Here is a 144,179-nt window from a genome sequence, read left to right as displayed (position 1 = left end):
TCGATTTGCCCCCTTCACTCTGGCTCTGCTATGTAGATGACATCTTTGCTTTGTGGCCTCATGACTCTAGTCTCTTCCAACCTTTTCTTGATGCTCTTAATAATCTTGCCCCTTCCATTAAATTTAAAGCTGAATGGGAATCTAATTCCTTGCTTCCTTTCCTTGATGTCCATGTCCACCGCTCAGATACAGGATTTGCTTTTTCCGTTTACCGTAAACCTATGCACAGTGGCATGTACATTCACTACTTTTCTTATCATGCTTCCTCTCCCTCTTTCTCCGTGCTCTCCGCATTTGTGGTCCTCAGTTCCTTCAAGCAGAAATTTCCACTCTTCATAATTCATTTTCCCGTCTTGGTTACCTTTCCCATTTCATAGACTCTGCCTTCTCACGTGCTAAACGTAATTTCTTCTCCCCCAAACCCTCTACTCCTGGGAACTCTTCTGTCCTCTGCCTTCCCTACATTTCCGGTCTTTCTAATCTCAACAACTCTCTCCGTCCCTTAGACATCAAGCTTACTTTCCGCCAAACTAACACACTTCGCACTAATCTCGTTCATACCTCTCCTCCCTCTACTGATGCTCCTGGTGTCTATTCTATTTCTTGTTCCTCCTGTCTTCTTCAATACTTTGGAGAAACTGGCCGATCTCTTTCTGACAGACTTAGGGAGCACAAACGTAGTGTTAGGCTTGCCGACACTAACAATGCTCTTTTCTGTCAAGTCAAAGATCACAGCCATCCTATTGACTGGTCTTCTGCTAAAACTGTCTTCCCTACTTCCAACTTTAACAGTCGCCGTCTGGTTGAATCCTCTACCCTAATACACAACTTTCCTTGTATGAATCTTAGTCCTGGCTTCGTCTCTGTAGATGCCTTCCTTTCCCACTACATTGTAAAATGCTCCAAACTTCAGAACACCCGTGACCTAACCTGATTCCTCCTTTTTCTTCTCCCTCTTCCCCTTTCCTCTTTCCTTTTTCTCCTCTGGGTTGTCTTTCTTCTGCCTTGTGTTTTTGTTCCTTCATTATTTATTTATTTTTTTTTATTTCCCCCCTTCTGTGTTCTTGCTCTTATCCTCTGTGGGCACCTAGCTCCCTTGCAGTGCTCCTCTTTCCTAGTATTTGACTGGCTGCTCCTCCTTACTTCCCCACTACTACTTCCTTCCACCTCCACTACTACCACTACTGTTACTACTACTACTACTACCACTACCACTTCCTGCCTATATATACCCTTCCTGCTCTACTTCTCGTTAGTGTGACTTTGTAAATGGTCCAAGTCGGACCGAAACGTCGCCGTAAGCTCATCTCTTCTATGTGCGGGTTATTTGTGTATAGGTCGAATTCACTGGATAAAGAGCTCTTCGCCTGCTTAAAAAGCACCTTGGTCCTGTCTTGAAGAGTTCTTGTTATAAAGTTGGAAAAATTTCAACGGTTTGAGATAGATATTTTTCTTTCGAGGTTCCATTGTTTCTAGTCAGAAAGGCCACGCCTCCTTCCCCTTTTGATATCTTTCCTCATTATGTTGTAATCTCTTTGTAAAATGTTGTTGCCACCGTCGGTCTGGCTTCCGTCCTGTCCTTACTCGTACCTTTACACATTCTATTATTAAATTCACTCTTTCTTGATGATCCATCTATTAAGAGTACATTATTTTTCCGTGTTTCTTCAGTCTACCGTTTTCCTGTGTTGTTTCACCACTTGGTTTTGGGTATCTGTAATCTGGAGTGTTCACCAGTTGCATGTAAATGCAGTTGTTTGTGGTATGAGTCAAGGAATGAGGGGGGAAAAGTTTGTTAGGGTGGAGTAGGTAGTTTTTATTAGCATATTAGGGGGTTGGGTGATGGTTGGGGAAGTTAATAAAAGTTACTGAATAGGTTGGGAAGATGGGTGTGTGATGGTGCAGGGAAATTGGTGTTATGAGGTTTGGGATGGGGGTTATTTTGCGTCCTCACAGAGCTGTACTTGACTGCACTAGAGCTCCGGTACCTAACCCTCAGTCAATCGGCTTGGTTTTACAGAAACATCAAAAACGCTAGTCCCCAGTAGCATCGCTTCCCATCAGCCAATCAATATGAAGCTGAGTTCCCCAGCACTCGGGCCATGGCCTAAAGCTGGGGTGTGGCTCCATTGGACCCTGTAATTCTCGGTAGTATCAGTTACCAGTAGTGTCAGTAGTAGTGACTCGCACCAACTGTTGCTGATTCACCATCTTACATGATCACTGACCACTTTTGAGTCATTCTGCTGACCATAGCATGATGTTGAGTGCCGCCGCCCTCCGGGCACGATGTAGCAGTTCAGAGCAGGGTATCAGAGACGACGGATCAGGCTTGGCGTTCCTCCTTTAGTACTCATAATTATACGTTAACATCCGTCCGAAGTGTGAGATTTTACCCAGTTCCAGCACTCGAACCCCACACTACATAATGATCGCTTTCTCGGCCCTTCCTGACACTGCCTGCTGCTGTGCAGCTTCATCAGCCGCCCTCGCAGCACCCTGCAAGACACTCCCGTGACCGGGAGCCAGGGCCGGGTCACCATCTGGAAGAGACTCGGGCCGGCAAATGTACCGGCGAATCTCCAACAACAATGTTTTACCTTTGGAAGCCTTTACCATATATACCTAGGTATCCTTATAAGGAATTTGAGTCTGCAACCTTTGCACCCAATTCATATCATTTAAACATCATAGAGCGTAAAAATGTGTCCTACCATCCCTGTGGTTCATCGGAGTTTAACTTTATCTCTGCCTTGTTCTGGTTTCTCATGTCAGTCTTTGTCCACCGAGTCGGTATCACTTTTTCATCGATGTGAGGTTTGCTTCTTAACTCAGTCCTCATTAATATCCCTTAGCTCCAGAACTAGGCGGTGATAAATTTCAGGGCTTTTAATGGCATCTTTATGTGTTTGACTTTGTGGGCTCCATGCTGATGCTGCGTACTATAGGTCTGACTTCTTTCTCCCCCAGATGATACTGTTGTTGGTCGTCTGTTATAAGTACGAGGCTATGTGGATAATATATGGTTGTAAAATCGATGAATGGTAGTCGATGAAGCTTCCAGTGCAAGATACCTTGTATAAACGAAATGTTTCTTGGCTGTAAAGCTGTGCTCGTGGTGCCTCGTTAATGAGAACCTTCAAAACTAGGGAGGCCAAGCCCATGATGACACTCTTCAGGTCACTTGTTCTATCTAGGCTGGAATATTGCTGCACACTAACAGCACCTTTCAAGGCAGGTGAAATTGCTGACCTAGAAAATGTACAGAGAACCTTCACGGCGCGCATAACGGAGATAAAACACCTCAATTACTGGGAGCGCTTGAGGTTCCTAAACCTGTATTCCCTGGAACGCAGACGGGAGAGATACATGATTATATACACCTGGAAAATCCTAGAGGGACTAGTACCGAACTTGCACACGAAAATCACTCACTACGAAAGCAAAAGACTTGGCAGACGATGCACCATCCCCCCAATGAAAAGCAGGGGTGTCACTAGCACGTTAAGAGACCATACAATAAGTGTCAGGGGCCCGAGACTGTTCAACTGCCTCCCAGCATACATAGGGGGATTACCAACAGACCCCTGGCAGTCTTCAAGCTGGCACTGGACAAGCACCTAAAGTCGGTTCCTGACCAGCCGGGCTGTGGCTCGTACGTTGGTTTGCGTGCAGCCAGCAGCAACAGCCTGGTTGATCAGGCTCTGATCCACCAGGAGGCCTGGTCACAGACCGGGCAGCGGGGGCGTTGACCCCCGGAACTCTCTCCAGGTAAACTCCAGGTATACAATTTTTTACATATTTGCGCTATGATGGCGCTATTCAAATCACTTGTGCACACGCTTTCTCGCTTACAGTATTGTTCAATATTGACGGCTTCATTCAAGGCAGGGGAGATATCAGACCTGGAACAGATATTGTTTAAGGCCCACATAGAGCCAATAAAGCATTTAAGTAGCTGGAAACGCCTCAAAGTTCTGAATATGCATTTTTTGGAGAGGAGGAATGTTATATATCTGTTTTGGAAATAACTTAGGGCTTGGTCCCAAATCTACACACTGCCATATCGTACTGGGATGGGAGATACAGGTTGAAATGTAAAATAAACCCGTGAAAAATAAGGGCGCCATTAGTACATTAAGAGAGCACGGTATCAACATCTGTGAGGCCAGACTATTCAAAATTCTACCAGAAGATATTAGAAACTGCCGTAACAAGTGTAGAATCTGAAAGAGAAAAAATATGAAAGTACCTCCGCCAAGTGACAGATCAACGGGGATGTGATGGATATGTGGTCCAGTGGGCTTCCAACAGCAAAAGCCTGGTTGACTAGGCAAGCACCAGATGAGACTGGCCCAGGCCGGGCTACGAGAGTACGAAAACTCTCGAAGCAAGTAACACGTATGTAGCGTTTACTTTGTCGTATCATTGCAACAGACTGAATATTTTTTTTTTTCATATTTTATGATTTTTTTGTGTGTTCATCATAGCCAACGACGATATTTTCAGTGCTTTTACCCTTCCTAATTTTTTTTTATTTTAATTCTGGAAGCCATAATGTCTACTGATCTTTTCTATTTTATCTACGTTTTATAATTAAAAAACCATCTCAATGCTATATGTTCCAATTTAAATCTGACATGTGTTGTAAAATGAAAGCAGTATTTCACTATCCCTTTATGGCATGATTTCTTTTAGGCTATATTTGTAACTAACGTAGGTAGACAACAGCCGTCCGTAGAGGTACTACCGTCTTTTTTACACACTGACAGGATTGATGGTCGTTCCCGTGGAGTGTCAAGTGTAAGATACAATCAGTAATTCATTATTTTTGTGTTTATTTTGTAGTGTTTCTTGATAATATATTTATTCAGTTAATATTTCTTATCCAGTCGAGGAGCATGATCTGTAGGGGTGATTCGGGAACAATTTTCAGGCAAGCAACAGATACAGTTGATCAACTGAATATGTCCGGCGCCAGTAAAAAGTGTTGAATTGTAGAATAATCTTAAGTGTGAGGTGGAGGCGGCAACTGAGGAGTGTCTTGGAGCCAAGCCAAAAGTAGCTTGGGTTTTTCTCTTGCGGCAAACATTGACCTTCATTGAAGAGATCCTCTAGTCTAGAGTTTGTGGTAGTTTAGGAATGGTTATAGTGTTGATTTCACGGATGAATGCATTTGAACACTTGAAGATGTACAAGAGATGATCCACTGTTATATTCAGTATTATTATATCACATATTGTTTTTCTTCATATATTGCAGCTCTAAGAAAATGTGCATTAGGCTAACATAAGAAATGGTTGGTGTTTTTTCTTACAAGGTTTTTAGCAAACTTAATGACTCGTCTGATCTGTTTCAAATTGTTAACAATGGAGTACTGTAACTTAAGAAGGGTTAATGGAACTGTAGGCATTTGCAGATGCCCTCTGATCAGTTTTATATAGACCATTTCCAGTTTTGGTTTCCGGGCTATTAATAACTTAAAAAAGGGAGGGGGGGGGCTTCAGACCCGCTTCAAACTTTCAGCTAGATGGGCTTTACTCTAGAAAAGGTTCACATCCATTTTGGACTCTATAGATTTTATAACTTGCCAATATTCATAAAAAAGTGGTTTCATGTAATAATTGGAGGATCCACCTTCTGATCATCAAATCCTAACTAAATCTTTGGTTTCATCTTGGACTGTGTAAGTGCCAATTTTCCAATTTTATTGATGAAATTTAATTAAAATTTGAATAATGGTCTACGTGCAATAATTTCTGAATGTCTCATCCAATTGGTTTTAAAACTTCAATACTGATGTGTCTTAAAGGACGCTATGGATTATTATTAGACTGTAAAGATGTCAAATTTCAAAATTTTATTTCACTCTCGGCTGTTCTTGTCTGTCATTTTTTAAGAGAAAATGGAAATGGTCTCCAGTATTATTATCTGCATTGGATTGATAAAGCCACGGATTGGCGATACGTTCTCAAGTGCTGCGTCTTATTCTTCCGTAACATTGGTTAGTAGTTGTATATTTCTAAACTTTGGACTTTAAGATTGGCAAGATTGGGGGAATGGGGTGATGGTAGGAGGATGGGTAACTAACGTATACTGAGCACGGGGTGAGGGTGCCGAGACAAGGTAACAGATGTATTAAACATACAATGAGGGTAGGGGGAATGGGGTAACTTGAACTCAACATTGGGTGATGGGGCTAGACACGTTTTAGGTTGAGTGTTATTACCCGGCAAGTGGTAATATGAAGACAGTTTTATAAGGAAATTTTCTTTTATGTCGTTACACACAGTGGGTTTCTTTTTCACCCACATCGAATCGGGTACTTTATTCCCTCACTGTGGGTGTAACAGTAAAATAGTTTCCCCTGTTTCATTATATTATTACTGCTAGACAGCTTTCATTGACACTAAGTTGACTGAACAGGCGCTGCTTGACAAGTTCTAGGAAATTCTGCACCTGCTGGGTAATCCCACCTCGGTTTCTGGCTTCTAACCAGTAAAGCTGTGTGCACTGTGTTAGTGTCGGCTTCCAAGTTATTTTCACAATAAGATAATTTAGTCTGTTTATACTTGACACTTCTCAGGACAGATACTGATATAATGATTGGACATTTTTCTTGACTATTGTGGACTTTTGTAGCTTGTCAATATTTTCGTAACAATTTTTTTTAGCTATTTCGCAGATGGTTTCCATAACCGTTCATTAGTTTATATTTTATGTAATACATACAGCCCATATGCTGTATGTACTTTTCTCAAGACTGATGGACTGAACACAGACTCGAGGCTGAGGGACTGATTACCTCACACTCTTTCACCAATCATCTCTGTACCGGACTGAGGAAGCCACTTGTTAGCGAAACGTTTCCACAACAAAGATTCCCAAATGTTGCAAAAGTGTCTAATACTACAGCTAAAATGCTTGTCCAGGCCACTTTCTAAGTCATGATCCAGAAACAGTGGTCCAATAGCAGTTCAGGTGCACTCTGGCCGAGAGAGAGACGATCATCAGCCGATGAGCTGAAACACAGTACATTGAAGCTAGATCAGTTTAAAGACGGCCGAGCCCTTAGGTACTTAACGTTACGTTAAGATGCAGCGAGGGACGGATCCAGGAAGGGGAACAGGGCACATGGTTTTGGGACACTGAAAAACTTTGTGCAAAAGTGGCTCAAGAAAATGTAATGAAAATGGACCACATTGTTCATTTCAAGCTTGAAATCAGTAATAAAATTATAGTTGAACATTTATATCATGCTGCAAATACAGGCATTTGTAATTTTATCGGTCAGTGCAGGGTGTGTTGAACCTAACTTTCCTTCTTTATTTAGGTTGAAAACTTTCCTGTGGGCTCACATGACTGAAGATTGGCTGTTCGGACCAGCAATGCTTCACATTGTTATTTTAGTTAACGTCGACAATGTTAGAGAATGATTTGTTGAATCCAGAGATCGAAGGCTGTTACGCTTATAATCAGTGAAGCTTGAACAGTAATTAAAGCTAATTGTGTGCATAATTATGTTATACGTGCTTTATTGTATGGATGTGGAAGTTATCACTCTTAGTAACTGTAAAGGTGGCGAATATAATAAATGTATTAGTATAATTTAATATTTTTTCGATAGGACAATCATAAATTACTGTAGCCTTGTTAGTATTAAAGCATTGTCGGTAAACTTATTTAGTTATCATATACATTTAAATTCTGTTGATTTGAATTAACTGATTTTACTCATTACATCGTTAATCTATATAAATCAATATTTCTTGACCTTTATAATACGTGAATTTAAAAAAAACTCACGCCCCCGGCGGGCTGTGACGCTGCCTAGGTACATATAGTATCCCTCCCCCATGCCCTGGACAATTCCTGGATCAGCCCCTAGATGTAACGAGTTGTTAGGTTTTGATTGGTAGTACAATTACCTAAGTATTCGTAATAACAAGCTGAGCCAGACATAAAATAAACAGTTCCGAAAACCCCAAGAGACCTGAATATTCAACTGAGTGTGCTTAATATTCAGGTAGTGTACGGTAAAGTGACTCTCCAAACACCAGGGAGTCACGAAGATAGAGAAAAACATTTAGTCACAAAGACCCCAAAATGAAGGTGGGAAATAGATACTGGAAAAAAAAAATGACTTGAGCCGCAACCTGCAGAAATGGAAATAGGAAGGCTCACTGAGTCTTACATATATCTGCTATACTAAGTCTTTACCTTGTAGTTATTGTTGGGGACAAACAAACCGGATCTGACACGTCAGTAATATATTCACGGGTCATCTGCAATTTTCTTACCCGGTTATTTGTTCTACATAGAAGTTATTTGCATTCGGATAACGTTCTTGGATGTAATGGACATCTACAATTGTCCTTCCCGGTCATTTGTTCTACAGGAAAGTTATTGACATTAAGATAACATTCTTAGAAACAACACTCAGGTCAATTAAGCACAATTATCATATCTGCATTTATAGAGGCTGCTTACAGGGACTAGAATCGTAAAGGTACTACCCTCCTCTCACATGGGCTAAACGTAAATTTGCTAATTAAATATTTTACATTCCTCGAAGATTACTGGTTCTTACGAACACAAGATGTCGGGTAATGTTACACCCAGTATACACTTATCTTGATTTTATTGTGTAGTTCATATGCGTGCAATATATTTTCCTGATCTGGTACTGTATAATGATTTTCGGAACCATTAAACAGTTGCTTCATAACAAATACATAGGCAGACTGTAATAATAGGTTTTTATTGATCCGGTAGACTGATATTTGGTAGCGTGGTTGGTAGAATAATAGGCTTGGAGGCGAACATTAGACACCTGCTGTCCATGTTCACCCATCAGCATAAAATGAGTACCTGAGTGTTAGTGGACTGGTGTGGGTCTTATCCTGGGACAAAACTGACCTGATTTGCCCGAAATGCTCTGCATAACAGGGGACATTCTAGTAGTATGTCATTGATGTCGGCTAGGTGTGTATACCTTGTACATGTAGAAATAAAGATTATTATTTATTTATTATTTGGGTATGTGTTAAATGCAGTGGTGCTAGCCCCACGCCAGGCCCAAGGCCTGAGGGAGGAAGAGAGAGAGAGAGAGAGAGAGAGAGAGAGAGAGAGAGAGAGAGAGAGAGAGAGAGAGAGCGAGCGAGCTGGGGTACTTCTTGGTCGTCCTGAATCTGCCAAGGGAGTGAGGGAGATGCAGGGTCTGGTGGACTGAAATCTAGGTTCAACTCGGCTCGTAAGATGGCAGCACAAGACCTAGATAAATTAGATTTAAAATGACATATCTAGTTTGATTATATAGATTTTAAAAAGAATGAATATATATGAAAAAATATACGTGTATGTTTCTATGAGAGAAACATTGCAGCTTTCATGGATTAATAACTTTCAGTGGAATTGTAATGATGTTGGGTTGAAAAGCGTTACAGAATGTCATTCATTTATAACAATGACTACATGCAGTATATATAATTATTCAACTCAATATGCAAATTACCTGTATATGTTGTGAAACTTTGTAGGGTATAGTTTACCTAAATGAAGAAATAAAATAACCGCTGGTGTTGACGTATCAAGACGGTGTGTGTTCAAAACTTTGTGCGTATGTGCACAAGTGACGTGTCTGTATGAACTCGTGTGTACCTAGTGAGGGGTTGTTCCTGCATATATTACAGAGCTAATATAAAAGTACAACTCTGTATGACCCTCATGGGTTTAGCGCTTGGTTTTAATATTAATATAAAAGTAGATAGACGGAGCATGATCCCCAGGAGGGAGCTAGTTTGAAGGGGGAGGTACGATCACCATGTTACCTCGCACAAATGTTGACCTTGAAGAGGCCACCTCTTTGGCTTCTATGCTTCATCATATTCATTATTTTATTCTCCCCCCTTCTCTTTTCCTCATTTTTTCTCTTTCCTTTCCCTCCTCTCGTTCTTTCCCTCTTTCTTTTACACTTTTTCCTATCATCGTCTTGCCCCTTCTTTTTCCTCATTTCCCCCCTTGTACACTTCCTGTTATCATCATAGCCTTCGTCCCTTCCTCCGCGTCCGTGTATCGTCTCCATGTGCTAAACCTGTCTCTCTCCAGTGTACAGATCATTGATACACCACACTACCTCCCACACAGTATACCACGATGCCTCCCAAACATTATACCACGATGCCTCCCCACACAATATGCCACACTGCCTCCCCACACAATATGCCACACTGCCTCCCCACACAATATGCCACACTGCCTCCCCACACAATATGCCACACTGCCTCCCCACACAATATGCCACACTGCCTCCCCACACAATATGCCACACTGCCTCCCCACACAATATGCCACACTGCCTCCCCACACAATATGCCACACTGCCTCCCCACACAATATGCCACACTGCCTCCCCACACAATATGCCACACTGCCTCCCCACACAATATGCCACACTGCCTCCCCACACAAGATGCCACCCTGCCTCCCCACTCAATATGCCACACTGCCTCCCCACACAATATGCCACACTGCCTCCCCACACAATATGCCACACTGCCTCTCCACACAATATGTCACACTGCCTCCCACACAATATGCCACACTGCCTCCCCACACAATATGCCACACTGCCTCCCCACACAATATGTCACACTGCCTCCCACACAATATACCACACTGCCTCCCCCACACAATATGCCACACTGCCTCCCCACACAATATGCCACACTGCCTCCCCACACAATATGCCACACTGCCTCCCCCCACACAATCAGCCACACTGCCTCCCCACACACTATGCCACACTGCCGCCTCCCACACAATATGCCACACTGCCTCCCCACACAATATGCCACACTGCCTCCCCACACAATATGCCACACTGCCTCCCCACACAATATGCCACACTGCCTCCCCACACAATATGCCACACTGCCTCCCCACACAATATGCCACACTGCCTCCCCACACAATATGCCACACTGCCTCCCCACACAATATGCCACACTGCCTCCCCACACAATATGCCACACTGCCTCCCCACACAATATGCCACACTGCCTCCCACACAATATGTTAAACACATTACATGCATCTCAATGTTAAAACCTCCTCGGTCTATAATTATTCTAATCTTAATTAAATTTCTACGGTAATTACACCAACGTCAACAAGAATTAACACTTAACGTGACAGTTATTACTGTGATTATGAAACTGTTATTGATGACGCTCTTGTTATATTTTAAATCTCGTTGCTATTGTTCTTACCTGCTGTAAGTCCTTGACCAGTTAAATCAAAAGTTTACAAGTATCCACACAAGATTCTCTTCCCTAGGAACCTCAAGGGAGGTTTTTTGATAAAAGTTAAGAGGGACTCACCAACCTAGGAACTGGACTTGGCTTCCACTTTTTCGGATTGATCCCGAGTAATTATCACTTCCATTTTCTCCTTCCTCAGACCGAACCTAATTACCCCCCAATCCCCCGTTCCCTATCCATCCTTCCCTTTTTCCTTTCCTCCTCCTCCTCCTCCCCACCCTCCCTTTTGCCCTTCCTTTTTGGCCTTTTTTTTTTTCCACAGGCACGCTAGTTCCTAGGTAGGGGAAAGGGTACCGGGGTCCATCCCATTCCGTTGAGGTTCTTGGCGGTGGCGTAGTTTGCCGTGGAATCTGGATAGCCTGGGGATGTCCCGATCCCTCTCCAGTATCCCGGAGGGTGGCTTTGGGTGTCTCGGGCGACGGGTGTATCTCTGGAAGCCACCTTTCAGATTCCGGGGGTGGTGGCTGAAGGAGGTATGCTTTGTGGCGATTTCCGGCTGCCCTCTCCTTTGTCCACCGAGGTAGCTCGGCAGATGTGAGGTTGCTATCCCAGATTGCCGGTTTACTGGCATGATGGGTAGGGTATGGCACGGGTTCCATGCTGCATCTGCGCTACTTGCGGTGCTGAGGTCCTCTTGGGCGCGGAGGGAGATTTCTGGCCCTTTCATTCTTCCTAGGAACTATCCCTCCCCGGTCCCCCCCTTTTTTCTTTTTTTTTATTTTTATTTTCTTTTTTTTTTTTTTTCTTAAAAACAAAAAGAAAAAAGTAACCTAACCATGGCAGCCCTAGTCCATGAACCTACTACCCCTGGGCCCCTTCTTGATACCGCACCCTGTTCTGACCCCGCCTCGTCTTTGGACCACTCTTCGGACACTCCTCATGCCTCTGTACCTCTTGCCGGTACTGTTTCCTCACTCGCTTCAGGTACTGAGGCCTCGACTGACTCCTTCGATTTATCTGACCTTCGCTCTCCTCTGACTATGCTTCCGGCCTCTCCCTCTACGGTGCGGCAATTTTCGAATCGCCGACCCGTTCCACGTCGGACCAACTCTGGTCCCATGCCTAAACGCCAATGGCAATTACCTGCTGATGATACTTCTCCACCTTCTCGTTCTTCTCAGAAAAGATCGACACGTCCTTCACTACCTTTCCACCCTCAGTTTCAGACTGCACAATGGACTAAATTCTTCACTTTACGACCGACTTCCTCTACTGCCTATATTTCTGACCACAGTATTGGCAAGGCACTCCTACGCCATGTTGGTAAAGATATTTCTTTTCATGCTCTTAAGAGCGGTACGCGCATCATCACCATAGAGAATGCTACCCAGGCTCATGAGCTTTCTCGTCTTTCCCATATCGATACTGTTCCTGTCACTATTGAAAAACATCATTCCCTCAATTCTTGTAGTGGTACCGTCATTCTGCCCCATACCATAGTTCAACAAAATTTCCAGACATGTGGCACTGACATTCTTGAACAGCTGGAACTCCAAGATCTCCCAATCCTCAAGGTAGACACTTATGTTCTTCCTGCCCACGGGTGGAGACGATACCCTAGCAATGTGGCTTGTTTAACTTTTGACAGCCGTGAACTCCCATCCTCAGTTTATGTAGCAGGACATCGGTTACAGGTTCGAAAGGTGATCCCTACACCGCAACAGAGTAGAAATTGCTGGCGATTTGGCCATCCAGTGAAATATTGCAGATCTATTGCCGAATGCCCGGTCTGTGGTGCCGATGATCATTCTAATATGTCTTGCAATCGACCTCCCTCTTGCCTTAATTGTACTCTCGCCGTTGTCAAGTCTACTTAAACGAGCGGGAAATCCATTACCTCAAAGAGGCAGAAGGTCTCCCTTATGCCATGGCAGTTTCTCATCTCCGCCTCCAAGGGAGACTACCTCGTGTTTCTTATTCCCGTGTTTCAAAACGTCCCCCCACTTCTGGTATCCCATCTTCTGCACCCACCTCTGTGGTTACCTCTCCCATAGTCACTCCTGTATCTAATTCTTTTGCTGTCCTCGGCTCAGACGTCCCTACTTCAACGCCTCAGTCTGATCTCGCTTCTTCGTGTTCTCTCACAAGCCTCAGTAGCGACGAGATCTCGTATGACACCTCCTCCCAGTCGTCCCTCTACTTCTCAAAAGTGAAAAAAAGGTCCGTTAACACCTCCTACCCATCTTCCACCTCCTCATTTTACCTTCCTTGTCTCTGTACCTGGTTCTCCCCCTCTCACTGGCTCTGTTACAAGTGTAGAGGTTCACCCTCCTCCTCATACTGTACCTTCCTCCCCTGTTCCCTCCCAAGTTTCTTCCTCTTCTGCCACCTCCCAGGTTTCTGCCTCTTCTGTCCCCTTCCACGCTTCTCCAGTTCCCTCCACCCTTTCGCCCCCCCTACCTTGGTACAGTCCAATACAGTTCCAATATTTACTCATCCTCCCCCTACCATTTCCAATATTGTCTCCCATACGACGTCTCTGAATTCTGAAACACTTGAAGCAATCTCTGAATATATTGCAGAGACCAAACCATCAGTGGACACTTATCCACCCTCCGTTCCTTCTCTCTCCTCTGCTCCATCTGCGCAACTCCTTTCTTCACAGTGCACCATTCCTTCGCTGCTTGAACATTTTCCACTGCCTCCGCATGTGGACTTTTCTAACCCCTCTAGTCCGTAGGAACCCTTACCTCCGGATTTCAGGTATCTTTATCATTGCCAATCATGGCCTATTTACAGTGGAATATACGCGGCCTCAGGGGTAATTGGGGTGAGCTTCAGATGTTACTCTCCCAGTTTTCCCCTGTTGGTGTTTGCTTACAGGAACCAAAATTACACTCTGCTGTTATCTCAGGCTATAATTTATTGTATTCTTCAGATCGTTTTCCTGATGGGACTTTTAATGAAAGTGCCCTTCTTCTACGCACTGATATTCCATACCATCAGCTATTTGTTCGTACTTCGCTGCATTACACAGCAGCCCGTATCCACTTGCATAGGTGGTATACGCTGTGTTCTTTACATCTCTCTTCTTCTCGGGCATTATCTATTCCGGATATTGCCTTTCTTGTTTCGTCATTACCGCCACTGATTCTGTTACTTGGAGATTTTAATGCCCACCACTTCCTCTTGGGGGGTCTCACTGTGATTTCCGTGGCATTCAGTTAGAGGCTTTTCTTGCCACCCACAGGTACTCGCACCCATTTTGATCCTCGGACTCACACACTCTCTTGCATCGATCTCTCAGTCTGCTCTTCCTCCTCCGCATTAGACTTCACTTGGTCTGTTCTCCCGGACTTGCATGACAGCAATCATTTCCGAATCATTCTTACTTCACCTTCATATTCATCACCTCTTCGCATCCCACACTGGCAATTTGATCAGGCAAATTGGAACCTTTAGTCACACCTAACTGTTTTTAGAGAGGTTCCTTCTTCGTCCTCCATCGATGAGCTTTTATACTTCTTCTCGTCCTCTGTTTTAACCGCAGCTTCTAATTGTATACCCCAAACTTCGGGCAGGCATTCTCAGAAATGCGTGCCTTGGTGGTCTCCTGCTTGTGCTCGTGCAGTACGTTTGAAACGCGCTACGTGGGGCAGGTACCGGTACAATAGAACCACGGAGAGACTTCTTGATTTTAAGCAGAAGCGTGCGATTGCTTGCCGTGTCATCCGTGACGCTAAACCCACTTGCTGGCGAGATTATGTCTCCACCATCACCTCTGCTTCCTCTGAGTGCAGTCTGGAAAAAAGTACGAAAACTGAGTGGTAAATATTCTCCTGACCCGGCTCCTGTTCTGCGGGTTGCCGGTGTTGAAATAGCAAACCCACTAGATGTTGCCAATGAAATTGGCAATCATCTGGTCCATATTTCTCAGGGACTCCATCTATGCCCCTCGTTTCTTTCCTCAAAGTCTGCCAGAGAGTTAGCACCCTTGGACTTTTCTTCTCTCAGAGAAGAACAGTATAATGTGCCTTTTACACTTCAAGAACTGGACGCAACACTCTCAGCTTGCCGATCATCGGCAGCTGGGCCCGACGACATTCATATTCGTATGCTGCAACATTTACATCAGTCAGCCCTTGCAGTCCTATTACGCCTTTACAATCTTATTTGGTCACAAGGAGTTCTTCCACAGCTGTGGAAATCTGCCATTGTTCTCCCTTTCCGCAAACCAGGCACTACGGGACATGAAGCCTCCCACTATCATCCCATTGCTCTTACCAGTGCAGTTTGCAAAGTGATGGAACGCCTAGTAAATAGACGTTTAGTGTGATATTTAGAGACACACAACAGTCCCTCCACTCGTCAATATGACTTTCGTAAGGGACGTTCTACCATAGACCCCTTACTACGCTTGGATACGTATGTTCATAATGCGTTTGCGAATAACCACTCAGTTATTGCCATATTTTTTGACCTTGAGAAGGCATATGACACAACTTGGAGGTATAATATTTTAGCCCAACCCACTCCTTAGGCCTTCGAGGCAATCTACCATCTTTCCTTAAGAACTTTTTAACTGACAGGCATTTCCGTGTTCGGGTTAATAATGTGCTCTCCCCGGACTTTATCCAAGCTGAAGGTGTCCCCCAGGGATGTGTTCTGAGCACAACACTTTTTCTCCTTGCTATTAATGATTTGGCCTCTAGTGTTCCATCAAATATTTGGTCATCACTCTATGTTGATGACTTCGCTATTGCCTGTGCAGGCGCTGACTGTCACCTCATTACAGTTTCTCTCAAGCATGCGGTCGACCGTGTTTCCAATTGGGCCACCACACATGGGTTTAAATTTTCCAGCACTAAAACCCACCAAATTACTTTCACTAGACGCTCTGTCATCTCCGATCATCCTTTGTACCTCTATGGCTCCCGTATCCCTGAACGTGATACAGTCAAGTTTCTGGGCCTCCTCTTTGACCGTAGGTTATCCTAGAAACCTCACATTACCTCTCTGAAGGCAACTTGTCACAGCCGGATGAACCTTCTTAAAACCCTTGCTCATCTTTCATGGGGAGCTGATCGTCGAACCCTCCTTTGCCTACATTCCACCCTCATTTTATCGAAACTTGATTATGGTGACCAGATCTATTCAGCGGCATCTCCTGCTACTCTCTCTAGCCTTAACCCCATTCATCACCAAGGATTACGTTTATGCCTTGGTGCTTTTTGCTCTTTCCCTGTCGAGAGCCTCTATGCAGAAGCGAACGTTCCATCCTTATCCGATCGCAATGATGCCCATTGCCTTCGCTACTATGTACGCTCTCATGATCTCCGCAATCCTTCCATTTATAGAATGGTCACTGATATTAGTAGACATTCTTTATTTGTTCGCCGCCCCTGTTTACTCCGTCCCTTCTCTCTTCGCCTTCATTCGCTCTTGTCTTCTCTTCAATTACCACCTTTCTATGTTCATGTAGCATCTCACTTTTCCCTACACCCCTTGGGAAGTTCCAGCTGTTCAAGTCTGTTCTTTCTCTCTCCCTTGCTTGAAAGCCCAACTGTCTACAGTCGCTTCCCGCTCTCTTTTTCTTGACCACTTTCACTCTCATTCTCATGCCATTGCTGTGTACACAGATGGCTCTAAGTCTTCTGATGGCGTAGGATTCGCAGCATTGTTTCTGGACAGCGTCGTACGAGGGCATTTACTATCTTCAGCTAGTATTTTTACTGCTGAATTGTATGCCATCCTTGCAGCACTTATCCATATTGCATGTATGCCTGTGTCATCATTTGTGGTTGTCTCAGACTCCCTTAGTTCATTACAGGCTATACAGAAATTTGATACACCTCACCCCTTCGTCCTCCGTATCCAACTTTGGCTACGCCGCATCTTTACCAAGCATAAAGATATTGTTTTTTGTTGGGTCCCTTTACATGTAGACGTACAGGGCAATAAACAGGCAGACACTGCTGCGCGGTCAGCAGTACATGACCTACCGGTTTCATATAGAGGTATTCCATTTACGGACTATTTTGCTGCAATATCTTCCCACCTTCACACCCGTTGGCAACAACGTTGGTCTACTATGCTCGGCAACAAACTTCAATCTATTAAACCGAGTATAGGTTATTGGCTGTCTTCTTATCACCAGTGTCGAGGTTGGGAGACTACTCTCTCCCGTCTTCACATTGGCCATACTCGTCTTACTCATGGATATCTCATGGAGAGGCGCCCTGCTCCTCTCTGTGAGAATTGCCAAGCTCCATTATCAGTCAGCCACATTCTGTTGGACTGCCCACTTTATCAACGAGCACGCAGAATTTACCTCCGTCGTCGTCCTCGCTCCGCTGCTCTCTCTTTACCTTCCCTTCTCGCTGATGGACCCACCTTTCATCCGGACACTCTCATTGACTTTTTGACAACAACTGACTGACTTCACAAATTCTGATACCTTCAGCCCTTTCTACTTCAATCTCTTGCTACCCTCTACCCCCGTACTATCCCCTGCCCCGCTGTTTTCTGTAACCTACTGATCATCCCTCCTCCCTTCTGCTACCCAATACCCTCGCTTCCTTCCCTACCCTGCAGTGCTGTGTAGCCCTTGTGGCTTAGTGCTTCTTTTTGATTATAATAATAATAATAATAAACACCGGCATAAAATATGCACAGTATACAATGGATTGTCTGCTTTCTTTGGACGCTACTTTTTTTTTTTTCCAATAATAAAATTCTGAATATATTGTGTATGTGTGTGATAGTGTTAGAGGTGGTGTTTTGGGAATTACTTTCTACCCAGCACCTGGAGTCTTACACAGGCAATACACAGTTTCAAGAGTAGGTATGATAGGGGACGTGAGGCCTGGAACCAGTGATGTCGGTGACTGTAGTTTGAGGCGGGGCCAGGAGCCGAGAATCGACCCCCTGCAAATACAATTATGTGAGTACACACACCACAAACAGACCAAGTGTCTATCGACACGTGCCTTTGACAGCTGGTAACTCACAGGATCAGTTTTCTTTCACCTGCTATGATATTCCAGAACTGAACACACACTCGAACTTGGGACCTTGCGAATGTAAGTCGTATGTTCTCACCATTAAGCTACATGTAGCCATCCTGAGGAGGAGTTCATGAGGAAGTGCTGGGAGGAGGGTGGGTATGATACAGGAGGGAAGATTAAAAGTTAAGAAAACAGCGCCGTGGGACGGGTTGACACTGGAGATGATATCACCAGGTGACGTCATCAACACTGCTTCCGTCATTACTGGTGGATAAATTAATTTTCACTCCACTGAATGTGGGAGGGGGAGTGAGAGGAACTTTCCCAGCCTTATAACATGCTATGGGATAAACCAGTCTCGCCTGAGGATAAGTTTATTTAGGTACAATTACACAAGTTTTAGGTGATTGCAGTTGTCTTATACAGTAATACGAGTATAAATTACCTGGGATAGCCCAGATAAGTCAGCTGCTTATTTTCATTCAAGATGACAAGTGAAAACAAGAAGTTAGGCGCTGTTATATATTACTCATTTTGTAATTTAACAAATTAACGAGAGTAAAGTGCTAAGGAGAAAGGTATCAGTGTATTTAATGATGATTAAAGTGACGTCCTGTAGTTTTAAGGCTATTAATTGTTAATGATGGATGCCAGCGCAAAACCTTGATATCCTTGCAAGATAATGTTGCCAGGTCAGCAAGTTCGCCGCCAGAGGTGGGCAGAGGCGCCCTAAGCATTAGTGGATTAAGTGTTCATTGAGTGAATACCCTGCATAGCAAGAATTGCCTTGTGTATGTAATTGTTGCCTTTCGTCATGGTAGTTAAATTGCCATTATAAGCATTACAAGAGTGCATATGATCTGATGATCGGATTCATCAGATGACCAGCTTGAATGCACTGCAGTATTCTTCACATTTAGCGAGTTGCACACCCCTTCTTTTCAGTGGGGGTATTTTCAGGGATGCATTCCGGCTTTAATTACACTATTACATCTGCGATAGTGTGACCACTCACTGACAGGGTTGAGCACGGGTAAGCCAGTGGACACTGTTGCCGTATCACACATTAAAAGCATCCTTACACACCTGCCACGTTTCCATCACAGTACCAGAACTGTTGAACACTGGTATACCCTGTAGCTCAATGGAAACCTGTAATACACAAGATTCTGTATTCGATACCCTAGCATAGAGGAATTTGTCGGCAAGTCTCCTTACTGCTACAGTAGGCGTCTGTCTGGGTCGTATCCAAGGGGAAAAAATGGGTTAGAAAACTCTCTCCTGCTGAAATGTCACATCTTGTGTTAGACAACACTCAAGTCGTGTATGTATGTAAGTAACGCTAGTACCTGCTCTAAGTATTTTGTGCAGGACTGGTTTCATACACAAGCATGTTGTTACGTTTAATTATCAGGCTTTTGAGGTAGAAGCCTGGTTATTAATTCTGATACTTTCATGGGAGGTAACTTGATGGAGGTCAAGGGTTCTTGATCCAGTGAATTGGAGCCATCTTCTCTTGCTTGGATCGAATTTGATTGCCTTCCATTGCCCTGGCGCTGTATGACCCTTCCACCCTCCCCCCATAAGAATTTGGTGCTCCCCATGAATGTAATAATAATGACGATTCTACTACATTATAGTACCATGAAGGTGGTTTACGATAGCTGTACTTTCTGTCCTCCCACTTTCTGAGTTAAAGGAGCCATCAGCGTGAATGGTTTGATGTATTTTTTTAGTCAGTAGGGCGTGGGTGTGTTCGTGCGTGTGTGCCTGCGTACTCTAGAACGCTGATATTAGAAATTTGTCCATGATGAGGATGGTGCAAGATTAATTTCTTTGGAGGGTCGTTGGGAATGATGTTGAGAGCTGGTCACTTATGAGAGAGATTCACTCATTTTTATCCCTGACGGATACACAGTACGGATACCCCAACAACATTAATATGGAATATCAGAATATGAAATATCAAGACTGGGAAGCGGAGTTGTGAACATATTTAACGCACCAAAGTACATCACATTTAATACATAAAATAAAAGCGCACTTCAGAGACGGAGAAGGTTCCTTGGTATTTTTTTTTCTAAGTTTCCCAATGTTTGTCTCCACCTGCTCTGTCCTCTCAGGTGGAAACAATACGGTTTTTTTTAATAATAATGTATTTAAATGTATGTGAAGATGGTTATCTGACGTGACCCCCGCCCTCTCGTTCCTCCTCCACCCCCATCGTCTCTTTTACCCTTCCCCTCCATAGTCTCCTTTACCCTTTTCTACAATCACACTGCATTTTTATGACGTTCTTACTCTCCAACATCATCACCATCACAAGGCAGACAGCATCCCCATCCCCACAGCTCCGTGAAACACTATAGAGAGTAAGCCCAAAATCCGACCGTACAGAATGAGATATTAATGATCAAAACTGAGTGCAGAATGATATTAAAGTGCTAACGGCAATACAGAACTGGTCATCACGTAAATAAACGACATGGATCACCGAAGGTATTCCCTACGGAAAATATCCAAAAATATCCATGAGGCCAAATTCCAACTACTCCGTTATGGAAAACTGGAGGAGATAATAACTAGAACAGAGTATACTACTGACTCCGGCCATACAGTAGAGCGGAAAAATAATGTAAGGGACCTGGGAGTAGTAATGTCTGAGGATCTCACTTTCAAGGATCACAACAGTGCCACGATCGCACGTGCAAAGAAAATGATAGGATGGATAATGAGAACGTTCAAAACGAGAGATGCCAAGCCAATGATGATCCTTTTCAAATCACTTGTTCTCTCTAGGCTGGAATACTGCTGTACATTAACATCTACATTCAAAGCAGGTGAAATCGCAGATCTAGAGAGTGTACAGAGATCCTTTACTGCACGTATAAGTTCTGTCAAGCACCTTAACTACTGGGAACGCTTGGAAGCACTTGACTTGTACTCGTTGGAACGCAGGAGGGAGAGATATATCATAATCTACACTTGGAAAATCTTGGAAGGAATGGTCCCAAATCTGCACACAGAAATCACTCCCTGCGAAAGTAAAAGACTGGGCAGGCGATGCAAAATGCCCCCAATAAAAAGTAGGGGCGCCATTGGTACACTAAGGGAAAACACCATAAGTGTCCGGGGTCCAAAACTGTTCAACAGCCTCCCATCAAGCATTAGGGGAATTGCCAATAAGCCCCTGGCTGCCTTCAAGAGAGAGCTGGACAGATACCTAAAGTCAGTGCCGGATCAGCCGGGCTGTGGCTCATATGTTGGACTGCGTGCGGCCAGCAGTAACAGCCTAGTTGATCAGGCCCTGATCCATCGGTAGGCCTGGTCATGGCCCGGGCCGCGGGGGCGTTGATCCCCGGAATAACCTCCAGGTAACCCCCCCTTCCCTAACTCCTTCAGATGAACAACCTCGGTAACAAGTCCTCACCCCGCACACTGCTCTGAATCCCTTCATAAAACAGAGCTACGTTTGTTCTCGCTATGCATCTATCATTGAAAATACAGTTGTATTTGACAGTTATTTCTATAACAATCCATGACCCCTGCCTTTCCCTCGCACCACCAAACTATACTCTCCGGACCACAGGTTTTCCAGATTGTGTGGAGGGTAGGTGGCGGTTGATGGGTTGGGAGAGAGGACGGGGGAGAAGCCCGCTACGGCTTTCCAGGGAATTTACCTGACGTTCAGGTGGTACTCATCTGCTCCAGGGTACTGCTACCTCTACTCATATTACTACCTTAAGCTTGTGGTCCTGTCAGGACCTCTCGAACGAGTCAAGTCCCCGTCCATTAAGACTTATCTTGAGTTTATAGATTGGCTTCGATGGGTATAAGAACAGATGTACTATATGAAAGCTTCTGTGGTAAGGGACAGTAAGGTTCATGTCACGAAAGTGCTGTCTCTGAAACCTTCCTTCCTATTGTAAGCCTCGTAGTTCAGTGGTAGAGCGCTGATCCTGCTACCTGTTAGTACCATAGTTCGAGTCCCTGTCGTGTGTGTGTGTGTGTGTGTGTGTGTGTGTGTGTGTGTGTGTGTGTGTGTGCGCGCGTGTGCGTGCGTGCGTGCGCGCTTGCGTCTGCTTGCGCGCATGCATCCACCCACGCGCGTGCGTGCGTACACGCATATGTGCGCATGTCTGTAGTGAAGTATGATGGTGAGTATTGTCCTGTTAATGTGTCGCAAGTAATTCGTAAAATATTGCTAAATGGCTTGTACTCGTATAATAATATTATTATTATTAAATGTGTAATAATTACACTGATTAAACAGTGGTAGAAATGAGTAGGAAGTTAAGGTTTAAAAATGGGTTTCTAGCGAATCATTATCGGGCGTAAGTCGCTTGTACCTCACCAGTCAAGAGTACATAAGTCCCAAAATTAGAGACTAAATAAATATATGCACATATACACCGAAATACACATCTGGCGGTGTGATATACTCCGCGAGGATATAACACTAGAACTTGTATTACTTTTGATTGTATGTTTCATCCATTGTTGAGTCAAGACCGGTGTCTTTCCCTTACCAGAGGGAAGATTATCGCCCTTATATTCAACACTGAAAACGAAATTAATGCCAAAACAAAGTATTGCACAATGTTGTTGCCGGGAAATGCAGATTGCTCGACGTACTAGGAAAAACAGGACAAGAAGTGTATCTGATTGTGGATAATATATACGAGGGACACTCTCACCTGGGTAAACTAGCCAGTGCACCTGGTCAGATATTTACTAGGCAATATAACGGTTGATGGTTACATAAAATAATTCGTGCTTACAGAACATAGTGCTTTTAAAATAAAAATAAACACAGGTTCATCCTTGCCACCAACAAAACCCTATCAACTTACCTTGATGTCTTTGCTTATAGTACAGTGAAAAAGGTGACAGAAACAGTAGTTGTACATATACAATTGGCGACAAATAGATTCATCACCGTGTACACACATTGATAATGTTCGTACAACATGGAAAAGGAGACACACATGCGATATAATGCACTTCTTTATTGGCAACGTTTCGCCCACACAGTGGGCTTTATCAAGTCACAAACATGTTTGTGACTTGAAGCCCACTGTGTGAGCGAAACGTTATCAATAAAGAAACGCATTGTACTACATTAGTCTCCTTTCCTATAGTGTCGATGTTTTATTCCATTTATCTCCGTTTGTACAACATACAGGGAGTAAATTCAGCTTGGGCAGAGTCCGTCCAACAACCTAACCTTCAAAAGCGAGATAGCTTAGTAACAAGTGATCTGGCAAAGGTTTTCTTAATGTCAAGAGTCCTAATATAATAGTGTAATTTATATTGTAACTTTCTTCTCTAACGTCTTGTAGACGCAAGCTTTTGCAAATGCAGCGTGCATAAATGCCTGGGAAAAAGATGTTACTCTTAAGCGGATAATTTTGCTGAATTTGTAAATTAAATTGAAAGGAGAATTAACAGTGCTGGATTAAATGGGAAGGAGGAGATTCAACCAAGACTAGCACCCCATTCTCTCTCACAAGTTGCTTGCCCTGGGGTGCCCCCCCACATGTTGCTTGTCCTAGGGTACCCCCCACAAGTTGCTTGTCCTGGGGTACCCCCTACAAGTTGCTTGCCCTGGGGTCCCCCTCACAAGTTGCTTGCCCTGGGGTACCCCCCACAAGTTGCTTGTCCTGGGGTACCCCTCACAAGTTGCTTGTCCTGGGGTACCCCTGCAAGTTACTTGCCCTGGGGTCCCCCCCACAAGTTGCTTGTCCTGGGGTACCCCCCACAAGTTGCTTGCCCTGGGGTCCCCCCCACAAGTTGCTTGCCCTGGGGTACCCCCCACAAGTTGCTTGCCCTGGGGTACCCCCCCACAAGTTGCTTGCCCTGGGGTACCCCCCACAAGTTGCTTGCCCTGGGGTACCTCCCCACAAGCTGCTTACCCTGGGGTACCCCTCCACATTTTGCTTGTCCTGGGGTCCCCCCACAAGTTGCTTGCCCTGGGGTTCCCCCACAAGTTGCTCTGGGGTCCCCCCCCCCACAAGTTGCTTGTCCTGGGGTCCCTCCACAGGTTTCTTGCCCTGGGGTCCCCCCATAAATTGCTTGCCCTGACGTCCCCCCACAAGTTGCTTGTCCTGGGGTCCCCCGCAAGTTGCTTTGGGGTGTCCCCCCACAAGTTGCTTGTCCTGGGGTCCCCCGCAAGTTGCTCTGGGGTGTCCCCCCACAAGTTGCTTGTCCTGGGGTCCCCCGCAAGTTGCTTGCCCCACAACTTCATCATTGAGACCCGGAGAGCCTCAAGGTACGATTCGAAAACCTGTTGCTTAAATGATTTTCATAATCTTATTGGTGGTGTAAACCTCTACATCACTAACTCCTTGTGAAATTGTGGGATGAACTGCTCACTGATATTGTTGGGTGTGGGGTTGGGCTTTGGATATTTGGGTGGCTTATAGGTGAAAGGGTGGGCATTGGGTATAGGTGAGCATGTGTGGGTGTATGGGTGGGTAGGTAACTTCAAAGGAACCTAGCAGTCTTAATAGATTGCTCTATTTTGAGAACTCATTTCAGTGATTCTCTTCAAATCCCTTGTTCTCTGTAGGCTGGGGTACTGCTGTACACTAACGGCCCATTTCAACGCAGGCGAAATTGCATACCCAGAGAATATACAGAGAACTTTCGCTGCACGTACTAGTACAATAAAGTACCTCAATTGCTAGGAACGGTTAAAGCCCCATGACCTGTACTCCTTGGAACGCAGACGAGAAAGATACATCATAATGGACACTTGGAAAATCCTATAGGGACTAGTCCCAAATCAGTACACGGAAATCAATCCCTCAGAAAGCAAGAGAGACTGCAGGGTGTGCAACATCATCTCAGTGAAAAGCAGGGTTGCATGAGTACACTGAGACAACACGGTAAGTGTCAGGGGCCCAAGACCGTTCAACTGCCTCCCAGCATAAATAATGGGGATTACTAATAGCCCCTGACTGTCAAGAGGGAGCTGGAGAGACACCTAGTCACTACCTGACCAGCCGGGCTGTGGTTCGTACGTCGGTTTGTGTTGCCAGTAGTAACAGCTTGGTTGATCAGACCCTGATCCACCGCAGGGCCTGGTCATGGACCGGGCCGCGGGGGCGTTGACCCTCGGAACACCATCCAGGTAAGGTTGGCGTCTAATGGTAATGAAGGGCTCCTGAACGAAGGAAATGGAGCTGCTCTCCCTTTTCTCGGAACAAACATGATATATATACTTCCCACTCAGACGTTGCGTATCCTCATGAGTATACGAGATTCCATATACAAATGGCCTATAACAAAAAAAAATTACGTAATAGGTGTTAAATATATAGGTTTGGTTTAACCTACGAAAGTAGATACATTAGAGTGGCCGTCCAATTCGATGTATTTAATTTTTGTAGTAAACAACGGGTATGAAATGACGTCACAAGACAGGAACTTACTGCCAGATGCATAACAGTAATTTTTCTCCGTGTTGTATAGTTTTAATTAATACGGAATGTCATGAGATGTAAGATAATTCATTGGGCTGTCGGTACTATGTAAAAGTGGCTAAAACATGTATTGTGGGTGGGAAGATTGTTATAGGTGAGGGAAATAAATGTATTCAGAGGTCAGAAAACACTAAAAGGCATCTCATCCGGGAGAACTTGTTTGTCCAGCCACTGGAGCTTAGGTATCTTACAGTCACACTCTGGCCGCCGGAGAGTGTGGTAGTGTGTGTGTCCTATTGCATAAGTACATAGGCTATTCACCATTGTGAACTCGTAGAAATTTTTCTACGCATAGGGACTTTTCCCTATTGCGGACTAACTTGTTGCTTTGTGTGTGACTTGAAGGGAAACTGTTGTTCGTCACAATATGACTAAAATGTTAGCTGGAAGTATTGTAATTATGAACTGGAGTCTTTCACTTTCCGTAGTGGATGGTACTTACATTTTGACTGATATTTAATGGTGATTTGTGGCAGTGGCATAATTCTAGACGTGAGGTGAGGACACAGACATTTATAATCTAATTTCGAAGATGGTGACTCTTAGCGTGGCAGTGGTAGTGCTGGTGATCGTTGGAGTGGACAATTCTCAATCATTAGAACAGGTGGGCACGTCTTCGACAGCTTTACCGCCAGCAGGCGAGTCTTCAACAGACTCTGCACTCCCCACCACAGACTCCTACTACCCCACCCCGACTGAAATCCACATAAGCAGTGAAAGCGTGACACAAGAGCTGATAAACATGCCTGCTGCTCTAGATAAAGTTACCCCTGAAGGAGACGTCAGTACAAGTTCTCCACGAAGGAATGGCAACACAAGCACTACACAAATGGTGACTATGGGGACCGTAGCAGCATTGACAGAAGCTGGAGCCCTGACTTCGGGCAACAAGACGATGATACAGCAGCGTGCGGACCAGCTGGTCCAGTGCCACTGTGGTTCCCAGGAAGTTCTGATGAAAGGAAAGTGCCAACCATTCCCGAATGTTATCTTAATTGACACACAATTAGACAATGTTCGCTTCGTAAAGGTGATTATTTACAGCACTTTGTAATTTACATTTTAGCTAGGTTGCAGGAAAAATATGCATGAACTTGTAATAAACGTAATTGCAGATAGTTGATTAATACGTACTTCACATTTGAGATAATCGTAACTCCTCCCCCCCCCCTCATACTTTGCTAAATATTTAGATTTAGTGTGACCATCTATGTTCTTGTTATAGTAAGAGTGTTCTACTCAGGCTGTTAACTGAATAGCTGAGACATTCACTTCCATTATTTGTCTCCTAATATTCCTAATGCTAGACACGGATGTACCACTTATATTCTTCCTTTTCCTTCAGGGTGCTTTCTTTGGCTAATTTGTCATCTTTATTTTTAATAAGTAATCCTGTATATAAATAAAAAAAATTGTACATTAATTCTATTTTTTCTGAATTTGGAGTATTTATAATAAAGCTCAGTGTCATGAGTTTAGTACCATTAGGATGGCAATTTAATTTGCAATGTTGACGCCCAGTTAATTCTTATATCTAACTAAATTGTTAGTTCTTATGTAGAGAGGTGACAACGAGAGCACTTGCAACCATACCAGTAAGCTGTTTACATACATCAGTGTGTGTACAGTAATTTGTAATACATTATTATTAACATAAATGAGAAATTTCTTAGCGAAAAGTTTCCTGTGCAAGTGATTTAGGAAAGGGACAATGTTGAGAGGGTTCATGGAGATGTGATGGTTGGAGTTACACAAGTCGTTGGGGTGTTAACGCTTATATTGCAGACTGATAAGGGAGAGCCCAAACTGCCTGTCCTGTAAGGACTAAGGGGAACTAAGGCCTAGGGCAGGGAGCGTAGCGCTCACATCGGCATCATGTGACGTCATACAAGCTAGTCACTGAGCCTAGCAAGGGGTCGTGTATGTAAAATGTATGGATGGGACTATATATGATACTCAGATAACATATACATATACAGGGGATCAGCAACTATGCTGACAGCTTGGTCATGTTACGTATGTCGTCTCGACACACAATACTATGCTATAGGCTAAACAGGCAGGTGGGTCTGGGCTGATTCTATACAGTAGCAAAGACATATGTAACTTAGAACTAATGGATGGTATTGTAATGGAGCGTAGCGCTCACATCAGCATCGCGTGATGTCATACAAGCTAGTCACTGAGCCTAGCAAGGGGTCGTGTATGTAAAACGTATGGATGGCACTATGATACTCAAATAACATATACATGTATACAGGGGATCAGCAACTATGCTGACAATAGTGATGAGTTTCTTGGGTGGAGATTTCAGATGTGTAATAATAATCACATGTTTTCACAGTTCATTTAGATCCATGTTTAGACAATATTTGTAGTGATAATGTATGCTTCATTTTTCAGGAGTAAATTTTGTGATTATCTCTTAAGTCTTAGTCTCCAGGTTAATTAATGTAGTTTGGGTTCTTTTCTTTTCAGAGGAGTTTGCAACCAACCAGCTGTGGTGTTACCCAGCGACTGTCAGTGCTACAACAGCTATTGTTCTGTAAGGCTATTCCAGCAAGCGTGCCCTATGAGCGAATATGGTTATGCCAAATTCTCCCCTTCATATTACTTCTGAAATTCGTGATGGATTGTTACACCTAGGGAGTGTACAAGTATTAAAACTTGGAAAACATGCTGATTTGAGTATCAGATAGATTGTCAGTGTTACTGTGTATTTGTGTTACTACACAAGTACTTAGATAAACCCAGTTACTTTATGGAAAGGCTACCTTGCTAGCTATGACGTCACAAAACCCATCACGTGAGCTGTAGGCCAGAGACCCTGCTCTGTCATCTTAGCCCACTCGGTAGACATAGACAAGACAGGCAGGCTCCTGGGGTACCCTACAGGCTTCTCCTCAAGACACTTAATTATACTCCTCCAGACAAAGTGTGTGTATTTCTTATTTCAGTATCTCACGAACCCCCCCCCCCTTGCCCCCCGACAAGATTGCCAAACGTTTGAGCCTAGCAAAGTCAACTGTTGGTCGGATTCTGAAGAAAGTTGAAAACACTGGTGATTGTGGAGCACTGCATCGAGGAAGATGTGGAAGAAAATGCAAGACGACAACTCACAATGACAAGGTTATATGAAATTGTGTGAAGGATCCCAAGAGAACCACAAAGATTTGCAGAGATTTGACTACAGCTGGTGTAAATGTTGATTCTCCAACTGTTTGATGAAGGTGCCTTGAAGTTGGCAGAATTACCAGAAAGCCGGTAAAGAAGCAATTATTGACTGCCGCTGTGACGAGAAAATGCCTGCAGTGGGCACTATCATAAAGGATGGACGACAGATGAATGGAGACTAAGTTATATTTTCAGACGAGGCGCATTTTGAAGTACATGGGTACAGATCAGTGGTGGTGGTGAAATGGAGCAGAGGCGAACCTCTTCGGAAAGGACACATTCAACAAGCACCAAGACACCCACCTAAGATGTTATGGGGTATATTTACTGCTAAAGGCTCTGGAAGGCTTGTTATTGTTGAGAGAACTATGAACAGTGACAAATACAAGTCAATCTTGACAACTCATTTGCTTCCCATTGTGGATAGACTTACCTGATGGAGAAAGCATTCTCCAGCAGGATCTTGCTCCATGCCACATTTCATTCCAGAAAAATGCTGACATTCTTCGAAGAGAGTGGGCTAAACATTCTAAATTGGCCTGGAAAATCTCCTGACCCCAACCCAATTGAGAATTTAAGGGCAATAACCAAACGCAGGATCGCAAATGGGACTGTTCTGCTGTAAAGAAGCTAATTGCTGCTGTTATTAAGACCTGGTATATCGACAAAGAACTTGGCAAACTGTGTTCAACATAGTAGATTCTATGCCAAAGCATGTAGCATTTTTTATAAAAGCAGTATTTCTTATCAAATCAATTATCTGTTATATTATTGCCATGTATTTTACAAATAAACATTAATTTTCCAAATAAGTGTATTTCATCTCACTCCCAATTAATATGCACACTACTATAATACCAAGTACAATACTAATCTCAGCAATCCTATCACTGACATTAGAGCTCCTTCCTCATATTAAGAAGCTTTTTTTAGTTAATTTTTAATTTATTTCTACAAGTACATGTACAAGGTATACAGACCTAGCTAACATCACTGACATGCTACTATATAGCAAGCTGCTTGTTATGCCCGAAATACTTAGGCATGCTACCTGGAGTTTACCTGGAGAGAGTTCCGGGGGTCAACGCCCCCGTGGCCCGGTCTGTGACCAGGCCTCCTGGTGGATCAGAGCCTGATCAACCAGACTGTGGCCTTCTTTGTAATTAATATCTTATAACATGTAAACCGCACATTGTAAGCTTATAAGGAAATAAACATTTGAATTTCTGGCAAATTATTTCATTTTGTCCCAGGATGCAACCCACACTAGTCGACTAACACCGACGTACATATTTTACTGATGGGGAACATAGACAACCGGTGTAAGGAAACGCCCAATTTTTCTACCCTCGCTGGGAATCGAACCCAGACTCGCCATGTGAAGCGACAGCCTTAGTCACCATGCCACGGGGGCACCCAAAGCAGCCCTTGCTGATTTGACAGCCAAGAATAATTGTTAGGGCTTCGGTTTGTTAATGTTTGCTTTAAGGGCTGGCAACCCTTGTGGTTTAGCGCTTCTTCTTTTATTATAATTTAAGGGCCGGAGACAATTTTCCCTAACATTAACATGGGCGAAGCATAATCAATTAAGGATCTAATGTAGGCTATGTACATCATTTTCACTATTCATACATAAGCACTGTAGTTTTAACCAGCAACAGTTCAGAGAGCATGTAGCCTGTATTTGCATATTTTTATTTAGTTGTGGTATGGTGGATTTATTGCAGGGTACTTACCTGGAGAGGGTTTCGGGGATCAACACCCTCGCGGCTCGGTCTGAGACCAGACCTCATGGTGGATTTATTGCAGGGTCTGATCAACCAGGCTGTTACTGCAACTACTGTGGAAATTTGTTTCATAATTTCCTAAATGTAGAACATATAAATAAAAAAGAGAAGAAAAACTTTATAAAACTGGGATGCTTGAATGTGCGTGGATGTAGTGCAGATGGCAAGAAACAGATGATTGCTGATGTTATGAATGAAAAGAAGTTGGATGTCCTGGCCCTAAGCGAAACAAAGCTGAAGGGGGTAGGGGAGTTTCGGTGGGGGGAAATAAATGGGATTAAATCTGGAGTATCTGAGAGAGTTAGAGCAAAGGAAGGGGTAGCAGTAATGTTGAAGGATCAGTTATGGAAGGAGAAAAGAGAATATGAATGTGTAAATTCAAGAATTATGTGGATTAAAGTAAAGGTTGGATGCGAAAAGTGGGTCATAATAAGCGTGTATGCACCTGGAGAAGAGAGGAATGCAGAGGAGAGAGAGATTTTGGGAGATGTTAAGTGAATGTATAGGAGCCTTTGAACCAAGTGAGACAGTAATTGTGGTAGGGAACCTGAATGCTAAAGTAGGAGAAACTTTTAGTGAGGGTGTGGTAGGTAAGTTTGGGGTGCCAGGTGTAAATGATAATGGGAGCCCTTTGATTGAACTTTGTATAGAAAGGGGTTTAGTTATAGGTAATACATATTTTAAGAAAAAGAGGATAAATAAGTATACAAGATATGATGTAGGGCGAAATGACAGTAGTTTGTTCGATTATGTATTGGTAGATAAAAGACTGTTGAGTAGACTTCAGGATGTACATGTTTATAGAGGGGCCACAGATATATCAGATAACTTTCTAGTTGTAGCTACACTGAGAGTAAAAGGTAGATGGGATACAAGGAGAATAGAAGCATCAGGGAAGAGAGAGGTGAAGGTTTATAAACTAAAAGAGGAGGCAGTTAGGGTAAGATATAAACAGCTATTGGAGGATAGATGGGCTAATGAGAGCATAGGCAATGGGGTCGAAGAGGTATGGGTAGGTTTAAAAATGTAGTGTTAGTGTTCAGCAGAAGTTTGTGGTTACAGGAAAGTGGGTGCGGGAGGGGAGAGGAGCGATTGGTGGAATGATGATGTAAAGAGAGTAGTAAGGGAGAAAAAGTTAGCATATGAGAAGTTTTTACCAAGTAGAAGTGATGCAAGGAGGGAAGAGTATATGGAGAAAAAGAGAGATGTTAAGAAAGTGGTGAAGCAATGTAAAAAGAGAGCAAATGAGAGAGTGGGTGAGATGTTATCAACAAATTTTGTTGAAAATAAGAAAAAGTTTTGGAGTGAGATTAACAGGTTAAGGAAGCCTAGAGAACAAATGGATTTGTCAGTTAAAAATAGGAGAGGAGAGTTAGAGATATTGGGAAGATGGAGGGAATATTTTGAGGAATTGTTAAATGTTGATGAAGATAGGGAAGCTGTGATTTCGTGTATAGGGCAAGGAGGAATAACATCTTGTAGGAGTGAGGAAGAGCCAGTTGTGAGTGTGAGGGAAGTTCGTGAGGCAGTAGGTAAAATGAAAGGGGGTAAGGCAGCCGGGATTGATGGGATAAAGATGGAAATGTTAAAAGCAGGTGGGGATATAGTTTTGGAGTGGTTGGTGCAATTATTTAATAAATGTATGGAAGAGGGTAAGGTACCTAGGGATTGGCAGAGAGCATGCATAATTCCTTTGTATAAAGGCAAAGGGGACAAAAGAGAGTGCAAAAATTATACCTGGTAAAGTGTATGGTAGAGTTATTATTGAAAGAATTGAGAGTAAGACGGAGAATAGGATAGCAGATGAACAAGGAGGCTTTAGGAAAGGTACCTCTTCAAGGGGGGCTCCTTGGCATGGTGAAGAGGCTCTTGGTCTGAGGAATTAGACCTGTCGGTCTCCTACCTCAGACTGAACCTAATTACCCCCCAATCCCCCGTTCCCTATCCCATCCTCCCCTTTTTCCTTTCCTCCTCTTCCTCCCCACCCCTCTCTTTTGCCCTTCCTTTTTTTTTGTTTTTTTTTTTTCCACAGGCATGCTAGTTCCTAGGTAGCGGATAGGGTACCGGGGTCCATCCCATTCCGTTGAGGTTCTTGGTGGTGGCATAGTTTGCCGTGGAATCTGGATTGCCTGGGGATGTCCCGATCCCTCTCCTGTATCCCGGAGGGTGGCTTTGGGTGTCTCTCGGGCGACGGGTGTATCTCTGGAAGCCACCTTTCAGATTCCAGGGGTGGTGGCTGAAGGAGGTATGCTTTGTGGCGGATTTCCGGCCGCCCTCTCTTTTGTCCACCGAGGTAGCTTGGCAGATGTGAGGTTGCTATCCCAGATTGCCGGTTTACTGGCATGATGGGTAGGGTATGGCACGGGTTCCATGCTGCATCTGCGCTACTTGCGGTGCTGAGGTCCTCTTGGGCGTGGAGGGAGATTTCTGGCCCTTTCATTCCTCCTAGGAACTATCCCTCCCCGGTCCCCCCTTTTTTATTCTTTTTATTTTTATTTTCTTTTCTTTCTTTTTTTTTCTTAAAAAAAGAAAGAAGTAACCTAACCATGGCAGCCCTAGTCCATGAACCTGCTACCCTCGGGCCCCTTCTTGATACCGCACCCCGTTCTGACCCCGCCTCGTCTTTGGACCACTCTTCGGACACACCTCATGCCTCTGTACCTCTTGCCGGTGCTGTTTCCTCACCCGCTTCAGGTACTGAGGCCTTGACTGACTCCTTTGATTTATGTGACCTTCGCTCTCCTCTGACTATGCTTCCGGCCTCTCCCTCTACTGTGCGGCAATTTTCGAATCGCCGACCCGTTCCACGTCGGACCAACTCTGGTCCCACTCCTAAACGCCAACGACAATTACCTGCTGGTGATACTTCTCCACCTCGTTCTTCTCAGAAAAGATCGACACATCCTTCACTACCTTTCCACACTCAGTTTCAGACTGCACAATGGACTAAATTCTTCACTTTACGACCGACTTCCTCTACTGCCTATCTTTCTGACCACAGTATTGGCAAGGCACTCCTACGCCATGTTGGTAAAGATATTTATTTTCATGCTCTTAAGAGCAGTACACACATCATCACCATACAGAATGCTACCCAGGCTCATGAGCTTTCTCGTCTTTCCCATATCGATACTGTTCCTGTCACTATTGAAAAACATCATTCCCTCAATTCTTGTAGTGGTACCGTCATTCTGCCCCATACCATAGTTCAACAAAATTTCCAGACATGTGGCACTAACATTCTTGAACAGCTGGAACTCCAAGATCTCCCAATCCTCAAGGTAGACACTTATGTTCTTCCTGCCCGCGGGCGGAGACGATACCCTAGCAATGTGGCTCGTTTAACTTTTGACAGCCGTGAACTCCCATCCTCAGTTTAGGTAGCAGGACATAGGTTACAAGTTCGAAAGGTGATCCCTACACCGCAACAGTGTAGAAATTGCTGGTGATTTGGCCATCCAGCGAAATATTGCAGATCTGTCGCCAAATGCCCAGTCTGTGGTGCACATGACCATTCCAATACGTCTTGCAATCGACCTCCCTCTTGCCTTAATTGTCATGAGGCTCACCCTTCGTACTCTCGCCATTGTCAAGTCTACTTAAACGAGCGGGAAATCTGTTACCTCAAAGAGGCAGAAGGTCTCCCTTATGCCATGGCAGTTTCTCATCTCCGCCTTCAAGGGAGACTACCTCGTGTTTCTTATTCCCATGTTTCAAAACGTCCCCCCACTTCTGGTATCCCATCTTCTGCACCCACCTCTGTGGTTACCTCTCCCATAGTCACTCCTGTATCTAATTCTTTTGCTGTCCTCGGCTCAGACTTCCCTACTTCAACGCCTCAGTCTGATCTCGCTTCTTCGTGTTCTCTCTCACAAGCCTCAGTAGCGACGAGATCTCGTATGACACCTCCCAATCTTCCCTCTACTTCTCAAAAGTCAAAAAAAGGTCCGTTAACACCTCCTACCCATCTTCCACCTCCTCATTTTACCTTCCCTGTCTCTGTACCTGGTTCTCCCCTCGTACTGTACCTTCCTCCCCTGTTCCCTCCCAAGTTTCTTCCTCTTCTGCCACCTCCCAGGTTTCTGCCTCTTCTGCCACCTCCCAGGTTTCTGCCTCTTCTGTCTCCTTCCACGCTTCTCCAGTTCCCTCCACCCTTTCGCCCCTCCCCCTACCTTGGTACAGTCCAATACAGTTCCAATCTTTACTCATCCTCCCCCTACCATTTCCAATATTGTCTCCCATACAACGTCTCTGAATTCCGAAACACTTGAAGCAATCTCTGAATGTATTGCAGAGACCAAACCATCAATGGACACTGATCCACCCTCCGCTCCTTCTCTCTCCTCTGCTCCATCTGCGCAACTCCTTTCTTCACAGCGCACCGTTCCTTCACTGCTTGAACGTTTTCCACTGCCTCTGCATGTGGACTTTTCTAACCCCTCTAGTCCGTAGGAACCCTTACCTGCGGATTTCAGGTATCTTTATCATTGCCAATCATGGCCTATTTACAGTGGAATATACGTGGCCTCAGGTAATCGAGGTGAGCTTCAGGTGTTACCCTCCCAGTTTTCCCCTGTTGGTGTTTGCTTACAGGAACCAAAATTACACTCTGCTGTTATCTCTCCCATCTCAGGCTATAATTTATTGTATTCTTCAGATCCTTTTCCTGATGGGACCTTTAATGAAAGTGCCCTTCTTCTACGCACTGATATTCCGTACCATCAGCTATTTGTTTGTACTTTGCAGCATTACACAGCAGCCCGTATCCACTTGCATAGGTGGTATACGCTCTGTTCTTTATATCTCTCTCTTTCTTGGGCATTATCTATTCCGGATATTGCCTTTCTTGTTTCTTCATTACTGCCACCGATTCTGTTACTTGGTGATTTTAATGCCCACCATTTCCTCTGGGGGGGGGTCTCACTGTGATTCCCGTGGCATTCAGTTACAGGCTTTTCTTGCCACCCACCCCCTCCATGTTTTAAATAGAGGTACTCACACCCATTTTGATCCTCGGACTCACACTCTCTCTCTTGCATCGATCTCTGTCTGCTCTTCCTCCGCCGCATTAGACTTCACTTAGTCTGTTCTCCCAGACTTACATGACAGCGATCATTTCCCAATCATTCTTACTTCCCCTTCATATTCACCACCTCTTCGCATCCCACGCTGGCAATTTGATCAGGCAAATTGGAACCTTTACTCACACCTAACTGTTTTTAGAGAGGTTCCTTCTTCGTCCTCCATCAATGAGCTTTTACACCTCTTCTCATCCTCCGTTTTAACCACAGCTTCTCATTCTATACCCCAAACTTTGGGCAGGCATTCTCAGAAATGCGTGCCTTGGTGGTCTCCTGCTTGTGCTCGTGCAGTACGTTTGAAACACGCTGCTTGGGGCAGGTACCAGTACAGTAGAACCACAGAGAGACTTCTTGATTTTAAGCAGAAGCGTGCGATCGCTCGCTGTGTCATCCGTGACGCTAAACGCACTTGCTGGCGAGATTATGAATCCGCCATCACCTCTGCTTCCTCTATGAGTGCAGTCTGGAAAAAAGTACGAAAACTGAGTGGTAAATATTCTCCTGACCTGGCTCCTGTTTTGCGGGTTGCCGGTGTTGAAATAGCAAACCCACTAGATGTTGCCAATGAAATTGGCAATCATCTGGTCCGTATTTCTCAGGAACTCCATCTATGCCCCTCATTTCTTTCCTCAAAGTCTGCCAGAGAGTTAGCACCCTTGGACTTTTCTTCTCTCAGAGAAGAACAGTATAATGTGCCTTTTACACTTCAAGAACTGGAGGCAACACTGTCAGCTTGCCGATCATCGGCAGCTGGGCCCGACGACATTCATATTCGTATGCTACAACATTTACATCAGTCAGCCCTTGTAGTCCTATTACGCCTTTACAATCTTATTTGGTCACAAGGAGTTCTTCCACAGCTGTGGAAATCTGCCATTGTTCTCCCTTTCCGCAAACCAGGCACTACGGGGCATGAAACCTCCCACTATCGTCCCATTGCTCTTACCAGTGCAGTTTGCAAAGTGATGGAATGCCTAGTAAATAGACGTTTAGTGTGGTATTTAGAGAGACACAACAGTCTCTCCACTCGTCAATATGGCTTTCGTAAGGGACGTTCTACCATAGACCTCTTACTACGCTTGGATACGTATGTTCGTCATGCCTTTGCGAATAACCACTTAGTTATTGCCATATTTTTTGACCTTGAGAATGCATATGACACAACTTGGAGGTATAATATTTTAGCCCAAGCCCACTCCTTAGGCCTTCGAGGCAATCTACCATCCTTCCTTAAGAACTTTTTAACTGACAGGCATTTCCGTGTTCGGGTTAATAATGTGCTCTCCCCAGACTTTATCCAAGCTGAAGGTGTCCCCCAGGGATGTGTTCTGAGCACAACACTTTTTCTCTTTGCTATTAATGATTTGGCCTCTAGTCTTCCATCAAATATTTGGTCATCACTATGTTGATGACTTCGCTATTGCCTGTGCAGGCGCTAACTGTCACCTCATTAGAGTTTCTCTCCAGCATGCAGTTGACCGTGTTTCCAATTGGGCCAGCACACGTGGGTTTAAATTTTCCAGCACTAAAACCCACCAAATTACTTTCACTAGATGCTCTGTCAACTCCGATCATCCTTTGTACCTCTATGGCTCCCGTATCCCTGAACGTGATACAGTCAAGTTTCTGGGCCTCTTTGATCGTAGGTTATCCTGGAAACCTCACATTACCTCTCTGAAGGCAACTTGTCACAGCCGGCTGAACCTTCTTAAAACCCTTGCTCATCTTTCATGGGGAGCTGATCGTGGAACCCTCCTTCGCCTACATTCCACCCTTATTTTATCGAAACTTGATTATGGTGACCAGATCTATTCAGCAGCATCTCCTGCTACTCTCTCTAGCTTTAACCCCATTCATCACCAAGGATTACGTTTATGCCTTGGTGCTTTTCGCTCTTCCCCTGTCGAGAGCCTCTGTGCAGAAGCGAACGTTCCATCCTTATCCGATCGCCGTGATGCCCATTGCCTTCGCTACTATGTACACTCTCATGATCTCCGCAATCCTTCCATTTATAGAATGGTCACTGATATTAGTAGACATTCTTTATTTGTTCGCCGCCCCTGTTTACTTCGTCCCTTCTCTCTTCGCCTTCATTCGCTCTTGTCTTCTCTTCAATTACCACCTTTCTATGTTCATGTAGCATCTCACTTTTCCCTACCCCCCTGGGAAGTTCCAGCTTTTCGAGTCTGTTCTTTCTCTCTCCCTTGCTCGAAAGCCCAACTGTCTACGGTCGCTTCCCGCTCTCTTTTTCTTGACCACTTTCACTCTCATTCTCATGCCATTGCTGTGCACACAGATGACTCTAAGTCTTCTGATGGCGTAGGATTCGCAGCAGTATTTCCGGACAGCGTCATACGAGGGCATTTACTATCTTCGGCTAGTATTTTTACTGCTGAATTATATGCCATCCTTGCAGCACTTATCCGTATTGCATCTATGCCTGTGTCATCATTTGTGGTTGTCTCAGACTCCCTTAGTGCTTTACAGGCTATACAGAAATTTGATACACCTCACCCCTTAGTCCTCCGTATCCAACTTTGGCTACGCCGCATCTTTACCAAGCATAAAGATCTTGTTTTTTGTTGGGTCCCTGGTCATGTTGACGTACGGGGCAATGAACAGGCAGACACTGCTGCGCGGTCAGCAGTACATGACCTTCCAGTTTCATATAGAGGTATTCCATTTACAGACTATTTTGCTGCAATATCTTCCCACCTTCACACCCGTTGGCAACAACGTTGGTCTACTATGCTCGGCAACAAACTTCAATCTATTAAACCAAGCATAGGTTACTGGCCGTCTTCTTATCACCAGTGTCGAGGTTGGGAGACTACTCCCGTCTTCGCATTGGCCATACTCGTCTTACTCATGGATATCTCATGGAGAGGCGCCCTGCTCCTCTCTGTGAGAATTGCCAAGCTCCATTATCAGTCAGCCACATTCTGTTGGACTGCCCACTTTATCAATGAGCACGCAGAATTTACCTCCGTCGTCGTCTTCGCTCCGCTGCTCTCTCTTTACCTTCCCTTCTCGCTGATGGACCCACCTTTCATCCGGACTCTCATTGACTTTTTGACAACAACTGACTTCACAAATTCTGATACCTTCAGCCCTTTCTACTTCAATCTCTTGCTATCCTCTACCCCCGTGCTATCCCCTGCCCCGCTGTTTTCTGTAACCTACTGATCATCCCTCCTCCCTTCTGCCATCCAATACCCTCGCTTCCTTCCCTACCCTGCAGCGCTGTATAGCCCTTGTGGCTTAGCGCTTCTTTTTGATTATAATAATAATTTAGGAAGGGTAGGGGGTGTGTGGACCAGGTGTTTACAGTGAAACATATAAGTGAACAGTATTTAGATAAGGCTAAAGAGGTCTTTGTGGCATTTATGGATTTGGAAAAGACGTATGACAGGGTGGATAGGGGGGCAATGTGGCAGATGTTGCAGGTGTATGGTGTAGGAGGTAGGTTACTGAAAGCAGTGAAGAGTTTTTATGAGGATAGTGAGGCTCAAGTTAGAGTATGCAGGAAAGAGGGAAATTATTTCCCAGTAAAAGTAGGCCTTAGACAAGGATGCGTGATGTCACCGTGGTTGTTTAATATATTTATAGATGGGGTTGTAAGAGAAGTAAATGCAAGGGTCTTGGCAAGAGGGAATCGGCCAGTGTGATAATAATAATATAAAATAAATAATACAATAATCGTGTAATAAAATATGATGCTGATTTGACCCTTTGAAAAATTGAAGTGAAGGGGGGTATGGAAGAGCCAGAGACTGATGCCAAGGAGGGACGCCATATTGAATTTAATGTGTGAAGACTGGTCTTAATTGTGCATTGTAATCGGGCGTTCTCGGAGGCCTAATGGGGTGTATCGACCTCAGTTCGTAATTTGGAAATTGCTGACACATTCCTGCAGAAGAATTGGGACAGGAAATTTGCGGGACCTCAGAATTACGTGTGAATGGCAAAATAAGTGCAGACATCACTCAATGGTACACCTTTCATTTAGATCTAGCTGGCCAGTGTAGGTTCTAGATATTAGGCAGATGTGGTGTGATTCATCTGCAATAATTGAATGGTAAGTGGTATACAAAGTTCTTTTTTAAAAACACTAATAATTATGTATAATAATTATATTGTGTCCCCAGCAAGCCTAATCCTATACAGTCCACATAACCTTAATTACCAGAGTAGCTAGTTTTAATATTGTAATTATTAATTTAATGTTAAGTCTAGCTTTTTGTGAAAGTAGTGGGCAGTTGAGGGAGTTGCGGTTCAGTGACCTACTGTGACTTAAGTCCCACTTACCTCAACCAAATTACTTTCAGGTAAGTCTCCTGCAGGTGATTTGCTAATAATATTTTTTCACACGTACGTCTACACCAGGATATATCTGATTTAAGGCAGCTGATCTTTTTACGATGCAAATAGATGAATGGGGAATGGCGTTTGCTTGTCAATATCTTCTTCAGTGATGACTATATGACGAGGCCTTGTCGATTATAAATTGCTTGAACTTCATTAAGAATGACGCAAATTTTCGTACGTCTTGTGTGGATCATGTCATCAGCATGGCTTATAGCTATGTTTGGGTAAAGCAGGTATAGTATTTAGGAGAGCATTAATCAGGACATTAAATAATGTGGGATAGATAACTCCTCCCTGTGGTGTGCCTAAGGATATTTCTTTGTTTTGTTTCTAAAACCTGGTTAGAAAACAGTTTGATAAACACAGTTTTGCATTGTCGGGATTGTTAGTCTTCTTCAAAATGTAGGGTAAATCTTACTAGCGTTCAGTATACATTTGACTTTCTTGTGTTTGTATTTCTTTGTATTATATTTAATTTAAAATTTAGAAAACCTGGTCTGAGATTGGGCCGCAGGCGCAAGTTTTTAGGCATAAGTACCTAAGTATAATTATCTACAGTGTAAATTACCTAGGATAACCTAAGAAAAACCAAAGTTACTTATTTCCATTGGAGGTCCTTGATTTCCATTGGGGCAATTATCAGGAAGCAGATACAACAGACATGCCTCCTCCAACCCCACATAACCCACCCACCCCTCTCTGAATCCATAGGAACTCCTGATTTGCTCGTACAGTGCACGATTTAACATTTAATCAATCCATCAATCTTGGAACGATTGATGGACTGATCACATCGACTCAAGGCTGAGGGACTGATCACCTCATACTCCTGTTCTTCACCATTCCCCTTTGTATGGGCTAATGAAGCCACTGTGGCGAAACGTTTCTTTAAAGACACCCATATGTTGCACATTCGTCTTAATTTATCAACTTGTCGCTTCTCTGAGCCATTCATCTACAAATACATGGGTATCCGGTGAAATCACCGACTTTTTATATCGCAGACTTCATCCAATTTTCCAGGAGGCAGGCTTGGTGCTATATTAATATACAACTATTGGTTATGGTACGTTAATGCTTGCCGGTTACTTTTCGCCAGACTAACACCTTTGTAATCTAGTTCGTACCTCTCCTCCTGCAGTAATCTAGTTCGTACCTCTCCTCCTGCAGTAATCTAGTTCGTACCTCTCCTCCTGCAGTAATCTAGTTCGTACCTCTCCTCCTGCAGTAATCTAGTTCGTACCTCTCCTGCAATAGATGCCTCTGGTGTTACTCTATTTCATTCTCCTCTTGTTCTCTTTAATACTTTGAATAAACTGGCTTAAAGAACACTTAAAGAACACAAAAAGTGTTAGGCTTGCCTACACCAGGAATGCTCTTCTGTTATGTTCGAGATCACAGTCGCCGTTTTGTTAAGACATCCCGTATACACAACTTTCCTAGTATGAATCTTAGTCCTGGATTTGTAGATGTCTTCCTTTCTCATTATATTGTCAAGTGCTCCAAACTTCAGAATACTGTAAACTTTACCTGATTCATTCTTCTCCTCCTCTCCCTACCTCCTCTCCTCTCCTACTTTTTTATTTTAATTTTTTATTTGCTTTCGTTTCTTTTACCTAAGCGTGTGCTGTCCTTCAGTTCCTTACCTTCTGTATTTTTGGTCCTACCTTTCTTGGGCCCTTAGCTCTCCTGCAGTGCTCCTATTTTTTTCTTGTTCTTAGACTTACCCCATTTCTACTACTACCACTCCATTTCTACTACTATTCCTACTACCACTGCTATTGCTTCTCTTCACTCCCGTTTCTCTTGTGCCCCCAAAACTACTTTCTACTATTATTACTTCTACTGCTAGTATTAACATTACCACCACTACTATTTCTTCCTCTCTTCGTCCCGTCCGTCCCCTCCCCTTTGCCCAAATATACTGGCTCCCTCACTCTTTTGTGTTAGTGTGACTTGTCAATGGTCCAAGTCAGACCGAAACGTCTCAACACCTCCAGTAACTCCAGAGTCGTTCTGGCACTCGGGCTGAAGCCTGAGTGCCAGGAATGGCTCAAATGGAGTTGATAGTCACCGTGCCCTTGTTGAAGGGCTGCCCCCGCCATAGGGCTGTAAGCGGTACTCCACTTGACCTGAAGAGGACTCACCGTGTCCCCACCATAGGGCTGTAAACGGTACTGCACGACAACGTTTCGGTCCAAGCCGGACCGAAACGTTGTCGTGAGCTTCTCTCCTATGTGCGGGTTATTTGTGTATTCCAGTCATGGTATTGTGCCTTTTTGTCCTTTGTCTATTCATGTACATGGCTCGGAATCTTGCGGTTGTGAGGAGAAGACTGACCACTGAGCAACGGGTGCTCCTCTCCCCCTCCCTCCCACAGTCGAACAAGTCATTTATGTATTTACGGCGCCTCATGCAGGTGAGGGGCTGTTGATCCAAAAAATTGTACCTATATTTCCTTGGATCGAACCTTATTGCCTCCCGTTCACCCCAGGCGCTATATGACTCCTACGGTTTTAACACCCCTACCATGAAAATAATAGTAAAACTCTAAATCCGCAGTTATACAGCGCCCAAATAAGGCGAGGTAGCTCCAGTAACTTAGATCAAGAACCTTTCGCTTACTGATACCGCACAAAGTGGAGGGGCCCTTCCTGGGAACGGTGCGTCTAGGAAATACTGATGAAGTAACTTCACATCTTAAATACACGTGAGGCTTCTGAAGTTCCTAGGTTTCCCCTTTCACGGTACTTTTTTTTTTTTTTTAACCTGACACAGTGGGTGACATGCATTTGGCTCATTTGTATTTAGAACCTTCGATTTGACCAGTAACTTGACTGCACACATGATACACAATAACAAGATTTCTCGTGCAACTCTGTTATTATTTATTTATTTATTTAGAAATTTTAGCATACATACAGAGGTACAAAAAAATACAGGTAAGAGCAGCATGCCAAAGCCACTTATATTATATTAATACAATACTCACAAATGCAACACTTGGGCATTGTTTTGCCAAAACTGTTTCGCCTGTACAGCAGGCTTCATTACAATGGAGATTGGAATAAGTGAAGTACTTATTTTGAGATCAATCCCCCAACCAATATCAATGTAAAAGCAGAGGCCAGGGAGACATGACGTGACTTTTATACTTGAGTTTAGAGCGTATGAGCTTTTGATACCATGATTATCAGTGCAACAGAACTACGGTTAACACAAGTGGTTTCAGAATCATTAAGCGATTTTGAATCATTATAACTCTGACTTAACTGTTCATAACTCGAGTAGTTAGCAAGAATAAGACACGTGTTTTATTTTGTGACTTTTTACCGAGTTGTTTTCAGTAGGCTACAGTATTTCAAAAGCTCGGAGTAGTGTGGTTAAGATTAAGCAACTCACTAGGAAACAGAACAGGCGTTTCCTGACGCGGGTCATAGTCATGCGATGGCCCGCCACTGGAACATTTGGTCTTCTGACAGAGATCTCAATTCAGTAGGCTTACCAGTCCACCCCTTTAACAATTGGATATATAATTTAGCGCAACATTAATAGCTTGTTAATGAAGCCTGATTTACTTGTACTATTCCTGTCTTTTCATTAATGCTTTACCTTATTATTGAGATCATGTCTGCCGAAACACAATATACTGCAAATCTTGTCTAATATTTTTTCTTGTATTTGCAGAAATCAGTTACCGAGCTGAATGTTATTGTGCAAGATCTAGACTGCAATATGAAGGACGACCATAGAGAAATGATGTTTACAGAAGGGCAGTTTTACCTTCGAACTCGCGGAGACATTGTGCTCTCAGACACTGCTGGTTATCTGAGTGGTTTGCGCATCAACAACTATTGTGTCAGCCATTCTTTGGACGAGAAGGGGAATCTCGCATCGATACTAAAGGCGTGTGTCCCCCCTCCCTCTATACCGCGTTGCTGCCCCGTTGGTGAAGCTCTCAGTGATGGTGTGTGTAGCATAACACCATCTCCACCTCTACTGTTGCCTCCACTGTCTGCTGGGCCCTTCAAGGACAGCGTCCAGTGGCCAGTTATCAGAAACCACTACAACCCACTCAACTGCACCGAGGATCCTATGAAAACATTGTTACTGGGCTCTGAAGTATCCCACCTAGTGGCCCTCCCAACAGGTGTCATACACACCTGGGTGTTATCTGAGGACACAGCCGAACGAAAATACACATTTCCTCCTGAATTTTGTGTAGATGGACGGGAGAATCTGGATGGATCTCTTACATACACAGCCAACTTGTGTTACAGTAACCCGGAAGAACGTCACCACAGAATTTGTGATGGTAACATTTGTGTCCGCAAGTGTTGTAATTATGGACAAATAATGGACACTTCCCTCCACAGATGTGTTCATTATAATAATACAACTTTTACACCGCCCATCAACATCACGCAACCATACAAGACAGTGTTTGGATTCCCACTTTGTGTACCTCAAACTCAAGTGACTAATTTTACTCTGGACGAAACGGGACATCTTATTTATCCAGGAAGAATTTTACCCTCTACTGACTACTGCATTGATACATTCCACGATGGCAAGGGGAAGATAGAAGACAGTGGTTTAGCATGTCTGAGTGTGCTTTCAGAGTGGGACAAAATTCGTGTGACATTGTTACCCGCGTGTCATATCATCTCGTTGGTTTTCCTGTGTCTGACAGTTTTATGTTACATCAAGGTGCCAGAACTTCTTAATAATGGTGGATGGTACCAGCTCTGGCATGTTCTCTCCCTTATGGTAGCATATGCTTGTACCCTATGCCAAAGGATCTTCAATAGGCACTTGAATGATTTGACTTGTGTCATATTAGGTAAGTTTCTCTTCATAACTATTTTTTTTGCTTAATTGTTAGTTAGATTAATTCACATTCTTTAAACATATGAATTCGTATTATCTATTTTATTTTAATGTTTAAATTAATTTATTCGAGAAAAATTGGTAATTCATAATGTGTGTGTATCCCGTCATATTGGGACTTGAGTAGCTCACTCATTTCCTTGCTGTCATCTGTGTAGGGGCCCAGTACTGGATGTTGTTCTCGACTTTGATTTGGCATAAGAAAAGAAATACTTTGGGCTTCTTTCGATTTCATTTATGGCTTTTAGTTCTTCCTGCGATTCCTGACTTCTATAAGATTCCTTTAGCTTAAGTTCGATGTTTGCTATTTCTTTGACCAGTGACTCCCTACGCATTTCAGATATATTGGCCTCTTTCAGCCGCTCTGTTATTCTTTTCCGTCACCTGTAAAGGGAGCGCCAGTCTGTCTATTTTACATCTACTTCTCCTTTTTCTTAAAGGAATAAATAAGCCTTGAGCATACATCGAGTTAAACTGTTCTAGGCATAAGTTGGGGTCTCTTGCTTAGTCTATCTTCCCAGCTTATATCGTTTAGGACTTGGTTTACTTGGTCCCACTTTGTGTTCTTGTTATTGAAGTTGAATTTGGTGAAGGCTCCCTCGTGACTAATCTCATTTTGTCGGTCTGGGGCAATGAACTTAATCCAACATCCACCCTTTTGTGAAGTATTTCCTATTCAGTATTAGTCGAATATCAGGTATATGAGACCTCACATAGTTATTTAGAGCTAATTTGTGTCCGGGGGGGGGGTTAGTTTTAGTTTAATATGTTTATTATGCACCCCATACCCATCCTGTGGGCGGTAGTCAAAAGATTACAGAGGTACATAATTGGTCCAGGGACTGGACTCCAAAGTTTTGATAGCTGAGCAAGTTACAGAGGCAATGAACTCACAATTTACAAAGGTAATGAACTCACAATTTACAAAGGTAATGAACTCACAATTTACAAAGGTAATGAACTCCAGGTAAGTCTGGTCACAATCATGACAAGTTACAAAGGTATTTACAGATTACAGAGGTACGTAATGGGTCCAGGGACTGGGCCCCCAAAGTTTTGATAGCTGAACTAGGTACAAAGGCAATGAGCTCACAAGTTACAAAGGTAATGAATTCTGTAGAATGGTTACTTACGTTTATACTTTGGCTACAATCATGAACAAATTATAGAGTAATGAGCAATTCACACTTCCACACCCGGTCACAATTGTAATGAGTTATTGGTGCAAATATTGATTGTTGAGTCTCTCTCTCACACACACACACACACACACACACACACACACACACACACACACACACACACACACACACACACTCACTCACTCACTCACTCACTCACTCACTCACTTTAGTTTAATATCTTTATGCACCCCATACCCATCCTGTGGGCGGTAGTCAAAAGATTACAAAGGTACATAATGGGTCCAGTGACTGGACCCCAAAGTTATGATAGCTATGATAGTTATGATCGCGGGTTCTCTCCCCACCCGTGGTATGGTTTGAAGAGCCTGATAGTTTGTGGATAGTTGGTTGTGTTTTTAGCTTGGGTTAATGTAATTTCCACTGACTGCCTTTACTCGAGTATATTTGTCATGCATTCCTATTTCATTGTCTCAATTCTGTCAAGTACCAATGATATTAATTACGGTTCTTCATTACGATCATTGCTCATTTAATTGAATTACCTAAGGTGAGCCATTCCTCTTATGATGGGACACGCGCAGTTTAGTTTAATATGTTTATTATGCACCCCATACCCATCCTGTGGGCGGTAGTCAAAAGATTACAGAGGTACATAATGTACCTAGTTACAAAGGTAATGAACTCCAGGTAGATCTGGTCACAATCATGGCAAGTTACAAAGGTAATGAATCAGCCTCACTCCTATACATGGTTCCAGTCATGAACAAATTACAAAGTAATGAGCCACTGACACGTCCACACCTGGTCACAATTGTAATGAGTTATAAATACAAATATTAAGTGGATCATACACCCACACGAGCGCACACATACACACACGAGGGCGCACGCACAGACACATGCACAAGAGCGTACACACATGCATACACACAAGCACACACACGCGGGGAGAGAGAGGGCCCAGTAGCAACCGGTGAAGAGGCGGGGCGAGGAGCTAAGACTCTACCCCTGCAACCACAAATAGGTGAGCACAAGCACACACACACACACCACAGGGATGTTAGGAAGTATTTCTTCAGACACAGAGTAGTCAGGAAGTGGAATAGTTTGGGAAGCGATGTAGTGGAGGCAGGATCCATACATAGCTTTAAGCAGAGGTATGATAAAGCTCACGGTTCAGGGGGAGTGACCTAGTAGAGACCAGTGAAGAGGCGGGGCCAGGAGCTGAACTCGACCCCTGCAACCTCAACTAGGTGAGTACACACACACACACACAGGAGCTTGGACTCGACCCCTGCAACCTCAACTAGGTGAGTACACACACACACGCGTGTGGTAATGCTTTATTTACAGTTAGCAAAGTCAGGGTATTTCTCCAGAATGGTTTGTAATATACCACTGTGGATACAATACTTTGCCATTTCTTGAACATTTCTGAGTGAGTTCTCTAAATTCATTAATTTTATCGCACTCCAGTACATAATGACGGAAGGTGTGACAATAGTCCATCTGGCACTTGAATCTTGCAAGGGGTTAGTTGAGAAACTGGGCCAACAGCTAAAGTTCGACTTCTCTAACCACGTACGAGTGCATATAGGCTAGTTCAACCTGGAAACCTCTTCCGTGGATGGAAATCTTATAAACACTACAGTGGACAAGCTTTCTTATTACAAACAGTGAATCTCTAAGCTTTGCCTGAACGATCTATATCGCCAAAGACATCTACTGCCACCCTTTACAAAGTGGGAATGTTTACTGGCCATGAACTTTATTCTCTCCCACCCTCCCTAGGTACATACAGCAGGCAATGCTTGCCGCAGAGGAAGCTCAAACATTATTTAAATGTTGCAAATGCTGGTGCTGTGGCCATCTGGCTACTTCTACTTACACTTAGCTCACACTACACATACATGTACAAGCATATATATACACACCTCTTTGGGTTTTCTTCTATTTTCTTTCTAGTTCTTGTTCTTGTTTATTTCCTCTTACTTCCATGAGGAAGTGGAACAGAATTCTTCCTCTGTAAGCCATGTGTGTTGTAAGAGATGACTAAAATGCTGGGAGCAAGGGGGCTAGTAACCCCTACTCCTGTATATATTACTAAATGTAAAAGGAGAAACTTTAATTTTTCCTTCTGGGCCACCCTGCCTCGGTGGGATACGGCCGGTGTGTTGAAAGAAAGAAAGAATCATATCCCCCCTAATTCTACACCTTTGTAGAGAGTGCAGATTCAGGGCCCTCAGTCTATCCTCATAGGGAAGATTTCTGGTACATGTGATTAACTTTGTCATCCTCCTTTGTACGTTTTCCAGAGCATTTATATCCATTCTGTAATACGGTGACCAAAACTGTGCAGCATAATCTAAATGAGGCCTAACCAAGGATACAGTATATAGTTGAAGAACAACCTGAGGACTCCTATTATTTATGCTTCTTGATAAGAAGCCAAGGATTCTGTTAGCTTTATTGCGAACACTTATGCACTGTTGTCTTGGTTTCAGATTACTGCTAACCAAAACCCCTAAATCTTTTTCGCAATCCATAATATTAAGATCTACATTATTTAGTTTATATGTGGCATGGTTATTGTCCTGTCCAACATTTAGAACTTTGCATTTGTCTATATTAAACTGCATCTGCCACTTCTCCGACCACAGCATCAGTATTCAAATATTCCTGGAGTGCTCTAATGTCCTCGTCAGAATGAATTCGATGGCCTATTTTGGTGTCATCAGCAAACTTGCTTATGTTGCTCTTTATGCTCTCATCTATGTCGTTTATGTAGATTGTGAACAACAGGGGGCCCAGCACTGACGCTTCACCACTCTGATTTCTCCCCATTTATGCAAACTCTCTGCTGCCTATTTGTCAACAATGCCTCTATCCAGGTAAAAATGTCTCCTCCTATTCCATGTGCCTTAATTTTCCTCATTAGTCTCTGATGTGGGACCCTGTCAGAAGCTTTACTGTAGTCCATATATGCAATATCATATTCATTACCATGATCTACCTCCTCAAATACCTTAGTGAAAAAAGTTAATAAATTCGTAAAGCAGGAATGCCCCTTTGCAAAACCATGCTGAGATTCGTTGATTAATTTATGCTTTTCAAGGTGGCTGCTAACTGCCTCGGCAGTTATTGATTCCATAAATTTTCCCACTATGGAGGTTAGGCTTATTGGTCTGTAGTTTGAAGCTAAGGACCTCTCACCTGCTTTGAAAATAGGTATCACATTTGCCATTTTCCACTTATCTGGCACCATGCCAGTTTGTAGTGATATATTGAAAAGATTAGCCAAAGGTTTGCTGAGCTGCTCCTTACATTCCTTTAGAACCCTTGCATACAGTTCATCAGGGCCTGTGGATTTATTAGGTTTTAATTTATCTATTTGCCTAAACACCATGTCACTTGTGACCCTAATCATGCATAGTTTATTATCGTCCTGTTCTACATAATTTATTATTTCTGGAATATAGCTAGTATCTTCCTGTGTAAAAACTGAGAGGAAGTATGTGTTAAAAATTCTACACATTTCCTTATCACTGTCCATGAGCTGACCCAAGTAACTTTTGAGTGGGCCTATCTTGTCCCTGATCTTACTCCTGTATACCTGAAATAATCCTTTTGGGTTAGTCTTCGATTCTCTTGCAACTTTAACCTCATAATCTCTCTTTGTTTTTCTTATCCCCTTTCTTTATTTCTCTTTAACTGAATATATTGATTTCTTAATTGCCCCTCTCCTCTTTTGATTTGCCTATATATGCCTCTCTTTTGACCAGTTAGATGTTTTAATCTATTGTTCATCCATTTAGGATCATTTTTGTTTGATCTGATTTCCCTATTTGGAACATAAGTTGTTTGAGCAGCTAGAACTATACCCTGGAAAATGTCATATCAGCAGTCATCACCACCTACCTGACCCATAGTCAGGTCATTCCAGTTCAGCCCACCCAAGTAATTTTTCAGTCCTATGAAATCAGCCAAGTGGAAGTCAGGGACAGAGATTGATTGCCATTATTAGGGGAATTCCATGATATATTAAACTGAGTGATTTGTGATCACTTTCTCCAAGCTCATCATTAACCTCAAGATTATTAATTAGTGTTTCCCTGCTGGCAAGAACTAAGTCAAGCAGGTTATTTCCTCTAGTTCGTTCTGTCACAAGCTGTTTTAAAAAACAATCCTGAATCGTATCAAGAAAGTCACTTGACTAAATTTCCTGTCAAATTGCTCCAGTCAGTCTGTCTATAGTTGAAATCTCCCATTAGCACAACATATTCGTATGTAGATGCCTTACGAATTTCGTCCCATAGAAGTTTACTGCACTCCCTCTCAAGATTTGGGGCCCTGTAAATCACACCCAAAATTAGTTTTTCACGGCCCTCGAGAAGCTGTAACCAAACATATTCAGTGGCTCACGCTTCTAATTTTATATCTTGTCTAACATAACAATTTAAATTGCCTCTGACATACATTGCTGCTCCACCACCCTTCCTGTTGACCCTGTCAGTGTGGAATAATTTATAGCCTTGTATGTGACATTCAGAAGGCATCTCTCTATCTTTCAGATTGAGCCAGGTCTCTGTTATAGCAATAATATCTATGTTTCCTGCACTTGCAATTAATCTTAGCTCATCTATCTTATTTCTTACACTCCTGCTATTAGTATAGTAAACCTTAAGGGAGCTAGTCCCTTGCTGCCCTCTGCTGTCTCCCTTTGTTTGCTGGCCCAATCTATTGGCATCTATTTGACATACTACTGTATAGAGCATTTCAGGCAAATTAGGTCAGTTTTGTCCCAGGAGGTGACCCACACCAGTTGACTAACACCCAGGTACTCATTTTATACTGATGGGTAAACGTGGACAGCAGGAGTCATCTAATAATTTTTAATTACTGTGTATTGTACAACACTAAGTAAAGAAGAGAGAAATTTAGAACACTTATAATTATGGTTATGTTTAGTTTTGGATTCAAAGTACACTCGAGATATGATATTTTTTTCTTTTGCAGCACTCGTCATGCAGCTTGGATATCTTGCTGCATTCTTCTGGCTTAGTGTTCTCTGCTTCGAAGTCTGGAGAAAAGTTAAGTAAGTTTGCAAAAGTTACCTAATTTATATTATGGATGTCTTCTGAATGCTTTGCTTTTGGAAATTAGTAAAGTAGCAAAAAAACTATTATTATTATAATGTGGGATAATGTTAACCCCATCAAGATTATGCTGCACTTCAGTAATGGGAGGTACCAGGTTTGATTTGAGATAAGGAAGTGTAGGTCCAGCCCTTTATTAGCTTCAAGGCACAACCCTTTCCCTATCTTGAAGGGGCTACATTAAAGATACTGTTATTACTGTAGCATGTAACAACAATGACCTCTCCTACAGGAGCCTGAGCAAATATCTACCTTCAACTGCTATGCCAGTTTGGGTCTATCCACTCTTTGCCTTTGGAGGACCATTCATGATTGGGTTTGTATGTCTGAGTTTTCAGTTTTTAATGTGGGTTTTATTTAATGAAACTGTATTTTGCTGAACAGTGACTCTACTTCATGTCTTACTATACATCTTTCCTAATATTATACCTCTTCACCATTTTACAGAATTATTACAGCCTGTATGCAGTACCTAGCACCAGATAATGTACCAGGAATTTTAAAGCCCTACATTGGTGAAGCAAAATGCTGGTTCAGAGGTAAGCACAAAATATATTAATATGAATGGTATCCAATAATTTTATTTTAGTAGAGTAACCAGTCAGATTCATATTATCCCCTCAGTCCTTCAGTACCATTTGTCTTTTCCCTAATGCACTGTTTACCTTGTGTAATACAGTGTAATGCATGATTCATCTCTAATTCTGGACTGTATTTCCCTCTCATACACTGACTGCTTCCTCTTATATTTTGCTACATTATTTCTCATCTCTATCCATTGGTGAATAAGGGGCACCCTTGGACCCCTGAATGTGAGATCCTCTAATCCTCCATTGTGTAAAAAAGACTATTGCAACAAAACCCATTCTTTAACAAACAATCCAACATTTTATTTCCTTGTGCTGTATAAAAAATGTAGTTTACTTGTTATAAAATATAGTTAAATACAAAAGAAATCCACAAGCATGCATGTTCATTATTTTGAGTAATTAGCATTAGTGTGCCACTTCCTGCAGAGTTTGTTTTTCACATAGTGGAGATACTATTTTCATTTTAATTGAATGTGACTTAATTGATTTTTAATTATTTTAATACCTTTTGATACCATTTACTGCGATATGAAAGTAAATTACTTATGGGAGCAGTAAGTTGGTAATAATAGCAAATGTACAAGTTCAGCAAATATTTACAAATGGTTCTAATGCTTTTTAAATCATAAAATAAGTCAGTCCAAATCCTGCCTCTCTGCTATGCTTACTTCGACTGCAAATTCTCTTCTTAACATTTTAAGTAAATCTGATTGTATAATGAACCACTTGAGACTTTCTCTACAGTTCTTCCAATCCCCCCTTTTGCCATGCAACACTGAATGACCAACAGAGGTTTAGCACTTTCTTGAAACACAATTCTCCCTAAGAGTAATGGACATATGAGTCAGCTCACTGAAGTCACTGATGCAAAAGCAATATTTTATCTGACAAACAAGGGAGCCCTTCATGAGATAGGTTTATGCAAGTTCTCTACAATTTTATCTAGAGATGTTGGTTGCAGATAAGTTACAGTAAATTAGATTTTGGGAGCATAATTTTTATTAATATTTAATTAAAGTGTTAAGTTTTATCTAATTTGCAGTTGTAAAAAACTTTTAATATTAAACAGCAATATGCAAGCTAAATGAAGAAAGCTCTGTGTGTGTACTGATTTATTTTTTCCAGGTGAATTGGAACTGTTTTTGTACTTCTATGGCCCCATAACAGTTCTGTTTGCCTGTAATATTGGGTTCATTGGACATACATATTGGAACTTCAGGAAATTTGATAATAATACAGCAGTTTTGAGGAACTTTACCAATGATAAACCTGTTGGTGATGCTAAGACTACAGCAAGACCTTCCTTAGAACACACACACCGTAGACGAAATTACATTTCTGAGTAAGATATTACTTTTTCTTTGTTTGGTAATACAGTATGTGATGATACACAGTGCAGCATAACTACTTTATTGTTATATGAAAAGTTTATTACAAAAGCTAGAAGTCACTTGTTCAAAAAAGAACTGCATAGAAGCATATATTTTTTACCTTTGTTATTCAAAGAAAGCTTGTATTTTTATTGTTACAGGAGGCCTTAGTAGGGTGAGATTTTATTAGAGGTCATTACACTAATAGTATAGAATACCATCATTATGCCTGCTGTGCAGGCAAGACACCTTGTCAGTAAAAATACCCAGGTTTTACACGTCTTGTCCGTTAATTTACCAAGCTGCTGGAATGAAATGTCTCCCAGTGAATGCTCGCCTTACTAAGTGTCTTTTCCTTGTTCATTGATCACTAGTTTGTGCTTTCCATTGTATTTATTTTAATGACACATCCTGGGGGACAAAATTAACCTAATTTGCAAATGCTCTGCATAATATGTGGCTTTCTGTATACATAGTATGTCATTGATGTCAGCTGCATCTGTATAAGAACATGGGCCTACTGGCCCATGCGAGACAGGTCCAAGTCCCCCACCAGCCCAAGCCAATGCCCCAACCTAGTCAGGTCAGGTCACATTCACTTAAGGAAGGAGCATGGCATCTGACCTAGTAGCACAAGCTAGTAAAGTCCATCTCACACCCACCCACACCCATTCATGTATTTTTTTTTTTTTTCAACAAGTCGGCCATCTCCCACTGAGGCAGGATGACCCAAAAAGAAAGAAAAAATCCCCAAAAAGAAAATACTTTCATCATTCAACACTTTCACCTCACTCATGTGTAATCATTGTCTTTACGGAGGGGCTCAGATACAACAGTTTAAGATAAGATAAGATTTCGTTCGGATTTTTAACCCCGGGGGGGTTAGCCACCCAGGATAACCCAAGAAAGTCAGTGCGTCATCGAGGACTGTCTAACTTATTTCCATTGGGGTCCTTAATCTTGTCCCCCAGGATGCGACCCACACCAGTCGACTAACACTCAGGTACCTATTTGCTGCTAGGTGAACAGGACAACAGGTGTAAGGAAACGTGTCGAAATGTTTCCACCCGCCGGGAATCGAACCCGGGCCCTCCGTGTGTGAAGCGGGAGCTTTAGCCACCAGGCCACCGGTCCCTCCAAACTATCTATATTCCAGACCCCTCCTTTAAGCTCCTTAAGCATTCACATTGCTAAACTCACAAACTAGTATTTAGTCACTTAGCCATAATACCAACTTACCTCGTAATTTGTAATATTTTAAAGTTAAGAATTAATCTTAGTCTGCCCGAAATGCCTAGCCATGCTAGGTGTTCTAGTGGTCCCCTCTGTAATTAGTATTTTACTACATGTAAACCACAAAATAACCAAATTCTGTAAACTCAGCATTGTAATCCTTATAGAGGATAAACTTTGAATTTGAATTTAAAGTGCAGGCATTGCACTTCCCATTTCCAGGACTAAGTCCTGCTACATCTATAATAACCGGTTTCCCTGAATCCCTTCACTAAATATTACCCTGCTCACACTCCAACAGCTCGTCAAGTCCTAAAAACCATACGTCTCCATTTACCCTTATTTAACACGCTAACACACACTTGCTGGAAGTCCAAGCCCCTCGCCCACAAAACCTCCTTTCCCCCTCCCTCCAACTATTTCGAGGATGACTCCTACCCCTCCTTCCTTCCCGTACAGATTTATACACTCTCCAAGTCATTCTACTTTGATCCATTCTCTCTAAATGACCAAACCACCTTAACAACCCCTCTTCAGCCCTCTGACTAGTACTTTTAGTAACTCCACACCTCCGCCTATAATTGTTTACATCTGTTGGGGGGGTCACCACCTTTGTGTACTGGCATTATCCTTGCTATTTTGAGTGATGCCAGGAATGTGTTAGTTACTAGTAATTTGTTTAAAAGGATTTGAGCTGCTTGTTTGTACAGTGGTGGTGGTACTGGAGTTACATTTCTTGATTTGTTTTTTAGAGAGTTAATAATCATGGTAAAGTAAGTAAAGTACAGTAAAGTAAAGTTTATTTGTTTGTAAAGGTTACAATGTGTAATTACAATTTTCATTTGCTAAGTACAAAGATAGCCATTATCATGCTGAGGCATTTTGGGCAGACTAATCCTGATAGTAACTAATTCAAACTAGATAAGATAATAGTACATAGTAACTATACTTAAAACTAGACGAGAAGTAGTGGTCAACTGTTTTACAATTTTATTTAAACTTAATACAAATGTGAGGTAGTAAGATGGAGTAGGGTTCGGTAAAATAATCTTGAAATTGCACACAAAATCTTCCTTACAAGTAATGGTTCAGGTGGTAATATTTTATGGATTGGCAGAATTGAAAGCCTAGAGGTCACGTAATAAAACTAATTAGCATATGTTTTGGTTGATTTGCTTAATATTGAGAGATAAGATGATTTTTTAGCAATCTTAAATTTATAAGTTGTCAGGGGATCCTTGACCCGTTCCGGTAGCATGTTCCAGATCTTCGGGCCCTTTATATGCATAGCATTCTTGCATAGTGAGAGACTGACTCGAGGGATGTTAAAAAGTGCCTTATGCCTTGTATTGTGACTGCATTCTGTTGTAACTGTCAAGTAGTAGTTTTAGGGGAGGGTTTAACAGTGGAGTTTAATGTTCTGTAGATGTAGTAGGCACAATAATATGAGTGTATGTCTTGTATATTTAGCAAGTTGAGTCTTTTGAAAAGTGGTGGTGTGTGCTGTCTAGCACAGGAGCTGGTTATCACCCGCACAGCAGCTTTTTGTTGGGTTATATAGGGTCTAAGGTGGTTGGCTGTGGTTGAGCCTCAAGCACAAATACCATAGGTGAGGTAAGGGTATATTAGAGAGTGGTACAGGGTAAGGAGTGTCGTTTGTGGTACATAGTATCGTATCTAGGAAAGGATTCCTCAGTAATCTCAGTGGGCTCTGTTGGTGCAAGGTAGAGGGATGTTGGGAAGTTTCCATCTAGATAATCATTAGCTCGGGCATTGGTAATTGGAATTTTACTGGCAAGATTTGATCCTGTGTTTGAGAAGAAGTCATTTATCTTGTTAGCTGTATCAGTAGGCTGGAGTTTAGGTTCGTTTGGTTTAGTTACTACAACATTACTAGTTTTGTTTGGTTTGTAGTGCCCAGGATCTGGAGAGTGTTTTCCAGGTCTTTTTAATATCACCTCTCATTTCAGTGAATCTGTTAGAATAGTATAGTTGCTTGGATTTTCTGATTAATTTGGTGAGGACTGATGTATAGTGTTTGATTAATTCTTTAGTTATTAAGCCCCTTCTATATTGTTTTTTATAATGATGTTTCATATTGATAGATCTTAAGATGGTGTTAGTAAGCCATGGGCAACTTAGTATTTTATTAATGACCTGTTTAGTTTTTATGGGACAATGTTTGTTATATAGTCTATCTATTTTGTTATTAGAGTTTAATGTTCTGAAGAGTGATGGGGTGTTGTCTGGTGCAGGAGTTGATCATCATCTGCACAGCATTGTTTTTGTTGGGTTATTAAAGGTTTAAGTTGATTGGCTGTGGTTGATTCCCAAGCACAGATACCATAGGTGAGGTAAGGGTAGATTAGAGAATAGTGTAGTGTAAGTAGTGCCATTTGGGGTACATAGTAATGTATCTTGGAAAGGATGCCTACTGTTTTGGATAGTTTCTTGGATATACAGTATGTTGAATGTGGGACTGAAATTTAAGATTGCAGTCAAGGTGAAAACTAGAAATTTGGCCTCAGTGTGTCTTGAAATGGGGGAACCATTAATTGATGTGTTAACACATCGTTTAATGGATATCTGACTCGTCCAATACGACTGATAAGCGAAATAACGGCCGATAACCGGAATAAAATTTCAGCGAAAAAAAAAAAACTGATAACTGAGTTGGCCGATATCCAGAACGGCTGATAACCGAGGGTCCACTGTAGTATCATCTGCGAATAGAACTGGCTGAAGGAGTTGGGATGTGTTTGGGAGGTAATTGATGTAAATGACATTTCCCTGTGGCACTCAGCAACTAGAGGCAGAGCGGTAGAGGTAATGCCATTTATGTAGACATACTGGTGTCTGTTGCTAAGATAAGATTTTAGGTAATCAAGGGAATGTCCTCTGATCTCATAGTTTTCTAGTTTTAGGTGCAAGAGATTGTGGTCCACTGTATCAGATACTTAACATAGGTCTATGAAGAGCCCCAGAGGATATTCTTTTTTTTTTTCTAGTGATGTATATTCTTTCTTTCAGCACACCGTCCATATCCCACTGAGGCGGGGTGGCCCAAAAGGAAAAACGAAAGTTTCTCCTTTTACATTTAGTAATGTATACAGGAGAAGAGATTACTAGCCCCTTGCTCCCGGCATTTTAGTTGCCTCTTACAACACACATGGCTTACAGAGGAAGAATTCTGTTACACTTTCCCATGGAGGTAAAAGGAAATAAACAAAAACAAGAACTAGGAAGAAAATAGAAGAAAACCCAGAGGGGTGTGTATATATATGTTTGTACATGTGTTTGTAGTGTGACCTAAGTGTAAGTAGAAGTAGCAAGACGTACCTGAAATCTTGCATGTGTATGAGACAGAAGAAAAAGACACTAGCATTCCTACCATCGTGTAAAGCAATTACAGGCTTCCGTTTTACACTCACTTGGCAGGACAGTAGTACCTCCCTGGGCAGTTGCTGTCTACCATCCTACTACCTAGGAGTGATGTATATATAGTAGTAATTTGAGTATTTGTATAATTGCATCATTTGTACATTTTTTCAGCCTAAACCCAAACTGACTGGGCTTAAGTATGTTGTGGGATATTAGATAGGAGTAAATTTACTTGAGTATTGTTTTTTCAAAGAATTTAGATAGTAAAAGCAAGTTTGATATAGGTCCTTAGCTATTCAGTTCAGTTGGATCACCTCCTTTGAGGATTGGTCTTGGGTATAGATGGGAAGGTTGAAGATTCCACAGATTTGTTAAACAGAGTTGAAGTAATGGGGGACAGCATAAGATCTATTCTTTTGTACACGAGTGGTGGCAAGTTATTTAGGTCTCTTGCCTTGTTATGTAATGAGTGAGAGAGACTTGAGTAGGATTTGGGTAATTTTCCGTAAGGTAATCTTTCGCCGGAGTACGTATTTGAGTTTGGGATTTTGCTCACTAGTTTTAATCCTGCAGTAGAGAAAAAGACATTAAGTTTGTTGGCACTGTCTATAGGATGAATGTGAGATTCATCTCGTTAATATCTCTTTTTCTGGATAGTTTTCTTTTGCCCAAAATTTCAGAAAGGGTTTTCCAGGTCGTATTCATATCTTCTTTTATTTCATGAAATCTGTTTGCTTGCATAATACGTACAGTTGTTTAGACTTCTGTATTAGATTAGTAAGTATTGAAATGTATCATTCTGTCTGTTCTTTTGTTATTAGACCCAGTCTGGACTGTTTTTCATGTAGATGTTTTTTATCAATGGATTTGAGGAAAAAAAATTTGACCAGTATTGTGGCTGTCTGCAAGCTGTCTCTGCCAGTCATTGTCACTTAATGCTGAAATGAAGTTATTTACTGATGTTTCGTCATGTAGTCGCAAGGTGATCTTAATCGTGTCTTGAGGCAATTTACATAAGTTTGTTATGAAAAAGGTGGGGTAATGGTCTGTGGTGTTGTCTGTGATTATTCCAGCTTTTAGTGGGGATATAGTATTAATCCAGATATGGTCAAGTAATGAGGCACTTGTCTCAGAGATTCTTGTTGGCTTAGTTATAAATGGTAGCAGCAAGCAGTTGTTCATAGTGTTTGTGAAATCAGCTACTGGAGGGTCAGTTTCTTGGATGAGGTTTATGTTGGTCTCTTGTAAGTATCAGGTGATGTTTATTCATTTCTGAGTCGGTTATCTTTCTTAGGTTATCACTCAGTGTGTAAGTATTTGTGTGAGGTAACCTGTAGACTGCTTCAATTGTTAGTTTTTTTAAGGTGTTTGGATGAGAATTTTGCAAATACTGTATATATTCACCATATTCATCCCTGGTGCAAGTAGCTTTATTACATGAACTTTTGCTCTGCAGTTTCAAGCAGCAGTTCTCTCTCCTGGTGCTCATGTCAACATGTTGGGTTGCTGAGATTCTGTCCTGGAAAATTCCTCCACCTGAAATGTGGTTAGTATTCTAAATTGTGTCTGAGGATTCATTAATTATAAGTAATTTTTAATCTCGTCCAATTTTTATGTAAACTAGTTATTCAAATGCTGATTGTTTCTTCTTTCAGTGTCTTATTTCCAAAATTCTGTAAGCAGTAATTGGTAAGTGGTGTAGTAAAATCCAGAATGAGTCAGAATTTTTCCTGGCACAGAAATACTATCCCTGTCTTCTGCATTTCACAGTACAGAGTCAGCCTGTAATCACTTACCTAGCTTTACTTCTGTTTTGGTATCATTATCAGTTTGTTGCTTTGTTAAATGCTTTTCTTTTAGACACCAAAAACATATTTAAAAGAAAACTTTAAAGAGTTATGCAGGTGCAAAGCTGGCAATCTGGGCACAATTTATGCTTCACAAATTTTTGCCTACTTTAAGTCCTGTTTTAAGCCAGTTCCATTGCTCATTTTGACTGAATTCTTAGCCATTTTGTTAGTATGCCTTCTGTTCTGTCGATTGAACACAAGAAACCAACCATTTAATCACCAGATTTATCCTGTAAACCCATTCTCCTGTATACATTACTATGGTTAAAAAGAGAAACTTTTGTTTTTCTTTTTGGGCCACCCTGCTTCAGTGGGATACGGCCAGTTTGTTGAAGAAGATTTATCCTGTAAAGGGCACAGAAATCATTAATCACATCCCTAGGCCTCTCCTGTGTTAATTTGCCTTACATTTTAAATTTGTCATACAGAAAAAAAAAATCTAAGTTTTACCCCATTTCTTGGATAATAGAATATAACCAGGAATGATTGATCATGGTTTAGGGCATCTCAGTAATTCAAGCAGACTTAGTAAAAACCCATAAAAGAGATTCAGAGAAGTAGGGAGGCCTTACCCATCCTTAGAAAAATCCTAAAAAATTATATATATTTTTTTTTATTAACACATTGGCTGATTCCCACCAAGGCAGGGTGGCCCGAAAAAACAAAAACTTTCACCATCATTCACTCCATCACTGTCTTGTCAGAAGGGCGCTTTACACTACAGTTTTTAAACTGCAACATTAACACCCCTCCTTCAGAGTGCAGGCACTGTACTTCCCATCTCCAGGACTCAAGTCTGGCCTGCTGGTTTCCCTGAATCCCTTCATAAATGTTACTTTGCTCACACTCCAACAGCACGTCAAGTATTAAAAACCCATTTGTCTCCATTCACTCCTATCAAACACCCTCACGCATGCCTGCTGAAAGTCCAAGCCCCTCGCACACAAAACCTCCTTTATCCCCTCCCTCTAACCTTTCCTAGGCCGACCCCTACCCCACCTTCCTTCCACTACAGACTGATACACTCTTGAAGTCATTCTGTTTCGCTCCATTCTCTCTACATGTCCGAACCACCTCAACAACCCTTCTTCAGTCCTTTGGACAACAGTTTTGGCAATCCCGTACCTCCTCCTAACTTCCAAACTACGAATTCTCTGCATTATATTCACACCACGCATTGCCCTCAGACATGACATCTCCACTGCCTCCAGCCTTCTCCTCGCTGCAACATTTATCACCCATGCTTCACACCCATATAAGAGCGTTGGTAAAACTATACTCTCATACATTCCCCTCTTTGCCTCCAAGGACAAAGTTCTTTGTCTCCACAGACTCCTAAGTGCACCGCTCACCCTTTTCCCCTCATCAATTCTATGATTCACCTCATCTTTCATAGACCCATCCACTGACACGTCCACTCCCAAATATCTGAATACATTCACCTCCTCCATACTCTCTCCCTCCAATCTGATATCCAATCTTTCATCACCTTATCTTTTTGTTATCCTCATAACCTTACTCTTTCCTGTATTCACTTTTAATTTTCTTCTTTTGCATACCCTACCAAATTCATCCATCAACCTCTGCAACTTCTCTTCAGAATCTCCCAAGAGCACAGTGTCATCAGCAAAGAGCAACTGTGACAACTCCCACTTTGTGTGATTCTTTATCTTTTAACTCCATGCCTCTTGCCAAGACCCTCGCATTTACTTCTCTTACAACCCCATCTATAAATATAGTAAACAACCATGGTGACATCACACATCCTTGTCTAAGGCCTACTTTTACCGGGAAATAATCTCCCTCTTTCCTACATACTCTAACTTGAGCCTCATTATCCTCGTAAAAACTCTTCACTGCTTTCAGTAACCTACCTCCTACAGACCTACACCATACACCTGCAACATCTGCCACATTGCCCCCCTATCCACCCTGTCATACGCCTTTTCCAAATCCATAAACGCCACAAAATCCTCATAAGCCTTATCTAAATACTGTTCACTTGTATGTTTCACTGTAAACACCTTGTCCACACACCCCTACCTTTCCTAAAGCCTCCTTGTTCATCTGCTATCCTATTCTCCGTCTTACTCTTAATTCTTTCAATAATAACTCTACCATACACTTTACCAGGTATACTCAACAGACTTCTCCCCCTATAATTTTTGCACTCTCTTTTGTCCCCTTTGCCTTTATACAAAGGAATTATGCATGCTCTCTGCCAATCCCTAGGTACCTTACCCTCTTCCATACATTTATTAAATAATAGCACCAACCACTCCAAAACTATATCCCCACCTGCTTTTAACATTTCTATCTTTATACCATCAATCCCAGCTGCCTTACCCCCTTTCATTTTGCCTACTGCCTCACGAACTTCCCCCACACTCACAACTGGCTGCTCCTCACTCCTACAAGATGTTATTCCTCCTTGCCCTATACACGAAATCACAGCTTCCCTATCTTCATCAACAATTAACAATTCCTCAAAATATTCCTTCCATCTTCCTAATACCTCTAACTCTCCATTTAATAACTCTTCTCTCATATTTTTAACTGACAAATCCATTTGTTCTCTAGGCTTCCTTCACTTGTTAATCTCACTCCAAAACTTTTCTTATTTTCAACAAAATTTGTTGATAACATCTCACCCACTCTCTCATTTGCTCTCTTTTTACATTGCTTCACCACTCTCTTAACCTCTCTCTTTTTCTCCATATACTCTTCCCTCCTTGCATCACTTCTACTTTGTTAAAACTTCTCATATGCTAACTTTTTCTCCCTTACTATTCTCTTTACATCATCATTCCACCAATTGCTCCTCTTCCCTCCTGCACCCACTTTCCTGTAACCACAAACTTCTGCTGAACACTCTAACACTACATTTTTAAACCTACCCCATACCTCTTCAACCCCCATTGCCTATGCTCTCATTAGCCCATCTATCCTCCAATAGCTGCTTATATCTTACCCTAACTGCCTCCTCTCTTAGTTTATAAACCTTCACCTCTCTCTTCCCTGATGCTTCTATTCTCCTTGTATCCCATCTACCTTTTACTCTCAGTGTAGCTACAACTAAAAAGTGATTTGATATATCTGTGGCCCCTCTATAAACATGTACATCCTGAAGTCTACTCAACAGTCTTTTATCTACCAATACATAATCCAACAAACTACTGTCATTTCGCCCTACATCATATCTTGTATACTTATTTATCCTCTTTTTCTTAAAATATGTATTACCTATAACTAAACCCCTTTCTATACAAAGTTCAATCAAAGGGCTCCCATTATCATTTACACCTGGCACCCCAAACTTACCTACCACACCCTCTCTAAAAGTTTCTCCTACTTTAGCATTCAGATCCCCTACCACAATTATTCTCTCACTTGGTTCAAAGGTTCCTACACATTCACTTAACATCTCCCAAAATCTCTCTCTCTCCTCTACATTCCTCTCTTCTCCAGGTGCATACATGCTTATTATGACCCACTTTTTGCATCCAACCTTTACTTTAATCCACATAATCCTTGAATTTACACATTCATATTCTCTTTTCTCCTTCCATAACTGATCTTTCAACATTACTGCTACCCCTTCCTTAGCTCTAACTCTCTCAGATACTCCAGATTTAATCCCATTTATTTCCCCCCACCAAAACTCCCCTACCCCCTTCAGCTTTGTTTCGCTTAGGGCCAGGACATCCAACTTCTTTTCATTCATAACATGAGCAATCATCTGTTTCTTGTCATCCACGCACATTCAAGCATCCCAGTTTCATAAAGTTTTTCTTCTCTTTTTTAGTAAATGTCTACGGGAGAAGGGGTTACTAGCCCATCGCTCTCGGCATTTTAGTTGCCTTATATGACACGCATGGCTTACGGAGGAAAGATTCTTTTCCACTTCCCCATGGACAATAGAAGAAATAAAGAAGAACAAGAGCTATTTAGAAAAAGGAGAAAAACCTGGATGGATGGATGGATGGATGGATGGATGGATGGATGGATGGATGGATGGATGGATGGATGGATGGATGGATGGATGGATGGATGGATGGATGGATGGATGGATGGATGGATGGATGGATGGATGGATGGATGGATGGATGGATGGATGGATGGATGGATGGATGGATGGATGGATGGATGGATGGATGGATGGATGGATGGATGGATGGATGGATGGATGGATGGATGGATGGATGGATGGATGGATGGATGGATGGATGGATGGATGGATGGATGGATGGATGGATGGATGGATGGATGGATGGATGGATGGATGGATGGATGGATGGATGCGTGTGCGTGTGCGTGTGCGTGTCTGTGAAGTGTGACCAAAGTGTAAGTAGGAGTAACAAGATATCCCTGTTATCTAGTGTGTTTATGAGACAGAAAAAGACACCAGCAATCCTACCATCATGCAAAACAGTTACAGGTTTCTGTTTCACAGTCATCTGGTAGGATGGTAGTACTTCCCTGGGTGGTTGCTGTCTACCAACCTACTACCTATATATACTTTCACTATTTTGAGCTTGATTTTAAGCAACTTCCAGTCCTGAAACCAACCAAACTCATCCCTATTTGAGCAGTACATCTTCCATTCTGTCAATTGATACCAAGAAACAGCCACTAAAACTATCCTAGAAAACCCATCTAAGTTGCTATTTTAAACCAAATACAAGGCCAGAGGTTTGCTTTTTCCTGTGTCCTGTTGCATCTCCAGATAGAATGTAAGCTCTGAGTTAATGTTTATATTGAGCACAGTAGATAGTTTGAATATGTGTAAAAGCAAGTTTACACTTTTGAACAAGAGTGTGTTGTCTGGAGCATGAAAGAGTAATAATTTTGAGTACTGATTTCTACTGAGTAACAACAGGTTGAAGGTGATTTGATGATGATCAGATACCATAGGTGAGGTATGGATAGATTGAAAAGTAGTATAAAGTGAGATGTTTGTGGGAACATAATAACATATTTTTTAAAGTGCCCTCACTTGTTTTGGAAATTTTATTAAAAATTTTCTGGAAGTGTATATTGAGTGTTAGTTTGCTGTCCAAGTGTATTCCCAAGAATTTACCCCTCGCCCTGTCTGTCGATTGCTGTGTTGTTTATAATTCTGCTAACATGAACTTCTTTTGCTTTGTTTCCAAACACAATATGGGTCTTGTCAGTATTAAGAGATGTGACCCTAGTAGATACTTGGGTAAGTTCAGCATTTACGGTTGAGTGCAGCTGGATCAGGATTTGAAATGACAAAAATTGTCATTAGCAAACAAAATTGGTTTAGGTTAATGTGTAGCATATGAAAGGTCACTGAAGTAAACCACAGTGGTCACAGTGGGCCCCATGCTAACCTCCCTATAGTGTATAATTATACCTTGTAGTTGGATGAATCTCATTGTAGCCAGCTGGCCGAGTGGCTTATGCACTGGCTTGGAGTTTTACTACTCACTCGCCCTGGGTTCAAACCACACCCATACCATGGTTTATTTGCAGTCGTGTTTTATGATTTTGAGAGTCATTGATGTAAATTAAGAATAGCAGAGGGTGCTGGATACTACAGTAGCTTGAGAAAACTTTGTTGATTGATCAGGTATATCTAGAGTATACCTGGAGAGGGTTTCGGGGATCATTGTCTCCATGGCCCGGTAGGTAGCTGAGGAACAGTCATTAATGGTCACGTGTTAGTGTCTGTAACTTGGGTAAGAGTTCATGTATGAGAGAGCATGTCCTTTTATTCCATAATATTCTAATTTGAGCAGTAGAATGTTGTGGTCTACTGTATTGAAGGCTTTACAGAGGTCAGTAAAGAGACCCTTTGGTTGTTTATTATTTTAAGTGTAGATAGAGCTGAGAATTACATTATTTTTGCATCATTGGTGCTTTGACATGGCCTTAAGCCAAACTGACACAGGTTAAGGATATTGTATTTGATTATGAAGTCATATATTTGAAATTTCTCCATGGGGAAGTGGAATAGTTCTTCCTCCATAAGTTATGGGTGTCGTAAGAGGCAACTAAAATGCCGGGAGTAAGAGCTAGTAACCCCTTCGCCTATATACATTACTAAATTTAAAAAACTAGTTTTTCTTTTTATGTCACCCTGCCTTGGTGGGATATCACCTGGTCGTTGAAATTTTTTTTTTTATAATTTTTTCAAAGATTTTTAGAAAGTAAAGGAAAGTTTGAAATTGACCTGTAATTGACTTCTCTGATGGGTCATTACTCTTATAGATTGGTGCAACTCCTATTGACCTATTGAACAGTGCTGTAATAACTGGAGATAACTCATGAGAAACTTTCTTTGTATATTAGTGGCAGTGTATGTGCTTTGTTTCTGGCTTTATTTTTCAGTGACATACAGGTAATTTTTACTTAATGACCAAGTTCCATTCCTAAGAGTAGGTCGGTAAGCGAGGGGCTGTACCTTACTGATATTTCAAGCCTACTGGTAGTGGGTTTGTGTCAGTCATCTTTAGATATTGTTTTAATGTCACCTTAGCACCTTTTAAAATATTTTTAGTATATTAAAAATAGAACAAGGCATTAAAAAACTATAAAAAGTAAAATACACATACAGTACTCTGGTCGGAGAGCTGGTTGTAAGTCTGAGCGGACACTCAACAGGTAGGTCGTTAAATGAGGAATACCTGTACTGTAATTACAGAGGTAACCTTGATTAAAGTAGTTGGGATAGATACAGTGAGCTTGGGTGATAGGAAAGTTTAGGAGAGGTTGGCAGTGACTCGGCTCATGTACCTAGTGTCTGTGGTTTGATCTCTAGCATGGGTGGAAATGTTGGGCATGTTTCCTTACACCTGCTGCCCCTGTTCACCTAGCAGTAAGTAGGTACCTGGGAGGTGGTAATACAGTAGTCCCCCCAAATTTGCAGGGGTTACATTCCAAGACCACCCATGAATTTGGAAAAAACCACGAATTCTGGATGCAGTTAAAAAAAATGCCTATTTTTATAGTTGAAACCCTAAATATGCCCCCAAAACACTTTAATTTCAAACTCAGCTTCATACATCACCCTTAAAAAAAAATGTAAAGATAAACCCCATATGTACTGTAATTCATGCAAGCCCGTTTTCTTTGGTGTAGTGTAATTCATGCAACCCTGTTTTCTTTGGTGTACATACCGTAAATATACGGTAATACTTTAAATTATATTTTTCTTAATATTTAGTGTTAAAATGCCTAAAATTTATATATTGCCACGAAAAAAGCCAAAAAAAGTTTGGTGAATTTGCGGGGATTTCCATGAACATTTATTAGTTAGCTTCTAGGGAAAATTCCACAAATTATTGAAGCCATGAATTCGCAGGGGTCCACTGTATATTTATGTATATCTTTAATCCTTTGAGTGTTTTGGTCATATATATACGTCTTACGAGCCGGTGTTTTGGACGTCTATATCCTCAATAATTCTAGCGGCTTCAAATCAAGCAGGAGAAAGCTAATAGGCTCACATGTGAGAGAATGGGTCTGTGTGGTAAGTATGCACTGTATAAAAAAAATCCTGCAGCAAGCAGTGCATAATGAGAAAAAAAAACTGACCGTGTTTTTGGATTAAAGTGCTAACTTTGAGGGCTATTTTCGTATAGTATTTATGGTTGTATTCTCATTTTTGTGGTCTCATTTGATAGAATGGAAAACATATTACAGAAATAGAGATGATTTTGATTAGTTTCACGAGGAAAACGACCTTGAAATTGAGCTCCAAAGAGTGGAAATGTTTGATTTTTGCCAATGTTCAGGAGTAAGTAAATCACACCACACGTCCAATACACGTCAACTGGGGAGTCTGATATTCTTTCACTAGTGCACTGATATTATTTATACCATTTTTACAATAATGCAGTAGTCTGCATAACAGTAAGTCTGCTATTTTTTGTGTGAATAAAAAATCAAAATAGAAAGCAAGAGTAATATAAGAGGGGCCTGGAGATGTGACTAATGAACAGAGGATATGTTATTATAGTGCCAAGAATGTCTGCATTGTTTATTCTGGACCCTATTTTGAAATTGGCATCTTTCTTAATTTGCTTGAAATTGGCCAAATTGCCAATTTCTGACTACTTTATTGGGTAGTTCAAATCGGTAAATGGGCAGTTTCTTGTACTCAATTGATAGAAAAAATAGAGTTCTAAAGAAAGAGCCATGAGTTTGGTCGACTGGAACAATGAAATTGGCCAAAAGCAGGGCTCAAAGTCGGCGAAATCGCCGATGTGTACAGTGGAACCTCAAAAATCAAACGTATCACATATCGAACGTTTCGAAAATAGGACCATTTTTTCGGACAAACTGTGTCCCTATTATCGAACGTGCCCCTATTTTCGGACCGCCGGGTACGGGACCTGTCTGTCGACCCGCTCTGTCTGCATCCCCGCACAGGCGCCGTGAGCACTCTAGCTTTGTTTATGCTTGAGTGAACACTAACCTGCGCTCTCATTCACTCATTTTATGATTATTTCATTGTGTTTAGTGCTTGTGGGACTGAAATAAGCTGCCATGGGCCCAAAGAAACTTGCTAGTGGTACCCCTGTGGTAAAGAAAGTGAGAAACACCATAGATGTGAAGAAGGAAATAATACAGAAGTATGAGAGTGGTGTGAGACTTGTTGAGCTTGCCAGGATGTATGGGAAAAACAAGTCGACCATCGGTTCTATCCTGTCAAAGAAAGAACAATTCAAGGAAGCTGATGTTGCAAAAGGTGTTAATATAGGGAGTGGATGAGGTGCCGCCTTCAAAGATTAAGGAGATTTGTGCCAAGTGGAATGATGTCCAAATGTTTGTGCAGAAGTACCACCATGAGCAAGCTGAAACAAGCCATCTTTGCAACAAGTTCAGTGACAGAACCATGTCCCATTTTAGGAAAATGTTAGAGGTGCCAGAAACAGAGGACTGTGGACAGTTATTTTGCAGACAGGGGTCCAGTGACTCAAGCTGGTCCTAGTGGCATTAAAAGACAGAAGAGAAGTAACCCCAGAGAGGGCTTTACCTGAAGTCCTCATGGAGGGGGATTCTCCTTCCAAACAATAACCCCAACTCCCTCTCTCCTCCTCCCTATCTTCCAGATGCCATCACCAATCTTCAATAAAGGTAAGTATTGGGCCCCTACTTAAACAAGATGGGTCCTACACAGATGACAGCAAGGAAATGAGTGAGCTACTCAAGTCCCAATATGACTCAGTTTTTAGCAAGCCGCTAACCAGACTGAGAGTCGAAGATCAAAATGAATTTTTTATGAGAGAGCCACAAAATTTGATTAACACAAGCCTATCCGATGTTATCCTGACGCCAAATGACTTCGAACAGGCGATAAATGACATGCCCATGCACTCTGCCCCAGGGCCAGACTCATGGAACTCTGTGTTCATCAAGAACTGCAAGAAGCCCCTATCACGAGCCTTTTCCATCCTATGGAGAGGGAGCATGGACACGGGGGTCGTCCCTCAGTTACTAAAAACAACAGACATAGCCCCACTCCACAAAGGGGGCAGTAAAGCAATAGCAAAGAACTACAGACCAATAGCACTAACATCCCATATCATAAAAATCTTTGAAAGGGTCCTAAGAAGCAAGATCACCACCCATCTAGAAACCCATCAGTTACACAACCCAGGGCAACATGGGTTTAGAACAGGTCGCTCCTGTCTGTCTCAACTATTGGATCACTACGACAAGGTCCTAAATGCACTAGAAGACAAAAAGAATGCAGATGTAATATATACAGACTTTGCAAAAGCCTTCGACAAGTGTGACCATGGCGTAATAGCGCACAAAATGCGTGCTAAAGGAATAACAGGAAAAGTCGGTCGATGGATCTATAATTTCCTCACTAACAGAACACAGAGAGTAGTCGTCAACAGAGTAAAGTCCGAGGCAGCTACGGTGAAAAGCTCTGTTCCACAAGGCACAGTACTAGCTCCCATCTTGTTCCTCATCCTCATATCCGACATAGACAAGGATGTCAGCCACAGCACCGTGTCTTCCTTTGCAGATGACACCCAAATCTGCATGACAGTGTCTTCCATTGCAGACACTGCAAGGCTCCAGGCGGACATCAACCAAATCTTTCAGTGGGCTGCGGAAAACAATATGAAGTTCAACGATGAGAAATTTCAATTACTCAGATATGGTAAACATGAGGAAATTAAATCTTCATCAGAGTACAAAACAAATTCTGGCCACAAAATAGAGCGAAACACCAACGTCAAAGACCTGGGAGTGATTATGTCGGAGGATCTCACCTTCAAGGACCATAACATTGTATCAATCGCATCTGCTAGAAAAATGACAGGATGGATAATGAGAACCTTCAAAATTAGGGAGGCCAAGCCCATGATGACACTCTTCAGGTCACTTGTTCTATCTAGGCTGGAATATTGCTGCACTCTAACAGCACCTTTCAAGGCAGGTGAAATTGCCGACCTAGAAAATGTACAGAGAACTTTCACGGCGCGCATAACGGAGATAAAACACCTCAATTACTGGGAGCGCTTGAAGTTTCTAAACCTGTATTCCCTGGAACGCAGGAGGGAGAGATACATGATTATATACACCTGGAAAATCCTAGAGGGACTAGTACCAAACTTGCACACGAAAATCACTCACTACGAAAGCAAAAGACTTGGCAGACGATGCACCATCCCCCCAATGAAAAGCAGGGGTGTCACTAGCACGTTAAGAGACCATACAATAAGTGTCAGGGGCCCGAGACTGTTCAACTGCCTCCCAGCACACATAAGGGGGATTACCAACAGACCCCTGGCAGTCTTCAAGCTGGCACTGGACAAGCACCTAAAGTCAGTTCCTGATCAGCCGGGCTGTGGCTCGTACGTTGGTTTGCGTGCAGCCAGCAGCAACAGCCTGGTTGATCAGGGGCTGATCCACCAGGAGGCCTGGTCACAGACTGGGCCGCGGGGGCGTTGACCCCCGAATCTCTCTCCAGGTCCAGGTCCATACATAATTAAAAACTATAGTATTTATTGTATGTAAAACTGTAATTAATCTCTATAAAATGTATTTTTTGTGTGAATATTTTTGGGTTTCTGGAACAGATTAATTGTATTTCCATTATTTCTTATGGGAAATATTGCTTCGAATTTCAGACTTTTTGAATTTAGAACTAGCTCCTGGAACGGATTAAGTTCGATTTTTGAGGTTCCACTGTATATATTGCCATGATTGCTAACTTTGCTGGAGTGTAATTCCATGAGTTTTCGACCAAATTTCATACTTTTGGTGTCATTACCATCGGGGAAAGATTCCCTATCATTTCATTATAATTTTTTTTTTTTTTTTCCAGAAATTTTTCAACATAGAATGAGTTTCAGAAAGGGGCTTACGACAGTCAAAGGGTTAATGAGATTGAATCTGTTGGCGTAATATATGTTTTGATTTCCTTGAGCTGTGAGTACATTATAGCACATCTTTTGGCTCGTTCTTTAGGTATTAATTCTAGCCTATATGTACTTCTCATTACTATGCTTTCTCAGTGGATCTGAGGATGCTGTCATTTTGCCAGGGACTGTTTAATCTTTGTCACCTGTTTGGCTTTTAATGTGCAAAGCCTGTTGTAGAGGCTTTTTGTGCAAAGGAATAGTTGAACATTTGAGTTAGTGTATTGTTCCAGTCACGGCATTGTGCCTTTTTGTTCTTTAAGGAAATTAAAAGTGAAAATAGAAAATAGCAAGGTGATAAGAGTAACAAGTATCGATTGTGAAAGATTAAATATCAAATTGGAGGGACTGCTATGGAAGAAGTGAACATGTTGGTAGATGGGTCCACGAAAGATGAGACGAGCCATGGAATAGATGAGGGGATAAAGATAGGTGGTGTGTTGAAGCATTTGTGGAGTTTATCTATGGAGGCATAAAGATGAATGTACAAAAGAATAGTGGCATCGGCACTTATATGGGTGCAAGATGTGGAGTTTAAACATTACAGAAAGGAGGTATATTGGCAATGTGATGTTTGAAAGCAATGTTTAACCCTTTGACTGTTTACGCCGTATAAATACATCATACGCACCACTGTTTCTGACGTATATATACTCAATAATTCTAGCGGCTTCAAATCAAGCGGGAGAAAGCTGGTAGGCCCACATGTGAGAGAATTGGTCTGTGTGGTCACTGTGCACCACATAAAAAAAATCCTGCAACACACAGTGTGTAATGAGAAAAAAAAACTCTGATCGTTTTATTGGATTAAAGCGCCGACTTTGAGGTGTATTTTCGTATAGTATTTATTGTTGTATTCGCGTTTTCATGGTCTTAGGTGATAAAATGGGAAACATATTACAGAAATAGAAATGATTTTCATTACACTGACTATGAAAACGACCTTGAAACTGAGCTCAAAGTAGCGGAAATGTTTGATTTTTACCAATGTTCAGGAGTAAACAAATCACACCACACGTCCAATACACGTCAACTGGGGAGTCTAATATTCTTTCACTAGTGCACTGATATTATTTATACCATTTTTACAATAATGCAGTAGTCTGCATGACAGTAAATTTTGTATTTTTTTGTATGAATAAAAAATCAAAATAGAAAGCAATAATAATATAAGAGGGGCCTAGAGATGTGACTAACGAACAGAGGATATGTTATTTTAGTGCCAAGAATGTCTACCTTGTTTATTCTGGACCCTATTTTGAAATTGACATCTTTTTTATTTTGCGTGAAATTGGACAAATTGCCAATTTCTGACCACTATATTGGGTAGTTCAAATTGGTAAATGGGTGGTTTCTTGTACTCAGCTGATAGATAAAATGGAGTTCTAAAGAAATAGCTATGAGTTTGGTCAACTGGAACAACGGAATTGGCTGAAAACAGGGCTCAGAGTCGGCGAAATCGCCAATACGCATATGTCGCCGAGACCGCTAACTTCGCGGGAGCGTAATTCCATGAGTTTTCGACCAAATTTCGAACTTTTGGTGGCATTACCACCGGGAAAAGATTCTCTATCATTTCATAAGAAAAAATTTTTTTTTTTTTTTTTTTTTTTTTTTTTTCAAAAATTTATCGACATAAAATGACAGTTTCAGAAAGGGGCCTGCGACAGTCAAAGGGTTGGAAATAAATGGTACAAAATACCGACACAATGGAAATATAAACACATATGCAGTATAATGTGATCCTTTATTGACTACGTTTCGCCCACACAGTGGGCTTTTTCAAGTCACAAACAGAACTTGTGACTTGAAAAAAGCCCACTGTGTGGGCGAAACGTAGTCAATAAAGGATCACATTATACTGCATATGTGTTTATATTTCCAGTCAAAGGGTTAAAAGAATAAAGATTTTAATTTTTTGCAAAGGTTACAATGTGTAATTACAATTTTGATCTGTGTGAATATTTTGCATAGAATTCAGAGCCTTGAAATTAAGGCTCAGTGGGGTCACCTTAGATATAATTCAGAGGACCAAGAGAAGTGGCAGAATTAGGAGGGTATGATTGAAGTGTAGAAGTGGGAAAATAGGAATAAGATGTAAATGATGTGATTAAAATATCTAAGACACAATATTGTGAATGGAACAATACAAAAATAACTCGCTTAAAAGTGAAACTTATGATATTTTGATCTGACTTGGACTATTAATTAGTTACTAGAGTTGTTAGTTAATGATCCAAGTTGAACCAAAATGTTTGTCTCCTAAGTGCAGAATGTGTGTGTATTGGGAAGTACCAAGTGCAGGTTATATGTGTATTGGGAAGTACGTACTGAGTGCAGGTTGTGTGTGCATTGGGAAGTACCAAGTGCAAGTTATGTGTGTATTGGGAGTACTAGTTTGACAAGTGGGTGCGAGTTGGATCTGCTTGCTGTAGCGTGGGCCATTAGAACTACTACAGTGTTTTTTTCATTGTGTATTTATCTTTGAGTTTATGTGCACTGAATGGTAATTATATATTTTATTGGACAGTGTCTAAGAAATATTCTTAAAGGAATAGCTGCTGTACATAGTTTTTTTTGTGTGTGTGCATGATCAGGTTTTTTCTAATTCTGTCCTTTATAGAAGCATAGTAACCATTGATCAGTTTTGAAGACAGTCTTTTTATATTTTTCATTGTAATATTTTTATTAAATATTTTTAAAGGATATACTAAAAGTTGTTTTGATATTAACAGGGCTGTCACCGATATCATGAATACACTGCAAGGCTTCTTCATATTTCTCATCTTTTTGGCAAACGCAAGCAAGCGCAAACACCTCAAGAATAAGTATCCAGGATTGTTTGTGGTAGTAAAGCATTTCAAACTGATATTCCAGAAAACAAAATCATTCATATGTGGAAATGATGATAGTGATGTGGTTCTTTGTCATGTCAGTGGAATAACATCGCAAGTCAGTAGAAAAATATCAGGTTCATCCATTGTTTCAAATATTTCAACTCTGACTTCCTCGTTGAATATGAGTTCAGACTCATCATTCCATGTAACCTCATCTGCTAAGTCTAACAGAAAAAGACCTCCATCAGTTAGTGAAACAGAAAATGGTATTGTTGTTATTTCTCACTCATCTTTATGCTTTACACCTAGCAGTGAAAGTGATACATCTCTGTGATGTGCTGAAGGTGCCAGAGAGGCTTTGCAACAGAGTATGATCAAAATCTAATGAATGTAAATTTATACTTTGTGGGTTTTCTGCTTATTTATTTTTAAAATACTATACTGTACTATAATTGCTGTATGATGCTTATGGGTTTAGAGCTTAGTTGTGATTACATTAAACTGAATTGTAAGAAAACTAAAGCAATATTTCCCATAAATGATGTAAATCCAATTAATCCATTCCAGACACCCAAAAATATTAACAAAAAGTACGTAGTATAGAGAATAACTATAGTTTTACATACATAAAATAATGAGAAATATAAATGACTAATGAAATGGATAAATGAATATTTAACATCACTTTTACCTTTATTGAAGACTCTTGTTGGCCTATGGAAGACAGCGAGGAGGGAAGAGGGAGGAGAAGTTATCTCTAGCACCATTACTACAACCCTCTAGCACTAGATAAACCTATCTTTAAGGTAAAAATTTTTTTTTTTGTTTGTTGATACTTCTTGGTGTCTGGAACAAATTACTGTAATTGGATTTACATTATTTCTTATGGGGAAAATGGTTTCGCAAATCGTCAATTTCAATATTAGTCACACTCTCTGGGATGGATTAATTATGAAAAACGAGGGTGCAAGGTGAATAGTAAGGTAGGTAGGTATCAAAGTGTGGTAGGTATGTAACCCCCATCTGGCTACCCCACCCACACATTATATACTAGGCATTTAAAGTGCCCTTAAAATATTTGTAGTCTTAATGTAGAGTGAGAGGTGAGTAAGCAAGATGAGTACATGAGAGTGTAGAAGGTTTGCTGAGCTTTGTAAACAAACCAGTTGTTTTTGTTGTTGTTAGTAGTCCGGACACGAATGGTTTGTGTTCACTCCGTCAAGCCGACTGGAAAAACATCTCATATTTATGTTAATTTATATGTTACGTAGCGTGTTTATTATATAACTTTGAAAAAATATCATAGATGGATTAAGCAAAATGTCTATATTAACATTTTATATGACACATAATGTGCCTCAGAATGATTATTATTATTATCATCATTATTAATATGGCATCTTCAAGACTAACAACACACTCTTAGTGATTTTAATGTGTTCCTGCATGCCAGCACAGGCACAAGTTGTGGAGTTTAAAGCAGTTAAGTTCAGTGACAAAGTGTAACATTTAAGAGTAGCATTAAGTGTAGCAATTAAGCGATAGAAAAAGGACGAAACAAAATAAACTCTTGACAGCATAAGCTGCTCTGCCTGTTTTCTGCAAGATATGTAAATGGTGTATGTATGCCAGTTCATTTGTACATTATGGTTTTCTTATGAAATATGTGATCTAATGCTGTTTGCCTCACAAACTCCATTTTCTTGTATACTAACACGTCTGAAGGAGGAACCACTGTCCTCCCCCGCCACCATATACGTAATGACATACATGTTTTATTCGTTCTGGAATATATATCAGGTTTTTGTTATTTATGTTGTTTATGTCAGATGAATTGTGATAGATAAATAAGCCGTAGAGTTGATAATAGCATCATATTAAAGCAGTGGCATCGCTAGGGTTGGTGTCACCCCCATGAAATCCAAGGGCAGGGGGATGGGGGGAGTCAACCCCGGTTACTTCACTACTGCATGACCAGTAACTGATGTTTAGCAATGAGAACGTTTAAGGGCTATAAACCGAACAGGAGAATACTTCTCAACTTGATTAATGATTAAATAAATAATAGTAGTAATATTAAGGAAACATAAACTCAAATACCACTTTGAGTACAGTTAACAGATCCTACATTTATTCATCTTCAACAATGCAAAAAAAAAAAAAAAAAACTTGAAAAATAAAGAAAAACATTGCAATATCAGAGAAACACTAGTTCCGATTTGACCTTGAGTACAGGTAACATCTCGGTGAATCTGATTTTACATTTCCTTGCCTTCAAATCTGCAAAATCTTCTATCACATCATAATTATTGATTTTTCCCTATACATGTATAGGCCTGTAGAAACGTAAGATTTTTATCTTTTGTTGGTGCAGCACAGTTTTGGGCATTAGTGTCACCTTTAGAGGCTCTATGGTGTCATCCAGGGCGGCCCCTCCCCCTTACAATGCCACTGTATTGAAGTACTGTTTTGTCATGCCTCCTGACAGCAGGAACGGATTAATTGGATTTACATTATTTATGGGAAATATTGCTTCAACTTTAGGCCTAGCTACTGGAATGGGTTACGGCCGAAACTCAGGGTTCCACTGTACGAGCATATTGAGTTACGAGCTAGGTCACGGTACGAATTAAACTCGTAAGTCAAAGTACCACTGTACGTGCATTCTCATATCTTAAAATTTCATGAGCACATCAGTCAGAATCAGAAACCTCTCATGTATTAGCTATATAAAACAAATTTACATTTGTTGGATATGACTGGATACTCTATAACCACATCAGGCCCAATGCAGCTTTATTAAAGTTCATACATTACTTAATACTACTACATTGTAGTATAAATGCCTACCCAAAACAATATTGCCTTACACCCAATTGTAGTATTCTCATAATGTAAACTACTTTCAACAACTCAGTGTTATATTCCCATAATATAATTTAAATATTTACTATTGATATACAAAACCTACAAAATACTTTCAACTTGTCCCAGTGTAATATTCCCAGATTGTAATTTGAGTAAACTCATTGTCTACTATAACTAAAAACAGACGTACAACTTAAAACTATGATCAATTTCTCTAGTATTAAGTAGTTTTTAAGCCATTAAATTTAGTCTGCCCATAATGCCAAGACATAATAGTGGCTCTTTGCACTGCAACTCATTATTGTAATTTCATAATCGCAGTATAATCTTGCAAGGAAATAAAAATTTGTATTTGTATTGTTTTTCTTGTTGAACTGTTAATTTGCTGTATATTTATCTTACCTGTTGACTCTCAGAACACCTGAAGGGTGTTCAGAGAGTCAACATCCCTGTAGCCAGGTCTTGCAGTGGATCAGGCCTGATCAACCAGGCTGTTATTGCTGGCGATATATCTAAACCAATTTACGAACCACAGCCTGCTTGGTCAGGTACCGACTTAAGGTGCCTGTCCAGCTCCCACTTGAAGACAGCTAGGAGTCTGTTAGTAATCCCCCTTATGTATGCTGGGAGGCAAGTTGTGTATACTCCAAGTTGCGAAGTTGCCGATTTCTTGTTTATGAATTTCTGTACAGAATTAAGCTTTAACAGTGATTTGTTTTAGCATAATTACAGTATTATGTTCATGGGAGGAGTGCAAAACCAGTGGGTCACATAGCACTTGGGGTAATAGGAGGCATTTGGGATCAATCCAAGGAAGGGAAAGACAGATCCAATTCCATGGATGAAGAGTCCTTCACTGGCATCGAGGAACCTCCCATGAGGGGTGTTTAGTACAAATCATAAATCTAGTCATATAAATCTGTAGAAGGGTAGGGATCATCCTACTAAAAGATGGAGGTGGTAAGAAGTTTTCTGTGTAAGGGGCTTGGACATACAGCAGGCATGTGTGTGTTTTAGATAGTAAATGGAGATGAATGGTTTTTGGGACCTGATGAGCTGTTGGAGTGTGAGCATGGTAGTATTTTATGAAGGGATTCAGGGGAAACCAGTTAGCTGGATTAGTCCTGGAAGTGAAAAGTACAATATCTGCACTCGAAAGGAGGGGTTTGGGATATTGGTGGTTTGGAGTGACATCTAAACTGTCATATCTGGTTACTTCTGCAAAGACAGTGGTTGTGTGAATGATGATTTTTTTTTTTTTTTTTTTTTTTGGGGGGGGGGGGGTAACCCAGCCTTAGTGGGAGATTGCTGACAGGTTGAAAAAATAAATTACTACTATCTCTTCAAATTTCCGCTGCCGATTCTTTTGATCAATTGCGACTTCTTCCTATTCTCCGCACACTGTATGATTCCCCCTATGGGTTTAGCACCCGTAAATGTAATACTGGCAGTACTGGAATACAAAATTATAATTTTAGAATTTAAGACAGCTGAAGCATAATTCAGTACCCACAATGTTTATATACCATGCACTCTGCATTGTGGTCATTGCTAAAATGTAGTAGATGTAAAAAGTGTACAGTTTTAATATACAGTACAATATTCTATCTGAAGTTAAAAGTGTTGTATAATTTCGTTTTTCTTGATACCGTGCCCTTTTTGTAAATGGTCCAAGTCAGACCGAAACGTCGTCGTAAGCTTCTCTTATGTGCTGGTTATTTGTGTATCGTTCCAGTCACGGTATTGTGCTTTTTTTTTTTTTTTTTTTTTGGCTACAGCCAATTTGATTTTGGTATCACTTTCTACAAAAGAAATCTTACACAATTGTTAGTGCTGTACATCACTTTAATGTCTTAATTTGCAAGGGGCATGAAAGGTGTGTATTTCTGCACTGTGTGGGTATTAGATATCCTATTGGTTTTGACAGGAAGAATCTTATGTTCACCAAAACACGGGTCAGTATGTTTTACATAGTTTCTAAAGAAATCTTTACTAGCCTTGATTAATTAAACATTTGAAAATGTACAATGTAGTCATTAGTGTTGTTAGTAATTAAAAGTGTACTGATAGTTAAAAAATACTAACAAATGGTTAGAAGGACACTAAACACAGGGTACAATGTTTCACCCACAGCAGCATTTAGTACAATACATACAGTATAGTTTTTGTAGAGGCTTCTGCAAACTGGTAAGAATACTATTATTAGCCCCTGACCCCCAAAAGGAATTCTTAGATGATTTTCCCCATTTGTCATTTGTTTACATCCTCCTGTGTACTTGCACTTTTGCATTCCCTTTGCTTACCAGTGACTCGGACCTCGAGCTCCATTTAAGTGGACCCATTTTGTTCAAGGGTCGCCTTTACACTAGTTTGCTATTTTTTTTTCTTTTTAGTGCTTTTGGATTATTATTATAATCAAGGGGGAAGCGCTAAACCCGGAGGATAAGTGCTTTTGGAGAATTTATAAAGTACTGTAATTCTTGTAAATTCTTATTTCAAGACATTTGTTAAAAGGTGTGCAAGCATTCTTCAGTACTGTGCCAGAATGATGCATTTCATTATTTGGTATAATGTTGAAAGTAATTTTTAATAGATTTTTTCATGCAATTCTAAAACTACCAGTAGTAATGTTTACTGAGGCAGTAAATATGAGCATATTATAATCTGCAAGTTGAGTTGGACTGCCAACCCAGTAGGTGTACGGTGAGAACAGATACGTCTGCACTGTCACATTACTTTGTACATAGACTACTATGAGGCTTTTAGAAGTCTCCACAGTCTTCTCCCCCCCCCATGACTTTCCATGTTTATCACATGCCCTGCAGTACTGTATGACCCTCATGGGTTCTTATAACCTTCGAGTCAGTAAATTGACAAGGTCTTTGGAGCAATAATTTAACCTTAATTTGTAGGAGGCTCTGAGTCTTCATTTCAGGCCCTGCTTGTATAATATCCAGGATCTTGAGATAAAAATTTTGTAAATAGTTCTACATTGTGCAGTTGTAAAGTACAGGGAAAGGCCTTAATAGTGTATACTAAGTTTTCAGTGCTGTTACAAAGATGCAGTTCATAGGATGATCATTGTAAGTTATGTTGGTACTTTCATTTTGTAATTGTGATTATAATTGTAATAAAACTGACTGACATTTAATGTATTCACTTTCTTTCCAGGAGTATACCTAAGTGAGCATAGAGAACTTTAATTTCCCTGTGATACCAGCTAGAGAATGGGAAATAAAATTGCATCATAGAAAATGGGAGTGAAATTCCCATAGGCTTTCTGAAAAGAATATAGCATATGTGCAAAGTGGTTTATACACTAGACAAATCTACATGTGGAAGTCAGTCAAGCCTATATTATAATCAAAGAATGGGCTGAACTGACAAGTTCATGCCTACAGGTTAGGCAATGAATTCCCTGTATTAAGTTCCCACTGATGTTGCTGTGTCTGACAGTAATGATAAATCGTTCAGAGAAATGAAAAGTAGACAAATGTGCAACAGTAGGTTATCTTTATTGAACAAACATTTTGCCACACAGTGGCTTCATCAGTCCTATACATATAAGAAAGAGTTTGAGGTAGTCAATCCCTCAGCCTGGAGTTTATGTAATCAGTCCATCATTCTTAAAAAGAATACAGCATACATGTGAAGTGCTTTATATACTGTAGATAGTATATCTACATTAGTCAGATACAGCAACATCATAGGATCTAGCCTAACATATAGGCATGGCCTACTTCCACATGTAGATTTGTCCTATGTGATACTGCCTACAACTGCACCTGTCCACAGTATTCTTTTCAAGAATGATGGAATTACATTGACTCCAGGCTGAAGGACTGACTACCTCAAACTCTTTCTGATTTTCACCATTCTTTGTATAGGATGGATGAAGCCACTGTGTGGCAAAACATTTCCTCAATAATGATTCCCAAGTGTTGCACAATTGTCTAATTTATAAAAGTCCTGGGAAAGCAATTAACCTGAACACAGTTTTTAAGGAAAAATGGGAGATTGCCTCAGAGGCCTAAGGAGTGAACTTGGGCCAAGATGCTGTATCTCCAAGTAGTGTTATATGCCTTTTCAATACCAATTATTATTATAATCAAAATGAAGCGCTAAGCCACAAGGGCTATACAGCTTTTCAATACCAAAAACTGCAATAACTGAGTGGTTACTAGCATAGGCATTACGAACATACATATCTAAGTGGAGTAAGGGATTAATAGTAGAGTGCCCTTACGAAAGCCATACTGACTAGTGGAGAGACTACCGTTTCTCTCTAAATACCACATCAAACATCTATTTACCAGATGGTCCATCACCTTGCAAACTGCCATGGGACAATAGTGTGAGGTATCACGTCCCAAAGTACCTTGTTTATGAAAAGGCAGAACAATAGCAGATTTCCACAGCTGGGGGAGAACTTGTGACCAAATAAAATTAGAGACATAAGAGGGCTGCAAAGGCTGACAGATGTATTATTATAATCAAAAAGAAGCGCTAAGCCACAAGGGCTATACAGCGCTGCAGGGCAGGAAGGAAGCGAGGGCATCAGGTGGCAAAAGGGAGGTGGATGAGTAATAGGTTACGGATAACAGCGGAGCAGTGGATGGTGAAAGGGTAAAGGGCAGCAAGAGACTGAGCTAGAAAGGGCTGAGGGGAGTGTGTAAGGTATCATCACCAGAGTTTGTGGAGTAAATCAGTCATTGTCAAGAAGTCAATGAGAGAGTCAGGATTAAAGGAGGGTCCATCAGCAAGAAGGGAAGGTAAAGAGAGAGTAGTAGAACGAAGACGGCGTTGGAGGTAAATTCTGCGTGCTCGTTGATAGAGAGGGCAGTCTAACAGAATGTGGCTAATCGATACAGGAACTTGACACTGCTCACAGAGAGGTACAGGGTGCCTCTCCATGAGATACCCGTGAGTAAGACGAGTGTGGCCAATGCGAAGACTGGAGAGAGTGGTCTCCCAACCACGGCACTGATGACAAGAAGACGGCCAGTAACCTATGCTCGGTTTAATAGAATGAAGTTTGTTACCAAGCAGAGTTGACCAACGTTGTTGCCAACGGGCATGAAGGTGGGTAGCTATTGCAGCAAAATAGTCCAGAAATGGAACACCTCTATAGGAAATTGGTAGGTCATGTACTGCTGACCGCGCAGCAGTGTCTGCCTGTTCATTGCCCTGTACGTCAACATGACCAGGGACCCAACAAAAAATAGTATCTTTATGCTTCGTAGAGATACAGCGTAGCCAAAGTTGGATACGGAGAACTAGGGGGTGAGATGTATCAAATTTTTGTATAGCCTGTAGAGCACTAAGGGAGTCTGAAACTGCCACAAATGATGACGCAGGCATAGATGTGATACGAATAAGTGCTGCAAGAATGGCATACAATTCAGCAGTAAAAATGCTAGCCGAAGATAGTAAATGCCCCCGCACGACGCTGTCCGGAAACACTGCTGCGAATCCGACGCCGTCTGAAGACTTAGAGCCATCTGTGTACACAGCGATGGCATGAGAATGGGAGTGGAAGTGATCAAGAAAAAGAGAGCAGGAAGCCACCGTAGGCAGTTGAGCTTTCGAGCACGGGAGTGAGAAAGAACAGACCCGAACAGCTGGAACTTCCCAGGGGGGTAGGGAAAAGTGAGATGCTACATGAACATATAAAGGTGGTAACTGAAGGGAAGACAAGAGTGAATGTAGGCGAAGAGAAAAGGGACGGAGCAAACAGGGGCGGCGAACAAATAAAGAATGTCTACTAATATCAGTGACCATTCTATAAATGGAAGGATTGTGGAGAGCGTGAGAGCGTACATAGTAGCAAAGGCAATGGGCATCACGGCGATCAGACAAGGATGGAACATTCGCTTCTGCATAGAGGCTCTCAAAAGGGGAAGAGCGAAAAGCACCAAGGCACAAACGTAATCCTTGGTGATGGATAGGGTTAAGGCTAGAGAGAGTAGCAGGAGAGGCCGCTGAATAAATCTGGTCACCATAATCGAGTTTCGATAAAACGAGGGCTGAATGTAGGCGAAGCAGAGTTCGACGATCAGCTCCCCAGGAAAGATGAGCAAGGGTTTTAAGAAGGTTTAGCTGGCTGTGACAAGTTGCCTTCAGAGAGGTAATGTGAGGTTTCCAGGATAACCTACGGTCAAAGAGAAGGCCTAGAAACCTGACTGTATCACGTTCGGGGATACGGGAGCCATAGAGATACAAAGGATGATCGGAGATGACAGAGCGTCTAGTGAAAGTAATTTGGTGAGTTTTGGTACTTGAAAATTTAAACCCATGCGTGGTGGCCCAAGTGGAAACACAGTCGACCACATGCTGGAGAGAAACTGCAATGAGATGACAGTCAGCGCCTGCACAAGCAATAGCGAAGTCATCAACATAGAGTGATGACCAAATATTGGGTGGAAGAACAGAGGTCAAATCATTTATAGCAAGGAGAAAAAGTGTTGTGCTTAGAACACATCCCTGAGGGACACCTTCAGCTTGGACGAAGTCCGGGGAAAGAACATTATTGACTCGAACACGGAAATGTCTGTCAGTTAAAAAGTTCTTAAGGATGGATGGTAGATTGCCTCGGAGGCCTAAGGAGTGGGCCTGGGCCAAAATATTATACCTCCAAGTTGTGTCATATGCCTTCTCAAGGTTAAAAAATATGGCAATAACTGAGTGATTATTCGCAAAGGCATTACGAACATACGTATCCAAGCGTAGTAAGGGGTCTATGGTAGAACGGCCCTTACGAAAGCCATATTGACTAGCGGAGAGATTGTTGTGTGTCTCTAAATACCACATTAAACGTCGATTTGTGAGACGTTCCATCACTTTGCAAACTGCACTAGTAAGAGCGATGGGACGATAGTGGGAGGCATCATGTCCTGTAGTACCCGGTTTGCGGAAAGGGAGAACAATGGCAGATTTTCACAGCTGGGGAAGAACTCCTTGTGCCTAAATACGATTGAAGAGGTGTAAGAGGACTACAAGGGCTGACCGATGTAAATGTTGTAACATACGAATATGAATGTCGTCAGGCCCAGCTGCCGATGATCGGCAAGCTGAGAGTGTTGTCTCCAGTTCTTGAAGTGTAAAAGGCACATTATACTGTTCTTCTCTGAGAGAAGAAAAGTCCAAGGGTACTAACTCTCTGGCAGACTTTGAGGAAAGAAACGAGGAGCATAGATGGAGCCCCCGGGAAATACGGACCAGATGTGTGCCAAGTTCAATGGCAACGTCGAGAGGGTTTGCTACATCAACACCAGCGACCCATAGAACAGGTGCCGGGTCAGGAGAGTATTTACCACTCAATTTCCTCACTTTTTTCCAGACTGCACTCAGAAGAAGCAGAGGTGATGGTGGAAACATAGTCTCGCCAGCAAGTGCGTTTAGCTTCACGGATGACACGGCGAGCGATCGCACGCTTCTGCTTGAAATCAAGAAGTCTCTCAGCAGTTCTGTTGTACTGGTACCTGCACCATGCAGCGCGTTTCAAACGTACTGCACGAGCACAAGCAGGAGACCACCAAGGCACGCACTTCTGAGAATGCCTGCCTGAGGTTTGGGGTATAGAATGAGAAGCTGCGGTATAAACTGACGTCGAGAAGAGGTGTAGGAGCTCATCAATGGAGGATGAAGAAGGAACCTCACTAAAAGCAGTGAGTTGCGAGTAAAGATCCCAATTTGCCCGATCAAATTGCCAGCGAGGGCTACGGAAAGGTGGTGAATAGGAAGAAGAAAGAATGATTGGAAAATGATCGCTGTCATGTAAGTCCGGTAGAACAGACCAGGTGAAGTCTAGTGCAGTGGAGGAAGAGCAGACTGATAGATCGATGCAAGAGAGAGTATGAGTACGAGGATCAAAATGGGTGGGAGTACCCGTATTTAAAACATGGAGGGGGTGAGAGGCGAGAAAAGCCTCCAACTGGATGCCACGTGAGTCACAATGAGACCCCCCCAGAGGAAATGGTGGGTGTTAAAATCACCAAGTAACAGAAGTGGTGGTGGTAAGGATGAAACAAGAAAGGTAAAGTCTGGGATAGAAAATGCTCGAGAACGAGAGAGATATAAAGAACATCTTGTAAACCACTTATTCAAGTGGATACGGGCTGCAGTGTAATGCAGCGAGGTATGGACAAATAGTCGACAGTACGGAATATCATTGCATAGAAGAAGGGCACTTTCATTAAAGGTCTCATCTGAGAAAGGATCCGAAGAATACAATAAATTATAGCCTGAGATAGGTTGGAAAACAGCCGAGTGTAATTTTGGTTTTTGTAAGCAAGCACCAACAGGGGAAAACCTGGAAAGCAACATCTGAAGCTCACCCCGATTACCCCTGAGGCCGCGGATATTCCACTGTAAATAGGCCATGATTGGCGATGAAGAAAATACCAGGAATCTGTAGGTAAAGGCACCTACGGACTAGAGGGGTTAGAAAAGTCAACGTGTGGTGGCATTGGAAGACGTTCAAGCAGCGAAGGAATGGAGCGTTGCGAAGAATGGGGTTGTAAAGATGGAGGAGAGGGAAGAGAAGGAACAGGAAGTGAATCAGTGTCCATTGAAGGTTTAGTCTCTGCAATATATTCTGAAATGGCTTCAAGTGTTTCTGAATTCAAAGATGTATGGGAGACCATATTGGAGATAGAAGGGGGAGGGTGAGTAAAGATTGGGACAGTAATGGACTGTACCAAAGTAGAGGGGGAGGAAAGAGTGTAAGGGACTGGAGATGAAGTGTGGGGGGGACAGAAGAGGCAGAAACCTGGGAGGTGGCAGAAGAGGGAGAAACTTGGGAGGGGACGGGGGTGGAAGGCATAGTACGAGGAGGGTGGTGAATCTCCACACTTGTAATAGAGCCAGAGAGAGGGGAAGAACTAGGCCCAGAGACTGGAAAGATAAAGTGTGGAGGTGGAAGAAGGGAAGGAAGGGGCAAAGAAGATTTGAGCAATGTGGATTTTTTGGACTTCTGAGAAGTAGAGGGGCGATTGGTATTAGGTGTCGTACAAGGTCTTGTCGATACTGGGGCTTGTGAGGAAGGACGCGAAGATGTGAGAACAGACTGAGTTGTAGTCGGGACGTCAGAGCCAAGGACAGCAAAAGGATTAGATGCCAGAGTGGCAATGGGAGGGGTAACAACAGAGGAGGCTGCAGAAGATGGGACCCCAGAAGTGGGGGGATGTTTTGAAACACGAGAATAAGAAACACTGGGTAGTCTCCCTTGGAGGCGGAGATGAGTAACTGCCATAGCATAAGGGAGACCTTCTGCCTCTTTGAGGCAACGGATTTCACGTTCATTTAAGTAGACCTGGCAACGGCGGGAGTACGAAGGGTGAGCTTCATTACAATTAAGGCAAGATGGAGGTTGACTGCAAGATGTATTAGAATGGTCGTCGGCACCACAGACTGGGCATTCGGCCATAGATATGCAATATTTCGCTGGGTGACCAAAACGCCAGCCATTTCTACACTGTTGCGGTGTAGGTATCACCTTTCGAACTTGTAACCGATGTCCCCCGACATATACAGAGGACGGGAGTTCTCGGCTGTCAAAAGTTAAACAAGCTACATTGCAAGGGTAACGTCTCCGCCCACGGGCAGGAAGGACATAAGTGTCTACTGTGAGGATTGGGAGATCCTGGAGTTCCAGCTGTTCAAGAATGTCATTGCCACATGACTGGAAATTCTGTTGGACTATGGTATGGGGCAGAATGACGGTACCACTACAAGAATTGAGAGAAAGATGTTTTTCAATAGTGATAGGAGTAGTATCTATATGCGAAAGGAGAGAAAGATCATGAGCTTGGGTAGCATTCTGGACAGTGACGATGCGCGTACCGCTCTTGAGAGCATGAAATGAAATATCTCTACCAACATGACGCAGGAGCACTTTGCCAATACTATGGTCAGAAAGGTAGGCAGAAGAAGAAGTCGGTCTTAAAGTAAAGAATTTAGTCCATTGTGTGGTCCGAAACTGAGCGTGGAGAGGGAGTGCATGACGTGTCGGTCTTTTCCGAGTAGAATGGGAAGGTAATGGAGGAGATTGACGTTGGCGTTTAGGAGTAGGACTGGAGTTGGTCCGGCATGAAATGGGCGGGCGATTCGAAAATTGCCGTACTGTAGAGGGAGAAGCCGGAAGCATAGTCAAAGGGGAGCGGAGTTCAGACAAATCGAAGGAGTCAGTCGAAGCCCCGGTACCTGAAGCGGGTGAGGAAACAGCACCAGAAAGAGGTACACGGGCATCAGGAGTGTCCGAAGAGTGGTCTAAAAACAAGGCAGGGTCAGAATGGGGTGCGGTATCAAGAAGGGGCCCGGGGGTAGTGGGTTCATGGATTGGGTTCTCCATGGTTAGGTTACTCCTTTGCTTTTTGTTTTTAAGAAAAAAAGAAAGAAGAAAAGAAAATAAAAATAAAAAAAAGAATAAAAAAAGGGGGGAGCGGGGACGAATAGTTCCCAGGAGGAATGAAAGGGCCGGAAATCTCCCTCCGCGCCCAAGAGGACCTCAGCACTGCTAGTAGCGCAGATGCAGCATGGAACCCGTGCCATACCCTACCCTTCATGCCAGTAAACCAGCAATCCGGGATAGCAACCTCACATCTGCCGAGCTACCTCGGTGGACAAAAGAGAGGGCAGCCGGATATCCACCACAAAGCATACCTCCTTCGGCCACCACCCCCGGAATCCGAAAGGTGGCTTCCAGAGATACACCCGTCGCCCGAAAGACACCCAAAGCTACTCCGGGATACCGGAGAGGGATCGGGACATCCCCAGGCGATCCAGATTCCACGGCAAACTACGCCACCGCCAAGAACCTCAACGGAATGGGATGGACCCCGGTATCCTTTCCCCTACCTAGGAACTAGCGCGCCTGTGGGAGAAATCCCAAAGGCCAAAAAGAGGGAGGGCAAAAGGTGGCTTCCAAAGATACACCTGTCGCCCGAAAGACACCCAAAGCTACTCCGGGATACCGGAGAGGGATTGGGACATCCCCAGGCGATCCAGATTCCACGGCAAACTACGCCACCGCCAAGAACCTCAATGGAATGGGATGGACCCCGGTATCCTTTCCCCTACCTAGGAACTAGCGCGCCTGTGGGAGAAATCCCAAAGGCCAAAAAGAGGAAGGGCAAAAGGGTGGGGAGGAGGAAAGGAAAAAGGGGAGGGGAGATTGGGGGGTAATTAGGTTCGGTCTGAGGAAGAAGACCGACAGGTCTAATTCCTCAGACCAAGAGCCTCTTCACCACGCCAAGGAGCCCCCTTGAAGAGGCTGACAGATGTAAATACTGAAGCATACAAATATGAATGCCATCAGGCCCAGCTGCTGATGATCAGCAAGCACAAAGTGTTGATTCTAGTTCTAGAAGTGTAAGAGGCACATTAGCATACGACTTCGCTGCTAGAAGAAAAGTTTAAGGGCAGTAACTCTGGCAGACTCGGAGGAAAGAAACGAGGGGCACAGATAAAGCCCTTTAGATATGGACAAGATTTCCAATCTCTATGGTAACTTCAAGAGGGTTCGCAGTGCTGACACCAGCAACCTGAAGAACGGGAGCCGGGTCTGGAGAGTACTTACCGCTTCAAACTGCACTCACAGAGGAACCTGAACTAATGGTACAAACAAAATCCTGCCAACAAGTGTGTTTAGCTTCACGGATGACATATCGGGTGACCGTTCTCTCCTGCTTAAAATCAAGGAGTTGCTCTGTGGTCCTATTGTAGTGATATTAGCCCCATTGTGATTGTGAAACCAATCAAAATCATCTGTATTTCTGTAATATATCTTCCATTTTATCAAATGAGACCAATCATAAATACCATACGAAAATACACTAGAAAGTCGCTGTTTTAAACCAAAAACGGTCGAAGTTTTTTTTTCTCATTATGCACAGCGTGCTTTAGGATCTTTTTTTTATACTGCGCACACTAACCACACAGATGCATTCTTTCATATGTAGGCCTGCCAGCTTTCTTCCACCTTGGCTGCAATGACGTACTTGTATGTGACCGACCCTCAAAGGGTTAACTACTCTTCTAATCATTTGGCAGTGGACTTACCATTGATGAGGTTTCTCCCTTCCTTGACATCCTTCACTGCAATATTCAGTGTGATGAACCTGCTATGTTAGTAATATTTTTTTTTTTACACATTAAAGTTATAATGGTAGGCTAAGATATATTACTGTAGTATTTTACAAGCTAACAGCTGTTACCTACCTGAACTCATTGAAGAGCCTTAACATCTTCCTTTAGTGGCTATATGTAGACTTGAAGCAATTTTTATATTACAATACATATAAAAAAAAAAGTTTCTTCCAGTAATATACACCTTTCAACACAAGGTGCAATAATTCACAAAACTATGAAGCAATATAACCCTTTCAGGGTTTTTGATGTACTAATACATCTTACACGCCAGTGTTTGTGACATACTAGTATGCATAAATTCTAGCGCCCTCAAATCAAGTGGGAAAAGGCTGGTAGACCTAGATGTGAGAGAATGGGTCTGCATGGTCAGTGTGTGCAGTAGGAAAAAATCGGGGACCCAGTGGTGCATTGTGGGAATGCCATTTTAGTACCCTTTGTTTACCATGCCTCATGGTAAGAAACTCCTCACTCCTCGGTGAATTGGGACACTTTTGTTCCCCAGTGACAGTTCTAATACAGATGGGAGTGTCAGTGAAGATGACTTTCGAGGTTTCGAGGAGGTTGTGACCAAATCTAATGACCATAATACCGGTAATAGTGAGGAAAACCCAGATGACCCTCAACTTTCCACTGTACTGCACACATCTGTCATGTTCACTCGCAAAAAATCACTGAGTAAGGGGCTTGTGTACCAGTTATCAGTATATATGCCCCTTACCAAGATATGGTTCCATCATTGTTCTAACCACATCACCAGAGATACCCAATAACTTCCTGGTATCTTGCAATGTATTACTTCCAGTGTACACAATAATATCCAATACAAGACCACTGTAGCAATCACAAAGCACAAAACTTCATACCAAAGTGTTTCCTCTTGCTTGGTATATACTGCTTGAATGACAGTCTACCTTTGAACAGAATCAAAGACTCATCAATAACAAGCTTCCTGAAGGGATAAAAATACATATTGAATTTGTTTCAGATACACAAGCATTCCTAATCTTATACATATAACCTGCCGTTTGTGTCAGGCCTGGTTTTGTCTGAGAAGTGTAGCATATGCAATAGTAGCATAAATCGATTCACTGGTATTATATCAATGAAACCTGGGGTTGCAATCAGGAGGTCTGTTGACCAGTATGATTTAACATTGTGCTTATACACATGTTGCATAAGCATTATTGTTACAAAGAGAAGATACATCTCGGCCACAGTTGTCTCTTTCCACTGGTGTAGGCGTGATTTTGGTAAAAGTATTGTGTTTGCCGTGGTGTAATCGAAGTATCTGTTACTTTCCCTGATAATAATACCCATCAGGGGTTTGTCAAAAAATAACTCGAAACTTTCCAGTTCAGTGGCATTGTTCCTAAGTGTACAAGCTGGCCGTATTCCACTTTGACTTTAATCAAACTGATGGGGATTGGGAACAAAATTGTCAGCTTCCTGCCAATCCCAGGTGCGGTCTGCTGGCGGGTACTGGATAATGACAGGTGGTTGTGGAGGCTGGTGTGGTGGGTGGGTAAGGGTGGCCTTTGTTGTAGCTCAGCTCAGTCAGCGGCATGGGTAGCAGCATGGTCCACTGCTGGTGCCTCATGGCTGGCACCACCACCACCAGATGCTTGCAAATTCCTCATCTCAATTGCAACAATATCATCTTCATTTTCACTAACTGTTCCTGTTGTACAGCCATGGGATGTACTCCTTTCCCTTGGAATAGCATATGGCACACTACCAGAGTACACATAGCGTCGTGTGTACTGACACTTCACTGGAGAATATTCCACTTCACTCTCGCTATTGGAACTGTTTACAAGAGCTTGGAGATCATATTCACTGTCATCACCACTACTCACACCCGAGTCCTGGACACAGGAAAATGCGAGTTTCCTCTTTCGTTCTGGTACAGCTGGATGTGAACAAGACGGTCCAGCACCAGAGGTTGAAGGCTGAGGGTCATCTGGGTTTTCCTCACTATTACCGGTATTATGGTCATTAGTTTTGGTCACAACCTTTTCAAAACCTTGAAAGTCATTCACTGACACTCCCATCTGTATTAGAACTGTCACTGGGGAACAAAAGTGTCCCAATTAACCGAGGAGTGAGGAGTTTCTTACCGTGATGCATGGTCAACAAGGGGTACTAAAATGGCATTCCCACAATGCACCATTGGATCCCAGATTTTTTTCCTACTGTGCACATTGACCAAGCAGACCCATTCTCTCACATCTAGGCCTACCAGCCTTTTCCCGCTTGATTTTTGGGCGCTAGAATTTATGCGTACTAGTACATCACCAACACTTGCACGTAAGACATACTAGCATGTCAAAAATCCTGAAAGGGTTAAAAGGCAGCATTCTTGGATTGGTTTCTACAATTGATAAAGATCCACCAAGAATGACAACTTATTTTGTTCATGTGTGTTTTATTTATTCCCAAAAGAGGAAAAGTTCTTGAAAGTTTACAGATGGACGCAGAGAATCATAAGCTTATATTTAGCAACAGTGAAAATTGCATTATCACAGATAATCACATCCTTGAAAATTTGGCAGACCAATCCTACAATGGTTTAGATTTTCCCATGAGCATAAAATAGCCATAATTCTAATTTTCATTTTGAATCTACCTCTATATGCGATCAATGCACTTAAAATTACGGTGATACAGTAATACATTTTAGGCTAAATTTATTTCCTGAAAAAATTTTAAGGCAATGCAAATAAATGAATTTGACAAGTACTATGGAATATTCTTACTACATTACCAATTAAAGTGTCAAATATACCTCTGGATCAGATGCACCCTAATTACAGCCTCTCCTCACTTAACGACAGAGTTCGGTTCCTAAGACCACGTCAGTAAACGAATGTCACAAAACAAGGAGCATACTATAATGGTAGTGGGTTTGTTCAACCATCTTTGATATTATTTTAATGTCCCAATTGCACCTTTTATATCATTTTTAATATACAGTGGTACCCCAAGTTTCGTACAGCTCCCAACTTGAACAATTATGTAAGAGTATTATTTTAAGTGCTTTTGTAAGTGTATTTTTGGGGGTCTGAAATGGACTAATCTAATTTACATTATTCCTTATGGGAACAAATTCGTTCGGTAACAGCACTCGAACAACATTCTGGAATGAATTATGGCCAAAACTCAGGGTACCACTGTATTTAATATATATTATTAAGGTATACATACCGATTAGAACCTGTCGTCAGTCCAAGTCGTCAGTAAACGAGTACGTTGCTAAGTGAGGAGAGGCTGTATATAGATACGATATTAATCCGTTCCAGGAGACAGTGTATCGCAAATCTATAGTAACTCAAACTGCAAAATATGTAGTTTTTATGGTAAGTCATTACAAGATATCAGAACACACCCAACCTGCCCTTGATACTTATCGCTATATAAACACACCAGGGCTTTCTGTGTGGTAAACAAGCACAGGCTTCAGCTTTAAATCTCAAGGCATTGGCACCCAACATCAAAGTAAACCTATTTTTCACAGGCTTATGCCCAGGCAAAGTGGCAGGATATGGTAGAACATGCAAGACAGAGAAGAGCAGGTCACAGAAAGGGCAGGTAGGTCAGTGTTGGCAGGGCAGGGCAGACAGACCACTTCAAACAGGGTAGAAAAGGCAAGGGCCAGGACAGGGTGAGCAGGCATTGCAGGTAGGGCAAGCTGGGGCATGTAGAGCTGGCAGGGCAGAGAAGGCAGGTCAGGATAGCTTAGCAGGTAGGTCAGGACAGGCCAGGGAAGGCAAGCAGAAATTAATAAAGAATTGCAGACTTAATATTTACACTCTTCCTGTCACAGTCTCCCACTGCCCATGTCTGGTACATGTACTGTCTCCCCCTCTCACTCCACCCCCCCTCCCACTCACTTCCTCCACACCCTCCATCATCACTCCATTTAAGACCTTTTCATCACCCTGTCTTGACTCTGTACTGAGGCATACCCACATTCACCAACCATTATGCATATAGGCCAGTAGACCTGCTGCAGTGCTCCTCCTTTTTTTATACTCTTATAACATGTTAAATCTTTCACTGCAACTTGAAACTGAATTCCTTTGAGAGTAAATCATAACTCAAAATTACTGCGACTCAAGACCATTGCAACTCAAGGGACCACCGTATTCTTTCTTTCAACACACCGGCCGTATCCCAGAGTGGCCCAAAAGGAAAAACGAAAGTTTCTCCTTTTACATTTAGTAATATATACAGGAGAAGGGGTTACTAGCCCCTTGCTCCCAGCATTTCAGTCGCCTCTTACAACACGCATGGCTTACGGAGGAAGAATTCTGTTCCACTTTCCCATGGAGGTCTTCTTCTTTCAACAAACCGGCCGTATCCCACCGAGGCAGGGTAGCCCAAAAAGAAAAACAAAAGTTTCTCTTTTTAAATTTAGTAATTTATACAGGAGAAGGGGTTACTAGCCCCTTGCTCCCAGCATTTTAGTCGCCTCTTACAACACACATGGCTTACAGAGGAAGAATTCTGTTCCACTTCCCCATGGAGGTAAGAGGAAATAAATAAGAATAAGAACTAGAAAGAAAATAGGAGAAAACCCAGAGGGGTGTGTGTATATATATGCTTGTACATGTATGTGTAGTGTGACCTAAGTGTCAGTAGAAGTAGCAAGACATACCTGAAATCTTGCATGTTTATGAGACAGAAAAAAGGACACCAGCAATCCTACCATCATGTAAAACAATTACAGGCTTTCGTTTTACACTCACTTGGCAGGATGGTAATACCTCCCTGGGCGGTTGCTGTTTACCAACCTACTACCTAGGGGACCACTGTATATTATCATAAATAATGCTAATGCTACTGAAATTACATTATTCTATTACTAAGAACACAAGACAGTTAAACTGAAAGAGAAGTAGGGAATGAAAGGTTATGTAGTGTAGATATTTAAAGCACTGAATTTATCAGTATTGCTGCCTGTAAAAATGCTACTTTACTGCACTCTCATGTATAGATCATACAGTAATAAAAACAATTCACATGTATGGAAGGTGGTGATAAGTTGTGGAGGGTGGTGATGTGTGAGGATAAGTTGTGGAGGGTGGTGATGTGTGAGGATAAGTTGTGGAGTATGGCGATGTGTGAGGATAAGTTATGGAGGGTGGTGATGTGTGGTGATAAGTTATGGAGAGTGGTTAATTTTGGGAGCATACTGTTCACTTTGTTGTGAAAATTGGATATAATGCATACATAGCACATGAAATGAAAAATTACAGTAGCTCAAAGAATATGTTGTGGTGTTTAATGGCCCCTCACAAAAACCCTTTGACTCACTGTAACCTTAAAATCTTAAACTAACAGCTATAGTACTGGGTATAAAGAGTAGTGACACCCCTTGTGTCACTACTCTTAATACCCTATAACTACACCAACATTGCAAATGTCAGTAAAAGACTTGACTTTCACGATTTTAAATTGGAGATACCCTCGTCTTCCTTAGCTCAAATATGATTACTGCAACCTCTCTGATGCCCCTGGCACTGTATATGACCTTTATGGGTTAAGTTCTTCCCAATAACACTTTTGGCATAGGCCACATACAAAAATCACTTCTTATATTTTACAGGTTACAGTATAATGTTCATTCCAGCAGTCCAACTGAAAAATACTTTTGTTTTTGCCTAAGCCTGTGCTTGTGATGATGGCTGAGCAGATTCCTGAGCCTGGGACTGAGCTTGTGGTATTTGGTTAAATAGTCTGTCTTTTACAACCTGAGCCATAAGTCCATGCAGAGCCTCCATGGTAGTTTTGCAAGAATCTCGTGTCACTCGGCTCAATTTGTCTTCTGTTTTCTTTTCCTGGGGGTCTAATCCAAACAGTCCAGCACGCCCAAGGGCAGTTTCTGAATTTTCTAATTTGTCACTTAAGTCAAAGATCTGACGAGTCATGTACTCTGCATTCTGTTGATAGACAGATGCAACAATCTATTAGAATACAGTAAAAAAGTCATTACAAGAGCAGGATAATCTGGCTAAAATATGTTTTTTAACAATAACAGCATTCTTTGATACTATGACTTCCCCTTAAATGATGATTAACAAGCAACCAGTAATGTAATGAAAAACTTAAAATCTAGCTAATTTTCCAAGATTTGGGTTATCACATATACATGATAAATATACGTATAGAAAGACAAAAAGAGATCATACATACTCACACAAACAAACACCAGATATTATAGATCAACCTGAACCATGTAAAAACATTATGCTAATAGATTTCAATTATTAGGAAACAGACTGGAATACACATGAGGCTGAAACAGCAAGAAAATGGTCAACTCAATTCAGTATAATCTAACCATACCCCCGGCCGGGATTGAACCCACGGTCATAGAGTCTCAAAACTCCAGCCCGTCGCGTTAGCCACTAGACCAGCTAGCCACAATAAGATTCATCCAACTAGGTATATTTCTACACCATAGGAAGGTTAGCACAGGCACCACTGTGACCACAAATGCAAGTTTTTACAGACGAATCTCCAGCTAGCGTTGCCGTGACGAACTCTAGCTCAAGTCCCTTCACTGCCGTCAACATGACTCAAGAAATCGTGTCATTACGATTTCTTGAGTCAGTATAATCTATTTTTATGCACTGGCAACACAAGTGAGGGATATAAATGTACAATTAATTAATTGTTTGGTGTTCTGCTACCCAGAACGATGTAGGTTTTTAGGTGTACTTTGAGCTTTTGCAGAGTCTAATCGATGCGAGCCAATATAGAAACTCTTCGTCATCCTCAAGTAACCAGTCAGACAGCTCTTTCCCAAGCAGAGTGAGGAGCTGAGATGTAAGCAGTGCAGTTCTTGACCTGGGAGTGTGTTTTCAAAGCGTTCACAATCACTCAAAATTAAGAATAATGACTGGAATCACCTTCAAAAATTCATTAAAAAAACTATGAAAGAAATGACAAAAGTCACTAGGTCTTAGATGAGCCTTCCCACAGGGGTACTCCTTACCTATTACTTTTTAGTGATCTCTTGACAACTCTGCAATCAATGGCAACAAAGTTGATCCGAGTAGGTCCACAACAAATTGTTTTCTATCAAACCATGTTTAAGTTTCTGACAGTTTTTCCACTACTGTCAAGTTTGGGAGACCGCAATTTGCCATATATGCATTGGCCACATGCACCTCACTCACAGATACCTCTTAGAAAAATGCCCAGAACTGCTCTTCAAGAATTGTCGGTTTCACTGTCAGTTCAACACATCTCATTAATCCTTTCATTGTCCAGACCCCAAGAATTAATATTGTTCTCAGTGTCGACTTTATTATTTTTTCTTCTGAAATGGTAGGGAATCTTTTTCTGAAGGTAATGACACCAAGAGTAAAAAATTTGATGAAAAACTTATAGAATTATGCAAGCACAAATTTAGCTGTCTAGGTGCAACTTATGCATTGGCAATTTTGCCCATTTTGAATCCTATTTTAAGCCAATTCCATTGCTCTATTCGAATGACTTCTTAGCTATTTCACTAGTATGCCTTCCATTCTATCGATTGAGCACAAGAAGCTACCCAATCAACTATAACAACTATCTATAAAGTGCACAGAAATTGGTAATTTGGCCAATTTTACACAAAATTAAAAATAGTTCAAAATAAACAATGTGGACATTCCTGTCCCTGAAACAACATTTCCTTTGTTCATTAATCATATCCCCAGGCCTCTCCTATATTACACTTGCCTTCCATTCTGAATTCATAATCACAAAAAAAATAGAAATAAAATATAACCAGGAATGATTGGTCATGGTTTGTTGTGTCCTAATAATTGAATCAGATCTATTAAAATCCCATACAACAGAGCAGGGGGTGTAAGGGGGCCTTACTTGTTCTCAGGAAAATTTGAAGAACTCTAATAATTCTGCTAATTTGAGCCCAACTAGTAATTCTGGTGATGTGTATTTATCATGTGTGGTAAGTCAACTATAATCTCGGACAATTCCTTCAGAGCAAGACAACTTCAAACATGAGTGACACACTCCTCATAACGTTTACACTGGTATCTGAGGGTGAAATCACACATAAATCACTGGTCTTGTCTCAGTGTATCCAATATCGCATTATAAGTACAACACCCTAGATCACTTTAGTGATCTGGATCATAGATTTGGATCAAAGAAGCTGGTCTTTTTAACCCTTAAATTGTGTTTGAAATACTAATACACAGGGAACCAAGCTGCATTCAATGAACTTGTATGTTAATATTTCTTCTTCTTTCTTTCAATGCACTGGTCATATCCCACTGAAGCAGGGTGGCCCAAAAAGAAAAACAAAAGCTTCTCTTTAAAAATTTAGTAATGTATACAAGAGAAAGGGGTTACTAGCCCCTTGCTCCTGGCATTTTAGTCGCCTCTTATGATACACATGGCTTACGGACAAAGAATTCTGTTCCACCTCTCCAAGGAGATAAGAGGAAATAAACAAGAACAAGAACTAGTAAGAAAAAGAGAAGAAAACCCAGAAGGGTGTGTGTGTGTGTGTATATCTTTCTTTCAACAAACCGGCTGTATCCCACCGAGGCAGGGTGGCCCGAAAACCCAAAGTTTCTCTTTTTAAATTTAGTAATTTATACAGGAGAAGGGGTTACTAGCCCCTTGCTCCTGGCATTTTAGTCGCCTCTTACAACACGCATAGCTTACAGAGGAAGAATTCTTTCCACTTACCCATGGAGATAAGAGGAAATAAACAAGAACTAGTAATAAAACAGAAGAAAACCCAGAGGGGTGTGTGTATATATATGCTTGTATATTCATGTGTAGTGTGGCCTAAGTGTAAGTTGAGGTAACAATACATACCTGAAATCTTGTATGTTTATGAGACAGGAAAAAGACACCAGCAATCCTACCATCATGTAAAACAACCACAGGCTTCCATTTTACATTCACTTGGCAGGACGGTAGTACCTCCCTGGGTGGTTGCTATCTACCAACCTACTACCTAGGATGTTAATATGTATTTTATTCCTTCAAATATGCCACCTGCTAATATTTTTAGCCTCAGCTCAACAGTTTGGGTTTCCTACAACATTCTCTTGTCTTTGAAAAAATCAAACACCAGGTGAGCCCACTCAGTGCATCTTGAAAAACACTACCTAACTAGCATAAGTAAATACTGAAACCAAGACATGTTCCACTTCCAGCTTTCCTGCCACCCAGGGAGGTACTACTGTCCTGCAAAGTGAGTGTAAAACAGAAGCCTGTAATTGTTTTACATGATGGTAGGATTGCTGGTGTCTTTTTCTGTCTTAAACGTGCAAGACATCGGCATATGCGGATATCAGCCAAATCAGATTTCGACCACTTTTTTGGCCAAAATTCTGTCCTGGATTTCGGGCGGCAACTCGAAAATTGGCTGTATTGGACACGTCTGCCCAACCATGTTCATGAATCAGTCTGGCTGTGTCTCTGGGTGAGTGAGCAACATTCCGCGTATTTATCCAAACATTTCGTTATAATCCATTGTTTTTTTGTGGTTGTTTATTGAGTGCGACTGCAAAATAAGCCACCATGGGCCCAAAGAAACACGTTACATAGTATGTACTGTATATAAAAACATGTAATGTTTATATGCGATATATATTTAATAATAATCACTCTTGGGCACACTAAATGTCTTATTTTAAGTTAATATAGACATTTTCATTAATCCATCTATATTTTATTCAAAATTATATAAGAAATACATTACATAGCATATAGCATATAAATATGCAATGTTATTGAGTGGCGAGTCGGGTGGAGAGTGAACATTATATTTTCTCTGATTCAGCATCAGAGAAAACTGTGAATCTTTCGTCTGGCGCAGTCACTGCCCTTCAAACACGTTTGTTTACAATTCTTGGCACGAATTATTCATTACTTCTCCCTTTGTTTATGATGGCATCTAAAGGTAGTTGTTAGAAACAATTAAACTCAGTGAACATGGTAATAATATGGCTGTGTAGTATAATAATATGGCTGTGTAGTGTAGCCCTGGGGGCTACATACATGTACCTACATCTACTGCTGCCTACACCGACTTCCTACAAATAAATACTACTCACCTCTCGCCCTACATTAAGACTACAAATATTTTAAGGTAAGTAATGAATGTACTTCTAGGTAGTAGGTTGGTAGACAGCAACCGCCCAGGGAGGTACTACCGTCCTGCCAAGTGAGTGTAAAACGAAAGACTGTAATTGTTTTACATGATGGTAGGATAGGTGGTGTCTTTTTTCTCTCTCATAAACATGCAAGGTTTCAGGTACGTCTTGCTACTTCTACTTACACTTAGGTCACACTACACATACATGTACAAGCATAGATATACACACCCCTCTGGGTTTTCTTCTATTTTCTTACTAGTTTTTGTTCTTGTTTATTTTCTCTTATCTCCATGGGGAAGTGGAACAGAATTCTTCCTCCGTAAGCCATGCGTGTTGTAGGAGGCGACTAAAATGCCGGGAGTAAGGGGCTAGTAACCTCTTCTCCTGTATATATTACTAAATGTAAAAGGAGAAACTTTCGTTTTTCCTTTCGGGCCACCCCGCCTTGGTGGGATACGGCCGGTGTGTTGAAAGAAAGAAAAAATGAATGTACTGTGGCAGTAAATAACAAAGAAGGGAAGTAACCCTAGAGAGGGTTTTGATACCTGAAGTCCTTATGGAGGGGGATTCCCAACTCTCTCTCCCCTCCTTGCCTTCTTCAATATGCCAACAAGTCTTCAATAAAGATATGTAATCTTCATTTATCATTAAAATTTGAGCTTTATATTTATTTCTCATTGATTTCTGTATGTAAAACCATTGTTAATCTTTAAAAATGTTTTTTTTTTTTTTCAACAAGTCGGCCGTCTCCCACTGAGGCAGGGTGACCCAAAAAAGAAAGAAAATCCCCAAAAAGAAAATACTTTCATCATCATTCAACACTTTCACCACACTCGCACATTATCACTGTTTTTGCAGAGGTGCTCAGAATACAACAGTCTAGAAGCATACACATATAAAGATACACAACATATCCCTCCAAACTGCCAATATCCCAAACCCCTCCTTTAAAGTGCAGGCATTGTACTTCCCATTTCCAGGACTCAAGTCCGACTATATGAAAATAACCAGTTTCCCTTAATCTCTTCACTAAATATTACCCTACTCACACTCCAACAGATTGTCAGGTCCCAAGTACCATTCGTCTCCATTCACTCCTATCTAACACGCTCACGCACGCTTGCTGGAAGTCCAAGCCCCTTGCCCACAAAACCTCCTTTACCCCCTCTCTCCAACCCTTTCGAGGACGAACCCTACCCCGCCTTCCTTCCCCTATAGATTTATATGCTTTCCATGTCATTCTACTTTGATCCATTCTCTCTAAATGACCAAACCACCTCAACAACCCCTCTTCTGCCCTCTGACTAATACTTTTATTAACTCCACACCTTCTCCTAATTTCCACACTCCGAATTTTCTGCATAATATTTACACCACACATTGCCCTTAAACAGGACATCTCCACTGCCTCCAACCATCTCCTCACTGCTGCATTTACCACCCAAGCTTCACACCCATATAAGAGTGTTGGTACTACTATACTTTCATACATTCCCTTCTTTGCCTCCATAGATAACGTTTTTTGACTCCACATATACCTCAACGCACCACTCACCTTTTTTCCCTCATCAATTCTATGATTAACCTCATCCTTCATAAATCCATCCGCCGACACGTCAACTCCCAAGTATCTGAAAACATTCACTTCTTCCATACTCCTCCTCCCCAATTTGATATCCAATTTTTCTTTATCTAAATCATTTGACACCCTCATCACCTTACTCTTTTCTATGTTCACTTTCAACTTTCTACCTTTACACACATTCCCAAACTCATCCACTAACCTTTGCAATTTTTCTTTAGAATCTCCCATAAGCACAGTATCATCAGCAAAAAGTAACTGTGTCAATTCCCATTTTGAATTTGATTCCCCAAAATTTAATCCCACCCCTCTCCCAAACACCCTAGCATTTACTTCCTTTACAACCCCATCTATAAATATATTAAACAACCATGGTGACATTACACATCCCTGTCTAAGACCTACTTTTACCGGGAAGTAGTCTCCCTCTCTTCTACACACCCTAACCTGAGCCTCACTATCCTCATAAAAACTCTTTACAGCATTTAATAACTTACCACCTATTCCATATACTTGCAACATCTGCCACATTGCTCCTCTATCCACTCTATCATATGCCTTTTCTAAATCCATAAATGCAATAAAAAGTTCCCTACCTTTATCTAAATACTGTTCACATATATGCTTCAATGTAAACACTTGATCTACACATCCCCTACCCACTCTGAAGCCTCCTTGCTCATCCGCAATCCTACATTCTGTCTTACCTCTAATTCTTTCAATTAAAACCCTACCGTACACTTTTCCTGGTATACTCAGTAAACTTATTCCTCTATAATTTTTACAATCTCTTTTGTCCCCTTTCCCTTCATATAAAGGGACTATACATGCTCTCTGCCAATCCCTAGGTACCTTCCCCTCTTTCACACATTTATTAAACAAAAGCACCAACCACTCCAACACTATATCCCCCCCTGCTTTTAACATTTCTGTCATGATCCCATCAGTTCCAGCTGCTTTACCCCCTTTCATTTTACGTAATGCCTCACGTACCTCCCCCACACTTGCATTCTGCTCTTCTTCACTCCTAAAAGATGGTATACCTCCCTGACCAGTGCATGAAATTACTGCCTCTGTTTCTTCCTTAACATTTAAAAGTTCCTCAAAATATTCTCGCCATCTACCTAATACCTCCATCTCCCCATCTACTAACTCCCCTACTCTGTTTTTAACTGACAAATCCATACTTTCCCTAGGTTTTCTTAACTTGTTTAACTCACTCCAAAATTTTTTCTTATTTTCATTAAAATTTCTTGACAGTGCCTCTCCCACTCTATCATCTGCTCTCCTTTTGCACTCTCTCACCACTCTCTTTACCTTTCTTTTACTCTCCATATACTCTGCTCTTCTTATAACACTTCTGCTTTGTAAAAACCTCTCATAAGCTACCTTCTTCTCTTTTATCACACCCTTTACTTCATCATTCCACCAATCACTCCTCTTTCCTCCTGCCCCCACCCTCCTATAACCACAAACTTCTGCCCCACATTCTAACACTGCATTTTTAAAACTATTCCAACCCTCTTCAACCCCCCCACTACTCATCTTTGCACTAGCCCACCTTACTGCCAATAGTCGCTTATATCTCACCCGAACTTCTTCCTCCCTTAGTTTATACACTTTCACCTCCCTCTTACTTGTTGTTGCCACCTTCCTCTTTTCCCATCTACCTCTTACTCTAACTGTAGCTACAACTAAATAATGATCCGATATATCAGTTGCCCCTCTATAAACATGTACATCCTGGAGCCTACCCATCAACCTTTTATCCACCAATACATAATCTAATAAACTACTTTCATTACGTGCTTCATCATACCTTGTATATTTATTTATCCTCTTTCATAAAATATGTATTACTTATTACTAAATCTCTTTCTACACATAGCTCAATTAAAGGCTCCCCATTTACATTTACCCCTGGCACCCCAAATTTACCTACTACTCCCTCCATAACATTTTTACCCACTTTAGCATTGAAATCCCCAACCACCATTACTCTCACACTTGATTCAAAACTCCCCACGCATTCACTCAACATTTCCCAAAATCTCTCTCTCTCCTCTACACTTCTCTCTTCTCCAGGTGCATACACGCTTATTATAACCCACTTTTCACATCCAATCTTTATTTTACTCCACATAATCCTTGAATTAATACATTTATAGTCCCTCTTTTCCTGCCATAGCTTATCCTTCAACATTATTGCTACTCCTTCTTTAGCTCTAACTCTATTTGAAACCCCTGACCTAATCCCATTTATTCCTCTCCACTGAAACTCTCCCACCCCCTTCAGCTTTGTTTCACTTAAAGCCAGGACATCCAGCTTCTTCTCATTCATAACATCCACAATCATCTCTTTCTTATCATCTGCACAATATCCACGCACATTCAGACTTCCCACTTTGACAATTTTCTTCTTATTCTTTTTAGTAATCTTTACAGGAAAAGGGGTTACTAGCCCATTGTTCCCGGCATTTTAGTTGACTTTTACAACACGCATGGCTTACGGAGGAAAGATTCTTATTCCACTTCCCCATGGATATAAAAGGAAAAGTAATAAGACCAAGAACTATTAAGATAAAATCAAAGAAAACTCAGATGAGTGTGTATAAATAAATGTGTACATGTATGTGTAGTGTGACCTAAGTGTAAGTAGAAGTAGCAAGACATACCTGTAATCTTGCATATTTATGAGACAGACAAAAGACATCAGCAATCCTACCATCATGTAAAACAATCACAGGCTTTCGTTTTACACTCACTTGGCAGGACGGTAGTACCTCCCTGGGTGGTTGCTGTCTACCAACCTACTACCATATTTAAAAATGTATTTTTTGTTAATATTTTGGGGTGTCTGAAATGGATTAATTGGATTTACATTAATTCTTATGGGAAATATTACTTCGGTTTTCGGCCTTTTCGGATTCAGGCAGACCTTCTGGAACAGATTACGACCGATAACCGGGGTTCCACTGTGTCTTGCTACTTCTACTTACACTTAGGTCACACTACACATGCATGTATAAGCATATATATACACACCCCTCTGGGTTTTCTTCTGTTTTCTTACTAGTTCTTGTTCTTGTTTATTTCCTCTTATCTCCATGGGGAAGTGGAACAGAATTCGTCCTCCGTAAGCCATGCGTGCTGTAAGAGGCGACTAACATGCCATGAGCAAACCTTCTCCTGTATACATTACTAAAGTTAAAAAGAGAAACTTGTGTTTTTCTTTTCGAGCCACCGTGTCTCAGTGGGATATGACCAGTTTGTTGAAAGAAGAATAACAACAACAATGATGTATTTCAGCTACTGCATGACCTGAGAAAGGTATTCCTGAATTCCATAACCCAAGTCCCTCTTGCCATAATGCATTCAATTATAATAGTACAGAGAGTACCATAAGTAAATAATGGAGTGTAATATTAACACTAAGATCTGAAGGGAATCAGATGAGGCATTCGCAAGTCATCTCTTGGAAACTAATATCCAAATTTCTTCAATAAAAATGGTAAATTAGTCCTTTTTTTTTTTAAATGAACTAGCCATATCCCATTGAGGCAGGGTGACCTAAAAAGAAAAACAAAAGTTTTTGTTTTTCAATTTAGTAACTTATACAGGAGAAGGAGTTACTATCCACTTGCTCCAGGCATTTTAGTCGCCTCATACAACACACATGGCAAATTAGAACATATCTAGACCAAACATGATTCAAATCTTTAACCCCTTCATTACTGGAAGTCCCAAAATTAAAAACACTGACAATGTAGGCACAAAAAAAAAAAAGTGGTGGTAACGAAAAAAAAAAATTCCCCCATCAATCCTTAATGAGATATGAAGGATTGAAGCTGAAGGTTGAAGATTGCTGACAGCAACATTGGCAATTGCTTTGCATTATATTTTTTGGTATGTTTTATTGTTTTTTTTTTCATTTGTTTTACATTTTCCAGTAATTTTTGTGGCCCATGAGACCTATATGATGCACAATGTACACAAGGCCACCTATTGTATACAACACAATACCTGCACTAATAGCGTCATCAGTACATTGTTTATAAAATGTATATACACAATGTATATCATACATTTATATACCATGCTGACACAGGCCATGTTCCTAGAACTGCTGCAGTCTGTGGAGGTCCCTGAAACACAGCTCCATAAATAGAGGTGCTTTATGCTCTCTCCACAACGCACATATCTCTGCACTCTGTTGGGTGCCTTGTTGTGTGTGTACGGAAATAACATCTCTTTTGAGCCCATTTCTTCTTGTGTGTAGAAGGAAGTGTCACTACGAATAGTCACCAAACTTCAAATGAGATGGTGTTTGGTGATCAGTGCAACAGCACATGTGTAGTGCAGGTGTTGTGACCTGGTATTTATGTATTATATGCCTGATGACAAACAAAAGTAGGTACAGGGTAGTCTGTTGCTGGTCTTGACCTGGTACATATTATATTACCTGTCCTGACCTGGTACACATTGTATGCACTGGGCTGTCTAAAAGACACTAGAATGTTTTTCTTCACAAAGTGGTAGACCAATGGAAAAGCTTACAAGAGGAAGCAAGTGCTACTACTAGGAACTCCAAAAAACTTAACAGACTATATAATGAAGATGGACCACCATGAATTTAGTTCTGCTTATAGAGATTAGAAGGTGTGGGTTACCAAAATTATTATTCAGAGGGCTGAGGAGAGATTATGGAAATGGTTTGGACAGTTAAAGAAGCTGGAGCAAAACTGGATGACTAAGAAGGCATACAAATCTGGGGTGGGAAAAGGAGGGGTTGTCCAGTAGGGGTTAAAGGAGGTTTTGAGTGCTGGGGTCTTAGACATCCATCAAGTTTGTGTGAGCATGTTAGACAGGAGTGAGTGGAGACAAGTGGTTTTTAAAATTTGATGTGGTTTTGGAATTGTGAGCAAGGTCTGGTTAACCAGACTTGAGTCCTGAAGCCAGGAAGCATAGTGCCTATACTCAGGTGGGATGGGAATATTGCAGCTCAGAAGGTCATCTGAACTGTGATGTCAGCACAATTCTGACAAAACAGTGATTGAATGAATGACAGTGAAAGTGTTTCCTCTTTCAGTTCACCCTACCTCAGTGAGAGGCAGCTGGTGTTAAGAAAACAAGTAATCACAAACAACATACATTACACTGCATCTTACGGACAGGAAGCTCATGGGTAAAAATACATACGTGTATTAGCTATCTACATCCTTAACCTTTTGAGGGTCGGAACCCCTGATCTCAAACTTGCTCTCAGGGCTGGAGAATTTAAAATCTTATGAAATGAGAGAATCTTTTTCCAAAGGTAATGAAACCAAAAATACAAAATTTGATGGAAAACTTATGGAATTACATTCTCGCAAAGTTAGCAGTTACAGCTATAGTTATGCATCAGTGATTTTTGCCCACTCTGAGCCCTATTTTTAGCCAATTCCATTGTTCCAGTTGACCAGACTCAGTTATTTCACCGGTATGCCTTCTGGTCTATCGAGTGAATACAAGAAACTGCCCATATACCTAATTAAACTACCCAATAAAGTGATCAGAAATTGGTAATTTGACCAATTTCACACAAAATTAAAAAATTGCCAATCTCAAAACAGGGTCCAGAATAAACAACGTAGATATTCTTGGCACTAAAACCATTTCCTCTGTTCATTAGTCACATTCTAAGGCCTCTCCTATATTACAATTGCTTTCCATTTTGAAATTTTAGTCATAAAAAAAATTAAGATTTACAGTACTATTATACAGACTACTGCATTATTGTAATTTTTTTTTTTCAACAAACTGGCCGCATTCCACCGAGGCAGGGTGGTCCAAAAAGAAAAACAAAAGTTTCTCTTTTCAAATTTAGTAATTTATACAGGAGAAGGGGTTACTAGCCCCTTGCTCCCGGCATTTTAGTCGCCTCTTACAACACGCATGGCTTACGGAGGAAGAATTCTGTTCCACTTCCCCATGGAGATAAAAGGAAATAAACAAGAATAAGAACTACAGTGGACCCCCGCTTAACGATCACCTCCAAATGCGACCAATTATGTAAGTGTATTTATGTAAGTGCGTTTGTACGTGTATGTTTGGGGGTCTGAAATGGACTAATCTACTTCACAATATTCCTTATGGGAAAAAATTCGGTCAGTACTGGCACCTGAACATACTACTGGAATGAAAAAAGTTCGTTAACCGGGGGTCCACTGTAGAAAGAAAATAGAAGAAAACCCAGCGGGGTGTGTATATATGTGCTTGTACATGTATGTGTAGTGTGACCTAAGTGTAAGTAGAAGTAGCAAGACATACCTGAAATCTTGCATGCTCATGAGACAGAAAAAAGGACACCAGCAATCCTACCATCATGTAAAACAATTACAGGCTTTCGTTTTACACTCACTGGGCAGGATGGTAGTACCTCCCTGGGTGGTTGCTGTCTACCAACCTACTACCTAGGATTATTGTAAATATTGTATAAATAATGTCAGCGCATTTGTGCACATGTATTAGACTGACTAGTTGGACGTGTATTGGACAAGTGATGCATTAAGTGCACTCTGGAATATTGACAAATACCAAACATTTCTGCTGCTTTGAGCTCAATTTAAAGCTACTTTCATTCCTGAAACCAATCAAAATCATCTCTATTTCTGTGATATATCTTCCATTCTATCATACGAGACCAAGAAACAAAGAATACAACAATAAAAACCAAAGGAAAATACACTACAAAGTCACAATTTTAAACCAAAAACACAGTTGCAGTTTTTCCCCATTATGCACTGCTTGCTGCAGGATTTTTTTTTATATGGTGCACACTTACTGCATAGACCCACTCTCTCATATCTAGGCCAAAATTTACCACTCACAGCTTATCTGAGTGAACTGAGCCTATGGTGTAGAACTACAGGACAAACCCAGGCTTCAAAGCCATAATACTATGGGACCGACCCTCAAAGAGTTAACATACTGAACTACAGTGGACCCTCAGTTATCAGCCATAATCCGTTCCAGAAGGTCGGCCTAAATCCAAAAAGGCTGAAAACCAAAATATTTCCCATAAGAAATAATGTAAATCCAATTAATCATTTTCAGACACCCAAAAGTATTAACAAAAAATACATTTTATAGAGAGTAACTATAGTTTTACATACACAAAACAATGAGAAATAAATATAAAGCACAAATTTTAATGATAAATGAACATTACACACCTTTATTGAAGACTCTTGTTGGCGTATTGAAGGTGAGGAGGGGAGAGGGATTTGGGAATTCCCCTCCATAGGGACTTCAGGTATCAAAGCCCTATCTAGGGCTTTGATACTGCCACAGTACATTCATTACTTACCTTAAAATATTTGTAGTCTTAATGTAGGGCAAGAGGCGAGTAGTATTTATTTGTAGGAATTCAATGTAGGTAGCCGGTAGATGTAGGTACACGTATGTAGCCCTCCCCTGAGCTACACTACACAGCCATATTATTACACTGACATACCATGTTCTCCGAGTTTAATTGTTTCTAACAACTACCTTTAGATGCCATCATAAACAAAGGGAGAAGTAATGAATAATTCATGCCGAGGAGGGGGTAAAGGAGGTTTTGTGTGCGAGGGGCTTGGACTTCCAGCAGGCATGCGTGAGCGTGTTTGATAGGAGTGAATGGAGACAAATGGTTTTTAATACTTGACGTGCTGTTGGAGTGTGAGCGAAGTAACATTTATGAAGGGGTTCGGGGAAACCAGCAGGCCGGACTCGAGTCCTGGAGATGGGAAGTACAGTGCCTGCACTCTGAAGGAGGGGTGTTAATGTTGCAGTTTAAAAACTGTAGTGTAAAGCACCCTTCTGGCAAGACAGTGATGGAGTGAATGATGGTGAAAGCTTTTCTTTTTTGGGCCACCCTGCCTTGGTGGGAATCAGCCAGTGTGATAATAAAAAAAAAAAAAATTGTAAACAAACACTTACAAAAGGTGGTGACTGGACCTGACCAGATTCACAGTTTTCTCTAACAATGAATCAGAGAAAACAATGTTTACTCTCTACCCTCCTCCCTCCCTCCTTGATTCGCCGGTACTCACCACTCGATAGCATATAAACATTGCATGTTTATGTGCTATGTAACGTGTTTCTTATATAATTTTGAAGAAAATATCATAGATGGATTAATGAAAATGTCTATAATAACCTAAAGTAAGATATTTAATGTGCCCTAAAGTGATTATTATTAAACATGCATCACATATAAACATTGCATGTTTTTATATACAGTGGACCCCCGGCATACGATGGCATCGCTTTACGTTAAATCCGGCATACAATACATTTTAATGCAAAAATTTTGCCTCGCCTCACGCAATTCGTCCGGGACGCGTCCCACGTGTGGCCTCAGCGCCAGTGTTCACAAGCCAGCCAGTGCGGTCGCATCTACACATACATTCGGTACATTTCACATTATCCTAGTGTTTTTAGTGCTTGTAACTACAAGGATTATGTGGAGCAAAATAAAGATTGGATGTGAAAAGTGGGTTATAATAAGCGTGTATGCACCTGGAGAAGAGAGAAGTGTAGAGGAGAGAGAGAGATTTTGGGAAATGTTGAGTGAATGCGTGGGGAGTTTTGAATCAAGTGTGAGAGTAATGGTGGTTGGGGATTTTAATGCTAAAGTGGGTAAAAATGTTATGGAGGGAGTAGTAGGTAAATTTGGGGTGCCAGGGGTAAATGTAAATGGGGAGCCTTTAATTGAGCTATGTGTAGAAAGAAATTTGGTAATAAGTAATACATATTTTATGAAAAAGAGGATAAATAAATATACAAGGTATGATGTAGCACGTAATGAAAGTAGTTTATTAGATTATGTATTGGTGGATAAAAGGTTGATGGGTAGGCTCCAGGATGTACATGTTTATAGAGGGGCAACTGATATATCGGATCATTATTTAGTTGTAGCTACAGTTAGAGTAAGAGGTAGATGGGAAAAGAGGAAGGTGGCAACAACAAGTAAGAGGGAGGTGAAAGTGTATAAACTAAGGGAGGAGGAAGTTCGGGTGAGATATAAGCGACTATTGGCAGAAAGGTGGGCTAGTGCAAAGATGAGTAGTGGGGGGGTTGAAGAGGGTTGGAATAGTTTTAAAAATGCAGTATTAGAATGTGGGGCAGAAGTTTGTGGTTATAGGAGGGTGGGGGCAGGAGGAAAGAGGAGTGATTGGTGGAATGATGAAGTAAAGGGTGTGATAAAAGAGAAAAAGGTAGCTTATGAGAGGTTTTTACAAAGCAGAAGTGTTATAAGAAGAGCAGAGTATATGGAGAGTAAAAGAAAGGTAAAGAGAGTGGTGAGAGAGTGCAAAAGGAGAGCAGATGATAGAGTGGGAGAGGCACTGTCAAGAAATTTTAATGAAAATAAGAAAAAATTTTGGAGCGAGTTAAACAAGTTAAGAAAGCCTAGGGAAAATATGGATTTGTCAGTTAAAAACAGAGTAGGGGAGTTAGTAGATGGGGAGATGGAGGTATTGGGTAGATGGCGAGAATATTTTGAGGAACTTTTAAATGTTAAGGAAGAAACAGAGGCAGTAATTTCATGCACTGGTCAGGGAGGTATACCATCTTTTAGGAGTGAAGAAGAGCAGAATGTAAGTGTGGGGGAGGTACGTGAGGCATTACGTAAAATGAAAGGGGGTAAAGCAGCTGGAACTGATGGGATCATGACAGAAATGTTAAAAGCAGGGGGGGATATAGTGTTGGAGTGGTTGGTACTTTTGTTTAATAAATGTATGAAAGAGGGGAAGGTACCTAGGGATTGGCAGAGAGCATGTATAGTCCCTTTATATAAAGGGAAAGGGGACAAAAGAGACTGTAAAAATTACAGAGGAATAAGCTTACTGAGTATACCAGGAAAAGTGTACGGTAGGGTTATAATTGAAAGAATTAGAGGTAAGACAGAATGTAGGATTGCGGATGAGCAAGGAGGTTTTAGAGTGGGTAGGGGATGTGTAGATCAGGTGTTTACATTGAAGCATATATGTGAACAGTATTTAGATAAAGATAGGGAGGTTTTTATTGCATTTATGGATTTAGAAAAGGCATATGATAGAGTGGATAGAGGAGCAATGTGGCAGATGTTGCAAGTATATGGAATAGGTGGTAAGTTATTAAATGCTGTAAAGAGTTTTTATGAGGATAGTGAGGCTCAGGTTAGGGTGTGTAGAAGAGAGGGAGACTACTTCCCGGTAAAAGTAGGTCTTAGACAGGGATGTGTAATGTCACCATGGTTGTTTAATATATTTATAGATGGGGTTGTAAAGGAAGTAAATGCTAGGGTGTTTGGGAGAGGGGTGGGATTAAATTATGGGGAATCAAATTCAAAATGGGAATTGACACAGTTACTTTTTGCTGATGATACTGTGCTTATGGGAGATTCTAAAGAAAAATTGCAAAGGTTAGTGGATGAGTTTGGGAATGTGTGTAAAGGTAGAAAGTTGAAAGTGAACATAGAAAAGAGTAAGGTGATGAGGGTGTCAAATGATTTAGATAAAGAAAAATTGGATATCAAATTGGGGAGGAGGAGTATGGAAGAAGTGAATGTTTTCAGATACTTGGGAGTTGACGTGTCGGCGGATGGATTTATGAAGGATGAGGTTAATCATAGAATTGATGAGGGAAAAAAGGTGAGTGGTGCGTTGAGGTATATGTGGAGTCAAAAAACGTTATCTATGGAGGCAAAGAAGGGAATGTATGAAAGTATAGTAGTACCAACACTCTTATATGGGTGTGAAGCTTGGGTGGTAAATGCAGCAGCAAGGAGACGGTTGGAGGCAGCGGAGATGTCCTGTCTAAGGGCAATGTGTGGTGTAAATATTATGCAAAAAATTCGGAGTGTGGAAATTAGGAGAAGGTGTGGAGTTAATAAAAGTATTAGTCAGAGGGCAGAAGAGGGGTTGTTGAGGTGGTTTGGTCATTTAGAGAGAATGGATCACAGTAGAATGACATGGAAAGCATATAAATCTATAGGGGAAGGAAGGCGGGGTAGGGGTCGTCCTCGAAAGGGTTGGAGAGAGGGGGTAAAGGAGGTTTTGTGGGTAAGGGGCTTGGATTTCCAGCAAGCGTGCGTGAGCGTGTTAGATAGGAGTGAATGGAGACGAATGGTACTTGGGACCTGACGATCTGTTGGAGTGTGAGCAGGGTAATATTTAGTGAAGGGATTCAGGGAAACCGGTTATTTTCATATAGTCGGACTTGAGTCCTGGAAATGGGAAGTACAATGCCTGCACTTTAAAGGAGGGGTTTGGGATATTGGCAGTTTGGAGGGATATGTTGTGTATCTTTATATGTGTATGCTTCTAGACTGTTGTATTCTGAGCACCTCTGCAAAAACAGTGATAATGTGCGAGTGTGGTGAAAGTGTTGAATGATGATGAAAGTATTTTCTTTTTGGGGATTTTCTTTCTTTTTTGGGTCACCCTGCCTCGGTGGGAGACGGCCGAATTTTTTAAAAAAAAAAAAAAAAAAAAAAAACTACAAAATAAGTCACCATGGACCCCAAGAAAGCTTCTAGTGCCATCCCTGTGGTAAAAAGGGTGAGAATTAGTATGGAATTGAAAAAAGAGATTAAGGAAATGTGTGCAAAGTGGCTTGAAGTGCAAACCTTTATGGATGAAAATCACCCTCGCACAGCTATTGCAAGCCATGCTGGTGACTATTACAATGACAACGTTGTGAACCAATTTAGACAAATCATAAAGGAACGAGAGGTACAGAGTTCTATGGACAGATATGTTGTGCGACAAGAGGCCCAGTGACTCTCAAGCTGGTCCTAGTGACATTAAAAGAAGAAGGGAAGTAACCCCGGAAAAGGACTTGATACCTCAAGTCCTAATGGAAGGGGATTCCCCTTCAAAACAAGTTCGACACTCTCCCCTCCTCCCATCGCAGCAATCACCACCAGATCTTCATTAACCCTTTGACTGTTTTCGACGTATAAATACGTCTTACGAGCCAATGTTTCTGACGTATATATACTCAATAATTCTAGCGGCTTCAAATCAAGCAGGAGAAAGCTGGTAGGCCCACATGTGAGAGAATGGGTCTGTGTGGTCAGTGTGCACCACATAAAAAAAATCCTGCAGCACACATTGCGTAATGAGAACAAAAAAACTGATCGTTTTTTTGGAATAAAACGCCGACTTTGAGGTGTATTTTCGTATAGTATTTATCGTTGTATTCGCGTTTTCATGGTCTTAGGTGATAAAATGGAAAACATATTACAGAAATAGAGATGATTTTCATTATTCTGACGATGAAAACGACCTTGAAACTGAGCTCAAAGTAGCGGAAATGTTTGATTTTTACCAATGTTCAGGAGTAATTAAATCACACCACACGTCCAATACACGTCAACTGGGGAGTCTAATATTCTTTCACTAGTGTACTGATATTATTTATACCATTTTTACAATAATGCAGTAGTCTGCATAACAGTAAATTTTGTATTTTTTTGTATGAATAAAAAATCAAAATAGAAAGCAATAATAATATAAGAGGGGCCTAGAGATGTGACTAATGAACAGAGCATATGTTATTTTAGTGCCACGAATGTCTACCTTGTTTATTCTGGACCCTATTTTGAAATTGGCATCTTTTTTAGTTTGCGTGAAATTGGTCAAACTGCCAATTTCTGACCACCATATTGGGTAGTCCAAATTAGTAAATGGGAGGTTTCTTGTACTCAGCTGATAGATAAAATGGAGTTCTAAAGAAATAGTTATGAGTTTGGTCAACTGGAACAATGGAATTGGCTGAAAATAGGGCTCAAAGTCGGCGAAATCGCCGATACGCATATGTCGCCGAGACAGCTAACTTCGCGGGAGCATAATTCCATGAGTTTTCGACCAAATTTCGAACTTTTGGTGTCATTACCATCGGGAAAAGATTCTCTATCATTTCATAAGAAAAAATAATTTTTTTTTCTTCAAAAATTGAGCGACATAGAATGACAGTTTCAGAAAGGGGCCTGAAACAGTCAAAGGGTTAAAGGAAAGTGTCATGTATTCTATTGTTAGTAGAGTACTACTAACTGTGCATGTCTTCTTCAGCTTGTGTGCATTAAACTTAATATTTCATGTGGTAAAACTTTTTTTTTCATACTTTTGGGTGTCTTGTACGGATTAATTTGATTTCCATTATTTCTTGTGGGGAAAATTATTTCGCCTTACAATAATTTCGGCATACGATGAGCTCTCAGGAACGGATTAACCCTTAAACTGTCCAAACAGATTTACATTCACATGCGTAGTGCTCCAAAAGTAGATCTTCGTTTTTTTTACATATTTTCAAATATAACAAAAAAAAAAAAAAACAGATCAAAGTTTTTTTTTACACATTTTCAAATGTAAAAAAAAAAAAAATATATCTACGTTTTTTACATACTTTCAAATGTTGAAAAAACGTAGATCTACGTTTGGACAGTTTAAGGGTTAATATCGTATGCCGGGGGTCCACTGTACTATGTAACGTGTTTCTTATATAATTTTGAAGAAAATATCATAGATGGATTAATGAAAATATCTAATTAACCTAAAACAAGATATTTAATGTGCCCAAGAGTGATTATTATTACGCATCCAATACGGGCAATCTCGAAATGACGGCCAAAAACTGGGATAGAGTTTCGGCCAAAAAAGCAGCCGAAATCCAAATTGGCCAATATTCGGAATGGTCCACTGTATTCATAATAAATCTAAGAATTCCTAAAACAAATCAGATACTTGAAAAAAAGCATAAACAATCTATACTCACTGTAATAAGCGATGACGAACTAAGAGTATTAACCCAATACTTATTCCACAGTGAATCCAGAAGTTTCTTGTCCAGAGATGATTTGAAGTAAGAAATATCTAATGAGTAATACTGTTTACAATGCACACCAAAGTCTTCAATCTTATTTAAAGGAATAGTTTGATACTCTGAAGGTCCTTCATCTGGTGGCTTGTAACCCTAAGGAAAAAAGTATTTGCATTAGTAATTTTAAAATATGCCCTAATTACCTTTCTCATTAAACTATTCTATAGTCAGGATTAGTCCCACAACTTTAGTTTACTATTACATTAGTAACAGATACAAATGTGTGACAATAAATGATACTATCTCAAACACCCTCTTAGAAGTGGTTTCCCAAATCTATATAATCTATATATTCCTTATATAAATGGTCTACTCAGTGCCACCAAGCAGATATGCCATTATTATTATATTCACTGAGAAGTACTAAACCTATAAATATCATACAGCACCTGAGAAATGAAAGGTACTCAGCTTTTATTCAAAAAAAGGGCAGGATATACCTGTGAATAATCTTGAGTTTTTTTCTACTCTTGCAGCCTGGCTCCAATTTTTTGGATCAAGAGCCCTTCACTGGCACACAACTCCTTGAAGAAAGATTTGTACATGGATGTGGAAAAGCAAGTCAACAGTAAAGTGAGAGTAACTGGAAATTCTCAGGGTTTAAAAAACTTGTACAAAAGCATTTTACCTTTGGATAGGTCCTGAAAGCTCCAATATTGACTTTGCCTGAGCTTATGGTGCGTATAGGATCAATAACAATAGCCACAAAAGGCTCTTGATAATTCTGATTCAGCATCTGGGTAGATACATCTATGCCAGATAACCAGCAGCCATAGCCTGGGTGGCTGTGGTACCAACCAATCACATTTTCTTGACGACCAACCTGAAGAAATGAAACAAGACCAAATATCTATATGACACATCACTTCAATTAACATGTCTTAAGAACACAACTGCAACTAAGATCAGTAAAAGAAAGATCTAAATATATTACAGTACAGACAACCTTGGTTCTCTAAGCCAAAGTCCAGTGACAATAGAGGAAAAAATATGGATTTTCAAGAGATTGACATAAGCATCATCCATCACATCAATACAATTGATTACTGTATTGTACTTACTTATGAGTAAGCATTTATAAGTACAGTGGACCCCCGCTTAACGATCACCTCCAAATGCGACCAATTATGTAAGTGTATTTATGTAAGTGCGTGTGTACGTGTATGTTTGGGGGTCTGAAATGGACTAATCTACTTCACAATATTCCTTATGGGAAAAAATTCGGTCAGTAATGGCACCTGAACATACTACTGGAATGAAAAAAGTTCGTTAACCGGGGGTCCACTGTATTAGGGCGATTTTTTTTATCCTACTTTACACCACGTATCACTGGCAGGTGAAATTAATCCATGTATGTACAGTATCATCACCCATGCCAAGGAAAAAATGATAAAAGACATTGCTTGGTATTTTGATGCCTAGTACTGTACTGAAAATGCCAATACTGCTGTGTGTACAATTTCACAAAAATAAATTTGAAATATACTTTGTGGAGATGATCTAAACTTTGAAAATAATAAACTACAAGACAGAAATATAGTATGCAGTGCCCAGGATTAAAGCAATTTGAAAAATAATTGTATTATGATTCAATGAATTTTGGGAATTGCTCATGAAAAGCTGGAAACCATTGTCAGTGACATTTTTGAGACAAGAGCATGAAATAAGCCTTTTTAGTATTTTTGCTTGTGCAGCTTTTTGCATAAAACACATTTGCATGTTCTGGAATTTGTTTAAAACCTCACTCTGAGTGGTTTAGGATTTTTCACTACTACCAAAATCATTAAACTGTTGCAGCTGCACTTCTGATATAAATGTTCGTACAGTAATAATATTAAATAAAAAATAGCAAACCTGTTTAGCAGCCTCTACATAACCTGTCATATACTCATAAGCTTGTGCCTGAGCATTGACTCTCGTCTCAGTACCTTCCACTGGCAAGGCAAAGGAGTCCATTACAATCATTGTTGGTCCGTCTACCTTGCCAAGCATGAGACCCATAACCTGCAAATTGAATACTTAAGCATTAGTATGCTGAAATTTTAATCTATAACTATAAAGAACCTGTTACCATATACTGTACAAAATGTTCAACAGAATGGAATAGCATACCTAATTACATATGTACAGATGTGTAAGAGGGAAGTGGGGGGAGGATGGGGTTTAGTTCTAGACCCTTTAGGCCCCAATCACTCAGACTTACATTCCCAAATAAATCTTAGTAATGTATCACACAAGGCATATAAAGAAATTCCAACAAATATACAGTATTAAAAGATTGTGTGAGGCTACCAATAATATAAGGAGGGGTTGAGATGATTTGGGCATTCTGAGGATGGAGGAGAAGAGGATGAGGGTATATAAATCTAGGGTGGATGATATGAGGGTCATAACAAGAAGGGTTGGAGGGATGGGATAAATAAGATTTTAAGTGCTAGGGGGCTTGAATACTCAACAAGCTTGTGTGAACATAACTAGACCAGAGCTCAGACAAGTGGGGCTTTATGGCATGATGTGCTATCGGAGTTTGAGCAAAGTAACATTAATGAAGGGATTCAGGGAAACTGGTTAGCTGGAGTCGAGTCCTGGAGGTGGGAAGTACAGTGCCATACTCTGAAGCAAAGGTGGAGATGTTGCAGTTTGGAGGGTCATTTGAATTGTAATATACAAACATTTCTAGCAAGAAATTTATAGAATTAGTAATGGTAAATGGGTTTCCTTTTTTTTTCGGGAGAGGGGGGGGGGTTGTCACCATTCCTCACAGAGGGCCAGTATATTAAAAAAAAAAAACTGAAGTGGCATATTTATCTCATTTGTAAACGGCACGCTCAATTGTATTTCGTTACTTTTTTTAAGGGCAAGCTTTTTTTTGATTTGTGATGACTGTGATTTGTTCTTGCAGAAAACCGAAGAGTAAGCCTGGAATACATAATATACAGTAATACAAAAGTAATAATGAAAATATGTACAGTATAAGAACTATAATTAAGACAAACCTCAAGAGTTCCTCCTGATCGGGCATGCATCACCATCTTCAACAGAGCCAAAGCAGAAATCTTGATCTGCTTGAAGAAATGTGGGCTGAAAAAGACATAAATTTTAGTTAACATGTGCATCATTTTAAAAGTAATAAATATGTATGATTCAGTATTCACCATACAGTAATACTGCCACTTTGTCATTACAAACAAATTCTATAACCAAGTATTTTTTTGTATGAATAAAAAATCAAAATAGAAAGCAAGAGTAATATAAGAAGGGCCTGGAGACGTGACTAATGAACAGAAGATATGTTATTTTAGTGCCAAGAATGTCTACATTGTTTATTCTAGACCCTATTTTGAAATTGGCATCCTTTTTAATTTGCATGAAACTGGCCAAATTGCCAATTTTTGACCACTTTATTGGGTAGTTCAAATTGGTAAATGGGCGGTTTCTTGTACTCAACAGATAGACAAAATGGAGTTCTAAAGAAACAGCTATGAGTTTGGTCAACTGGAACAACGGAATCGGCCAAAAAAAAGGCTCAAATTCGGCGAAATCGCTGATGCGTATATGTCGCCGAGACTGCTAACTTTGCGGGAGTGTAATTCCGTGAGTTTTCGACCAAATTTTGTACTTTTGGTGTCATTACCATCGGGAAAAGATTCTCTATCATTTCCTAAGAAAACATAATTTATTTTTTTTCCAAAAATTTTTTTTTTTTTTATTTATTATCACACTGGCTGATTCCCACCAAGGCAGGGTGGCCCGAAAAAGAAAAACTTTCACCATCATTCACTCCATCACTGTCTTGCCAGAAGGGTGCTTTACACTACAGTTTTTAAACTGCAACATTAACACCCCTCCTTCAGAGTGCAGGCACTGTACTTCCCATCTCCGGCCTGCCGGTTTCCCTGAACCCCTTCATAAATGTTACTTTGCTCACACTCCAACAGCACGTCAAGTATTAAAAACCATTTGTCTCCATTCACTCCTATCAAACACGCTCACGCATACCTGCTGGAAGTCCAAGCCCCTCGCACACAAAACCTCCTTTACCCCCTCTCTCCAACCTTTCCTAGGCCGACCCCTACCCCGCCTTCCTTCCACTACAGACTAATACAGTCTTGAAGTCATTCTGTTTCGCTCCATTCTCTCTACATGTCCGAACCACCTCAACAACCCTTCCTCAGCCCTCTGGACAACAGTTTTGGTAATCCCGCACCTCCTCCTAACTTCCAAACTACGAATTCTCTGCATTATATTCACACCACACATTGCCCTCAGACATGACATCTCCACTGCCTCCAGCCTTCTCCTCGCTGCAACATTCATCACCCATGCTTCACACCCATATAAGAGCGTTGGTAAAACTATACTCTCATACATTCCCCTCTTTGCCTCCAAGGACAAAGTTCTTTGTCTCCACAGACTCCTAAGTGCACCACTCACTCTTTTTCCCTCATCAATTCTATGATTCACCTCATCTTTCATAGACCCATCCGCTGACACGTCCACTCCCAAATATCTGAATACATTCACCTCCTCCATAGTCTCTCCCTCCAATCTGATATTCAATCTTTCATCACCTAATCTTTTTGTTATCCTCATAACCTTACTCTTTCCTGTATTCACCTTTAATTTTCTTCTTTTGCACACCCTACCAAATTCATCCACCAATCTCTGCAACTTCTCTTCAGAATCTCCCAAGAGCACAGTGTCATCAGCAAAGAGCAGCTGTGACAACTCCCACTTTGTGTGTGATTCTTTATCTTTTAACTCCACGCCTCGTCAAGACAGTTTCAGAAAGGGGCCTGCGACAGTCAAAGGGTTAATTTCTTTCCATACTCAAACCACCCCACCTCCTCCATCCATTCACCCAGACACAATAACACACTTGCCAGCACATTTTTTTGCAGCCGGTGTAAAGGAAATATGAAAAAAAAAAAAAAAAAAAAAAAAACTTAGGAGAAAATGCCGTGGAACAAAGTCCCCTAGGTCATAACCTATTTGGAGAACCCCCCATCCTCAGTAAAAGTGCAAAACAGGACACTCAGGTTAGGACTGGTTTAGACTAGGTTAGATTCAATTAGGCTCACCAAAACAAATAAGGATATTAGAAGTTCCACTGTAGTGTATATTACAATGTCATAGAAACACCACACAACCTTATCCTGCTCCTAACACTTACTTCAATTTACCTCAATCCTTCATTTACTTGTTTTACATCACAGAAAAAAATTATAGCACCTAATTATTTATTCCTAAAATACGTTTTCAAAATGTTCCAAAAATCATTTTAATGCATGATATCATGAGGAGGAGGTCATAAGTTTCAGTCTCCTAGGTGTGGGTTATTTATATACTGTAGCACATATCCTATTCAGTATACCTGGAGAGGGTTTAGGGGATCAACGCCCCCGCAGCTCAGTCTATGACCAGGCCTCATAGTAGTAGTACACATACTGTCTATAATAGTTTCATCACCACTATTACCTTTTACTAACATTACATACACTTTTGGAGTCTCCTATACTTCCACAATGGAAATAAATGGTATAAAATACCGACACAATGGAAATATAAACACACATGCATTATAATGTGATCCTTTATTGACAACGTTTCGCCCACACAATGGGCTTTTTCAAGTCACAAACAGATCTACCTGGGGTGGAAGGTATGTGAGTATTTATAGTCAGGTTCAGAATGTTGAGGTCAGGTGGAGAATGCTGCATCTGATGATGTACCGAGTGGGGTTATAGAGTCTAAAATCTTGGGTAGCTTGGAAGGGAGATTGGATAAGTTTGTGAGCAGACCTTCTGCAGTGTTCTTCCATTCCTATGTTCTTATGTGGGATAGCGATGAAGAAGTTTCTTGGCAAGTGGTTCAGTTATGTTGTAGAAGCCATTATTCTGGTTGAAGTTGTCAGATATAAAGATAAGTGATGATTCCAGGATTCTTCAGTATTGAGTGTTGTCTTTTGTGAGCTTGTCTTGGAGAGCTTGAACGTTGAAGGTTCGCCACTCAGTGTGGTCCTGGCGAACCTATACATGGAACATCTAGAAGCCGAGCGTTTCTCCACAATTATTCCTTCGTCTGTCACCTGGCTCCGTTATGTTGACGACATTCTCTTCGTAACTCCTAGACGCTTCAATGTTCAAGCTCTCCAAGACAAGCTCAACCAGGTCGAGCCTTCAATCCAGTTCACACTTGAAGAAGAAGTCGACAACACTCTTCCTTTCCTTGATGTTCTTCTCTGCAAAGCTGACCATGAACTTCGTTTTAAAGTCTATCGAAAACCCACCAAACAAAACGATCTTCTCCACTTCTACTCTCACCATGACACCAAAACTAAACGTGGTGTAATTATAGGCTTCTTCCTGCATGCACTCAGAATCTGCAGCAATGAGTTTCTTGAGGAAGAATGCACTATAATTGAACAAGTATTTTCTAAACTCCACTATCCTCGCCACTTCATCAGAGACTGCAGACGACGAGCATTAAACATCTTCAACACACCCAGAGAAGATACTGCCGAGAAGAGATACATAGTCCTCCCCACCAACTCCATTGCCAAACACGTTTCCAACATCTTTACCAATACCTCATTCCAAGTATCTACCTCCACAACCACGACCATCAAGGACATTACCAGTAATAGACAGGACAAGCTTCCATCTTCTGCAGGGGTATACATAATCCCTTGTAATGACTGCAGCAAATTATACGTGGGCGAAACATCAAGGGACCTCCAAACACGTATTTCAGAACACCAATACGCAAGCAGGTCTGACGATACATGGAATGCCTGTGTACAACACCGTAATTCACACAACCACTTAATAAACTACAGAAATTCAAGACGTATCGCCACAAAAGACAACACTCAATACCGAAGAATCCTGGAATCATCGCTTATCTCTATATCCAACAACTTCAACCAGAATAATGGCTTCTACAACATAGCTGAACCACTTGCCAAGAAACTTCTTCATCGCTATCCCACATAAGAGCATAGGAATGGAAGAACACTGCAGAAGGTCTGCTCACAACCTTATCCAATCTCCCTTCCAAGCTACCCAAGATTTTAGACTCTATAACCCCACTCGGTAAACCATCAGATGCAGCATTCTCCACCTGACCTCAACATTCTGAACCTGACTATAAATACTCGCGTACCTTCCACCCCAGGTAGATCTGTTTGTGACTTGAAAAAGCCCAGTGTGTGGGCAAAACGTTGTCAATAAAGGATCACATTATACTGCATATGTGTTTATATTTCCATGTGTTTATATTTCTATACTTCCACAAATTTTAGTCTAACTATACAAGGCTGCTCTTACCTCCTTCTCACCCCATTTTTAAGTTAAGTTATTTAAATTAGTCAGTTATCAAATTGAACTATTTTATACACAAGAATAGCAAAAAATAATCATAGAATTTAAAATTTATAAACATTTATTATGTATTTTTAATAAATAACAATGCATATAAATCCATGTACACTCAATGAATATACTGTATGAGTTTGGTTAACTATTCTAGTTAACTAAACACAGTAGTTAGTAACAGTTTTATATCTTGTTTATACCAACCAATAACTTTACATCTACATACTCTTTTTCCCAGGGTTTAGCTTGAAGAATGTCCTGTTGTTGTTTGCGATCATACTGATATATTTCATCAGCAGCATTGACAGATTCCATGTTGTTGGCCATTTCCCAAGTGCGCTGAGCAATCTGAGACTGGTTCATGCTGCTACAACCTTCCCCAGTACTTGAAGATGCCATCATTATTGCAATCTAAACAGGAAAATACCATTTGCTGTATTTCATTATCAATCTACACTAATTTTATGTTTACTACCTTTTTCAGTTCAAATTCAAATTCAAAGTTTATTCTCTATAAAGATTACAATGTTGAATTTACAGAATTTGGTTGTTGTGTGGTTTACATGTAGTTAAATAATGATTACAGAGTGTACCACTAGAACGCCTAGCATGGCTAGGCATTTTGGGCAGACTTAGTTTAATTCTTTATTTTAAAATATTACAAATTATGAGGTAAGTTGGTATTATGGCTAAGTGACTAAATACTAGTTTGTGAGTTTAGCAATGTGAATGCTTTTGTTTTGGCACAGTACATAGTTTCAGTATTGGAGTATCATAGGATTCATTATTTTAAGATTGAGATTAATATTTCTGTTTATGGTCAAATGGGTGAGTGAGTGTAAGTGTGACCCACCAGGTGGTATTCGTGTAGTTAGTTGATGGGGTTTATCAGGGAGATAAGATGTTTTCTAATGGTAGTTTTGAAGGTGATGAATGTGTCTGCAGTTCTAGAGTTCTCAGGTAGGGTGTTCCAGATTTTAGGGCCTTTGACATACATTGAATTTTTGTAAAGGTTTAGTCGGACACGGGGAATGTCGTAGAGATGTTTGTGTCTGGTGTTATGCCTGTGGGTTCTGTCACAACTATCAAGAAAGCGTTTTAGGTCAAGGTTGATATTGGAGTTTAAGGTCCTGTAGATGTAGATTGCACAGTAGTAAGTGTGGATGTACTGAACAGGGAGTAAGTTTAGATCTATGAAGAGTGGGGGGGTGTGTTGCCAGGGATGGGATTTAGTGATTATTCTTACTGCAGCTTTTTGTTGGGTTATTATTGGCTTTAGGTGTGTTGCTGCAGTTGATCCCCAAGCACAAATAGCATAGGTGAGGTATGGATAAATAAGTGAGTGGTATAGTGTGAGAAGGGCATTTTGCGGCACGTAGTATCGTATCTTGGAGAGGATCCCAACTGTTTTGGATACTTTTTTGGTTATGTGTTGGATATGGGTGCTGAAATTCAGGTTGTTGTCAAGGTATAGGCCTAGGAATTTGCCCTCATTATGTCTGGTAATTAGAGTGTTGTCGATCTTAATGTTAATTTGTGCATCTCCTGCTCTGCTACCAAACATAATATAGTAGGTTTTGTCAGTGTTAAGCGTAAGTTTATTGGCTGTCATCCAAGTCTATATTTTGATCAGCTCCTCGTTAACAATGGTGTTGAGGGTGGCAAGATTAGGGTGAGAGATGACATAAGTCGTGTCGTCAGCAAAGAGAATGGGTTTCAGGTGTTGGGATACGTTTGGAAGATCATTGATGTATATGAGGAACAGCAGGGGACCAAGGACACTTCCCTGCGGAACTCCAGTATCAAGTGGCCGTGTTGTTGATGCTGTGTCTTTAATGGTAACATACTGATACCTATTAGTAAGGTAAGATTTGAAATAAGCAAGCGCATGGCCTCTTATACCGTAATGGTCAAGTTTGTGGAGTAGGATGTCGTGGTCTACTGTGTCAAAAGCTTTTCTTAGGTCAATAAAAATTCCTAGTGGATATTCCTTATTTTCCAATGCTGTGTAAAGCAGATCTAGCATTTTTATGATTGCATCATTAGTGCTTTTATTTTTCCTAAATCCAAACTGGCAGGGGTTGAGTATGTTTTGTGCTGTTATAAATGAATATAGTCTCCTATGCACGAGTTTCTCAAAGATTTTGGATAGCAATGGTAAGTTTGATATTGGCCTATAGTTGTTTAAGTCTGTAGGGTCACCACCTTTATGTATTGGTGTAACCCTTGCCATCTTGAGTAGTTTCGGGAAGGTGCTAGTTTCTAGTGACTTGTTAAAAAGTAATGAAATAGCATGCGAAAGGATATGGGCCGCTCGCTTGCACAGTAATGGTGGGACATTAGACAGAATCCCTGAGTTGTTTTTAAGTGACTTTATAATCTCGGTGACTTCCGAGGGTTCAGTTGGTGCAAGATAGAAGGAATTTGGGAAATTCCCATCTAGGTAGTGCCCGGTATGGGCATTAGTATGTGGGATTTTATTGGCGAGATTAGATCCTATGGTTGAGAAAAAGTCGTTTATCTTGTTAGCTGTGTCAGTGGGATGTAGTGGCGTTTCATTAGGTTTAGTTAGGACAATATTCTTGTTTTTTTCAGTTTGTGGGTCCCTAGAATCTGAGAGAGTGTTTTCCAGGTCTTTTTTATATATCCTCTAGTGTCTGTGAATCTACTGGAGTAGTATAGTTGTTTGGCTTTATTACTTTGGTGAGAACTGATGAATAGTGTTTAAGAATATCTTTGTGTATTAAGCCCTGTCTATATTGCTTTTCATATTGGTGTTTCTTGTCAATGGATTTCAGAATGGTGCTGGTTAGCCATGGGCAACCAAGCCGTTTGTTTGTGATCTGTTTCGTTTTTATAGGACAATGTTTGTTGTATAGTCTAAGTAATTTGTTAAGAAAAATGTCTGTCCAGTCATCAATACCATTGGCCTTGGAGAATTCTGTAGGTCAGTCAACAATCTCTAGGTCAGTTGTGAACTTCCTTATTGAGGCCTCGTCATGGAGTCTAAATGAGACTTTGTTGTATTCAAGTGGTGGTTTATTAATGTTTGTCAGGAGGAAGGTAGGGTAGTGGTCTGTAGTGCTATCTGTGATTATCCCTGATTTAAGGGGAGCTAGTATATTGGTCCATATGTGGTCTATTATGGTTGCACTTGTCTCAGTGAGCCTGGTTGGTTTAGTTATTGTTGGTATGAGAAGTGTGTTGTTCATATTGTTGATGAAATCAGTTACAGGCTGATCATCTAGTAAGCCAAGGTTGATGGATGGTGTACTAGTATATTATTACACACCTAAAAAATTATGTGATCTATACTAATACAGCACTTCAAGAACACTGCAGAGTTGTCAAGAAGTTTTCAGTGCAAAGGGACATTTGTATTATACCTGTATTACAAAGGGGACAAAATAGTGTGTAAATATTATAGGGGAATAAATCTGTTGAGCGTACCTGGTAAAGTGTATGGTAGAGTTAGTATTGAAAGAATTAAGAGTAAGACGGAGAGCAGGATAGCAGAGGAACAAGGAGGCTTTAGGAAGGGTAGGGGATGTGTAGACCAAGTGTTTGCAGTGAAGCATATAAACGAACAGTATTTAGATAAGGGTAAAGAGGTTTTTGTGGCATTTATGGATTTGGAAAAGGCATATGACAGGGTGCATAGGGGGGCAATGTGGCAGATGTCGTATATGTATGGAATAGGAGGTAGGTTATTAAAAGCAGAGACGAGTCTTTATGAGGATAGTGAGGCTCAGGTTATTTCCCAGTAAAAGTAGGCCTTAGACAGGGATGTGTGATGTCACTATGGTTGTTCAATATATTTACAGATGGAGTTGTAAGAGAAGTGAATGCTAGGGTGTGGGCAAGAGATGTGGGGTTAAAAGATAGAGAATCTATTGCAACCCCTGAATGGGTCACAATGTATATAACCTGTTCATATAATTTTATATTGCTTATATTTGCGATATTAGCTAAATTGTAAATATATTGCTTTATATTATTATTTGACTTATATTATTAGGTAGGATGTAACATTTATATATTGTTCAGTGCTCATAGTTCATGAGTGTTAAGTAGCTGACGGCCTTGTCTAACTACCGCTCCGCTTGTTTCGCTGCCAGCTTCTCTGTATTGCTGGGCAGCAGCAATCCACGGAGAGTCACATGATCAGGGTGGGGTGAGCACACCTCACCTGGGTGAGAGACTGCCTGATCTTCGCTCGCTCTTTCTGGTTGACGTTGCTTCCAATAAGACGTCCCTCTCCAGCTCTCCCTTGCTGGCCCTTGTTGGAAGATCGTCTCTGTCGCTTTCTTGTTGTTGGTCCTGTGTACCTCTGTTCACAGAACATAGCCTAGACTTAGTGATTTTCAACGTTGTACTGAGGTTGTGTGTCACATAGACACTCTGAGAAACTCAGGTCCTGAGCTGTAGCTTCTGGCCTAATTTGTACTGGTATCTGTGTACTGTCAAGTCGGGGATTTTCTAATGCTGAACTTAGATTCAGTAGTATGGGAGTTTTGTGACTTTAGTGGAGGATCTGCAGATGGTCCCTACTTAGTGTCGTTATATTATCTCCTTGTTCCTGATTCTGTGTCACTGTTGCTTGTTACATTGCTGTTCGGCTTATCAGTCGTTTTATTGTTCAAGCATGCTGTTCTGATTGCCAGGTTGGTCAAGAAGTTAGTTTATGTGAGGACTTTTAGTCAGTCACTGGTTAAGTCTAGTCGAGTCTTGAGACATAGCGAACTACTTAGAGCACTTACACACATACTCACTTGTATATACGTATTAATATTATGTTCTTAAATGCTAACAATGTACCAGACGGTACTTAAAAGCCATAAAGATATGATATGTGCCTTCAGCACAATAGTACTGTACACGAGAGAAGTGTAGGAACTTGTATCCTATATTATGTTAAATTGATTACTTTAATTTACTATGATATTATATGCCTAGACAACTTTATTGTTATTATTAAACTTATTAAATTTTAATTTCTTTAATTAGTAGCCTACCAGTTGTAACCCTGAAGCACTATTGAATCTTACTAAATTCTAATGGATAATTGGACCAGGATACTGACTACTTGTTACAAAAACCCAGTAACAGGCTGGATGCTAGAAGGGCAGTCCTTTCTAGTATTCACTGGAGATCTCTATCATTATTAGATATTGCATTTTGTGTAACAGAATCTAACACAAAATGGGAGTTGTCACAGCTGGTATTTGCTGATGACACTGCTTTTGGGAGATTCTGAAGAAAAGTTGCAGAGGATGGTTGATGAGTTTAGTAGGGTATGTAACAGAAGGAAATTAAAAGTGAATATAGGAAAGAGTAAGATGATGAGGATAATAAAATCTTAGGTAACAAAAATTGGGATATCAGATTGGAGGGAGAGTATGGAGGAGGTGAATGTATTCAGATATTTGGGAGTGGCTGTGTCAGCTGATGGGTCTATGAAAGATGAGGTAAATCATAGAATTGACGAGGGGAAAAAGGCGAGTGGTGCACTGAGCAGTCTGTGGAGACAAAGAACTTTATCCATGAAAGCAAAGAGGAGAATGTATGAGAATATAGTTATACCAACGCTCTTGTATGGGTGTGAGGCATGGGTTGTGAATGTTGTAACAAGGAGAAGTGTGGAGGCAGTGGAGATGTCATCTCCGAGGGCAATGTGTGGTGTGAACATAATGCAGAGAATCTGTCGTTTGGAGATTAGGAGGTGGTTTCGGAGGAGTTATTGAAATAGTTTGGAATAGTTTGAAATAGTTTGCATGTCAAAGGAAGTTTTTTTTTTTTTTTAACACACTGGCCATCTCCCACCAAGGTAGAGTGACCCAAAAAGGAAGAAACAGCATCACCATCACTCACTTCATTATCAACTTGCCAGAGGCATGCCACATTACAACTCAGATGCCTCTCCAAACTGCAATATCCCCACCCTTCCTTCAGAATGCAGGCACTATACTGCTCACCTCCAGCTAACTAGTTTCTATGAATCCCTTCATAAATGTTACCTTGCTCACACTCCAACAGTACATCAGTGGAGATATGATAGTAGTAGGTATTGAAGGGGGACATTTTTTGCGACCTAGGTGTCCTAAAATTCCTACTTGTCTCTGTAACCTTGATAAAGAATAATTATCTTTGTTACCATTTACTGGTATGTATCTTATGAGTTACATCCAGGTAAATTTAATTTTCCACAATAGTTTGCCCGTTGTGGCGCCCCCGGGTGGGCGCCACAATGGGCAAACTATTGTGGAATCATAAGAATCATTTGTCTCCACTAACTCCTATTTAACAAAACACACACACACACATACACACACACACACACACACACACACACACACACACACACACACACACACACACACACACACACACACACACACACACACACACACACTCCCAACCACCCCTGTTGGATGTCCAAGCCCATCACATACAAAACCTCCTTTACCCCATTTTTCCTAGGATGACCCCTATCCCTCCTTCCCTTCCCTTCTCCACAGCTGCCTCAATGCACCACCCACCTTTTTTCCTTGTCAATTCTGTCATTCACTTATCTTTTTTAGACCCATCTGCTGCCAAGTCCACTCCCAAATATATGAACACATTCACTTCCTCCATACTACCTCCTTCCAATCTGATATCCAATCTTTCACTGCATAAATTTCTTGATACCCTCCCAAATTAATCTATCAATCTTCGTAACTTCTCTTCAGAATCTCCTCCTCCTCACTCCTAAAAGATGTTAAACATCCCTGTCCAATGTATGAAATCACTACCTTCCTATCTTCAACAACATTTAACAGCTCCTCAAAATATTCCCTCCATCTTCCCAATACCTCCACCTCCCAATCTAATAATAATCCCCCCTTTTTTTGTAACTGTTAAATCCATTCATTAGGTTTTCTCAACTTACTAATCTCAATCCAAAACTATTCTTTATTCTCAGCAAAATTGGTTGACAAAACCTCACCCACCTTTACACCTTTTACTCTCCATATACTTCACCCTCCTTGTATCACTTCTTTGTAAAAACCTCTCATATAACTTTTTCTCCCTTACCACTCTCTCTGCCTCATTTCGCCAGCTGTTCCTCATGTATCCACAAATTTCTGCATGTGCGCACGTGCGCACGCATGCGCACACACACACACACACACACACACACACACACACACACACACACACACACACACACACACACACACACACACACACACACACGTACACACACACGCACACACACACGCACACACGCACACACACACACGCACACACACGCACACACACGCACACACACGCACACACAGAGCTAAGGGGAATGCCTATGAAGAAGGTTAAGGGAAATCGGCCTGATGACACTGGAGGACAGGAGGGTCAGGGGAGACATGATAACAACATATAAAATACTGCACGGAATAGACAAGGTGGACAAAGACAGGATGTTCCAGGGAGGGGACACAGACACAAGAGGTCACAATTGGAAGTTGAAGACTCAGATGAGTCAAAGGGATGTTAGGAAGTATTTCTTCAGTCATAGAGTTGTCAGGCAGTGGAATAGCCTAGAAAGTGACGTAGTTTAGGCGGGAACCATACATAGTTTTAAGACAAGGTTTGATAAAGCTCATGAAGCAGGGAGAGAGAGGACCCAGTAGCAACCAGTGAAGAGGCAGGGCCAGGAGCTAAGGCTCAACCCTTGCAACCACAAATAGGTGAGTAAAAATAGGTGAGTACACACACACACACACACACACACACACACACACACACACGAGGTATGATAAAGCTCATGGAGCAGGAAGAGTGCCCTAGTAGCAGCCAGTGAAGAGGTGGGGCCAGGAGCTGCAACCACAACTAGGCAAGTACTTACATACGCGTGCATCTCAGTAGTACCAGTTACAAGTAGTGTCAGTAGTAATGACTCATACACTGGCCGTTACTGATCCTCTGCTCCTGATTGAATCACTGACTGTTATTCACTGTTACAGCTGACCTAGAATGATTTGTATGCTGCTCACCCTCTAGGCACTCATGAGTCAGTTCAAGTAGAGACGTTAGGACAGACGGCAGGTCAGGCGAGGCGTTCCCACATATTCAGTCTAATATACGTACTTAATATCCTAAGTGAGTGTTTATTACCCAATCCATGTTTCGAAACCCCACGTGACATGCACACAAATGCACACACACACACACACACACACACACACGCACGCAAACACACACACATACATGGGCGTGCGCGCGCGCGCGCACACACACACACACACACGCACACACATGCACACACACACACACACACACACACACACACATACACACACACACGCATACGCATACGCACACACACACACACACACACAGGATGCTCCAGACATGGGATACAGTAACAAGGGGTCACAGTGGGAAATTGAAGACTCAGATGAATCACAGGGATATTAGGAAGTATTTCTTCAGTTACAGAGTTGTCAGGAAGTGGAATAATCTGGGAAGTGATGTACTGGAGGCAGGATCCATACAAAACTTTAAGTATGATAAAGCTCATGAAGCAGGAAGTGACACCTAGTAGCAACCAGTGAAGAGGAGGGGCCAGGAGCTGCAAATCAACCCCTGCAACCCCAACTAGGTGAGCACGTGCACGCACGCATGCACACACGCACACGCACATGCACACGCACATGCACACGCGCACACACACACACACACACACACACACACACACACACACACACACAGCCTTCTTAAGTCTTCCCCATCCCTCTTCACCCTCCTCATTACCTACACATGTAATGTCTTTAGCCCATCTTTCTCCCAACAGTTGCTTATATCTTACCCAGCTATCTCCTCCTTTTAATTTATACTTTCAATTCTCTCTTACTCACTGATGGTATTCTCTTTGCACCCCATCCATATTTTACTCTCAATTCAGGTCCCTAGCTTCATCCTTAACCCTTTGACTGTTTCCGACATATAAATACGTCTTACGAGCCAATGTTTCTGACGTATTTATACGCACAAATTCTAGCGGCTTCAAATCGAGCGCCAAAGGCCTGATAGGCCTACACGGGAGAGAATGGGTCTCAGTGGTCGGTGTGCACCCTGTGAAAAAAATCTGGGACCTAGCGGTGCATTGTGGGAACGCCATGTTGTCAGTCCATTTTCACCATGCCTCTCGGTAAGAAGTTCCTCACTCCTCGGCGGATTGGAGGTCTTTTGTTCCCAAGTGATAGCTCTAACAGCGATGAAAGTGTCAGTGACAGTGAATTCAAGGGTTTTCAAGTGAGTGTTACCGAAAAAAGTGCCCAGGATAACGTAAATAGTGACGAAAACCCAGATGACCCACAACCTTCGACCTCTGGTGCTGTGCCGGCTTGTTCACGTTCACGTTCGCCTGTACCAGGACGAAAGAGGAAACTATTTGGTCGTGTACAACACCCTGATGATAGCAGTGATAGTGATAGTGATAGTGATAGTGATTTCAAGGTCATTGAAAGCAGTTCTAGTGACAGTGAGAGTGAATATTCCCCAGTGAAGCGCCAGTATGTACGACGTAGCATGCGGTCTGGTAGTGTTTCATATGTTGTTCCAAGGGGAAGGAGAAACTCTGGGAGCACATCCCGTGGCCCAACACCACGACCTGATAGTGAAGATGACGATATTGTAACGATGGGTATGAATGGTGACAGTGAGGGAGGAGGCAGTGGTGGTGATAGTGAGGGTGGCACGGCCCATGTGGCACCATCACCGGGCCACGCTACTAGCCACGCGGCTGACTCAGCAGAACAACCAGCCTCACCCTACCCCACACTGCCACAACCTGCACCACCACAACCTGCACAGCCACAACCACAGCCACAACCACGGTACAATATCCAGACCCCACCAGCAGACCGCATCTGGGATTGGCAGGACGGTGACGAGTTTGTTCCCAGTCCCCATGACTTTGATGAAACACAAAGTGGAATAAAGCCATCTTGTCCACTTGGGAACAATGCCAGTGAACTGGACTGCTTTGAGTTATTCTTCGATGAACCCCTGATGGACATCATTGTCAGGGAAACCAACACATACTGTGAATACACCATGGCAAATACAATTCTCTCACCAAAATCACGGCTACACAAGTGGAAGGAGACAACTGTGGCAGAGATGTACCTGTTTTTTGCCACAATAATGCTTATGCCACATGTGTATAAGCACACTGTCACCACATACTGGACAACAGATCGCCTGATTTCAACTCCAGGTTTTAGTGACATTATAGGTGTCAATCGTTTCCTGATACTGTTGCGTATGTTACACTTTTCAGACAAAACCAGGCCTGACAGAAGCGACAGGTTATATAAGATAAGAAATGTGTTTATGTACCTGAAACAAAAGTGCTGCATGTATTTTTATCCCTTCAGGAAGCTTGTTATTGATGAGTCCTTGATTTTATTCAAAGGAAGACTCTCATTCAAGCAATATATACCAAGCAAGAGGAAACGCTTTGGTATAAAGCTATTTGTACTGTGTGATTGCAGAAGTGGTCTTGTTTTAGATATTATTGTGTACACTGGCAGTAATACTTTGAGAGATACCATGAAGTTATTGGGTATCTCTGGTGATGTGGTTCGAACAATGATGGAACCATATCTTGGTAAGGGGCATATGTTATTTACTGATAACTGGTACACAAGCCCCTTACTCAGTGATTTCTTGCGAGTGAACTTGACAGACGTGTGTGGCACAGTGCGTGGTAATCGCAAACATATGCCAAGGTTCGACGCTGGCACTCGCAGAGGTGAGGTGCAAGCCTTTGCTGCCAATGACATCATGGCATTTCGGTGGCATGACAAACGTGATGTCACATTGTTGACATCAGTTCACACAAACGAAATGGTACCCAGTGGCAGGGACAACAGAGAGACCAATGAACCCATTCTAAAGCCTGCAGCTGTCATGGACTACAACCTCAATATGCGCTTAGTGGACAAATGTGACATGCAGATTGGGTTTGCAGACTGTGTACGCAAGAGTTATAAGTGGTATATCAAACTTTTTTTCCATCTTGTTGATATCTCTATGCTAAATGCTTATAACATATACAAGTTGAAGACCAACAAAACACCAAAATATGGTGAATTTTGCCTGTCAGTAATCAGACAAATAATTGCAAAGTACAAAGGAGCAACTCCTGCAATAGACCAGCGCCCACAGACGTCATCTCGTATGAGGCCTGGTGATCACTACCCCATACAACTGCCTCCTACTACTGCCAAGAAAAATGCTCAGAAGAGGTGTTATGTATGTATGCATACCACAAAACGCCCACAAACACGCAGAGACACTCGTTTTATGTGTGAGGAGTGTGAAGTGCCCCTCTGCATATACCCATGTTTCAAAGAGTTCCACAAGCTGCAGCAGTTCTAGGAACGTGTTTAGTGACTGTACATATGTATATATATTATGGAACAATAGTAATAAACATTGTTTTGTATTGTTTGTTTGTGTAAACAAAGTGTATACACAAACTAATAGTGATAAAGTTTGTTCTGTTATTGTGTTGTAAATAATGAGTGTATATTTGAACAATGCACCTTACACTGGTCTCACAGGCCACATAAGTTACCTGGAAAAGAAAAATATTGAAAAATGCAAGAAACCTTTGAATTAGAGTAAATAAAAGAATACCGGGTGGGCGGCAGTCGCCGCTGTTGCCGTACGCACGTCAATTTCTGCAAACTTTGCGGCTCTATATCTCGGTAAGTACTGATGGCAAAAATTTTTTTTAGGCTTAAAACACTAGTAAAAATATTCCTAACATTTTCATAAGAAAAAATAATTTTTTTTTTTTTCGAATATTTGGCGACATAGAATGACAGTTTCAGAGAGGGCCCTGAAACAGTCAAAGGGTTAATAGATCTTTAATTAGCTCAGTGGCTCAGTGGGCAACGGTCTCACCTCACACACTGAGTGTCCATGGTTCAATCTCCAGCCGAGAAGAAACATTGGGCATGTTTCCTTACACCTGCTGTCCCTGTTCACCTAGAAGTAGGTACCTGGGTGTTAGTCGACTGGTATGAGTCACATCCAGGGAGACAATGGAAATAAAACTGTCCTCGATGACACACAGACTTTCTTGGGTTATCCTGGGTTTACTCTAAATGTATCCTGTAGAGTACTCCACTTTACAAAAATAAAATTGTTAGTTTAAATAAATCCAATATATTTGTTGCCCTTCTAAAATTGTCTACCTATCATCCCTTTATTTACTAATACACAGTCCAACCAACTGTTCTCAATACACCCTATATCAATTGTTATCAATACACCCTATATATTTATCCGTTTTCTTAAAATATGTTTACCTGGAGTTTACCTGGAGAGAGTTCCTGGGGTCAACGCCCCCGTGGCCCGGTCTGTGACCAGGCCTCCTGGTGGATCAGAGCCTGATCAACCAGGCTGTTACTGCTGGCTGCACGCAATCTAACGTACGAACCACAGCCCGGCTAGTCAGGTACCGACTTTAGGTGCTTGTCCAGTGCCAGCTTGAAGACTGCCAGGGGTCTATTGGTAATCCCCCTTATGTATGCTGGGAGGCAGTTGAACAGTCTCGGGCCCCTGACGCTTATTGTATTGTCTCTTAACGTGCTAGTGACACCCCTGCTTTTCATTGGGAGGATGTTGCATCGTCTGCCAAGTCTTTTGCTTTCGTTGTTTACCTGGAGTTTACCTGGAGAGAGTTCCAGGGGTCAACGCCCCCGTGGCCCGGTCTGTGACCAGGCCTCCTGGTGGATCAGAGCCTGATCAACCAGGCTGTTGCTGCTGGCTGCACGCAAACCAACGTACGAGCCACAGCCGGGCTGATCAGGAACTGACTTTAGGTGCTTGTCCAGTGCCAGCTTGAAGACTGCCAGGGGTCTGTTGGTAATCCCCCTTATGTGTGCTGGGAGGCAGTTGAACAGCCTCGGGCCCCTGACACTTATTGTATGGTCTCTTTAACGTGCTAGTGACACCCCTGCTTTTCATTGGGGGGATGGTGCATCGTCTGCCAAGTCTTTTGCTTTCGTAGCGAGTGATTTTCGTGTGCAAGTTCGGTACTAGTCCCTCTAGGATTTTCCAGGTGTATATAATCATGTATCTCTCCCTCCTGCGTTCCAGGGAATACAGGTTTAGGAACCTCAAGCGCTCCCAATAATTGAGGTGTTTTATCTCCGTTATGCGCGCCGTGAAAGTTCTCTGTACATTTTCTAGGTCGGCAATTTCACCTGCCTTGAAAGGTGCTGTTAGTGTGCAGCAATATTCCAGCCTAGATAGAACAAGTGACCTGAAGAGTGTCATCATGGGCTTGGCCTCCCTAGTTTTGAAGGTTCTCATTATCCATCCTGTCATTTTTTCTAGCAGATGCGATTGATACAATGTTATGGTCCTTGAAGGTGAGATCCTCCGACATGATCACTCCCAGGTCTTTGACGTTGGTGTTTCGCTCTATTTTGTGGCCAGAATTTGTTTTGTACCCTGATGAAGATTTAATTTCCTCATGTTTACCATATCTGAGTAATTGAAATTTCTCATCGTTGAACTTCATACTGTTTTCTGCAGCCCACTGAAAGATTTGGTTGATGTCCGCCTGGAGCTTTGCAGTGTCTGCAATGGAAGATACTGTCATGCAGATTCGGGTGTCATCTGCAAAGGAAGACACGGTGCTGTGGCTGACATCCTTGTCTATGTCGGATATGAGGATGAGGAACAAGATGGGAGCGAGTACTGTGCCTTGTGGAACAGAGCTTTTCACCGTAGCTGCCTCGGACTTTACTCTGTTGACGACTACTCTCTGTGTTCTGTTAGTGAGTGAGTGATTTTCGTGTGCAAGTTCGGTACTAGTCCCTCTAGGATTTTCCAGGTGTATATAATCATGTATCTCTCCTGCCTGCATTCCAGGGAATACAGGTTCAGGAACTTCAAGCGCTCCCAGTAATTGAGGCGTTTTATCTCCGTTATGCGCGCCGTGAAAGTTCTCTGTACATTTTCTAGGTCGGCAATTTCACCTGCCTTGAAAGGTGCTGTTAGTGTGCAGCAATATTCCAGCCTAGATAGAACAAGTGACCTGAAGAGTGTCATCATGGGCTTGGCCTCCCTAGTTTTGAAGGTTCTCATTATCCATCCTGTCATTTTTCTAGCATCTGCAATTTATATAATGTTATGGTCCTTGAAGATGAGATCCTCCGATATGATCACTCCCAGGTCTTTGACGTTTGTTTTTCGCTCTATTTTGTGGCCGGAATTTGTTTTGTACTCTGATGAAGTTTTGATTTCTTCATGTCTACCATATCAGAGTAATTGAAATTTCTCATCATTGAACTTCGTATTGTTTTCTGCAGCCCATTGAAAGATTTGGTTGATGTCCGCCTGGAGCCTTGCAGTGTCTGCAATGGAAGATACTGTCATGCAGATTCGGGTGCCATCTGCAAAGGAAGACATGGTGCTGTGGCTGACATCCTTGTCTATGTCAGATATGAGAATGAGAAACAAGATGGGAGCGAGTACTGTGCCTTGTGGAACAGAGCTTTTCACCGTATCCACCTCGGACTTTACTCTGTTAACTACTACTCTTTGTGTTCTGTTTGTGAGGAAATTATAGATCCATCTACCAACTTTTCCTGTTATTCCTTTAGCACGCATTTTGTGCGCTATTACGCCATGGTCACACTTGTTGAAGGCTTTTGCAAAGTCTGTATATATTACATCTGCATTCTTTTTGTCTTCTAGTGCTTCTAGGACCTTGTCATAGTGATCTAATAGTTGAGACAGACAGGAGCGACCTGCTCTAAACCCATGTTGCCCTGGGTTGTGTAACTGATGGGTTTCTAGATGGGTGGTGATCTTGCTTCTTAGGACCCTTTCAAAGATTTTTATGATATGGGATGTTAGTGCTATCGGTCTGTAGTTCTTTGCTATTGCTTTACTGCCCCCTTTGTGGAGTGGGGCTATGTCTGTTGTTTTTAGTAGCTGTGGGATGATCCCCGTGTCCATGCTCCCTCTCCATAGGATGGTAAAAGCTCGTGATAGGGGCGGGGCTTCTTGCAGTTCTTGATGAACACGGAGTTCCACGAGTCTGGCCCTGGGGCAGTGTGCATGGGCATGTCATTTATCGCCTGTTCGAAGTCATTTGGCATCAGGATAACATCAGATAGGCTTTTTTTTTTTTTATTATTATCACACCGGCCGATTCCCACCAAGGCAGGGTGGCCCGAAAAAGAAAAACTTTCACCATCATTCACTCCATCACTGTCTTGCCAGAAGGGTGCTTTACACTACAGTTTTTAAACTGCAACATTAACACCCCTCCTTCAGAGTGCAGGCACTGTACTTCCCATCTCCAGGACTTGTGTTAACAAAATTCTGTGGCGCTCTCATAAAAAATTCATTTTGATCTTCGACTCTCAGTCTGGTATTACCAACTGCCAAACCTTTTTCTATGTGAAGTTCAATTAATCTGAATCAAGCACATGTTCAGTTAGAAGCAATGCAATGATAAAGAATGTATCATCCAACTTCACTATTAGCAAAGATAACATTTATAGTGATAGATCTTCAAATACTAATACATATTTCAATAGTAGCCTCTCATTATAAAATTTCTGAAAATTTAATGCCAAGATGATACATCATTAGAATGATATGACTGATTCAATGCCATCTTGAAAGACATGAATTGGTCAATGAATCTCAGCATGGTTTTACAAAGTGTCATTCCTGCCTTACAAATTTACATTTTTCACTAAGGTATTTGAAGAGGCAGATCACTGTAATGAATATGATACTGTGTATATGGATGATGGACTTCAGAAAGACCTTTGATAGAGTTCCACAGTAAAGACTGTTGAGGAAAGTAGAGGCACATGGAATAGGAGGGGAAATTTTTTTTCTGGATAGAGACGTGGTTGACAGATACGCAGCAGAGCTTGAATGAATAAGGAGAAATCAGAGTGGGTACATGTCACAAGCTGTGTTCCACAGGGGTCAGAGATAGGCCCTTTGTTGTTCACAATATACATAAACAACATAGATGAGGGTATAAATAATGATATAAACATGTTTGCCGATGATACTAAAATCAGCCATCGGATAAATACTGACAGAGGACATTAGAACACTGCAAGAAGATCTGGAGAGGTTGATGCAGTGGTCAGAGAAGTGATAGATGCATTTGTCCCATACACTGTTGGTATACCACTGTACTCTACTACATTCCCTTTTTTGTTGCCACAAAAAAAATCCAATCTACAGATACCCCCCCAATACACCACCTACATACCAACTTGTGTGGGGTTGCATCCTGGGGAAGAGAATTAAAGGATTTCAATGGAAATAAGACAGTTTGATAACATGGCTTTTTTGGATTAATCTGTGTTAATAATCCAAACAAAACAGTCATCTTATAGTTATCCTGGGTTAGTAACCCTCCGGGTTTATAATACGGACAAAATCTTCGTCTTATTGTGGATTCATTGGGTTATTCTGAGTTAATATATCTTCGGGTTCAAAATCCAAACAAACTCTTCATTTTACACTTATTTTATTGGGTTATCCTGGGATAATAACCCTCCGGGTTTATTATCCCAGGTTATCATTGGTTATCAAGGGTTACTAACCCTCAGGGGAATGGGGGGGATTTAATAATCTGAACATTTTCACCCATTTGATATTAGCCAATAGCACTACCACTTGAGCCAAGAGATTAAATTCCTTAAAAAAAAATTGTATACAAAACCACTGTAAAAACCTAAAATCACGTTATGTCTAAATAAAAATCATCCAACAACTTTAACCGCCACTAAAGCTCTAAGTTACTTCTGTTAAGCTTCTCAAGGTTATTATATATTACAAACTGGTGGATATATATGCATTACCTGACAATTAAGACCAAAAATAGGAGTGAAGGAAGAGTCTAGCAGCACACTGTTTACCTTCACTCTGGCTAAACATCCTCACTATAAAACAATGGAACTTTAAGCTTGTTTATAAATTAACTTAAATTCCAGTTATTGCCGAAACTGTTGTTGCTATTATTATTATCATTATTATTATTATTATTATTAGTAGTAGTAGTAGTAGTAGTAGTAGTATTTGTAGTAGTAGTAGTAGTAGTATTTGTAGTAGTAATAGTAGTAGTAGTAGTAGTAGTAGTAGTAGTAGTTGTTGTTGTTGTTATTGTTGTTGTTGTAGTGGTAGTAGTAGTTGTAGTGGTGGTAGTAGTAGTTGTTGTAGTAGTAATAGTACTACTAGTAGTAGTTGTAGTAGTAGTTGTAGCAGTAACAATAACAGTATTAGTAGTAGTAGTAGCTGTAGTAGTAGTAGTAGTAGTGGTAGTAGTATTAGTTGTAGTTGTAGTAGTAGTAGTAGAAATAGTAGTAGTAGTAGTAGTAGTAGTAGTAGTAATAGTTGTTGTGGTAGTAGCAGTAGTAATAGTAACAGTAGTAGTAGTTGTGGCAAGTGGCCCGGTGGCCTGGTGGCTAAAGCTCCCGCTTCACACACGGAGGGCCCGGGTTCGATTCCCGGCGGGTGGAAACATTTCGACACGTTTCCTTACACCTGTTGTCCTGTTCACCTAGCAGCAAATAGGTACCTGGGTGTTAGTCGACTGGTGTGGGTCGCATCCTGGGGGACAAGATTAAGGACCCCAATGGAAATAAGTTAGACAGTCCTCGATGACGCACTGACTTTCTTGGGTTATCCTGGGTGGCTAACCCTCCGGGGTTAAAAATCCGAACGAAATCTTAATCTCTCTTCTCTTGTAATAATCATAGTAACAATAGAGGTAGTAATTGTAGTAGTAGAAGGGGTTGTAGTGGTAGTAGATAGATTTTAGATTTTGCCACCGAAGTGGCTAGTTTATTGTGCACCCCATATCCATCCTGTGGAGGGTAGCGCGAGAGCATATGGATACACAAAAGGCCTAGGAACTAGGACCCGAAGGGTTTGTGGAAAATACTGTATATATTTTCCGGAAATACGGTAATTTATAGGTAAATAGATGCCCTATATTGTATTTTTAAAAGAAGTATGATATCGAAAATGGGAAACCTGCGGCTGGGGGAGTCAGTCGCCATTTTGGTTTTTGAATTGGATACGTTAGTGTAATGGGAAGGAATTTTCGTGCTCTAGAGGTTAAAATTGGGCTGACACCTCTCAAATAAGAGGCGAAATTGTTGGATGTGCATTCCTGCATAACTTGAGATATCAGGCGACACGACAGGACAACTCCAGGAACCTCAGATAAGCTGTCTAATTTATGTTTAATTTCTGGCCAGTAAAATTTTCATAAAGGTAGGCAAAAGGGGGAAGGGTCCTGTACATGACACATTAATCTCCAGTCAAATTGGTGAGTGTTATGATTAAGATATTCTCTTTCTGTTATGTATATGTGTATCTATAATCATTTATTATTTTTAATATACAGTCCACAAATTTATATATTTACCAGCATTCCTGGTGATGTATCTTTTATTTATAATTAATAGGTCCAGAGCAACTTGTGGATATGACAGTGGTAGGTATCGAAGGGGGACATTCTTTGCGACCTAGGTGTCCCAAATTCCTACTTGTACCTGGAGTTTACCTGGAGAGAGTTCCAGGGGTCAACGCCCCCTCGGCCCGGTCTGTGACCAGGCCTCCTGGTGGATCAGAGCCTGATCAACCAGGCTGTTACTGCTGGCTGCACGCAAACCAACGTACGAGCCACAGCCCGGCTGATCAGGAACCGACTTTAGGTGCTTGTCCAGTGCCAGCTTGAAGACTGCCAGGGGTCTGTTGGTAATCCCCCTTATGTATGCTGGGAGGCAGTTGAACAGTCTCGGGCCCCTGACACTTATTGTATGGTCTCTTAACGTGCTAGTGACACCCCTGCTTTTCATTGGGGGGATGCTGCATCGTCTGCTGCATCTATGTTCATTTACAGTTATGTATATAATGATACATTCAGATAAATGCAATTTTCCACAAGGCCTGAAATTATTCAAAATCTTTCATCTCGTCCACTGTCAACCACAGAAACTGAAGCCCTCAGCTTAGGCCTCAAATTCGCAACAGGATTACGAAACCAAAACAAGACCTCAATTTCATCGCCAAAAACTACAGACAATGACTCCGACTTCCGAAAAGGTTATCTTCAAGGCATCATCTTAGCAGCCATCTCAACACGCAACTCCCCAGTCATACCCCGACGTTACATCAATGCACTCAAAGGTTTAGCAGAAGACACGACCATCAGGGTCACCACCGCTGATAAAGGAGGTGGTGTTGTTATCATGAACACTGACGATTACAGGAACAAAATGCTCAGTCTACCTAATGACCCAGATACCTACAAACCTCTCACAACTAACCAAGTGGACAACCTTACTAAAACTTTTCTTCAAAGGACTCTCCGCATTCTGAGGGGCTCAGAACAAGGGAAGAAACTTCTGCACACCATGCCCAGCAACCCCAGACCTGCCAGAATGTACGTCCTGCCAAAAACTCACAAGCCTGGTATCCCACTGAGGCCCATATCCTCAGGAATAGGCAGTGCTCCCCACCAGCTCTCAGGAATTCTCGCAAAACACCTCTCTAAACTCTTGGGCACTATCAGTTCAGCACATCTCAAACACTCGGGTGATCTCAATCGCATTCGCAACATCAACATCAGGAACAAAAAACTTTCACACACACACACACGTGGTAATGCTTTATTTACAGTGAGCAAAGTCAGGGTATTTTTCCAGAATGGTTTGTAATATACCACTGTGGATAAAATACTTTGCCATTTCTTGAATATTTCTGAGTGAGTTGTCTCTAAATTCATAATGTCGTAGGGTGTGACAACAGTCCATCTGGCAAAGTTTACATTTCATTTGATCTACATCTGGTGGTGTTGATTTAACCTGCCAAAGATACTTGTAACCCAGCCGGAGCCGGGCGGTAGTGACATCCAAGAGTCTGTTTATTTTGTTGGTAGCACCAAAGACATGTGGCTCCTCCTGCATGATAGAATGATGATAGATGGATTGACTGGTGTCAATCTTCCTGAATCGTTAGTCAATCAAGTTCAGTTGAAGTTCTTTTCGTATTATTGTTCTCAAACTGCTAACTGACAAGGCAAGATTATAATCTACTCCCTCTTTGAAAGAGTATAACTTAGCCAATTCATCAGTTCTATCATGCATCTGAAGACCAGTGTTAGATGGAATCCACAGCATGTGCACTCTGACTCCACTGTCCACAATCTTACCATACCTGTGTCTGGCGTGTGACACAAGCATGCCACAATTTATACTTAATGAGTTGATAGCATTTGTGGATGACAGAGAATCAGTTACAGTTAAAGTGTCAATCTTAGATACATGGACGCATCTGAGTGCAAGGAGTATGGCAAACAGTTCTGTTTGAAGGGTAGAGGCCCAGTTATTGATGTGTGCTCCAATTTCTTTATGAGAGCCATCACTCTGTGACATGTCAAGATATCTTATTAATGAAAATAAGATACCAGATATACTAAGCAAATTTCCTAAATTTGCTTGTAACAGATAAGTGAACTATAGATATGTAGATATAAATCCATATGTATTCCTGTTAACCCTTTGGGGCCTAGTTCCTAGGCCTTTTGTGTATCCATATGCTCTCGCGCTACCGTCCACAGGATGGATATGGGGTGCACAATAAACTAGCCACTTCGGTGGCAAAATCTAAATCTCTGTATGACAACAGCAGCACTACCAGCTACACCAGTGGATTGGTGTACGGAATCATCAACGTAAATAATTTGAGTGTGCTGTGTAACTAAGTTATCAGTACAGCTTAAGGCATCCTGTCTGGCTTCAAGGCGAAGCTTTGGTTGTGATTTAAGAAGAATTTTGGGGGAGAAATAGACGAATGGTAGTTTGGAGTGGGGTAATATCCCATGGAGTGGGGAAGTGCTGCTGTTGCCTTACTTGACATAGATCATGTAGCTGGTTCATGCGGATGTCGGTTCCAGTTTTTTCGATCCATCTGGAGGAGTGTTCACCAGTGCTAAGGAAAGTTTGGAGGGCTTCTGTGCAGGGGTTTGAATGGGCTAACCTAAGCATATTGACCCCAAACTGTAAAAGTGCGATAAAACACCTATATTACTGGGATCCCTTGAAGTTCCTCAACCTGTACTTCCTAGAACGCAGGCGAGAGAGATATATGATCATATACACTTGAAAAATCCCAGAGGGATTAGTATCAACTTTTCACACGAAAATCACTCCCTATAAAAGCAAAAGACTCTGCAGGCGATGCAACGTCCCCCCAGTGAAAAGCAGGGGAGCCACTAGCACAAGAGACAACACTATAAGTGTCAGGGGCCCAAGACTTTTCCACTGCCTCCCAGGATTAGATTAGATTTTGCCACCGAAGTGGCTAGTTTATTGTGCACCCCATATCCATCCTGTGGAGGGTAGCGCAAGAGCATATGGATACACAAAAGGCCTAGGAACTAGGCCCCAAAAGAGTTAACAGGTGTACATTTGGATTTACATCTACATATCTACAGTTCACTTATGTGTTACATGCAAATTTAGTTAATTTGCTTAGTATATCTGGTATCTTATTTTCATTAATAAGATGTCTTGACATGTCACATAGGTTATTATACTGTCTGTCTTTGTATTCCTCAATAAGTGGACAATTAAGCACATAGTGTTCAAGACAGTGACCATATGCCTGATCACATAATTTACATTTAGTTTGATCATCATCTGTGTGTCTTCCAAACTACCAGAAGTACTTGTAACCAAGCCTAAGCCTGGCCACCACAATATCAGTCAGTCTGTTCACATTGCAAGTTGCTCCATAAACATACTTATCTATGTTCATGTTATCATAGTGGGTTTTAGATCTACTCAGGCTTCTAACTGCATTCCTATAACGATCATTTTCACTATTTACTTCTCTCCTAATATTATTCCTAACACTAGACATAGATATACCAAAGTTATATTCTACATTCTCCTTCAGAGTGCTCTTCCTAGCTAACGTATCAACTTTATCGTGAAGGAGTAATCCAATGTGTGATGGGATCCATAGCAATTGTACATTAATTCCTTTGTCCCTGATTTTTGAGTATCTATACTTGGCTTCTCCAATGAGCAT

The 144,179-nt window shown here is 41.4% G+C and overlaps 3 protein-coding genes across 6 annotated transcripts in view; 2 read left to right on the top strand and 1 right to left on the bottom strand.

Annotated features, from left to right (window-relative positions):
* The window catches only part of LOC128706246 (probable G-protein coupled receptor Mth-like 11), a 137,951-nt gene extending 134,420 nt beyond the window's left edge, over positions 1-3,531 (top strand). The window contains exon 9 of the mRNA XM_070102511.1: positions 2,971-3,531. The gene's annotated coding sequence lies outside the window, so the exon portion shown is untranslated. The remainder of the gene's footprint in view (positions 1-2,970) is intronic.
* Positions 3,532-25,931: 22,400 nt separating this feature from the next.
* On the top strand, positions 25,932-80,206 carry LOC128702891 (probable G-protein coupled receptor Mth-like 1). 2 transcript variants are annotated; one of them, XR_011394291.1, is made up of 9 exons: positions 25,932-26,785; positions 43,853-45,008; positions 51,217-51,295; positions 51,589-51,672; positions 51,804-51,895; positions 53,072-53,288; positions 59,387-59,476; positions 73,927-74,834; positions 80,068-80,206. XR_011394291.1 is itself a non-coding variant. In XM_053797385.2 (8 exons), the coding sequence occupies exons 1-8, from the start codon at positions 26,288-26,290 to the stop codon at positions 74,360-74,362; spliced, it is 2,652 nt and encodes an 883-aa protein (XP_053653360.2). In that variant the 5' UTR covers positions 25,932-26,287; the 3' UTR covers positions 74,363-76,215. The 2 variants fall into 2 exon arrangements, 1 of the variants encoding a protein (XP_053653360.2); XM_053797385.2 differs by lacking the exon at positions 80,068-80,206 and having other exon boundaries at positions 73,927-76,215.
* Positions 80,207-91,522: 11,316 nt separating this feature from the next.
* CSN5 (COP9 signalosome subunit 5) lies at positions 91,523-139,055 on the bottom strand. 3 transcript variants are annotated; one of them, XM_070102515.1, is made up of 7 exons: positions 138,938-139,055; positions 122,254-122,438; positions 117,648-117,732; positions 116,506-116,655; positions 115,280-115,474; positions 114,547-114,744; positions 91,523-94,988 (listed from the first exon to the last, which is right to left on the bottom strand). In XM_070102515.1, the coding sequence occupies exons 2-7, from the start codon at positions 122,427-122,429 to the stop codon at positions 94,710-94,712; spliced, it is 1,083 nt and encodes a 360-aa protein (XP_069958616.1). In that variant the 5' UTR covers positions 122,430-122,438; positions 138,938-139,055; the 3' UTR covers positions 91,523-94,709. The 3 variants fall into 3 exon arrangements, with proteins under 3 accessions (XP_069958616.1, XP_069958615.1, XP_069958614.1); XM_070102514.1 differs by lacking the exon at positions 138,938-139,055 and adding an exon at positions 129,913-129,939; XM_070102513.1 differs by lacking the exon at positions 138,938-139,055 and adding an exon at positions 126,217-126,387.
* Between the last annotated feature and the right edge of the window lie 5,124 nt (positions 139,056-144,179).

The sequence above is a fragment of the Cherax quadricarinatus genome, chromosome 82, assembly GCF_038502225.1.
Source record: "Cherax quadricarinatus isolate ZL_2023a chromosome 82, ASM3850222v1, whole genome shotgun sequence".
In the NCBI taxonomy this organism is placed as follows: domain Eukaryota; kingdom Metazoa; phylum Arthropoda; class Malacostraca; order Decapoda; family Parastacidae; genus Cherax; species Cherax quadricarinatus.
This window is presented reverse-complemented; position numbering and strand designations above follow the sequence as displayed.

Coding starts and splice junctions, on each gene's coding strand:
- LOC128702891 (XM_053797385.2), top strand. CDS start 26,288: ATGGTGACTCTTAGCGTGGCAGTGGTAGTGCTGGTGATCGTTGGAGTG. Junction 26,786..43,852: donor ACAATGTTCGCTTCGTAAAG/GTGATTATTTAC, acceptor TTGTATTTGCAG/AAATCAGTTACCGAGCTGAA. Junction 51,296..51,588: donor GAAGTCTGGAGAAAAGTTAA/GTAAGTTTGCAA, acceptor CCTCTCCTACAG/GAGCCTGAGCAAATATCTAC.
- CSN5 (XM_070102513.1), bottom strand. CDS start 126,372: ATGTTCTGTGAACAGAGGTACACAGGACCAACAACAAGAAAGCGACAG. Junction 117,733..122,253: donor GCTAAACCCTGGGAAAAAGA/GTATGTAGATGT, acceptor TGTCTTTTTCAG/CCCACATTTCTTCAAGCAGA. Junction 114,745..115,279: donor CTTTCAGGACCTATCCAAAG/GTAAAATGCTTT, acceptor TTTTTTCCTTAG/GGTTACAAGCCACCAGATGA.